This window comes from Natator depressus, chromosome 3 (genome assembly GCF_965152275.1).
Source record: "Natator depressus isolate rNatDep1 chromosome 3, rNatDep2.hap1, whole genome shotgun sequence".
In the NCBI taxonomy this organism is placed as follows: Eukaryota; Metazoa; Chordata; order Testudines; family Cheloniidae; genus Natator; species Natator depressus.
Window position 1 is genome coordinate 194041945 of NC_134236.1, and position 119280 is coordinate 194161224.

Here is a 119280-nt window from a genome sequence, read left to right on the forward strand (position 1 = left end):
TTTAGAGAAGCCAACAGAAGAAATTCAGTCTCCACTCCCAACCAAAAAAACCAAACTTGTGCTTGATTTCATGTCTTCTGGGAACAAGACTTCAGAGGTAAGGGAAGCATTCCAAATGGCCTACACATCTGTGGACTGCGATTTCCAAAGCTACCTCATTTGGACACTCAATTCCCATTAAAATCAATGGGCATATAAGTTGTTCATTAGGCACCTACGGAAATCTCACCGATAGCACTGAAGAGGACTGTCAGACACCTAGGCCCCCACCACTGCTTCAGAGGCTGTTGATTCTTTTACTTACCAGTTTCCCCCTAGCCAGGTACTTATCTAGCCTTCGTCGCCATAGCAGCAGATCACCCCTTCCTCCCTCATGAGAGCTGCTGCTCTCAGAACCCCCTGACACAACATAGCTTTAAAGTTTGGAGTGTTTTAAAAACATGTTAAAAACACAGCTCAGAGCTGTACATGGATTAAAACGGTTCTTCCTTTGCCTACTCCCCACTAGCGGGAAGGAGGTTCACTTATTCCTGAGGCACATCAAACTGTTGGGTAGGGACTTTGCCATTTGAGCATGGCTGTAAAGCAGACTGGTAATGAGAGTCTGCAGGGAAATCTTATTCTTTGAACAGGCTTGATCTTGCCATTGATGTTTGTGAAAGAATGCTCAAGTGTTTTGGTTTTTTTTTTTTACACTTTCCCTTTATAGGTTGTTTGGTTTTTTCCAAGATGAAATGAAGCCTTTATGCATAGGAGGTCCATATTTTTGTTCCAAGACGTTTAAACCTGACGACAGGTGTTGGTACTTAGTTTAAGACTACTCATTACTTACAGCAGGGGTTCTCACCCTTTTTCTTTGAGCCCCCTCCCCAAACATGTTATAAAAATTCCACGGTCCATTACTGCCACAACTGTTTTTCTGCATACGAAAGCCAGGGCCGGCACAAGGGGGTAGCAAGCAAGGCAAGTGCCAGGGCCCCACAAAGCTAAGTTGCTCAGGCTTTGGCTTCAGCTCCAGGTAGAAGGGCTCAGGGCCACAGGCTTCAGCCCACATGCTGGGGCTTTAGCTTTCTGCCCTGGGCCCCAGCAAGTCTAACACTAGCCTTGCTTGGCGGATCCCTTGTCACTGGCTTGCGGCCCTGGACCCTGGCTGCGAAACACTGTCTTATAGAACATGCACCCCCCACCCCCATTCAGCGGGTGTCTGTTGAAATGATCCTGTCACAACCAAGGACCATCTACACAACATCCAACCACTAGAGCTGGACTGGTGGAAAATTTGGGGGCGCAGCGGGAAAGCTAAGAGAAGTCCTTAGAATTTCACACAGAAGGACATAACAGTGTGTCTAATTTTGACTAAAAAAGGGGAGTAGAAAAAGAGCATAATCTTACAGAAAAGGTGTTAGATGGCTGAATGGAATAAGTGTATATTTTTACTTATATTGGCAATTGTAAATGCAGAGGGGTTTACGGACAGTAGCTGCTGGTGAAGAGACCAGTACTCACAGGTTAACTGTGTTGCAGATGGAATAACTGCTGGTGCTCCATAGCTTTACTGACATCTGCCAGAGATAGTCAGCCCCAGCTGATAAAGAAATTTGTTTTTGGCTTTGTTTGTTCTGTAAACTTAAATATCGAGAATATTTGGCAGGCTTGACAGAATTTCCAAGCAAACAGGCAAAACTCCCGTGGTGAAAGGTTTTAGATTGCTGATTATTAGTAACCAGGAAAGCTAAGACACCAATATTAATAAACACACTGGGAAAGATCTGCATTGAATTTATACCAGTGTAAGCCCCAAGTAACTCCATTCGCTTCAGCGAGGGACTGTAGTAGAACTGAGATCAGAATCGGACACTGACAAAATCTGTGATACTGGATTATCAAGCAGTTGAGAAGTATTTTCATATACAAGAACTGCAGTTCCTGAAAGGAAGAGGAAAAACAAGCTACAAAATATAACTTCAGACCTTTTTAAAAAAGTAGTCATCTTTGCATAAAGGAAATGCTCCCCCAGCAATTAGTGAAACCAAAGAAGCATCTCTGCTTCTCTAGGCGAGACACCCTCAGGGCTCCACACAATTATCACTGTGCAGTATGTATCTGGAAGTTGTGTGTGATTTACGTGAGGTGAACTGTTTTTGCAACTATCTTGTACCTTGACAGTATTCTGCAATGTAAATAAAAAAAGACAACCTCCAAAGACACAAAAGGGACAGAATCAGGCAAAAGGGGTTCTGTTTAAGACAAGTGAGCAACTAGACCAACATCTGACATGTGGCTTGGCTTGATCTGCTTTACACTCATCCGCCCACCCCCAATAATATCCTTTGCACCACTTGAAACCCCCTAAAATCCTAAACATGAGTTGCTGCATAATTAAATAAGGTGTCGACAGATTCACTTGAAGGTATTTGTGAAGTTTCCTTTTGTGAACTCGAAGCTAATCGAGGTAAGTTATAATTGATTTTTCGATGAAACCTTAGGTGTTGTGGGAAGTCTGGTGTCAGGAATGCAGCAGGTGGCACTGTTCCCTATGAATCAGTACTGAACTACAATGTGCTACAGGGCATGTTGTCCTCTTGTGTCTTACCCAAATGAAAGTTCAGCTCTTTTAGTATCAGTGAAGAACCTGTGGCACTTTTCAGAGCAGGTGTATTAGATTTGGGTTTATGGCCAAACTCCAATTCAGACAATGGGTTTCCAACAAACACATCCTTGCAGTTTCAGTTGGGTATGCACACAAGCACTTCAACTATTAAAACCAAGCAGGCTCTCGAGTGAACGTGGTCCACATTTACATGCCCTTGTAACATTACCTAACAATGTTTTTGAGAAGATACAAGTGGCCACCATCCAACTGAAATTACAGGCAAGATTTCAATTAGAGAGAATATGCTGTTCATCTCAGTAGACCCAAAATGGGTAAACAGCTGTTTGTGTGCAGGTCTTCTCGATGAAAGTAGCTATATAAAACATAACGCAATCTTCTGAGAAAAATCTATAGACTTGTACACAGTAAAAAGGACAGCTGTAGGGAACACTGTCCACTCTACTAGCCAGAGGCAAGATAATTGCAAAGAAAGAAAGAAAGGATTAATATGAAGGGGAAATGTGGTTTTGTTTTTGTGGCTTGTTTCTAAAGCAAGCAACAAACATCTCAGATACTGACCACTTAAATGGATAAATTTAGATAGGCATTTTATACATTTCAGCAATGTAAAATTTCGTGCAAAAACCAACTAGCAAGCAGGTTTTACATGAAGACCAGGATTAAAGCATCAGTTACAACAGACATTCCCTTCCCCCATTGTCTCCCTCCCCCTCTTTCTGCCAGGGCCACCAGTCCTGCACTTTGAGCTTGGAAGACAAAACGGGCAGCTGCCACTAGAGGCCATTGTGAGAAGACTGAAGATCAACTTGCAGCTGGCACTCCCACCCCCACCTCTCTCTAACAGCTTAGTCCACTAGCCCTCAGCCTAGGATCATGAGTCAGCTCCCAGACATATTCTCCTCAGACAATAGCTCTAGCTCTCTACTCCAACTATATCACACTAGTCTGGCTCTAATGGACACATTTGTAGTTATAAAAACAAATGCACTGATTTTCAATACAGCAGTCCACTGTTAGAACTGAATGTTATATTAAGTAAATGTTGCAAAAACAACAACTTAAACCTCAGAATGAATCAAAATCTAGTACTGAGATGAAGTGTATATATAAGACAATGCTGCAATGAAGATTATTTGGAAGAAACAATTTAAAGAGGTTTTTCAGGCAATAAAGCAGATGGCTTTCACATCAATCCTTTCAGCTACGCGGGGTTGTCGCTTTACATGATGACACTATGCACTGGAGCACTAGTCAGAGAGCAGAGGAGACAGTTTAGGCTTTGCAAACTTACTTTACTGCAGCTGTGTGGCTAATAATTAAGCCTTGAGTGGCCATCACAAACTAACTGGAACTTCCACATTACAAGAGGTAGAACTCAGGTGAATTTCTTTGGAACACTTTACAAAATAGGAACATTTAGATCAGCGATTCTCAAACTTTATTGCACCGTGACCCCCTTCTGACAATAAAAGTTACTACCGGAGCCCAGGAGGAGCCCAGGAGGGTCGCTGGGGGCCAAAGCCCAAGCCCCACCTCCCTGGGTGAGGAGGAGGGGGGCCAAGCCAAAGCCTGAGCCTCGCCACCCTTGGTGGTGGTGGTGGTGGGGCAAAGCCAAAGGGCTTCAGCCCTAGGCGGGGGAGCATGTAATCTGAGTCCTGCCACCCTCAGGCATCGGCTTAAGCCCCGGGCACCAGGAAGTCTAACGCCAGCCCTGGCGACCCAATTATAACATGATTGCGATCCACTTTGGGATCTTGACCCACAGTTTGAGAACCGCTGATTTAGATTTAACAGGCTGAATTTTGTGAAGATGTATTCCAGGATTTAGCTATTGGCCAACGACAGCAGAATGAATTTATACAGTTATGACCAAAATTTCAGACAGTTGGACAATGAGGCACAGGAAGAAGAGGCACATTTGTTGGAGATTTCTCAGAGCTGAATATTCACTGATGAATCAGTAGTTAATATTGGTACTATAAATAGCTAAGTGAAGACCTGAGATTACATGTTAGATGTGGACAGTTAACATCCCTGGTGGCTCTCTCAATTGAAGGATGTGCTAGCTCACTGAGCCCTATCCAATTCCATTGAAATCAATGGGGCTGGAACAGACAACCTCCCTTCTCTCACCTCTCCACCAAAGATATTATTCCTGTAAGAGCTACAACAGGACAATGACATTAAACGTTTATGTGTCAGAGAAATTAAGGAAATACGACACTAGCATTTTTAATTGTTGTTCGGAAGTTGGCTGGTATAGTTGGCTTCCCCTACCTGTTCAGCATTGCCAATATACTGCGAAGAGGTCATGTTGTAATCAGACTCACTAACTTGTTTCATGCCACAATGCCCTAACAGAGAGCAAGTTTCTGTCAAAAGAAAATAACTGACTCAATTCAGAGGCTGGACACAATTAAACCATGCCTCGCTTTTCCTTGTGTAGGTCCCAAGAAAGTGTGTTGTGGGCCTGGTACAGCCCAGAGGGAAGTTTTATTGTATGCTCTCCTAGTACAGCATATTTAATTGTCCCTTAGCATTATAAAAAACAAGTCAGTATATGTGACAACCTCTGCATAAAAAGATATCAGACTATACACATCTTTTAAATTATTTTATTTTGTGTAAGCTAAAAGGAAATTTACACACTTAAATTTCAAAAGACCTTGGGCATGCACATTAACCTTGTTAGAGGTTCTTCTACATAGCTTTATTTTTCCATAGGAATTTCCCCAACATTTACAACCCATAGTTTTTACTGTATATACAGCCTAAACCATAGCAATCTATGATTATGTCATTTTACACTGTGCAAAATCAAACATAGGAATAGTGGTACAACAAACAAAAACCGTAACAGGAAAATCTCATTGTAAGACATTCATAGTTTTGGTCCTTCTTTTCCAAATCAAACTGATTAAATGTAGACAGTGATCCATAATTTAACACAAAAAGGTACTGACATTATACCTTTCAAAAGGCTATATAGTGTTTTAGCCATATTGTTAAAGTTTGAAGAGAGGAAAAAAAACAAATAAAAAAATTCAGGTTGATCAAACAGAAGGAACTGCCTGTTTTAAAGAAACAGTTGAAAAACCCCCACAAAAAAACCCCAAACAAAAAACCATGTGACCTTTTAGACTTTTTCAGTTAAAATGAAATATTTTAATGTATGCAGAAAAGAAATAAGACACTTGATACAATCTGAAAACACTGAAAGGGGATTTCACAGAGAGTGAAGATTGGATTTTTTTTTTTTTTAAATTTTTAAAGTTTTGTAAGAAGGACACCAGTGTATTTCACAAAGACAGAAATGTATACATCCCAGCACAACGAAAAGAATAAATCTTCAAAAAGATTCACCCCCAATTATTTACACTTTTTTCTAATATAAATTTAGATTCCAGTATGTAAATAAATATACATTACTATGTATACCTTTCTAGTGCTGCTTACCAACAAATCATCTGAACTTGAAGTTTTTAATTAAAGCAAGATTGCTTTTTATGACCCAGAGGGGGAAAAAAAAAAATCAATAGAAAGTGTCCAATTCACATCACTTAGTCTACCTTTTCTTGGCAGCGTGTTGAAGGTGTTAATGTGGCTGGGAACATCAACACCTTGGCATGCATGAAAGTTAAGTCAGGAAGGCTAGAAATCACCTTGGCAGCCTCTTCACTAAGATGTTCTTCCTTTTTAGGCTTCCTGTTAAGAAGAGAAAGAGAAATGCATTAATCCATTACTTGACAATCCTGGAGAAAGAGCCACTGATTGAGGTGAGACCACTTCTGTAAAGGTATACAAATTATATCCTGCCTATTTGCAACACTCAGATGTTAAATTTTTTGCAAGTTCCGATGCACCATCATGGGATTGTTCACTTTATGTGAGAAATAATTGTAACTTTAGCCTTCGGGTAAGATAGCAGGAGTACTATCATTAACATACAGAGAAATCTTTCAATCCAAACCAGGAACATCTGAAAGGAGGCTTGGAGGCCTGCTAGATGCAATCCAGCTACATAATTAGTGGCTGCACCCAATAATAACCCAGAATATTTTACCAAGTCCTTTTTCTGTAGGACTCTCCATTTTAGCTTGTTTATCTTCAAGTTTAATATACCAATACGTAAGGAACTATTTTGTCAATTCCCCCCACCCCACTTTTGAGGAAGTAACTGTATAATCGCGAGCAACTGGGCTGTGGATGAAAATGGTGCTACTTCACACAAATGAGGGTGCCTTGAGGAAGTCACTTGACATTTCCACAACACGTTTCTAAACCTTCAGTTTACCCATCTCACTTGTTCCCCCACAGATCTTGGGTTCAAACAAATTTCAGAAGAAAAAGGATATTCAGAATGTTTCTTTTTCAGAGGGGATGGGATTAATTAAAAAAAAACTAGCAGCTGATCTCTGCTAATTATTAAAATCAGATTTAATAGTTGATATTTCAGTTGCAAAATTAAATTAAGACGGGAAACTTCAGGTCCCACCTGCTCCAAACCAGCCTTCATCCATGAACCCAGGATTAACCACAATCTAAGGTCCCTTTTTTTTCCTCCACAAGCTCCTGAAGCTTCCTCTCATAGCCACCAGTACCAGGAGCCAGGGAACAGGATAAAGGGAAGGCCTGCCAACCCACACCTTACTCTCCACCACATACACCAATCTGGGGCATCAAACTCCAGCAGCCCTAAGTTACTCGCAACGTATGTTGGTTGGATCAGCACATGCAGCTTCTGTGGCATGCCATAAAACCCCCCAAACACCAGACCAGAAGTTATAACCTCCTCATGTCACCATAATCAATATTTGGATTTGATCCTAACTTCCATTTAAACCACAACCCCTTACCTGTAGCTGGCCTACCTCATTCCCCCTCTGCCTATGCCTCTTCATATACCTCTACTTTTCCTCATCTTTATCCTCATCCTTTTCATATACATCCTCCCATGTCCTTGTCTTCACCTTCTTGCCTCCAAAATTACTTCCACCACCTTTGTTTCCTTGCTTTTCCCACATTATCAATCCCCCCCCTTCAACAACTTGAAACAATCTACAAAATAATGCTAAAGCAAAGTGGGTATTATTAAAGCTACTGCACGGCCATGCTATTCCATTTTTTTGCACTCTGATGTCCTTTTTTAGTCTCTATCTATGCTTAAACATCGGGAGGCTACTACTTGGGGTGACCTGTTTGCTTGCAAAGTTCCAACCATACTTTGGATGCTGAACCCAAAAACCCACAATCAAATATAACAATGTAGTATGCCGACAGACAATTCGTTTGAATAAAAGACTTTCTACCACTTTGTAAAAACTGAACTGACATTTTGAAAAGCCTGCCAGGCAAACAAATACAAATCTAGAGAGAGACTTACTAGAGTAAACAAAGACATTTCCGAGCACTACATGTACCTTGGAGTTTGCAAGCTTTTCTGTGAGTTTTCAGCTGCTTTTATTAAAATATCTGTAAAACCACTCTACAGTTATAATGAAGTGAGCATTGTTCTCTTACATGTGAAGACTAAAAATTTTACTTTTCTTCTGTTCAGTGCTTTCAGACCGTTTTGAGGTAAATTTTCAAAAAAAGTTACTGTATTTCCAAGAAGATGCTAGATTTTCAGTCCTGCTATATATAGTACTGTTAAACAGTGAAGCTGAAATCAGATAAACCAAGACAGCTCTGAGGTTTAGGGCTCCCCCTAATGGTTTGCCGTTGAAATTTCATCACTGTCAGTAAAAGAAAAGGAGGACTTGTGGCACCTTAGAGACTAACAAATTTATTTGAGCATAAGCTTTCGTGAGCTGTAGCTTATGCTCAAATAAATTTGTTAGTCTCTAAGGTGCCACAAGTCCTCCTTTTCTTTTTGCAGATACAGACTAACACGGCTGCTACTCTGATCACTGTCACTATAAGTCAGTGGTGGGCAACCTGTGGCCCGTCAGGGTAATCCACTGGTAGGCCACGAGACAGTTTGTTTACATTTGCACAGCTGCCTGCAGCTCCCAGTGACTGTGGTTCGCCATTCCCGGCCAATGGGAGCTGTGAGTAGTGGCGGCCAGCACATCCCTGCAGCTTCCCGCAGCTCCCATTGGCTAGGAACGGCGAACTGCGACTATTGGGAGCTGCAGGCAGCCGTGCAAATGTAAACAAACAGTCTGGCAGCCTGCCAGCGGATTATCCTGACGGGCCGCAGGTTGCCCACCACTGCTGTAAGTTCTTTTTGAACATCAGCTTCTGGTATTTTCACACTGTGGGGAAACAAAAACATATTCCACAGACTCAGAAAAAACACTCTGTAGTGAGTGCTTTCAACATCTAGCCCATTTGGTGTTTAAAAAACCCTAGTCTAAACATAATCATCATGAAGTATTAAACTGCAATACCATTCATATCATAGCATAATTCTACAATAAATGTCATATTAAGTGGAAGCACAGAATAAAAGTTCTTTTCTTTGCAAATAATATAAATTAGTAGAAAAAGTTATTCAGAATGTTGCTTACTTAGTATGTGTTACTGCCTTTTTAAACTTAATATGTTTAACACAGGGCTTCTCAAGCTTACTTGATCGGGTCCACCTTTGCGTCCGTGGTCATTTACGCTTCCCCCCAAGTACATAGACCACTACCACCCAGCTCTGAAGGCAGAGTGGAGCAGCAGCAGCTGGCTGGACGCCCAGCACTGAAGGCAGCACACACTAGAAGCAGCAAGAAGTAAGGTGGCAATGTGAAAAGTTATATGTCATCACTTTTCACAGCAGACTTAGCACCCCATTGCCACCCTTACTTCTGCACTGCTGCTGCCACCCTGGGGCTGCCAGCTGGAGCCCAGGCTGCCTCTTGGTGAGGGACTGGGGTGGGAGGGAGAGGAGAGACTGAGTTGTCTCCTGGTGAGGGCATGGGTAGAGGGAAAGTCCAAGCCTCCTCCCAGTGAGGGGATTGGGGGCAGTGAGGAGATCCTGAGCCGGGGTGATGGGGCTTTGGCTGTCCCCTTTATCCCAGCTCTTGAGTGTGCACGGCCCTTCTGCACAAGCCCCAGCCATCCAGGGCTGACAGACAGAGCTCTTAAAAAACCAAAACAAAAACAAAAAAAACACGTCCGCATACAGCTCACGCGTCCCTTGACCATTCCTGTGCCTCCCTTGGGAGGGCCCCTCATAGTTTGAGAACCGCTGGTTTAATTTGAATTTTAGATAGCAATGGGATATCTCTGGACAGCGCTAGGATACACAATCACTGAATAAGCCATGAAAATGTGAACTAGTTCTTATGAATAAGGACTGCTTGTTCTGCTCTAATGTGATACACAAGTCTTCAGGGATACATACGTAATTGAAAGGTTCTGATTTAGGTTGTGCATAAAGAAAAAGCAATGTCCATGAAGCACATGCATACCATGAAGTACATGCTTATTCCTAAATACACCACTTTTGGCAGTTGCTGTGGAGTGTTCCACAGATAAAGCTGGTTTTTAATGTGCAGTTTGTCCCCTTGCACCCACTTCTCTCGCTTGACAACTTCCCTAGCTAGAAAGCAAGTACAACTCTCCACATTGTGGATTAAGTAGAGTAAGCACAACAAAAATGAGCTTCTCCCACAATGACCTGTTAGAGCCGACTCCTCTAAATCAATGTGAAACCTAACTAGTAAGCGCTATAGTTAACTTTCTGTCAGGACTCACTTTATCCTCTCATTTTTAGCAGCCAATGATTTTCCTGAGAGATTCTCCTTTTCTGGTCCGGCCATGCTTGGTATCTTTACAAATAATTAAATTCTGATAGAGAAAATTAATATGCACACACTAACTCTTTTTAACGAGTCTCCTGATTTGATTACATCATCATCAAAATAGAGGGAAATCTGTGATGATGTGATGTGGACTAATCTTCATTAATGTATTTACTAACATAAAATGTGTTTCATTCAAGGACTTAGAATCTAAAGGCATGGCCATTCATTTCTCAGCCACTGACCAATCCTTAATTTTCAAAATTCTTAACTGGTCACCATGATTTACCTTGTAGATGTGCTTGCCTTCTCTACTGTGGACATGAGCCTTGCGAATGCATCGGTCACTTTGCTGCTTGCATTGGAGGTTTCCAGTTTTGAAGTTGTCAACTCATACAACTCTGGATCCACACCTTATAGTATAAAATAATAATCAGTGATGGTGGGATGCAAATACGTCATAATTAGACCAAGATGCTAAAGGCTTCATTTTCTGTAAACATCTGAGTAATTTAAAAATGTCAACAAAATACTGTAAGAGAACATGACAGAACTTGTCAATGTTTCCACACCTCTCCTTAACCCCTTTCAGTGGCTTACAACTGCACTAGAAAAAATGTATGCCAAATGTAAGTCCACTTGTATATACAAGGTCTCAGCCTGTGGGTAACCAACATTAAGATCTGGTTTGCCCATTAGAGTGCATCTCGCACAGCTAACATTTTTATAGGTGTAATATTTAACATTTATTCATTTTCACTCAGCTAGTTTTTATTAAAAAATAATTTAACAAGTGATTGATTAGAACATGTCATCTTAGCTACCATTTAGAAGTAGAAAAAATACAAAATCGAGTTTTAAAAATGAATGTTTCATAGTGACAATAAATCAGTGGGCTTCAAATAAGATATTATGTAGTGTATTGCACAAACATCATTAAAACACATGAAACCATATTAAGTAATAAGAGCTTGGCTGAAAATTGATGGAAGTGAGGAAGATCAATCATTCTTAACTCCACTTCACTGGATCTACAGTACAAATTGTAAAGTAGCATAGATTTATAATTATACCTAAATCCTTGACCCATTGTATTTTCTCCTCTCTCTCATGTTTACAGCGCACCAATTATTGAAGTAACTGGATTCTTCAGTCTTAATTTTTCATCTTTTATCATCTTAAGCCATACCTGTTTTGACATTGTCCCTTGAATGAATTTTAGATTCTAATAGCAAGCCATTAATCCCAAAGAATAAAAATACAAACAAGCCTTTATGAAATGCAGTAACAAAATACAAAAAAACCCAGCACAGATTTGGGCAAAAACAGTGCTCACTTTACATTTATTTTTTATTACAAATATTTGAACTGTAAAAAATTTTTTTTTTGCAATTCACCTCATACAAGTACTGTAGTGCAATCTCTTTATCATGAAAGTTGAACTTACAAATGTAGAATTATGTACAAAAAACCCTGCATTCAAAAACAAAACAGTGTTAAACTTTAGAGCCTACAATCCACTCAGTCCTACTTCTTGGTCAGCCGATCACTCAACAAACAAGGCTGGTTACAATTTGCAGGAAATAATGCTGCCTGCTTCTTGTTTACAATGTCACCTGAAAGCGAGAACAGGCTTTCGCATGGCACTGTTGTAGCCGGCACTGCAAGATATTTACGTGCCAGATGCACTAAAGATTCATATGTCCCTTCATGCTTCAGCCACCATTCCAGAGGACATGCTCCCATGCTGATGATGGGTTCTGCTTGATAACGGTCCAAAGCAGCGCGGACTGACGCATGTTCATTTTCATCTGAGTCAGATGCCACCAGCAGAAGGTTGATTTTCTGTTTGGGTTCTGTAGTTTCCGCATTGGAGTGTTGCTCTTTTAAAGACTTCTAAAAGCATGCTCCCACCTCGTCTCTCTCAGATTTTGAACGGCACTTCAGATTCTTAAACCTTGTGTTGAGTGCTGTAGCTATATTTAGAAATCTCACATCGATACCTTCTTTGCGTTTTGTCAAATCTGCTGTGAAAGTGTTCTTAAAACGAACATGTGCTGGGTCGTCATCCGCAACTGCTATAACATGAAATATATGCAGAATGCGGGTAAAACAGAGCAGGAGACATACAATTCTCCCCCAAGGAGTACAGTCACAAATTTAATTGATGCATTATTTTTTTTAACGAGCATCATCAGCATGGAAGCATGTCCTTTGCAATGGTGGCCAAAGCATGAAGGGGCATACGAATATTAGCATATCTGGCATGTAAATACCTTGCAACGCTGGTTACAAAAGTGCCCTGCGGATGCCTGTTCTCACTTTCAGGTGACATTGTAAATAAGAAGCAGGCAGCATTATCGCCGGTCAATGTAAACAAACTTGTTTGTCTTAGCGATTGGCAGAACAAGAAGTAGGACTGAGTGGATGTGCAGGCTCTAAAGTTTTACACTGTTTTGTTTTTGAGTGCAGTTATCTAACCAGAAAAAATCTGCATTTGTAAGTTTCTCTTTCACAATAAAGAGATTGCACTTCAGTACTTGTATGAGGTGAACTGAAAAAATACTATTTATTTTGTTTATCATTTTTACAGCGCATATATTTGTAATAAAAAAATAATATAAAGTGAGCACTGTGCACTTTGTATTCTGTGTTGCAACTGAAATCAATATTGAAAATGTAGAAAAATATCCAAAAATATCTAATAAGTTTCAATTGGTATTCTATTGTTATAAGTGCGATTAATTGCGATTAATGTTTTTAATCGCGATTAATTTTTTTGTTAATCGCGTGAGTTAACTGTGATTAATTGAAAACTCTATAAACAATCTAAAAATATTAACCATTATAAACTGATTGCAATGTTAGATATTAGCTAATGTCTGAGCATGGTTTAGAAATGCTCTACACTCACCAAACTTCAAAACCTCACCAGTTAAAACCCAGCTATGCCTGTTACTCCTCCAATTCCATTTTGTAACTAACAGCCATAACCTCGGTGCAAGTGGATGAGATTAACTGCCCTCAATTGCATCTTGCATAAGCTCCTCACTGCTGGGTCATTAATGCCCAGGAAGTGGCTAGCATATCAATCACTGGAATAAACTAAACAGTCTTGAGATGTGCTTAATAAATTAAACTGATGACAAAGTAATTGAAATTGATAATCCCTTGGTTAAACCAAAGAGGGGGGTGGAGGGAAGTGTTTGCCTTTGATACTTGTTCACTAGAAAGAAACTAGTCAACATGTACTTGTTTTTCCAAATTCTCATAAAGTGAGGTCTTAGCCAGATTTACATACAACATGGGAAAATGCGCCAAGTTTGAGACCAGTATACCATGCATTTTAAACAGTATCAGATGTTTACAGAACTCAGAAATGATCAGAAAACACCCAACTCCATTGAATGTCCACTTCTAGTAGGGGGAGTGACTTGCAAAAGCTTTTGAGATCCCATTAAGGTGTAAATAGTAAAGCTACAATTTTTTTTTAAAAATGTGATCAGAGCGAGCCCTTTGGTATGCAGCTCTGTGACATATATAGAAGGTTGCAACTAACAAGTTATATAATTTATCAACTAAAAAACTTAAGTATTATTGCATTCACTTGCATCAGAGTACAATTTTTGAAGTTACTGCTCAATTGATTGTGCTACTTGGTAGCTCCTACTGAATTATGTGTTTGCATAGCGCAATGAAGAAAAGTGCTGTATATACAGCATAACAGATGTATAAATTAGACATGGTAGTCCCCTTAATTTATTGTTAACATTCACTTTATCGATAAAGTTATTTTGGATACAGATAGGACAACACTGAGGGGAGTCTAGGCAATATCTAATCACCAAAAAGTGCTGAAGTAATCTTCGACTGCTGACATCAATTTTGTTTTTTTAACAAATAATTGGCTACTTGTCTCAAAAATAAGTCTAAATGGATTTTTTTAAATAAAAACTTGCATCTTCTATATTCCTTTTAAATGATCAGAGAATGGTTGTGGGCAGCACTACAAAACCTTAATGAGATTATTTGAGAAACGTTAGCCAACCAAATTCTACATACAGCTCCTAAACAAAGTTAAACACAAAACATACACAGAGCTGTAAGCTAGGAAACAAATGACTTTCCCAGAAACAAGTCAGGAAAATACTGCAGACAATGGCGATATAGCATACCAGGGAAGGTGGTAATACCTGCAGTTGCTTGATACATTTGTAAACAAAAAAAACCAACCAAAACCCAAAAAGCAATAAAATGCCACCAAAGCATCACTGTAGTAATCACTTCAAGTGTCCACAACAGCAGGATAATGAGAATGTATATTACCATTCATCTTCTAAAATATCTACTGGCAATATTTATGGATTTAATTGATGGATTTAAATTTAGCTATTATAAAAATCTCTCTGAAGGAATTATGCAAATGACAAAGCATGCCCTAAATTTCTCTATTTTGGCTCCCAGCACCTCTATGGCAAACCCATTATCACATTATTCCAACACCTCTGCACAACGCTTATATTATTTGGCTCCTGGAGAGGGGGTTGGAGTGAATTTGAGTGCAATTAAGAGTAAAGTTAAAAACCATATAATTCAGAACAGAGGGAAGTTGTTCCTTAATTTAAAGTGAAATACAGCAATGGTCATAAAATGAAGAAATAAATGCATTTTGCAGGAATTTAAGTATAAATTTCAAGCATAAAAAACTTAAAATCCTAGACATAGGTTTTCACAAGCTCACAAAAATATTTAAAGCATGTCAAAACCACATTAAACAAAATGTAACCATGATACAAATATGAATTCAATTGTTTTCCCATTTTATTCAAAGTAGAAAGTGACACGTACTTTTGTCCCTTATCAAGAGAATGAACCATAAAGCATGGCTGAAACTGCTTTTCTTTTATAGTCAATGATCTAATATTTGTTGAGCTTTCAGTGTCCTAGAAACATGGAACTGCTTGTTTTCAACTACGAATATTAAAAACACTTATTTTATCATGGCATTAGTACTAACTGTCAAAGAACAAAATTACAATTTTTAGATAGCCAGGTGTGTTAGCTATGCCCAATCTCTCAATACTTAAATATATAGTTCACACATTCAGCAAGTTACTATATATACACATACCTATATTAATTTCAATAATCAACTGTATTGCAATAGTCTTTTGTTTGAAAAGAGGGAAGGCGTCTCACCTTTTTATACTATATAGTATTTATATTTTGTTCTAACTGCTTTACATGAATTATTCTGACAAGCTAGCTTTCAAAATTTGTCATTTGAAACAGAGTGGGAAAGTTTTACATATCTGATGTTTAAGAATGTAAGAGCCATTCACTCCTTAAATGTGCATTAGTAGAGAGCTGACAGTACCTTTTTAATACTTAGCACGTAATACAAATGTCAGAAAATAGCATACAGATTTTAAAAAATGTACTAGAAAGACATTTTTGAGAAATACAGTATAGAAGATCCTTGTTTATAGGAAAGTCAAGTGATGTGCTCATGCTTTTAGTAAATTGTTTAAGACCGTATTTGTGGTTTTAACACTCTGCTGACCTGGCATTGTGGTCGTGCTGCTAGAGCTACTGTCATCCACGGGCCCAAAGAAATCAAGGTTCAGAAGAGTGGAACCTCCACTAGCTTGAAATTCAGTGACCATGTTGGTAGGCAGCCATATAGAAGGTAAGCCAAGGGAGGGGTTTATGTGTAAAAAGGGGTAAGACACACACTTGAACATGCAAGTTATAATTAGTACTCATTACACAATTTAAAAATTGACATAAAACAAGGCTTACAATATTAGTTTGTAATTTCTAAAGAGGTTAACAACTTAATTCAATGTACATTTTCTCATGTACAATGCAGCAAATAATTCAACACTAGTAACTTTATAAGTAGAAAGAAAGATAGATCTATTTCAGTCTAAAAATGGAGTAGAACCAGCAAGAGAGATCTGCCCAATTAAAGGGAAACAATTCTTAGGCCAATCTGTAGGAGGAGTAGAATGGTTTAAATGTCAAAGAAAACAAACCATTCTTCGAGCATGAAGATGTAACTGACCCTCCAATTAAAGCACAGGATTGAAAACTGGACAAGTTGTATTAGCTAGTTTTACGTTATGAACTGTCAATATCAGCTTAAAACAATGTAAATACATCATAATGAATGCCATGATTACATCCAGCTTCTGAGTGGTAAGTTATACTGTTCCCCTTTAACACTGAAGCAGAAATCAAACAGGATACATTTTGAAGAAATTGCTTGTTAAAAGAAAGCAGGATGATTTGACTGAAGTAATAAGACACCGGACAACAGCAAAAGGGCCCATCCAGGCTTTCCTTCATCACCATGGTACTGATATCCAAGCTGTTACTTTCCACAGATCCTGGGAACAACACTACTAGATAGCACTGGTGTAGTAACAGATGTAATTTATTTTAGCTCATTTTTTAGCAACTCGTGCATTAGGAAATAATTGTTGCTAGCAGAAACCTCATGTTCTTTACAGGTTTCTAACCTGCCACCCAACAAGTTTATTAAACTTGTTACTTTTCCTTTTCCTCCAGCTTACATTTAAGGCACACAGTTAGTGTGACAACTCACTTCCCCATTAAAAAATTATATAAAATTCTTTTACGTGAATTTTTAACTATGTAGACAACTATGTTCGTTAAAGTATGTAGCTACCTCTTTAATAATTGAACATCTTTAGATTCTGAGTTTAAGCAAAAGTGATTACACATTAAGTTATACATTTTCCATTTTAATATATAAAATACTTGTAATCTGAAAACTTCCAGGTCAAGAAATCTCTTTTGCAAACAGTTTTTGGTTAAACAATTGTGCTTTGAAGTAGCCACTATTCACTTAATTTTGCCATTCATAAGGAAGTCTAAACAGATAATTGTGTATTGGGAAAAATACATGTTTAAAAGTAAAACATGTCAATCCAAAATCCTAAACTATTCAGATCTTCATTATAATCTGAAAATATATAATGAGGTGTTAATATTGCCACTGTGTGTTCAGCAGAAATGCAGGAAAATAAAATATTACCTAGTTCTTAGTGTTTTAAGATTATAGATTGCTTTATTTGTGGCAGATCTAACCAGAAAGAAAGCCTGAATTTCCAAAGTTAAGAGTAAGAAATAATATATATTAGAAAAAAAAAAAATCAGCAGAGAGATGTTTGTCTGAACTTTGTAGCTTTCTTAACTCTAGCTCTGGTGCTAGAGGCTCTACGGAGAGACGTACCATCTAAAGGGTTAGTAAGGCCACTGCTACTCCAGTCAAACTGGACAGGTGGTAGAGATTCCTAGAGTTGAAAAGTCAGAAATCAGATTTTATAGTCAGTTCAGGTTATAACAATGTAAAATGTTTCACACAAATATTTTTTTGCACCTAAATATTAAGGGGACAATTGAACATAAGACAAATATTTTTACCTTCGGATGTTGTGAGCTGCAAATTTTCTTAATACACTCATAAAAAAAATCTGAAGTCTACCTCAAAGTCTGGTTCAATTATGAATCAAACAGATCAGATACTCTCCCTAGCCCCAACAGGTTTTTGTTAAATTAACTAAATTATGGCGACAAAAACAAAAACATTAATACAGCGTTAAAATTTAAGAAATTGCTACTCCAACTGGACACAGTGCAGTCTTTGTGCATGAAAGGTTGTGAACACACAGTTTAGCTTAGGTGGCTCTTTATTTTAAATATGAAGAGAATATTCTGCACTTCTGTATGCTTTGGCATGATTATATCCAAAAACGAAAGTTACTCACCGTGAAGGAACCCATGTTTCCTTTCTAGAAAGAGGCTCCCCCCAGCACACCCGGGGAGTATACTACACCCTGAAAAGGAAAGACTGCCTACAACGACCCTGTGACATATTATCCTGACCAATAAAGGTGAAGCTAAGTCCCAAACTTTCTGTCTGACGACAAAGAGATGGGGTGCCAGAACTTACACACACGCACAAAATCCAGGAGCAAGACTCAAAATAGAAAATGTGTCTCCTCCTGGGAGAGTATCCTTAGCTTTCCATTTCCTTTTGTTCAATCCTTCTGCACACCTAAGTAAGTTAAGCAAGATGCAGAGATCACATAGTATGAACAAGTAAGGGGGGGGAAAAGGAAGGATATAGTCAGCTTCCTGATAACTAGTGGCAACTTGTAGTGTAACTTGTAAATGGTTTGTATTCTTAGGACATCCACAGGAGCAGCATTACAAATACTTGGTATAGGTAGCCCTTGCTTGTTACATTTCTGCTCCCCAGTGAAATTAGCTTTTAGAAACAATGGGAAGGATCTGCCTTAACTATGTAAGTTTGGTACGTTGTATTTTGTTTGTTTCATTATACTTGAGTCAGGAGGAACAGTTGTAACTTTTGGTAATCAATATGGAATGTCTTACTGGAGTTAAACTTTACTTGCCGGTTCTTAGAGGTTAAGACACATTCTGACCATTTCAGTAAGAAGGGGGCTCTCTAAAAGTTGGAACAACTTAATGTTGAAAGGTTGTGCAATTTCACAAAGTTGAGGGTCAGTGCCAGCTCCATACAATAAAGGTAAATTTTAAGAAGCCTCTAGCTTCTTGAAAAATATTATTGGAAACAAAAAAATAGGAAGTGAATGCAAGTTCTGTATTTACTTATCATAAAAGCTTTACCTGGAGAAATCTTTTCTTCCTAATGCCTTTGCAATGTTTACAGTACTGATAAGTATGCTTTAAGCAGTCCCTCACAACCTGATGTCTAAGGATTTAATCACATCTCATTTTTATTCAATCTCAGTGAAAATACTAGCATTTGAAAATACTCCAATTAGTGGCAAAGAAAAATAATGGTGCTGATGCAGAACCTGCAGCTGGTACAGTTATGACAGTCATGCCCAGTATATTATGAGTAAGGCTATGATTTAATCATGAGTATTTTTAGTAAAAGTCATGGACAGGTAACAGGCAAAAAACAAAAAAAATCACGGCCCCATGACCTGTCCACGACTTTCACTAAAAATACTCATGACCGAAACTCATTCTTCCATTGAGAGAAATGAGCTCAAATCCAGGCTTTAATCACAAGTGAAAACATGGATTAATGGTTTCCTACCAGACCCCATTTAGTCACACAATCACCCTGGAAATAGTTTGGAAGTCTCTGTTAAAGTATTTAGATTCAGGACCAGTGTTCCCTCTAATTTTTCCCACCCTCACCACATGAATTTTGTTATGTGCACCCATATGGAGGTGATGTGTCACATATCACCTCCATATGGGTGCACATAACAAAATTCATGTGGTGAGGGTGGGGCCAAGGGGTTCAGAGTGTGGGAGGGAGTTCTGGGCTGGGTCAGAGAGCTAGGGTGCGGGGGGGAGAGGAGATGAGAGCTCCGGCTGGGGGGGTGGGCTTTGGGGTGCAGGCTGCCCTGGCGCTACGGTGGCGAGAGAGGACTCCCCCCAGCTCTCTCCCCCCGCAGCAGCACCTGGGCTGCGGGGGAGGGACACCTCTCCCTGCTGCGGCAGCTCCGGGGCTTGGGCCACGGGATAGGCGCCTCTCCCATAGCCATGACAGGTCTGTGCTGGGGCTGGGTTGGGGCTGCGAGAGAGGCACCTCTTCCACAGCTGCGGCAGGTCCGGGCCAAGCTGGGTTGGGTCTGGGGAAGGAGCACATTTCCCTCAGCCACGGCAGGTCCGTGGCTGGGCTGGGTCCGGGGCAGAGGAATCTCTCCCAGCCGCCGCCCTGAGCACCTGCGCGGCGCTTAGTAGGCTGCTGCACAGCCACGCAGTGTAGAGGGAACTTAGTTCAGGACTTAGGAGCACTGGCAGAGCTGTATGGGTAAGATTATACCAGTGCCTACCTGGACTGAGCATCTTTCACTTTCATGAAAACTGAATTTACTCTCAAATGTTAGCAAAAAAGTGAGAAAGTATTCGATGAACCCTAAGTACAAAAATTGGCTCCAACACAGACTGTCCTGCTTTTGGGGAAAAGAAAGTTATTCTGCTGGTTCAGATAGTTACTGAGCAGCGAGCTGCCAAAAATGTATATAACCTGTAGATAAATGTTGGCAACATCTGCAAAGTATCATGAAAGATGACTAGTCTCTGAGATAGTTGCTAAAAGTCAAAGGAAAGGGGCTGGAGACAAAAGATTTAGATGCAGTTAAATGCAAAAAAATTTCCTGGTGCTCTTGGCTTTGGCCCTCGGATGACTCTAGCAACACTGATCTTTCAAGGTTCCATACAGGTATCCCAGATGATGAAAACCAATACGAATGTGTAGCAGATGTGGGAGTTTAATCTCTGCCAGCCTTACAGGCAGAAAATCCTTTGGAAGCCCTCGTGTTTACACCATTTTCCCCAACAGTATGTTTCTACTCTAATGAGAAGTGCCCAACAAAAAGTATGAGAAATCTGATTATAGGGGTAGGCTTTTTTCAGCCTTAGATTAGGAGTGTAGGTTGGGGTTTAAAGATACAACTGAGTAGGTGCAATTGTCAGAGAATAATCCTTAGGTTTGCTAAGGAAGTGAGGAAGAGGAAATCGAAAAACCTAGTTTTATTGTGCAATATTTAGCTTTCTGGTTTAACAAATGAACAGTTTTTCAATTACATTCTAGAGCACTATAAATATAGTTTATTGCTGTTTCACTGTGTGGGAGCTTTTTTAATTCAAAAGATACTGTTTAAGATTTAAACATTTGTCCCCATACATATAACCCACTTAAGAGATTAAGTCTGAACAGAAAGAATTCTTGCTGTCTTAAAGTTGCAAAACAAGCTGGCAATGCAAACATAATGGCAACTTTTAAATGTTGCCACAAACAGCACTGTAAACAAGACTTTTGGAAAACTGGAAGAAAAGACTTACTATACAACTGTGTACAATTCATACATCAGATCATAAACAAAAGTATTCACTGGAAAAAATTTACTATATAAGAGTTCTTGCTTTGTTTTTTCAAATACTGCCTTCCTTTCTAGAACAGTACTTCAGAGCTACTTTATTACACTTTATGGAATTTAATTATCCAGTGCCCTACCATCGCTTACTTAAAGAAATTTCTTACCTGTAATTCTTGTTCTTAGATCTCATTCTTGGATCATTCACATGTACTGAAGGGGGTTCCATAGCTGTCTTTGGCCAGTGGCCAATAGCAGGGCAGCGTGCATCTGTCATCACTAGCAGTTCTAGTGGCCCTTCACGCAATTAACAGGACCTTTTAAGAGCTCATCTCATTGAATTTAATCAAAGCAGAATGCCAGCTAATAGCTAAAGGCATAAAATATATTCTGTCATTACATTTTACCTCCAACACAATGGGGAAGAGGTGTATGTGTGGATCTGCTGTGATAAATACCTTCAAAAAAGAATACCTGGTAATTTTCTCTCTAAAGATCTGGTTCACAGCAGGTCTCTACTCTTGAAGATCAAACTTCACCAGGTATTTCTTTAAGCAACTAAGAAAGCACAAAGTTATCCTGAATGCTGAGATGAGGATAACAACTTCAGACTCCACCAAAGAAGTCAACAGATGTCCATAATACAAAGTAGAAGATACTCGATCAAACTGGGGAGGAATGTAGATAGATCCCGAGACGACAACTTTTTTTTTTTAAAAAGGGGAGTCAAGGGAAGGAGAAGAGAGTGGGGAACGGAGGTGCTGAGTCTTGCCATAGGACTTGCAAACAAATGTAGATGGGGGATGAATTGATTGCTGAAACAAGAGTCAAATCTGGCCAGTATTGATACTGATGGTGCTGAATACAAAGACAGAGATAACTAGATATAAGCATAAACACAGATGCACTTGGAGCACCCATGGTACTGACTGTTCTGAATGGAGTCAACAGCGAAAAATACGTTCACCACCAGCAGGACATGATAGTTCTGTGTTATTCCTAAGTCAACAAGGTAGAACAAGCAGCTAATGGAGATCAATAAGACCTGAAGTGCTCGATCCATTGGCTTGACTAAGCCCCAGAACAACTGGAACTAGAATCACAGATGTTTTTTCAAATCAGAAGTCATGGGCCTGATGCATAATCAAAGGAGCTGAGGGGTTTAATTTACTTGATCTGAACTCTGAGGGATGTTTGGATTGAACCTCATTCTCTGAATCTGTGCTGAGCAAAACTGAGGTGACATGTTCATGATTTAGATGCCTCAGTATGTCTCACTGACTCAGATGCTCCAGAATGTTCCACTGACAGATGTTGGAGACATTCACACATGCCAGTAATGGACATTTTATGACTACACTCAGGGTATTTTTTTTAACTGGCCAAGCTGCTTCCTATGTATTCTGTAAGATAAAATAAAGGGAAAGAGAGAAAGGAAAAACAGTGCAACAAGCACATGTTTAAAACTATGCTTTAGAAAGTTTAAGAAATTTCTGTCAGACAGGTAAAAGTTGCTCCATAAAGAAAATATGAAAACAAAAAGAAAAGGGCACTAAGGATAGGGAAAGTACAAGAAACCCAGAGAGAACTTTGAATGAAAAACATTAGCCAGAAGAGGGCCAGCTGCTATGGCACACTTCACAATCACAACAGCAGCTCATTCACAGTCAGTTGTTAGAAAGCAGCTAACCATTAGAGGTCATCAGGGCTCTTAGCAAATGCAGGTCTCCCTGTTAGTGGCTGGCAGCCAGAGACAGCTTCGGGACTCCTTCCAGACACACACGGGGTGGATCCAAGGGTGGGATTTACTGTGATGCAGAGAAAACTCCTTTATATGTTCAGATTCCTTTGGCCCTGGAACCCAGAACTGTAGTATTATAAAGCTAGATCAGGCACCCTGCTTTCCAGTTTTTTACCTGGAACTGATCAGATGTACATGTGCTCATCTCTGGTGATACAGGGGTAGTCTGTCCTATGGAAGCTATTTTTTCTGCAGCAGATATTGGTTTCAGAGGTTCCTTGGTAGGCTCTAACATACCCTAAAAAAAATAAGAGTCATGTGTACATACATGCCAAGAACTACACAGACATTGAAAGACAGAAAATATGGTACTAAATAGTAATATTCTGAAATAGGTGGCTCCCAAACATTGTTTCTAGGATTATTTTCATATTCAATGTTTTAAGACCTCGTTCGGCTCTATTTATTGGATCATAGGGACCATTTTACAGTAAATGATGGAGACCCAAACCCTTTAACTGAGTCTTATTACTATCAGTAATATTACACAAGTTAGAAGATATTGTTCCATGATCAAATGACATTTTCCCTCCCTGCTGTAAGTGGACTATCACAAGGATCAAGTGGCACAGGAGAAAGGAATATAGTAGTATTTACTCCATTTAACCACCCAAAATAAATTGGTTACTTATAAGAATTGAGTCATTTTGTAGCATGATTTTGTCTCCAATACCTTATTTTCAGTGTGATTTGCTATTACTACTGCCAAGGATGTAAATCCGTTTTAAAATCTCAGAGGTCAATGAAACAGGGCTTTTCATTCTGAATCAAGTGCTCAAGGCCTAGGACAATGATCTGAGTGGGCTTTGAACTCTCAAGCTCTTTTGCACATAAGTGAGAAAAACTGGTGTAGTCACAGGCATAATTTGCATTCAGACATACCAAAGACTTCTGTTCACACAGAAGCATGTCTAAACCGTGGGTTTGTTCCACATATCATTGAAATTGTGTAAGTTAGCCACCAAAATGGTCAAGTGGTTCTAGGAAATTAATGTTCAGGACCCAAACTCACTGGATCAGCAAAGAAACTAGATTTAGTTTCGGAATGGAAGGAACATCTGAAGCTGTTGGGTAGGAGGAGGTACTAAGTCATTTTGCATTAAAAGTCCATCTGCATACTGCTTATTTATATTTAGCAACTAACTCATTTATGTGCACACGTGTGCATGTATATTATATATAAATAAAATTTAGGAGAGTGGCTTCTATGATGTTATTTTCAACAAGAATTTCATAAAGATTACTATGAGGCATGAGCTGCTGTGATGGGTGACTAATACTGTGCATATTATTGGCCAAGTACACACCTTACCGGTACAATAGATGGTCCTGCTCCTAAATATACACAAGATAAGCCACTGCTCATTAATAAGAGATTTAAAACTCCCTCTGTAGTATACAGTAGGCATATCCTGGTAGAAAGCAGTGCACAAATAGGCTTGACAAGTCCAAGTCTGAAGGAACTGTTGTGAATCTTTATATTAAAATGTTTCCTGGTAAGTAACAGTGCATAACATGTATCAGATAGTTGTAATTTCTTCTATAAGGAGACTACATATTAACATTTAAAAAAATAAAATTCCCATAAACAGAAAAAGCTTTTAAAACTCTGATCATAAAAATTATGATTCTTGGTCTGTCAATGTTTGTCTTATTACAGATATTGCCAGGTGTATGAGATGCCAGACAGGACAACATGGAGAAATTACTGCAATTCTTAAATGAAAATGGATAAGATCATCACACAACTTTACTTTAGATTTCAAAGGACACTGAAGGGAAAAACCTCCTTTACGTACTGTTGCTATTTTTTTAAAGCAACTTTCAGAGCAAAGGCAGTCTATGATGTCCGTGGAGCACATCCTATAAGGACACATGGCCTGATGCCCACTTTGCATGTGTTCCTTGAACGAGGCAGAAATTCATAGGAGCCCTTGACTCAATCACTGCAGATCTTGTACATACAGGACTTTCATTGACTGGCAGACATGGAATATAGTGCATAGCAATACAAGAAGATACACATGTATCTAAGAATGTTGAAAAAAATATTGTATTTGAGAAACAGCATGTGATCATATACTCAGACTTATGTACTAGGGATCAGAGTAATGGTTACATGAGCAAGAAGAATAATGTTTGATGGGGATAGGGGAAGAAACTTTGCTTAGTAATATGATAATTGTCTACAGTGGGTTTTCTTGAATTTACCTCAGCAGCATCTAGTACTAGTTACAGTCAGAAACAGTATACTGGACTTTATGGACCTATGCTCTGATCCACTTTGGCAATTCCTATGTTCACATTGCCATTTCCTAACTGAGGATTTAACCCTGCCAGTTTAAACTTCTTTACTGAGGTTTTTTCTTGAATATTTTAAAAGCTGTATTCTAATCTCATGGATTTTCACTAAATATTAAAATGGGATTAAGCTAAAAGTCATTATTCAGCCTATACACACCTTAACATATTGCATTATAATCTTTTCTTCTCACCAAAATGAGATTGGATCATTCAGCATAATTTACTAAACAAATAAAGCAAGTTATTTACATGTTTTGCAAGCTTCTCTCCCTAACAACTCTATTGATGCCCAACAAGTGTTTGAGCACACTACAAAAATCTTTCAGCTTGTTTGGTGCTTAATGGCACTTTATATATTTGATTATACTTTTATGGAATATACACAGTTTTTGTGGGAAGCATACTATGGTACTTACCAGTCCTGCTGCATACATGGGTACAATAACAGGCTGCTTCTTGTTGCCTGTAAAGAGCTGATAAAAAAAGATGGATGACTTAAGAAGTTCTCCCATTCTGTCTTAATCATAAATAAAATTAATATCTTTTAAAATATGGGTCAATGGATTAGGGTTATATTTATGAGATTCATATCAGAGCATAGACCATATGAATTTATAACTAAACAAGGTTTTCATTTTCTTTTAACAACTTTATACTGGAAATATAAATTTGCCTGTAGTAAATTTGAAGCTGTAGTACTAACGTATACTGACACGAAAACTCATTTTAATGTAGGTCTTCTATGAAGAGGTGATCATTCAGAAAGAAACATAGGCATGCAGAACTAAATTTACTACAGCTCACCTAAAGAAACAGTTAAAAGTTTTATAGATAAACTCACAATATTTCTTGTGTCGATTCCCAAGGAGCATAAAAGCTTTTTGTTGCTGTGGGAGCCACCCCACTGATATCTCAATCCATACGAATCATGGATATCCTGCAGCTCTGTCCACACTTCCATAAGTTCCCTAAACAGCCCATGATAAATCAAATCATCAACAGGAAGAATCATATGACTCAGCAGCTTTAGACACATTCTAATTATTAATGTGACTGACATTATAAATTCCAATTAAACTTGTGCCCAAACACTAGTACTCAGGGGAACTAAAATTGCTATAGTGTTCTCAGAACAATTATTATTCAGACTTATAATTGGAAAATGTTGCCCACAGCAGACAGAACAGGGCCTACTTAGACTTCATCAACGCATGAATTAATACAGCAATTTGTAGCAACTGTAAGTAATAAGCTACATCCTAATTAACTCTCTCATTTAGACATCACTTAAAAGTAGAGGAGAAACCACCAATTATATGAAATACTACCAGTACATGTGGTCACTGAAACAGACATACTGAACTACAATGATTAACTTTTACCCTATAATTTCTAAAAACACTTACAGAAACATTAGAATTTGACATACATCACTACATGTTTTTTTAAGTTATAATCTGTGTAAAGACCTGGGCTTACTAAAAGCAGCTTTATTCACTTGATTTTCTTTAAGTTTGCCATATTAGTGTTTCTTACCCACTGTTTGCCAAAGTCTCCCCTGTTCTCATCTGTTTGTTGCTTGCTTCCAGAAAAAGGCTCAAGGAAATTATCTCTTCTTCTGTTTCAAGAACAGGTATGGAAGGAAAGCAAACTTCAAACATTCGCTCCAAACGGCTTAGCAACGTTGTCTAACAAACAAACACCAAAGAAACGTATTGCAAGTTTTCTTTAACTGCTTGTTCCAGAAATAAAGAAAAAAATCTGATGAGTGTGACAAATGAGAAACTATACATAGGTTTCAGAGTAGCATTCAAATAAAATGATAATACACTTTTACATAATAACTTTTGTTAGAGGATCACAAAGCTCTTTACAACTCTAAGAATCACAACTGAGGGGTAGGTAAGTGACATACCCACCACTGGCAGCACTACGATAGGTTTGACACAAGAAGTTATTACAATAGCTAGCTGAAACTGCAAGGTGAATATCGGTAGGAAAAATGTGCAGCAAGTATTCCAAGTGATGTTTAGTTAGGGTGCGCGTTAATGCCCCTCATTCGTATGGTAAGTACCGTCAGATCTTTACTGAACACAAGTGGTCAAGATGTTGGTTTTGAATGTCCTCTAAAATACAGAGCTGGAAACAGCAACGTTCCCCCTGACAACAGAGGACTGGTTCAATACCAATTCACAGGGAATAGATCTATTTCCTACATCATCTAGGTATTTATCAGGTCTCCATCAAAGTACTGACCTGGGCCAAACATGCTTAGTTTATAGTCTAACAGGCTAATAGTATAAATATGAGCACCTGCTATGCAACACTTATTCTTTCCATAATACTTCCAAATACTGTGTGCTTTGCAAAGAGTATTCATTATTAGAGATTTGAGTGGCATCCAAATGTGCACTAGGCATGTTACAAATAAGAGATCCCTATTTAGCTGAAGAGCTTCAATCTAAATAGATAAATATCATGGAGGGGTGAAGGGGATGCAACGTGAGTTTTTACACACAATCATTTCAAAATATGAACTTTGCCTATATTATTCCCCCCCCCCCCGATTATTTAGTGTATTTTTATGTAATCATTAGCCCAATTTTCTATTTTTAGCTCTTCTATAAAAAGTTAACCCATATCACTGCTCTACATCTTGGCCTTTCTCATTAACAGTTGACCAAAAGGTTTTCTGATGATTTCTGTGGGCTCGTGAGGCAGTGGAGTGCCTCCTCTAACATATCTTTTTGCCTTCCTACAGAAGCTGGGACATTTTTAGGCCATCCTTTAAAAGGTGCTGGAGTGAGTGAGCCTGACAGCTTTACCTTCAGTGAAACGCCTATTGAGGGGCAAAACACAACAAAACCCCACATTTCTCTGAATATTGACCTACCACCATTATAAGGAACACCTAAGATTATGGCAACTGAAAAATCAGAGAATACACTTTCCAATTTACTCTATGCATTTGATGTATAGCCACTTTCAGTGTCAACTTTTTGTGTAGAAAAAATTGTTAAACCACGACAAATTTTTGTATTTTTAAAGGACAGGTGTGGTGCTTTTTAAAAAATATAACTATCCCTTCAGGTTTTGTAATCCTTATTATCATTTCATTTACATTTCCAACATGGCCCTTGCCATGTTGCAGCTGCTCTGCCGTTCCCTGTCTGTCCAACTGCTGCATTGCACAGCAGGGAAGAGACTAGCATTTGGCTGTTCCATTTCTGATAGTCTGTTTGGCTGTGGGAGCCCCAGGGAGAGCAGAAGAGGAGCTTGAGTTATGGTCCAAGCTTCAGGGAGTGCCTAGTAAGGATGGCTCCCCTCCACCACATAGTTACTCAGAGCAGTGGACATAAAAACGCAAGATGAGAACCAGTTATTACTCCCTGATACTCTCCCCCAAGGACAGGTTAGAGCAGCTTGGAGGCTGCTCTAATTTGCACCATCAGGTTAAAGTCCACAAGGGACTATATGCCAACTGAGGATAGCCAGAGCACAATGTACTCCAGCCACTCTCCTGCTTCTGACACACTCCTCTGCACCAAGGGCTGAGGCAAGGAGGTACAAGAGCTGGGTTTTCTTCAAACTGGGGATTTTCCCATGTTGAGTGAATCTGCAGCAGGGGACTTGCAAATGACTTCCACTCCCTTTGAAGCACCTCAGTGGCACAAATATTTAAACAAGGCAGACATGTCCATACATATTGTTTATCCTTAACCTTTTTTGATAGTCAGGATGGACAGGCTTAAAAATAATGTAATGCACTACTAATTATTTCCTTTTAGAATTTTTCTGTTAGTGCTTTTACAAGAAACAATCTATTTCAAATGTAAATATTATACTCTGTGCAACTACATCAGTTGCAATGATCTTTTACAGACTACTGACGTTTACTTAATATTCCTAAGATATATGCTACAATCCATCAGAAATGCACAGCAATGCTCACTATGAAGGCAGCAGAGGTGCCCAGCCATATTGGTAAAGTAGCACACCATCAAGTTTCCCTGGAAAAGGTCAAGATTTGGGAATATACTCAAATCCCATGGTGTAATGACTAAGAATAGGTTTGCTTAAGTAACAAGCCATCAACAAAAGGAAAGTGCCTGCCACTGTGAATACCTACTGCCACTCAGAAAACCAGATCAATGTCTAAGTTGGTGGTTTGATTTTAGGGCAGTGCAGATGACAGCAAGAGAAGGAATACAATACAAAGAGCCCTTAATAACAGAACTTCATCTCAGGCTATTGCCAGCACCCACATAAAAATTCAGATATAAAAGTTTGAGAGAGGAAGACATAATATTGTGCCAAGGCTGCAGTAACTACTTAATCAAAACATCCTTGGCACATGCTTTTATCTATTCAAGTCTTACAAAAACATTTAGAAGGATCTCCAATTATTTATAGATGATGTACTGTGGAAAGTAGGAAGGTTTCCATAGAAAATCAGGAGATCTGAACTGGGGAGAATTCCAGCTCCCTGGACTCATGCAACCCAAGTATATCAAGGGAACAATGGCAATAGCTCTAAAGGGAGCAACTACACATTCATTTAATTGGAAATATGACACTGTGTTGGCAACTCCTGGATGGAAAGGGAGTTACCAAAAAATAAACACTTTGCAAAATTCTGCTGCTATTTTAGAACTACTTCCTTTTTGCTCCATAAATCCCAACCAACTGCTTTACTGGAGAAAAAAAATAGTGGAATATATATATACACATTGTGTACAAGTACCAGGTCTTCCTGGATGATCTAGTTATACAATAACTTACTGTAAAGATGAAAAAAATCACAATCTGATTATTCAATATGAAACATTACCTATAATGCTTGGACACGGCAGCAAGTATGCTTCCTAAAATTTAATATGCAGTGTTGTAATTGTTTTGGTCCCAGGATATTAGAGAGACAAGGTGGATGAGGTAATATCTTTTATTGGACCAACTTCTGTTGGTGAGAGAGACAAGCTTGTCCTCACGAGCTCTGTGTAGCTCAAAAGCTTGACTCTCTCACCAACAGAAGTTATAAAAGATATCACCTCACCCACCTTGTCTCTCTAAAATTTAATAAGACATCTGTTGAATAGAACAAATTGTTTGCACTTTTTTTGTGGCACTAAATGTATTTATGGCTCCTGAAAGTTCTGCACACATGCACCATTACAATTTGAGGAGAAAAGAGGGGTTCTTAAATCAACAGGACCAGCTCTAGGCACCAGCAAAGCAAGCACGTGCTTGGGGCGGCACGATTCCAGGGGCGGTATTCTGCCACCCTTTCCCCCCCCAAGGGTAATTGCGCTCTCGGAGCTTGGGACGGCAAATTTTTTGCTTGGGGCAGCAAAAAGACCTAGAGCTGGCCCTGTAAATCAACAAGTAGAATTAAGAGAGTTAAGCCATAACTTGCCATCCTGAAAGTTAACTATGATATTCCAGGCAATGAAAAAGAATCAAAGATTAATTTGTTTAGTTTCCAGGATTAAGAAATTTTAATAAGTGCCCCCTCAAATGGGTCAAAGCAGTTATATATATTCTCAGGGTCATGGGCATTATAACTTAGGCCTTTTGTGCCTATTAACTGCATATGGTATATATGTGGCCAATTGTTTCAAGGTCCTCTTACTGAAGGCTATTTTGCTGCAGTAATGCAGGCACAACAGGGTAGATTTTTTATTCTATTAAACTATGAAGTATTTATATATTAGTTTAATGTACTTCTATAACATTTCTTGTTTGGAAAGGCTATTAAAGTGCTACCTACTATTTGATTAGCATTAGTATCAATGTTTCTTTAGAGGGATTTTGGTTCATATTGTACAAGTGCTTCTGAAGGTGGCCACTCATTATATTTGAGTGTTGCCATCTCTCCAATTCCCACAGAATTTATGGTTAGCATTTTTATTTTAAAATTAGAAGGCAAGAACTGGTAGTAGCCAAATTCCAAAAACAGGACACAATTGTATACCCTTATTCAAATGAGCAAGGAGCACAGGATTAGGCCCTTAACGATATCTTCTTAAAAAAATTAAGGGCCTGGTGTACACTATTTCTTCTCTTTTTACAATGCACCTCATCCATAGGCTATCAATAAAACATTTTATATAATAAATCTACACTGGCCCAAAGAAAACAGAATACTAGTTAATCCCAAAACCACAGTCTTGGAGTTTCAGTGATAATAAATTAAAAACCTTCCCACTCAATACCTCCGTTTCCCTTCACAGCCTGGGTAATGAATGGATAGACCTTGCAACTTGCCCTGAAAGGCAACAAATTTGGTCTCCATTGGCAGATGTTACTTTGAAAGTAAAGAGCGTGGGAGGGGGGCCTCCACTGAGCACCTTCACAAGCTCAATGCTGTACAAATATAGCAAGTGTAAGACTGCCTCCCAGTTGCCATGGTATAACAGAAGGAGAGGCGTGGAAGGGAGAGTCCCTCCTATGTAAAAGATCCAAACAATAGAGGGATTTTAAAGATAAATAACTGCAATTCAAGGTTTTAGCTTTAACTGCACAAAAATCTTTTGAAAGACTTACACATTCAGGTCTGACTATGGAGATTAAACCAACAAAATGATGCATAGGCAAAAGCGTACGAAGAGAATAAAGCAGCTAAATTTATAAATCTAGAAGAGAAAAGGGTTTGTGGGGACATGATCTTATAATAACTTCAAGTTCACAAGTTAAATGAAGAAAGAAAATTATTCGGTCTCAGAAGATGGAAGACCAAGGAGCAATGGCCTAAAGCCAAGGAAGAGAAAATTTGGATTAAAGTAAAGAACGTTAAAGTGTATCTCCAATGATAGACATCTGTCCAGAGCAGTGGACCTAATTCACAAATATTTCTGTCCAAAAAGCAGAAGTTTTCTTGTTAAATAAGATTGGAAGCTCCTGGTGCTGGGATTTATGCTAAACTGACCATGTATATTTGTGTCCAGAGGGGCGAGTAGCTTTCTGAGACAGTCTTTTGCAAGAACTGGCCTATACAGTTTTTGCACTGACTTAATAGGTTTAGAAATGGATTTAAAAACTGTTGCAACTCTCCTAATGTGGACACTCTTGCATCAATTTAACAGGGTCATAAAGCTGGTTTAATGCAATTGTTCACACACAGTGCTACACACATTTAACTAATTTTTTTTTAAACACCACCTTAGTTAAGCTGGTGCAACCTGTTATCTAAAAGCTCAAAGGATTCTTTACCCCAGAAACAAACTTCCTTTCAAACACCTTCTAACAATTTACCCCTTTCTCTTCGGTGTGGACTCCATCTGGAAGGAGCGGTGTCTTCACAGAAGCACTTCAGAGACAAATTTCCATTCGTTATGACAGAGCAACATAGCCATCCAGGTAGAAGCCAAACTTACAGGCAAGAAAACTAGTTTTCCCTTTCTGTTCCCATATTTAAACATTTTAAAAGACAAATCTAAATGTAAGGTGTTTTTGTGAATTCTTTAAAAGATTCAGCAAAGACAGTTGTTTGTTTTAAATATTCCAAGAGAGCATTTGCTGTTCACAACACTGCAACACTAAGCTGGTACATGCAAATCAGAAAGTGAAAACATTAGTCTGTTTTCACTGTGAAAGCACAAAGGTTGAAAGAGTAAATAGCTAGTATAAATAACAAACATAAGTTATACAATTTTTTCAATAATATAAGGTATTTTTAGAAAAAATATTCCATGCCTCTTTCTAGTAAGTGGTATTTTTAAAGTGACACTAAAAAGCTTTTACAGTGAACTACTGAGCAAACTGAAAATTAAGTAAAAAGTTACCCACAAAAGGGAATAGGATGGATGGATAACCTTTTTTCATGCTTTTTAAAAAAAACAAAAACAAATCATCAGGAATGTCAAGCCTTGTCTTCCTGGTTTGCATGTTTATTGTAAGCTTTTATTCCTTAATAGAAGAGGGTACTGAATCTTTAGCAAACAAAACTTCTCTTCCATCTGTTTAAGTTATATACGTTTTAACTTATTTGAACAAAAATAAACTTTAAACAATTTTTTTTTTTAAAATACACTGAGTAAAATTTACTTTCCCTCCCAATAAGTTACGTTACCATTTCAACTATCAGACAGGAAAAAACAGGATAATTAAGACTAAACTATTGTTACTTAGTTGTAAGGTTTACCAACTTTTTGAATACTCTTTTCCAAGTCTTCTTCTAGACAAGATACCATAAAGGTCACAAACCCAAATTCTGGGTGGACTCCTCCTGAAGGTCGAAACAACAGACTGGACTTCTACATAGCGTGCTTCCGCCGATGTGCACGGGCTGAAATTGTGGAAAAGCAGCATCACTTGCCCCATAACCTCAGCCGTGCAGAACACAATGCCATCCACAGCCTCAGAAACAACTCTGACATCATAATCAAAAAGGCTGACAAAGGAGGTGCTGTCATCATCATGAATAGGTCGGAATATGAACAAGACGCTGCTAGGCAGCTCTCCAACACCACTTTCTACAAGCCATTACCCTCTGATCCCACTGAGAGTTACCAAAAGAAACTACAGCATTTGCTCAAGAAACTCCCTGAAAAAGCACAAGAACAAATCCGCACAGACACACCCCTGGAACCCCGACCAGGGGTATTCTATCTGCTACCTAAGATCCATAAACCTGGAAATCCTGGACACCCCATCGTCTCAGGCATTGGCACCCTGATAGCAGGATTGTCTGGCTATGTAGACTTACTCAGGGCTTACGCTACCAGCACTCCCAGCTATCTTCGAGACACCATTGACTTCCCGAGGAAACTACAATCCATCGGTGATCTTCCTGAAAACACCATCCTAGCCCCTATGGATGTAGAAGCCCTCTACACCAACATTCCACACAAAGATGGACAACAAGTCGTCAGGAACAGTATCCCCGATAATGTCATGGCAAACCTGGTGGCTGAACTTTGTGACTTTGTCCTCACCCATAACTATTGCACATTTGGGGACAATATATACCTTCAAATCAGCGGCACTGCTATGGGTACCCACAATATGCCAACATTTTTATAGCTGACTTAGAACGCTTCCTCAGCTCTCGTCCCCTAATGCCCCTACTCTACCTGCGCTACACTGATGACATCTTCATCATCTGGACCCATGGAAAAGCCGCCCTTGAGGAATTCCACCATGATTTCAACAATTTTCATCCCACCATCAACCTCAGCCTGGACCAGTCCACACAAGAAATCCACTTCCTAGACACTACGGTGCTAATAAGTGATGGTCACAAACACCAACCTATTCCGGAAACCTACAGACCGCTATGCCTACCTACATGCCTCCAGCTTTCATCCAGACCACACCACACGATCCATTGTCTACAGCCAAGCTCTACAATACAACCGCATTTGCTCCAACCCCTCAGACAGCTACAAGTTCTCTATCAAGCATTCTTACATCTACAATATCCACCTGCTGAAGTGAAGAAACAGATTGACAGAGCCAGAAGAGTTCCCAGAAGTTACCTACTACAGGACAGGCCCAACAAAGAAAATAACAGAACACCACTAGCCATCCCCTTCAGCCCCCAAACTAAAACCTCTCCAACGCATCATCAAGGATCTACAACCTATCCTGAAGGGCGACCCACCACTCTCACAGATCTTGGGAGACAGGCCAGTCCTTGCTTACAGACAGCCCCCCAACCTGAAGCAAATACTCACCAGCAACCACACACCATACAGCAGAACCACTGACCCAGGAACCTATCCTTGCAACAAAGCCCATTGCCAACTGCGTCCACATATCTATTCAGGGACACCACCATAGGGCCTAATTACATCAGCCACACTATCAGAGGCTCGTTCACCTGCACATCTACCAATGTGATGTATGCCATCATGTGCCAGCAATGCCCCTCTGCCATGTACATTGGCCTAACTGGACAGTCTCTACATAAAAGAATCAATGGACACAAATCAGATGTCAAGAATTATAACATTCAAAAACCAGTTGGAAAACACTTCAATCTCTTTGGTCATTCGATTAGAGACCTAAAAGTGGCAATTCTTAAAAAAAAAACAAAAAAACCCCCCAAAACTTCAAAAAGAGACTCCAAGGAGAGACTGCTGAATTGGAATTAATTTGCAAACTGGATACAATTAACTTAGGCTTGAATGAAGACTGGGAGTGGATGGGTCATTACACAAAGTAAAACTATTTTCCCATGTTTATTCCCCCCCCTGCTGTTCCTCAGACGTTCTTGTCAACTGCTGGAAATGGCCCACCTTAATTATCACTACAAAAGGTCCCCCCCCACCCCGGCCCGCTCTCCTGCTGGTAATAGCTCACCTTACCTGATCGCTCTCGTTACAGTGTGTATGATAACACCCATTGTTTCATGTTCTCTGTGTATATAAATCTCCCCACTGTATTTTCCACTGAATGCATCTGATGAAGTGAGCTGTAGCTCACGAAAGCTTATGCTCAAATAAATTTGTCAGTCTCTAAGATACCACAAGTCCTCCTTTTCTTTTTGCGGATACAGACTAACACGGCTGCTACTCTGAAATCCAACTTTGTCTTCCGTTCCAGGTCCTTCCTAGTCAAACTGTGTGTGTTATAAAGTAAAACATTTTTAACTACTTACTTGACTTTCATTTTTAAAGTATAGTTTCCTTCATTCAGAGAAGCCATTTAATGGCTCATTTGCTGATATACTTACTACTAGCAAACTTTAGAACTTTGCTTCAATGAGGAACCCCTGCTGACAACAATAAGCAGTAGTAACAGGCACAGCTTATGTATGGTTACAACTTAACTTGTGAAACTTACAATGTATCTGAACTTAAATCTGTGGCAATGCAACCTTAATTCATCCCCATGTATGTTGTGATACAGCCTTCAATTACATGATTACATACTATTTCTCCATAAAACCCCCACTTCATTCAGTGCATAGAACTGATGGTGCTCACTGAATGGACAGCTATTCAATATTTCTTTCTATCCTCAGAGATTCATTGATTCTAAGGCCAGAAAGGACCACTGTAATCATCTAGTCTGACCTCCTGTGTAACACAGGCCATAGAACTCCTCCAAAATAATTTATTTGATATAGAGCATGTCTTTTAGAAAAAACATTTTAATTTTAAAATGGCCAGTGATGGAGAATCCACCTCACTATTAAAAATGTATACCTTATTTCCAGTCCCTTTTCTTTCATTGTATCCCCATGGTTTATTTACTGGACACCATTCAAATTCAGCACTCAGTTCAGATTTACTCATTTCCCCCAGACTATTTTTAGGAAACTTAAAGCACCTGAGAGCTTCACAAATATTAATGAATTTATCTTTATAAACCCTCTGTGAAATTAGGTGGTATTATCCTCATTTTACAGATGGAGAACTGAACCACAAGGTCATACCCAAAATTGTTACAAGTGTCCACTAATTTTGGGTGTCCAACTTAATATGCCTATGCCCTGATTTTTACTGAGTACTCAGGAAATTTTATAGCACTTTATGTTACACAGAACCACTCGAATCAACTTCAGTTGCAATTATGAGCGCTCAGTTACCCAAACTGGGACAATATCTGAGTTATTTCTCAGGAATATTTTGTATCACATGGTTTCCCTGTTCAGTTTAATACTGTTTCCTGATTGAATGCACAGGTTTAAACCAAAGAAAGCTGTAAAGCAGGGGTGGGCAAACTACGGCCCGTGGGCCGGATCTGGCCCATCAGGGCTTGGGATCCGGCCCACAGGATTGCCACACCCATGGCACCGCGGGCCTCATGCCGCTCCTGGAAGCGGCCGGCACCACGTCCCTGTGGCCCCTGGGGGAAGGGGGACAAGGGCTCCGCGCGCTGCCCTTGCCTGTGGGTACCTCCCACCGCAGCTCCCATTGGCTGGGAACAGGGAACCGTGTGGTGCCAGCCTTCCGGGAGCGGCATGGGGCCAGGGCAGGCAGGGAACCTGCCCTGGCCCACGCCTCTGCCACCCCGGAGCCGCTCCAGGTAAGCGGCGCCGGGACGGAGCCTGCACCCCAAACCCTTCCTGCACCCTACACCCCAACCCCCAGCCCTGAGCCCCCTCCCGCACTCCCCATCCCCTCCTGCACCCCAATCCCCTGCCCCGAGCCCCTTTCTGAACACTGAACCCACTCCCACACTCCAAACTCCTGCCACAGCCCTACATTCATGGCCTTGCATGCAATTCCCCACCCAGATGTGGCTATAGGGCCGAAAAGTTTGCCCACCCCTGCTGTAAAGGGAGATTGTTAAGGAACCCATGAAGGGCAAAACAATGACAGATAAGGCAGTCTTTCAGGTACCTGCTTTAAAAAAAACTAAAACAACGGCTGGGCCTCAGTTGAGGGAAGAAACTACCTTGCTGGAACCATACAGATAAAGATATTTTTCTCTTCCCAAAGCTACGGCTGAGATCAAAAGAGTTAAAGGGTTAAAGAAAGTGCCCTGGCAGAGAGGGAGAAAGGAAGTATCAGCTCAGTGGGAAGCTGAAAGAGAGAGAGAGAGAGACAGAGTCAGCATGCAGCAAGGCTGACACAGAGAGCCAGAGTCTGCAGCAAGCAAGCTGTAACGTGCAGTACTGGTTTACAATGGTGCCAGTGGCACCAGGCCCACACTTAAATGGGGCCCCCAGCCCGGCATGCTCCACTCGCACTGCATCCTGAGCCGCTGGTTCCTCTCCACCTCCCCACTCACTCCTCTTGGCCAGCAGGCCCAGGGCTTCTCTCTTCCCCCGGCCCCGCCCACTGACTGTACCCAATCCCTTGCCCCTCCACCCCCTCGCCCCCTGCTTGCTCCTCTCAGTGGCCAGCCAGCCAAGGGCTCCTCTCTGCCCCCCACATCACTGGCAGAGGAGAGGAGCCCTCAGCCACTACTGCTCCAGGCCAGTGATTGACTATCCCCTTCCACTTTCCCCAGGGTTGGAGCCCACCTCTCCCTGGTACTCTGCAGAAGCAGCGGGCTGGGGAAGTCGGTGGCTGCCCCCCCACAGCCCCTGGAAGGAAATGCCTCCTCTGCCACAAGCACCAGTGCCAGGCAGGCAGGGCTGGGTGGGGCCCCGGGGCTGCGCTATGCTCCCGAGCTTCAGCTGTCTTGCCCCATAGCACTGTACTGGGAGGGGAGATCCCTGCTCTGCGCTGGCTCAGCAGGGCTGGTGAGTGCGGCCAGGGGGCAGGGCTTGGGGAGTGGGTCTCTGGGGAGTCTGTTTTGGGGTGCTGGGCTGTGAGGGGTATGTTGGAGAGTGCTAGGCGAGGTCTGTGTGTGTTGGGGCACTAGGGTGTGGGGGTGCTGGACAATTGTGATGGGGCTGCAGGCAGGCAGGCACTGGGTAGAGGTGGTGGCGTGCAGGGCACTGTGCACTTGGGGGGGGCTTATGAGTGGAGCACTGGGCAGTGCGGCATGGGCCTGGCCCCACGGGGAAGGGGCATGCTGGTACCACAGGGCCAGGGGGGCCAGTGTGCATCTGGCGATGCTGGTTTGTAACCAGTGCCCTTGCACTGCACTGGGTGGAGCAGGGCCGCCCCTGCCATGCCATGCCCCATTGCCCCTGGCCAGACCCTCACTGCAGGGACCAGTCTCCCTATGCCATGCTCCATTGCTCCCATGAAGGTCCAAAAAAGGTTAATCCAGCCCTGGTAACTTGGTGCCCACAGAACAGGGGACAACAAGGCTAAGTCATGTCTACCTAGGACTTGGGGGGAGGGGAGGGGGACATGCCAAGTGTAGGTAAGACAATAGGCATTTATGTCTCTGATTTTTAAATCTACTTCTTTACATTCTGTGTACTGTTTGGGCAAATAATTCCTACTTTGTTTTGTACATGCTGCTTCTGTATCACTGCATAGACTCCTGAAAGGCAATTCTGGCAGGGTCCAAGCCCAGTTGGATCTGCTAGGCAACAAAGCTGGCACCCAGGGCGGGGCCCAAAGATCCAGTCAGAGAATGTTTAGATTGTGGCATCTCAGCCCAAAGAGATATGGAGGGATGGACCTGCCACTTGCAAGAGGTGCACTCAGGAGGACTGGAAGAGGATCTAAAAGGGCAGCCTACCTAGGGACAGTGACAAACAAAACTTCTTCAAATCAGGCACCAGGTGTGTCAGAGTGGGGATCCAGAAAATGAACACACAATTAGAAACACCTGTGAAAAGTTTAAGTTAAATTTAAGTTTGACATTAAAGGGACTTGCTCAGATCACATGGGAACTCAAAGAAGGGGATAGAATCTGGTTTTCCAAAGTGGCATCCAACGGTATTAACCACAAGACAGTCGCTCTCTTCCTGCAGTCCCTTGCCTTCCAATTCCTGCAAGAAATGAGGAAGGGGCCCTACAGACCCCTTTTTCACTACACAACTCTAATTCATTCCACAAGCACTGCCAATCCTGTACACTGCATGAGGCAGGGGTCCTGTGTGGCGGTAGGAGGTGGGAAAAGAGCATTATATGCACTAGGAGGCAGAATTAATGTTGCGCAGGCAACCTGCATTCTGGCATTGCCTAGGTTTAAGTGCTTAACTTTGTACCCTTAAGATCTTTTCTATGTCGTTTCCTAAATTTTTAAAAAGCAAACTGTAAAACAGAAATTCCATCCTGTGAAAACACAGTGACCCTCCCGTGGGATATCTGTGGGGTTGGCACCTTTAGATCCACAGCACAAGTAGGAGAGGTCTGAGCTAGAGGAGGAACAAGTGACAGTAGTAAGCTGTTAATCTCTATGTGGACCAGTCATGGGCAGGAAATAAAACATTTTGCGAGTGGGTTTCACAGATAATTGTTAGACAGCAGAGAGGTGTTGACTTTGGAATCCTGGATTCTATTGAAGTTTCTGGAGAGAAGTGTACTCTAGTGGATAGAGACCCTTCTGTCCCATTCCCTGCACCCACCCACCCCAGCCCCCCGCAATACACAACATCTAGCTTGTCCCTTTTTATACCTCTTCCATCTCCTCTTGTCCTCTCCCCAAATGTTTCAAGTTTGGCAAATTACAGGCAACTGATTACGTGGCCTTGTAACAAAGTGTTAGCCAACTTTAATTATAGGTGTTGCTGCCAGCTCTGCCTATAATAAATTGCATTCCATCCCTCCTCATTTGTTTTTCTGCTTTCTATATAGTGCCTGATTCTGTGAGCCATTACTCATCTGAATAACTTCACTGAAGTCAGAGGAATTATCTGTGTACAGGCTTGAAAGACCTGGCCCCTAGACTGAGGGTATTTTCAGGATAGGGAGCTTGTCTATGGAGGTGTCTATAGAGACCTACCAAACTATTAGCATTATTTTTCACAGGTGCTGGGAAGTGGGAGGATTGTTCTTAAATATCTTAAATGTTTGTGTGTCAAGGTTCCTTCCCCACTCTGAACTCTAGGATACAGATGTGGGGACCTGCATGAAAACCTCCTAAGCTTACTTTTAGCAGCTTAGGCTAAAACTTCCCCAAGGTACAAACTATTTTACCCTTTGCCCTTGGACTTCCACTGCCACCACCAAACGTTTATCTGGGTTTATTTTATTAGGAAAACGTTGTTTGAAAACGTCTTTCCCCCAAAAATCCTCCCAACCCTTGTACCCTACTTCCTGGGGAAGGTTTGGTAAAAATCCTCACCAACTTGCATAGGTGACCACAGACCCAAACCCTTGGATCTTAAGAACAGTGAAAAAAGCATTCAGGTCTTACAAGAAGAATTTTAATAGAAGAAACAGTAAACAAAGAAGTAACAATAAAAAGAATCACCTCTGTAAAATCAGGATGGTAAATACCTTACAGGATAAACAGATTCAAAACAGAGAATCCCTCTAGGCAAAACCTTAAGTTACAAAAAGATATACAGACAGAAATATCCATTCTATTCAGCACAGCCTAATTTCTCAGCCATTTAAAGAAACCATAATCTAACGCATACCTAGCTAGATTACTTACTAAGTTTTAAGACTCTATTCCTGTTCTGTCCCAGGCAAAAGCATCACACAGACAGACAGACAGACAGACAGATTCGTTTTCTCCCTCCCTCCAGCTTTGAAAGTATCTCGTCTCCTCATTGGTCATTTTGGTCAGGTGCCAGTGAGGTTATCCTAGCTTCTTAACCCTTTACAGGTGAGAGGATTTTTCCTCTGGCCAGGAGGGATTTTAAAGGGTTTACCCTTCCCTTTATATTTATGACATCGTGGTAATGGATTTTTCTGCATAATTTAAAAAGAAACAGGACATACCTGACTGTTGAGATGTATGGTGCAGGCTATGAACAAATGATTTATTGGTTTTGTTGCGTGGCAATCAGTGAATTAGATTAACTGTTAAGCACTGTCAACGTGCTCAGTGCATCCATGACATGGAAGATGGCAGCCTCTGCCCCAAGAAGCTTATGTGCAGTATCACGTCTAACCCTATATATTGATCAGAATAGGACCTTATACTTAAAAAAGGAGGCCTAGACTATATTGCAACAACTGTTATTGGATCTTCACAGTCAAAATGAGACATTACTGGATGCTCTGAAAGTTTTAAATATTAAACAGCTTATGTAATGTTTGTCCATCAGCCTTTGGTTTTGAGGGAAGAAACTATTTTTATGTCCCATTAAAAAGGATGTGTCAAAATATCAGTTTTCAGCAATGTACAGATGAAGTTGTGCAACTTCTTAGTCTACTTGCAACAAGAAGTGAGGAAGATCCCCTTCAGAAACTGCAATTTTAGACAATTTATTTTAAAGGGAGGCTGCCCTGATTACAAATTCCAGCAACAATTAATTATATGTTCAAGTACTTGACACTGATGATCTGTTTAATATTGCAAAAATTAAATTTGACAGAACCAAATAAGTTCAGAGCAGAGATTTTCATTTTGTCCTCAAACACCCTGGTTGTGCCTTTGTGATCTACTTATGTTTACAAAAACATTGCTCTAGGTTACCACTAACAACATTAAATTAAACTCTCCCCCGCCCTCAATTTATAATCTATATGTTACTGGCAAAACTGGGTTACTTATAATTCCTCTCCGTATACAATCCTCACTTGAGCCAGCTTTTGTAGTTAAGCCAACATCAAAATTGACCCCCATTAAAGCAGTTAGCATAGATCAGTGCTACATCCCTTGATTCATGCAGTTTATGGCTCTACATTCAAAAGACACAGCAACCTCGCTACCTGTTCCCTGATTCCAGAGAGAAACAGGAGTGAAGGACGATTGGTGAAGTCAACATTTGGAAGACTCCAGCTACTGATAAATAACTCATTTTTTCCCTCCATGAAAGGATCTCAACCATGCCACTACACAGTACTGGTATAGTTTCTGCATTTAAAACAGTAATCACATCGAGTGAGCACCCAAATACAGAATGCTATCAATTAGATAAGGAAATACTTAGCATCACAGTTAAATGCAAGGTGGAACAAATTCTTTAGCATAAGCAGTCTGCTCCACCTTGCAATTAGTTGTGATGCTCGGAGTACCTTTCCCAGACCTGAAGAAGAAGAACTCTGTCTCAAAAGCTTCTCTCTCTCTCGCCCACAGAAGTTGGTGCAATTAAAAAAAAGTTACCTCACCCACCTTGTCTCTTTAATGTCCTGAGACCGACACAGCTACAACTACACTGCACATGCTCAGCAAAGGGAGCTTTAAACTCAGTACAGTTGTTCTGAAGTCAAGAATGTACAACTACATTCAAACATCTACCCTGGTGCAAGAGAACCAGATGACTGAAGAAAAAGCCCAGTTAGTAAGTTAGAAATTAGTATTTAGTTACACAATTAGCAATAAGGCAAAAATGCAATGAATGTTACCAGCATCTTTTGAACAGTCATCTATCCCCATATTCTTGCTTAGGTATAGCAGTGATCAAAAGAAATCACTCTTGAATATTAATACCTTTGCCATAATGTTTAACCTCCCTCCCTCCACAAATTAGCGTTTTACATAGGAGTTTTCATAACAATTGACCCTTTAATTTTCTAATTAGCGTGACCTTAAGATTTAAAGCATTAGGGAAAGAATTTCATATTTTACTACTAGACCAGGAACAATTTTGTAACAGACTGACTGTGCATGACGAGGAAGTCAGAGTGGACAACACGAACAGGAATTAAGTGACAAGTAAAAGTCTTAGGAAAACACTTTATAAGATTTTTAAAAAAGATTAAGATTGGTGATCAGTTTATCAGTCACTTATTTTAACAGACTACATTTCAGGGACTAGGAGACCTATCAGCTTTCAATTACTCTCTTTAAAACAATTTTTTAAAAGGAGTATTGATTTAAAAAGAACACCATTGTATTATTTTGCATCTGTACATCAAATGATAATGAAAACCACTGAAGCTGTTTCTATACACCAAAACAGTAAGTAAATCAATGGAACAGCTGAAAGATGACACACTGAGTCTCTAAGTGCCTCTCCATAATGGAAACTTCAAAGGAGTTCTACATCTGTCAGAGGAATACATCTGTGGAAGGAATACATTTTCCAAAAACCAAATAAAAATTCTCGTAACAAGTATTCTTTGTGAAATACACAAAAGCTACTGCTTTACATATATTCAAAAATGTGCACTGGGAAAGAACTGTATGCACAATGGATTATTTTTAAAAAAGGGACACTTGGGTGATGTAAGCCTTATAAAGCAATTTCAAAAAAATCCAAAAAAGGGACAAAATATAGAAAGTTACCTGAATTGAAGGTGCTGATTCTTGTCGACTGACAGCTCCCTCTAAAGATGCCAAAGCAACACGGTCAGTCTGATGGGTCACTGGGCTGCCAATACTAAGAGATGGATCTGTCCTATGTGACTGCCATGTCTCTTTTCTATAATGAGATTCAGCAGCTTGTTCATCTCCAAAAGCAGCCCAACAACAGCTTTCTTTCTGTTCATCTTCAAAAGCATTCCATTCTGCAGCTTCGTTACAACCAGCTGAACTAAAGTCTGCAAAGTCGTCAGAGTCCTGAATAGCACTGCACTCATCTTGAGGTTTTGGCACTGAATCAAACTCTCCAAATTCACTATTCTCTCCATTTTCCAACTCAGCAAGAGGCGGGACTTCCAAGTCAGAAAGCATATTGGTAGCTCTATATTCTAATGTCTGATTTAGTTCAGAGTGACCTAACCTTTGTTTGTCAACAGTTAACACAATACTTATATCCCTAAAATCACCAAATTCACCACTTGGCTCACTGAAGTGTGCAGATTGTTCAGAAGATTCTTCTAAACTTAAATCATTCACTGACTCTTGAGTATCGCTAATAAAAGCGGGAGATGCACCACTGACTGTGCAAAAATCATTTTCATTTGTATCACTACAAGACAGAAATTCAATGCTACTTTCACCATTCTTTACATCTTCAGAATCACCCAAATCAGTTTCTTCTGCAGGATCACAGGTGGGGTTTTGAATTTTAGTAAAGTTGATACTTTCTGTTTCTGAAGAATCATTAGCCCTAGAAAAATCAAGTTTTTTGCTGTTCCCAATGTCACAATATTTTCGCCTTCCAGTGTTTTCTGCATTTTCAGTAGTGCCTATTGAAATTTCAGTTGTTTGAGGTGTGCTACAAACGATGAAGTCATTATGTTCCAGTGCTGTAGGGTCTTGCTCACAATTACTACCGACTTCATCATCTACTAAACTGGTTTCTGAAATGCAAGCCTGCTCATCTTCAGTGTAAGTCTCTCCTTCATATTCATAGCTTCTATCTGAAGACACTTCCTTCGTAATACTTTGTTGAGCCACTCTATTTATTATATGGTTTTCCTGTACATTCAGTGCTTCTCTTTCATTAAAAACTTTGCATATTTTATGTCCTGGTTCTTCTAAATGGATTGTTTCATTGTTTGAGAATGCAGCAAAATCTGCAAAATCCTCAGCTGGGCTAGGCAAAGAGTCTAAACTTAACTCAGTGCTATGAGTGCTAGTAGTTTTTCGTCCCTTTGAATCACTGACGCTGTCCAGATCTTCTATTCCCTGAGGATTTACAGAATCCAGTGCTGCAAAACCATTTGTTAGAATCTCTAGACATGGGAGTTTCTCACCATTACAAGTGTCTATTTGCTGGTCCTGTCCTGTAACTTTCATATCAGTTCTAATGCCTTCAGAGGAGAAACCCTCTGCTTTCCCAATGTTCTCTTTTTGTTCCCCTATTCTCTTTACATCTTCCAGATTTACATCAAAGGAAGTACCTGAAGTTCTAGATTTACATTTTTCTTTGCTGGTATTAGTTGATATATCAGAGAGTTCTTTAGCGGGTTTAGGAAGTTCTGCAATGCAGTCTTTAACTTTACCATTTTTAACAGAGTTAAAAGTTGCAAGGCTATCTCCATTGTCAGAGTAATCATGAATTGGCATAAAATGGTTTGTGGGTATAAATTCCTCCTTTGAATTACTGTAGTCTGGTGCATCAAAATCAGCAAAACCTACGCCAGAAGTGCCAACACCAGAGAATCCACCAAATTCCCCAAATTCATCATCATCATCATCAGCGCCATTGTCAAGTGGTGGAGGGGAAGAAGAGTACATCCGAATTATGTCTGGTTCCATTGTTTAATTCCTTTTAGAAGAAGGTTAATTTATATCTACAGAGGAAAAAAAGACATCATTACTTTTCTGACATATAAAAGACTGCAATTTACTGTGCAGTTTTACAGTTATACTGTAAAAAAGTGAGATTGTTAGTGTGTAATATTTTGTTTCACATTTCATTTAAAGAAAAAATGATATAAGCAGTGCATGGGCAACATTAGAAAAGGGAAACAGTTGTATTCTGTCATCAGATAAAGTATTCACAAAATGTGCTAGAGATTGCATCACATTTATCTCAGTGCTCTAGACAGGAAGTGTCTGATGTAGCTTTAACAAACCAATTATTGAGAGGAATGGCCAAAATGTAGACCTTTGATGACCGAGTAGGACTTTATAAAGGGGGCCAAAAAAAAAAATACCATGAGTGAAACTTTCTCGTTCTTTTGTTTTTTTAATATATCGTCACAAAAACTGCCACGCAGTTAAGACTTCCTGTTAACTGCTGGAGGATTACATCAAGATTCCACACCAAAAAGAATCCCGAAGACATGAAACACATTTGTTTTGACAAGCTAAGGAACTCTCCACAGAGGTGGTCAAAATGGGCTTCCGTGGTTCTTAACTTCTCTTGGCCTGTGACTCAAAAGATGTCCAAAAATACACTTGACGTATCACACCCCACAATCTTGTGTGTGTGTGTGTGTAGAGGACTATGGGAAAATATTAAGCCATTTTAAGGGTTGTGCATCAAAAAAATGTGGAATTCTCCCCTCCTGCATGGCACTCACCTCACAAAGATAGCTCCACAGGATCCTAGCTTTGGACTGGTAGGGGAAAGGGAGAGAGGAGCTGACCGGATAGTGAGTAGGAGCCTGGAGTTCCTTCTCCTCAAACCCAGACTTCTGTTGGATTCTACAGCCCATAGGATTTTATAGTTCTTAGCTAGAGTGCACCACTTACTAAGCAACTGGTCCAACTCATTTTCAGGTCACTATCCATTAGCTGAGAACTGCTGCTGTAAGTACCATCAAAGCCTAATGCAAAAGTAACCTTTTCATCAAAGTTTATCCACAAAAACAGAAGCTAGGATTATCTTTAAAATATTCAACTGAAAGCCACTAAACTGCAGAAAGGAGATGAGTCCAATTTTTTAGAAGTCTTATACTCCACATATTAGTGTTTTCAGTGCCTAGGAACTATGGTGATTGGGTGCTTTATAAATACCTTAGAAATAAAGAGATTTATCATTTAAACTTAAACTGTAAACTACTTTAGTACCAGTTATTTTGAAAGAAAATCTCATTCTTTCCCTTTAAATGGTTTTTTAAAATTTCAATATTGCATCAGCTGCAAGTTCCCACTGAGTTTATTTATATTTACACATGGTGAGCTGTACATGCCATTTAATTTGGTGGGAGACAGGGCTCTTCCTTTAGAATGCAAGTTTCAAAGCAGTCTTTACACTTTACAAAATAGGAGTACTCATGATGTGTAACATTTACTGTTCACAAATCATGACCATCGTTCAACGTAGGTATTGGAGCTGTACATACACCATAATATTTATTTCCTGTACAAAAATGGCTATATTGAAATGTGCCAGACCAAAAAGGACTTTTGGGCCAATAGGTGTTAAATGGATTTCCTGGGGGGATGGGTAATGCCATAACTTTGGTTATGCAAAAAACAAAAACAAAAACAGCTTTCTGAAGCTACAACATGAGGAGAGGGCGATCAACTGGTGATTACATGTTTCGGGAGACTGGAGACCTGGCTTGGTTCTGGTTCCCGATCTTAAGAATGATGTGAACTTGGTAACCACAGGAAAAACCCAGTTGTGGGGTCTGAAGGACTGAGGCCTATTAGAACCCTATGTTGGAGCTGGGGGTGACCTCTCATGAGCTGTTGAGCATGCATGTAGGTTATTTTATTTGTATATGCTTTCTTTATAATGTTTTACCTCAAGAATAAATGTGCGTGGCAACTTGTAACTGCCAGCAATATACTGGCCATAGCCCTCGGAGAGAAAGCAAAGCACAGGCATTGGCCTCTTGGAGACTGGTTTGCTGGAGATATCGGAGTATAGGTCAGGGAGCAGTGCAGCCTTAAAACCCTCAATTAAAAGGGAGTGAGATGCAGGCCTCCACGCAGTAGAGGTGATGGCTGGGAGTCAGAAATCTTTAAGTAGGTCCCCTCGAGGGGAAAATACAGGTGCAATTACCCTAAAAATGTGACAACATTGCAAACCTCAGTAGTAATTTTCTATCACACTATTGCAGGGTTTAACATTTGTTACAAAAGTTACTGGAGCAGCAGCAAACTAAACCCAATGCTTCCCATGTGTACTGTATGTTCTCCTTCCCGCTCTAGTCCAAGCCATCCACAGACAGATCTGTAATGCCATGCTTTCTTGAAAAACCTACCAAAATGACATAACTGCAAAGAACATTTACAACATCAGTTTCAAGGGTCCAAGGATTTACTGAAGTAAAAATACTCTTAAAATATTTACGTTAAGCTTTAAAAGGAATAACCCCAACAGTTCTGCAAAACATTTTTTTTAAATTAGGTATTGTAATGTAGATTGGCATAAACTGTGCTGACATTCTCGCTTTCAGTTATCTTGAAACTGAAGTTCTCTAGCCCCAGGAGATCCAAGTAATCTTTAGGCTTTCAGTACAGTAAACAACTGTTTTTAAAAAGCTAGTTTACTACTTATTTCTCCACTTCTTTGAAGCCATTCTGGGTAATCAGAGTGTAGTAAAATTATTTCTAAAAAGGCATAATCATCAGGTCAAGAAAGCGTATTATGAAAGTCATTGAAACAAGTTTTATGGAACAGTCCAATGGCATTCTAGCAGAGTTTTATCACTGCATGCTTTCTGCTCACTTAATTTTCAGTTAGCAGCTAAATCCCTTGACAGTACAATATAGTAAAGTCAGTCCATCAAGCTAGAACATCTGTAACTGGAAAGAGTTAGATATGTAAGTACCACTGTACCTTTCATACATTTTTATCCCAACTAGCAAAACAGGAATAAAACTGCTAGAGCATGGAAGATAGTCGAAGTGCTGATGTTTATGATATTTTGTAGGAAAATCCACAGTATGGATTTGATTTATCTGGTCCCAATAGGGGGTGGCTCTTTCTTAAAAGGAAGAAACTCACATCTTCTCACTCAGCAGGACATTTTTCAGTCTATTGGTGCAGGGGGGGAAAACACCGTTATTATACAGAAATTGGTGGCGGGTTTTTTTTTGTTTTTTAAGAAAGTCAGTATGCTGTGGAAAACAAAGTTAGATTTTTCAAACTTTCCTCTCTAAATAGGTAGAAACTGGAGGCCAGAGTCTGCAGAAACAGCATGCTCAGCATAGGGGATGGATAGGAGAGGGTTAGCGTCTCTCATCAATATGACCTCCTCTGATTAGTTAAAGAATCATTGAATGTACTGTCCGAAGGGAAGCCTATAGGATGCATTCCCCTAATACCCTCAGAGACAAAGGACTTGTCTCCACCACAAAATTAGGTTGACACTATTTAGGTCAACCTACAGCCACCGCAATAATTCAATCAGCTGTTGGTGTCCACACTACTCTCCTTCTGCCGGTGGTGTGCATCCTCACCAGGAGCACTTGTGGGGCACTGACAGTTGCGCAGCGCTCACAGCTTGAGCCCCTCACCCACCCCAGGGTGACAGCCTGAGCTGTGAGCCTGGAGCCAGCTCAATTTCACAGCATGGAGCTTATCAGCAGGCTTCTCAATTTCAGGACTGTCCCTGCTCCCAGCAACCTGCTGCTCACAGCTGGAGCCATGAAACTGACAGTTTCACTGCTGGTAGTTATGTTGCTGTAGCAGGCCACTTACTTCAGCTACTTACAAAGGTTTGGCCTACACTACAGTTAGGTCAACCTAAGTAACTTACACTGACCTAATTATGTCAGTGTCTACACTAGAATGCTGCTTCTGCCAAAGTAAGTGGTCTACTACATCAACATAAGCACTGTCTCTCTCATGGAGGTGGAGTTAATGTCGGTGGAGTTAGGGAGATGTATTGTCCCTGTAGACACTGTTACTTATATTGGCTGTCATTCTTATCAGTTTCACAGCTGTCACTGCCTCCCCTCTGCAGCCCCTCACTCAGCTGGAGCTGTGAAATTGACAAGAATGTTAACTTCCACTGCTGGAAGGCTTCCTGATGCGAAATTGAACCCCAGGTGGGGTTCACAGCTCAGGCTGTCACACCGGGGTGGATGGAGGGCTCCAGCTGTGAGCCCCAAACAGCTGTCAGTGTCCCACACCCAGCTGTCAGTATCCCACAATGTCCCACTTCAGTCAGTGCAAGTGCTCCTGGTGAGGACATGCACCACCGGCAGAAGGAGGGTAGCGTGGACATCAACAGCTGATTGAATTACTGCAGTGGCTGTAGGTCAACCTAAATCTGTAGTGTAGACAAGCCTTTTCTTTTAAGTAAAGTTTAAAATACATAGGAGAACAATTGCTGAAGGCATGTCTACACTACAAACTTAAATCCTATATAGGTTGACTTTTAGCCACCACAATAATTACTGGTTCGTGTCCACATTGCCCTCTTTCTGTCACCAGGAGCACTTCCACTGACTTAAGAGGGGCAGTGTGGGAGCCTGAGAGCCAGGGCTGGCAGTTCTACACGCAGCTCTGTGCCAGAAGCCTGGCAGCTGTCTGGATTCTCTGCTCCCCCACTCCACTGGGAGTTTGGAGTGCGCTCCTGGCTCAGAGCAGGGAGCCCACTGTGCACAACTTGGCTCACAGGGAGCCCCCCACCCACCTTGGGGAGACAGACCACTTTCTTTTCAATTTTGCGGCTCTGGCATGGATGAATGACAAAAATGACAGCCAACAGACCATGTAAGTAACATGCAGTGTCTACACAGATACTGCGTTGCCCTAACTACACAGACACAAGCCTACGCCTCTTGTGGAGGTGGACTTATTATGTTGATGTAGTAGGGCACTTACATCGGTGGGAGGAAGGCTGTAGTGTGTACACTGACATAAGCAGGTTGACATAAGCAGGTTGACATAAGCTGCCTTACGTTGACCTAACTCTGTAATGTAGATCAAGCCTGAGTGATCCGAGGGCTGCCATCCCTCTCTTGGCCCAATTAACCACTGGACTCAAACTGGAAGGAAAGGCGCAAAAAATATTTCTATTAAATATTCAGTTTTTAGTAAAGACAAGTTTCTAAAAAGCCATAAAAGAACATCTGATGTCATATGTTTCACACTTTTCTTTAAAAACAGAATAACTGATATTCATTAAGTTCTTGTCCCTTTTAAAGTCAATGTAATGTAAATAATACAATTACGAGTATTTTAAAATATGGCATTTTCTGCACACTGTTTTTAAGAATAGCTATCTGGCTTCATAACCCTTCTCCCCAATAAATTAAAGCCCTAAGTGTCATTTCAGACCTGAATTTTGTTCTACCTTAAGATTATTTGAACTCAAGGGAGACTTAAAAGATTAAGAATTCAAACAGTGAAGATAGTCTTCCAGTCATTTAGATGAAAACGGGTTGAAAAACACTGATTTAGATAATATCTACCACTAACAAACAGCCACTAGCTTTTTATACCATAAAAACAAACAGTTTTTCACCTCTGGTTGTGGATCTGTAGTAGCAGCCAAAAATGATCTTAAAAAGGTAGAGAAAGTTTAATCTGTTTTTAAAAAACAAATAACTCTGTAGCCTTAAGTTTACTTTTTGGCTTTCTGACCTCTAGCAAAAACAGGGAAAACAAGATTTGATATTCCTGATTTTTCTGCAAGTAAAAAAAAAAAAAATCCAAGCAGACAATTCTTTAAACATTTCTTTAAAAGGAAAAACAAAATACATGTTTCTCAATCAGAAAGAAGTAATAAAAGGACACACAAACCCCTAACTTATTTCTTTACATTTCACCTTTAACAGAACACAACCCCCAGAGCGATGCTACCTTCAGTAATGTTGTCGGTGACCAAATCACTATGTTTTTGAACAACAAAGCATTAGAAATGTTCAGCTCTGACTGAAAAGGGAAGTGGGGCAGAAGAAATTGGGGGGGGAGGGAGGAGAATGGAACAAAATTTGAAAACATTTTTAAAATTTAATAAAATACATTAGAATAGATATTGATAGCCCTAACAAACATGTGGTGTATTGTGAAGCGTAGGTAGCTATGTTAGTTCAGTAATAAAACAAAAGTCTGGTTTGCTCTTCTCATTCAAGAGGCCATCAAGTTTTTAAAGAGCTGTAAAAGGTAGTACTTTTTAGGTCCCAGGAAAACAGTACCTTATACAATTCAGTGGTCCATCTGATTGGCAGAGAAGCAGCAAAGGGCTGAGAAGTGGGTTCCATCTGCATCATCAGGGGTACATGGATATGAACAAAGGGAGGGAAAATAAATGACTGGGGGAGAAAGGTAATTAGAGAAATCTTCTAGTTTATGCAAGATATGGGCCAATGTCTTGCTAACATTTTTCCTGCAAACTTTTTTAAATGTCACCACATTGACTAAAAAGTTCAGATTCCACAAAACATTGACTGTACAGTTCCATTGTGTTGCTGTGTACTAATTACTAAACAGTTGATTATAATTATATATATTTATTATACACGATCTGAGTTCAAGACAGCTACATTTTCAGTAGCAAAAGAAGGTGAAAACACTTGTACTGCTATTTTAAATTTTCAATGTTAATTGAAAGATGCACCAAAATTAATCCTCAAAAAATTAGTCAGAAGCCTTGCTTAAACTTGAAAGCTTTTTGTTTAGAAAACATTCAGCCTGTATCTATTTTGCACTATCACCACATGTGGAGGATTTGCTTTTTTAAATTCAGGGATTTGCACGAAATCAGATTCACTGTTCCTGCTGCTGATACATCACATGAATTCAACCCTTTCAGAAACCACATTTTATTTCCACAGCTAATAAAACTGATGTCAAACACTAAGGATTAGGATTTCAGGTGAGAAATGAACAGCAAAAACCAATGAATTTAAAAGAAACGTAATTCTTATTTCTAGACAATGTCCCTACCAAAGATGATTTTGTGTGTATATACAGGCTTTTTCTCAAAGCTTTTTAAAAACGAGACAGGGATCACTTAATCCACCACTAGAATGGAATAAAATAGATCAACTGTTTAGTAATTAGTACACAGCAACACAATGGAACTGTTTAAAGCCTAGATCCTGCAACAGGACCTGCAAATGATTTTAAATGGTCAAGACTTGTGAAATGTCAAGTTACAGCGCCTCTCAGCAATCATAACTTTGCCAGTTGGCATCTCGCCTTAGCATTTGTATATTTAACTTTATAATCTAGCCCCATGTAAAATAATTATCTTTTTAAAAATAAACTGCATATTCAACTACATACATGTATATCATATGACTTATTTGGAAGCTCTGATGTGTTAAGATCACACATATGTGTTTCAATTGTAACAAATACAGAAGAGCTAGGATTACCATACGTCTGGTTTTTCCTGGATATTGTCTCTTTATTGAGCTTCTGTTCGGGTGGATTTTTCAAACAGGCAATCTCTGAGATTTTTTCAGAGCGGACTCTGGAGCTCAGAAAGAGCCCTGACTGGTCCACTTTCTGATTGGTCCATTCCCTGCAGCCACAGCTGCCGGATCCTGCCTACCCAGGCCCCAGCTCCCAGCCCTTGGGAGGGTCTTGCAGGGAGGCACTGAGGGATGGCTGTCACTGCATCTTGGGCTTATGCCAGCCACACTGCAACAGTGACAGGGAGTGAAACTACCCCCCACCTTCCAGTAAGTACCCTTGATGCAGGTACCTCCTCCAGTTCCCCCAACTGTTCTCTTCTCCCTCTCCATCCCCCCCGCAGTATCCTCTTTTGGGGAATGTGAAATATGGTAACCCTAAGAAGAGCTCCATACATACACATGTATAATGTGTGTGTATGTATGGAGCTCTTCTTAGGGTTACCATATTTCACATTCCCAAAAAGAGGATACTGCGGGGGGGTGGGAGGGGGAGAAGAGAACAGTTGGGGGAGCTGGAGGAGGTACCTGCATATATACATACATACACACAGAATATACTAATTCACAGGGACATAGGAAAGGTGCATCACAGTACATAAAAGGATAAATCAGTTTTTTCAAGAATTTGAAGACAAAGTATATTAAGTTAAAAATTCAGTGGAAAAAAACATGCCATTTTTTCCTAAGATTGGCTAACTCAAATGGCAAAAATTGAATTTGATTACACTTTTCAGTTTAAGAGATGGCAATACTATCAACTCTCACTATGAAATGGAAACAAGCATGAGAATTTTCAGCTCGCAGGCTAAATTTCTTTTTTAAAAATTCAGAATCTTAAAAAAAACAAAAAAAAAGGAGGATTTACTGTGAGAGCTTCCCCCTCCCAAGACAAACTACTGAAGTGAATCCACTGTCATGCACTCAGACATTAACATTCTGTAAAATCTGTGGCTTTTCAGCATGACAGCTTTCTTCATTAATTCCTTTAGTTGTTAATCCCTACTTTTGTCTGACATCTCAAATGGAGTCTAAGAGCTAGAATTGTGGGTTTATCTTTTGTGACAGAGAATTCTTTTCTCAGTTTAAACATCTTCTGAGTCACACTCTATGCCAGTGGCTCTCAACCTTTCCAGACTACTGAACCCCTTTCAGGGGTCTGATCTGTGTTGTGTACTCTCAAGTTTCACCTCACTTAAAAACTAATTGCTTACAAAAATCAGACATACAAATACAAAAGTACCACAGCACACTTTTTTAAAAAAGAAAGCAAGCATTTTTACCATATAATTATAAAATAAATCAACTGGAACAAATATTGTACTTACATTTCAAAGTTTAATATATAAAGCAGTATAAACAAATCATTGTCTGTATGCAATTTTAGCTTGTACTGACATCTCTAGTGCTTTTTATGTAGCCTGTTGTAAAACTAGGCAAATATCTAGATGAGTTGATGTCCTGCCTGGAAGACCTCTGTGTACCCCCAGGGGTACGCGTACCCCTGGTTGAGAACCACTGCCTATACAATCTGGCAAAACAGGTATTCCTTCTTTCTTTGGGGTTTGTGCCCACCCAATTAGAGCCATTTAGACACACACACGCCTTGGTTAACTCCTTCAGAGAAATATATAAAATTATCCCACCCCACCCTTAGAGAAGATGGCTCTGAAATAGAAGTTTAGAAGAGCTTATTCCAAGATCCAATCATTTGAAAATTCTGGAAACATGAATTTATGAACAGAGCTTTATCTGCAATTGGTTTAAAATAAGGATGGGGGGGTTTTTTTTGTAGAAAGTGCCACTGTGTGCGAGAGGATGTAAGGAAGGCATTTATTTCCATGGTTTGAAGTTTGTACTAACCTGGCAGTAGAGCTAATTTTTTTTTTATTTTTTTTTTAAATGTGAGGTAAAGGAATGTGTCCTTGACTGTTCACCTCTAAACGGTTTGTTTGGACACTTTCACAAACTCACTTTTAGAATGATACTTAGATATATCAGAGGGATCAATTTCTTCTCAATACAAAATGCAACTTCAACAATAGTTCTCCTTCTGAGCAGCTCCAATTCTCTTTTTGTATTCAAAGGCAGAAAAATTGGAAGATCATGCCTAATATTGCTACCGTAAGTGAACTGGATTGAAGAGTCACACTCCTATCCTCCCCTATAGAGTGTGAATTTTAACTTCCAATGCCTATTCAGACACATACTGAAGAAAAACATTAACTATCATTCGTGACCTTTCCATATCTGTATGATTATAAAAAGCAGTGGTTATATCATATTATATAGGGGGGAGGGATAGCTCAGTGGTTTGAGCATTGGCCTGCTAAACCCAGGGTTGTGAGTTCAATCCTTGAGGGGGCCATTTAGGGATCTGGGGCAAAAATTGGGGATTGGTCCTGCTTTAAGCAGGGGGTTGGACTAGATGACCTCCTGAAGTCCCTTCCAACCCTGATAATATTTTATGATCACAAGCGTCATGCATATGCTTTTGTTCTAAGTCTTATCTCAGTCTCCAACATAAAGAGGCAACTGACTTCCCTATGTACACACTATAGCTTGTGTTGGTATAAGTTATGTGTGAACAAGCAGCCCCATGAGTGACGTAGATTACACTGACCTAAGCGTCAGTGTAAACAGAGCTTCTCCCACTGACATAGCTACTGCTGCTAGCAGGGGCTGGAGGAACTAAGTCGACAGGAGAGCTCTCTCCCATCTGCTTACAGCATTTGCACTAAGAGCGCTACAGTGGCACAGCTGCATCGGTTCAGCCACGCCGCTGTATGCTCTGTAGTGTAGCCATAGCCTTAGAGGACCAGACTGTTTGTACTATGATGAGGAGTCCTAGTTCTCTCTTCTCAACAACTTGAGATCCCACAATGGCTTCTGTGTTAAAAGAAGAGGACTGTATTTCCATTTGAATTACATAAAGCTTATTTTGATCCACAGAAATCAGTGTTGAGTGATGAAAGTCACATAGCTTCTCCCAGAGCTGACCACACCTCTAAGTTTTACAAATAAAATTGGTTTGGGCCATATTCAGTGTAGTCTATAATATTTTGCTTCCTTTATCTTTCTCTATATATGTTATACAGATACATGTTCTCCACTATTGCTGCATAAAGTGCAAGAATATATGTTTGGAGAACCTGTACAAAGAGCTCATTTTCCATGAGAACCATTAAAACCTGCAAACGTATCTCTTAGGCAGGTCCATTACAGTCTTTCACCTACCATTCAAAAGAATTTTTATGCCAAGCTTACTTTCTTGTTACATGACTTGTTGCAAACTGGTTTCAAGTTTTCAACTTGTAACTTTATATTTCAATGTCTATCAATTATAAGGGCATTGGAACTACTGACAAACTTACTGCTATTGAAAGGATCCACTGACAACACCATGCAAATGAACATTTGTATTTTATTCTAAAGGCAAACTAGAGCAATAATTCTGAATATTTAATTTTGATCAAGGTGAGTTATGTTATACCAGCTCTTAGTTTCATCAGTTTCTAAATAAAAAATACGAAAATATATACATCTCAAGAAATTTAATCTGAAATAAAAATATTCAATGGAAGAGTGAAAACTGGAAAGCAATAATGATGAAAGAGGCCAGAGAGTGACAGATGACAGGTTTGAGTGGTCCAGTGGACTAAGGGCTTGTCTTCACTACTGGGGTAAAGTCAACCTAAATTATGCTACTCCAGCTACGTGAATAACGTAGCTGGAGTCGATGTAGCTCAGGTCGACTAACCCTGGTGTCTTCACTGCACTGAGTCGACAGCAGATGCTCTCCAGTCGACTTCCCTTACTCTTCTCAGAGAGCTGGAGTACAAGGGTCGACCGGAGAGCGCTCTGCCATCAATTTAGGGGGTCTTCACTAGACCCACTAAATCGATCCCTACTACATTGATTGCAGCAGCATCGATCTTCCAATCTTCCGTAGTGGGGACCAGCCCTAATCATGGATTTGGGAAGTCCCATTTCCAAATTCAGTTCTACCAGCGACTGTCTTTCGGGGAGTAGAATATTCACACCCGAGTGACACAAATTTTGTGGACAGAGTGTAGTGTAAACATAACCTCAGATAAATCACAAACTCTAAGAGCTGAATTCAGAGGTGATTTTTAAGATGGTATAAGTCAGACATCCTTAGATACCGCCAACCACTTTAGAAGCACTTAACACTGTGAGAGCATAAAGGGAGTGGGAGTTTATCTAATTTACATGTTCTACCAACTACTTGGAAACGAAGTGTAAATGAAAGTAGACCACCCCCTGCTTTAAATTTACACATTCATATACTGTTCCCTTAGTTACTTCTCATTCCTTGGTTTGAGAGTTACCCCAATTTAGACTCCTTTATATTTAAATCGTGGGCCAAATTCATAGGCAATGTGTAGGAGGCAAGTGGGTGCAGTATACACATTGGGCAGGCTGGAAAACAAAGTTACATCAGCTTCAATTTCCACAGACCTACTTCTAAGGGCATGTCTATACTAGAAACTAAGTTGACCTATGTTAGGTCAACTTTAAGTAATGTTAGTAATTACTGCGGTGGTTCAGGTCCACTCTACCTAAGGGCATGGCTACACTTGCAGATGTAGAGCGCTTTGAGTTAAACCAGCCTTCATAGAGCGCAGTAGGGAAAGCGCTGCAGTCTGTCCACACTGACAGCTTCAAGCGCGCTGGTGTGGCCAGATTTGCAGCACTCGCAGCGGCATTGGGAACGGTGCATTATAGGCAGCTATCCTAGCATGCAAGTGGCTGCACTGTGCTTTTCAAATTGGGGGGTGGGGTGGAGTGTGACAGGGAGTGCGTTGTGTGTATGTGGGGGGAGAGAAGGTGGGTTTTTGGGGGGCTGAGAGCATGTCAGCATGCTGTCTTGTAAGTTCAGACAGCAGCAGGCCCCCCTCCCCCACCCCGCCCCTCTTCTCTCTCTCTCTCACACACAAACACACACACACACACACACACAGAGCATTCCACAGTAATGGTTGCTTTGTCTCGGAGGAGATAAGCAGCCGGCTGTCAGAAACGGCGCTTTCAACAGGCATTTCTGCATTCCTACAGCCGATTCCAAACAATGACAAGAGTGGCCACTTGACTTAAGGCAGTGGTTCTCAAACTAGGGCCGTCGCTTGTTCAGGAAAAGCCCCTGGCGGGGCGGGCTGGTTTGTTTACCTGCCACGTCCGCAGGTTCGGCCGATTGCAGCTCCAACTGGCCACGGTTTGCTGCTCCAAGCCAACGGGGGCTGGGGAAAGCAGCGTGGGCCGAGGGATGTGCTGGCCGACCTTCCTGCAGCCCCCATTGGCCTGGAGCAGCGAACAGTGGCCAATGAGAACTGCGATTGGCCAAACCTGCAGATGCGGCAGGTAAACAAACCGGCCCGGCCCACCAGGGGCTTTTCCTGAACAAGCGACGGCCCTAGTTTGAGAACTACTGACTTAAGGGGATTATGGGACGTTTCCGGAGGCTGATCAGAGCGCAGTAAAGCAATCAGTAAAGCTGATCAGAGCGCAGTACAGTTCACACTAGCACTGCGGCGCTCCAGCGGGGGCGCAGCAAATGTTATTCCACTTGCTGAGGTGGAGTACCAGCAGCGCTGTAGCCGCAGAGTCAGAGCGCTCTATGTGCCTTGCCAGTGTGGACAGGTAGTGAGCTAGTGCACCCGGGGCTCCTTTACTGTGCTGTAATTCGCAAGTGTAGTCAAGCCCTCTGTTCCCTTTAAGCTGTGTGGCCGTGCAGTTGCCTATTAAGCCCCACGCAGGGGCTCAGGGCTGCAGTGGGGAGAGATGCCTCTCCCCTAGCACTGACCTGTCGTAGCGGGGAGAGGCATCGCTCCCCACTGCAGCCCTGAGCCCCAAGCCCCAGCACGGACTAGTCCTGTACTTGCTGCAGCTGTGGGAGAGGAGCCCCTTCCTCAGCCCGGCCCAGGTCTGCTGGAGCTGCCGAAGCCAGGGAAAGGAGCTTATCCCCCAGCCCCGAGCTGCTGCAGTGAGAGAGGGCTGGGGGGGGTCCTCTCTCCCCACTGCAGCCCCAGGGCAGCTTGCACCCCAAACCCCTCATCCCTGGCCCCACCCCAGAGCCCACACACCCCCTGCACTCCAACCCTCTTCCCCGGCCCTGAGCTCCCTCCCACACTCCGAACCTCTAGGCCTCACTCCCACCACATGAATTTTGTTATGTGCACCAATATGAAGGTGATGTGTCACACATCACCTCCGGAGTGGTGCACATAACAAAATTCATTCCGTACATGGACATAAAAAATTAGAGGGAACACTGTACTTTACCCTCCTTTTGTTGGTGGTGCGTGTCTCACCAGGAGCTCTTCCACCAATTTAAGAGGGGCAGTATGGGGGACTGAGAGTCTGGGCTCTCAGCGCCACATACTGCTTCCCACCGCTGGAAACCCAACTGCTTCCTGGGGCTCTTGGCTCCCTGCCACAGTTGGGCTCCCAGCTGCGAGCTCCGTGCCTGGAGTCCGGGTGGCTCCTGGGAGCCTATGTAAAGCCACTAGACTCCCTGTGGGGAACCATCAGCCTCCAGGTAGCCAGTGGGGAGCTCAGCGACTACCCTAAAGCTGCCAGCTCCCTAAAGGAAGCCCAGCTGCAGTGGGGAGCAGGAGCTTCCAGGCAGGACCAAGAGCAGTACCAAGGCACCAGGCAGCACCAAGAGCCTGTGGGGAGCGAGGCAGGTGCAGCCCAGCTCGGAGCGGGGAGCCCAGGCAGCAGCTGGACTGGGAGCCAAGGACCAGCTAGACTCTGGAGTGGGGCGGACGCAGCATGACTGGGAATGGGGAGCCCAGAGGGGCAATGGGCTCTGCCCTGTGACAGCCTGACTTTGTCAGCTACACAGCTACAGCTAATTTATAATGTGATATGGCAGGAAAAAACACCCATGTAATTTTGGGAAATGTACACAGAGGCAGCAAGCGTGTACCTCCTTTTTCTATGTAGCTCTTAAGACAATACTGTACTCAAAATAGTGTGCTCAGTTCTGAGCATCCAATTTCAGAGGTAGGCTGAGGAAGAGCTACAAAAATAGGATGCCAGGAATTGACTAATAAGGAAAGAAAAGAGCTAAAGGGGAGACATATTTAAAGGTGTAAACATTAAGGAGGGAGATTACTATTTAAGATGGTAAAAAAGTATAATTAAAAGTAGTTGGAAGAAGTTAAGGAAAAATTGAAGCTGATTAGCAAGACATTCCAACAATAAAATATGTAACATATTTGATTCTCCCCGGAGGAAGTGAAGGAAGCCTATCACTTGAGACACCTGAAAGTAGATTGGAAAATAAAAGATCAAAAAGTGTGCTGTTAGAGATTTCTTTAGCACCAATCACTAAAATATTTAAGTGCTTTAGGTGAAAAAACCGGCATCGGCAGTGAAATGGACTCAGTCACTAACTTCTGTTATCTCCCCTTCCTCAACAGCATTTTATTCCTGCCTTTGCAGGGTTTGTTTTTTTTTAAATGGGAACAAAAACTACCTCAATGACATTTGTGATCCTCAGGGCATCAAAGTGTTGTTTTCTACTGAAAGACATCTTCCTCTCTTATAACTCTACTCATTACTGGCCTATCAAGCTAAATCCCCATTTTTTCCCCCATGACCCTTAAAATAGCCTTGAACCAGCACTAATTTCAAGTCATGCAATGATCAACTGCACCTGGGTCAATAGTAGAGCAAACATTACCAAAGTGATGCATTTGAGAATAGGAATAGAGAGGAGAGCCATGGCCTTGAGTATTCACTTCTAATCCTCTAAATAATAACTTCAGAACATTAGACAATGCACTGGTGATGTGCTAATAATGAAAGAAAAAATGATGAAAAAAATCAGAGATGCAGTATATAAACCCACTCCTCGTCTAGAGTGATTGGAGTGGACAGTGAGAGAAAATCATCATCTTATTCCCAACACTCCTACTTACCAAAAACCCATCCTAGGAAGAGTGTTACTGATCAAACTGGAATAACTTAATTTTGTTTCTAAATTTAATTACTAAGCCTAATTTTCTTTTCTGTGTTGTGGATTTTACCGGTAAAATCCACAAGAAGATTTTACCTGACAGCCCTGAAAAATAAATCAATGTTTTCGATTCTATCCCTGTCACAACAGTAAGATTTTCTGCAGCAGGAGTTCCAGAACACCATAAGTGCTGGGACACACTGAACAGTTGAGGAGAATAGCTGTTTTCTAGATCTAGTATGTTCATTTTGTCTAAAAATATGACCTGTATTCATCTCTGCTTGTATTTACAAAACATAACGTACACAACATTTTTAAATAATCAATACCATTTTCTCTTGAATCCCTTTATAAACATTTTACATCAATTGTCTGTGGTCTCAGTAAGCTCTAAAATATTCTGCAAAGCCTTCCATTAGCAAGTGCTAGGTTGTAAAAAGAAAATAAAAATGAAACTCAAGAGACTCAGTTGTTTACACATTAGAAAAAAGTCATTTCCTGGGTTACTAATAATATCAGATTAGATTTTAAATTGTTTCATGGTTAATATATTTAATTTTTGCCATTTTACTTTTTGTATTTCACTCAAATTGGGCAATGAAATAGGACTAAAATTTTATTTTACAGTTTTCAGGAAGTAGCATTATGTTTGGGCTGAGGAATTTCTTAAAACAATAAAATAATTTCACTTAAATTAATGTTTCTAGTCCTAGCAGATTTTGGAAACTTTTAAATGTACAATGTAAATTTTTGGCCCAATGTGAATTGACAGTGTCCCCTTAACAAAATCAGATTCAATACTTTTCCTTAATAATCTATAACCAAGTTTCAGTTGCTGTATCTTCTAAAACTTCACTACCAGAGAATGAGTATTTCTATCATTCATATAGCCATCTACAGCCATTGACTGTGAATCAATTTAAGGTCTAGATTTGCAGTAATACACATTGTATTGTTGCATACAGAGTAAACTACTAATCCATAATATACATAAATATTACAAGATGACTCACAAATTTTAGCATTAACTGCTTCTGAAGTTTCACTTTAGAACAGTTTTCAACTAAGTCAGCAATATTTTTCGGCATGAAACTCAGTATTTAAGTATAAATTTTAGGTACCTGATTACACACCATTAGAACTATGTTACCATGGGTCAACTGTTACAGATATAAAAATTTTATTAAAGTTAATGTTTAAAATCAAATTTACACAAGTTAAGAAGGAAGGTATTGTGCATCTGGGGAGTTCTTAAGATATATACATAGTACATAACCAGCATAGACCCAGACTGGGGTGTGGGAGATTTTAAGACGTCAGTGGATAAGTGATCTCGGTTATGCCACCCATAGAATGTATTTAGTCAGTATTGGTGTAGTGAGTAAGTACACGGGTGGGGTGCGTCCCTTGGTTCGAAGGAAGGAAGTGGGTTATTTCCCTGACTGGCGTTTCTCGATTACTCGACTTGGTACTGACGATGTCCCCTGATGTGCTCTGTGTATGTGTCTCTGGACCACCTGATGGTGTCAGACACCATGAGCTGTCTCCTGAGTCAGGCGTAGCATTGACCGATTCCACATGCACAATTGTTCTTACAGATATATTTCAGAACAATATTCTCTGAACTACATATAACAAACCCTTCAAACTTAATATGCACTAAAGCAAGAAGCAGATGACAACAGCCCAGAGGTGAATTCTCATTTGTAAAAAGAAAAGGAGTACTTGTGGCACCTTAGAGACTAACAAATTTATTTGAGCATAAGCTTTCGTGAGCTACAGCTCACTTCATCGGATGCATCCGATGAAGTGAGCTGTAGCTCACGAAAGCTTATGCTCAAATAAATTTGTTAGTCTCTAAGGTGCCACAAGTACTCCTTTTCTTTCTGCGAATACAGACTAACACGGCTGCTACTCTGCAACCTCTCATTTGTAAGGTTCACTCAAAGTTTGGTAGGTGGAGTACTGCTCTAATAGGCAAAAGAGTCACTGCTGCCTCTGCTTTATTGTTGCTACAACTCACCAGCTTTAAAACAAATAAACATTTCCTTCAACAGACAAAAACATGTATTCAACGGATAAGAAGAAAAAAAACCCATCAGGCTGTATTGTGCTGTACTGGCTTAGCAACAGTAGACTTACATCAATCATCATTTATCAGATGATGTTATCTATATAGTTGGTATATTAAGAACAACGTAGTACTTGCATAAGTCCAGGACTTGAAACAACACACTCTGTTTTCCATTGTCTTCTAATGAAAACATGAACTTCAGGTTTCACATTTCCTTCCCCTGCTACCTGCTTCCTAAAACACTAATGTGAATGGAGTCAATTGCCTTCCTTCTGTTCATTCAGAAAAGGGTTCTTAGTTTTTAAACAAATTATTCAAATCATTTAATAAATATTAGAATCATAGAAATGAAAGACCTATTCGGTAACCTTGCAAATATCCTTGCCAATACATAATTGTTCCCTGTAGCACCAACCCAAACCTTTAATTTAGAGAAAAAAAATATTTCTAGAAGAAACTCTACTATAAACAAAAGTTCACTTCAAAACAAGACACTGTTCAAGCACCTCCTCATTTACAGAAGCAGCTGAGCAGTGTAGTTTGAGCGGGTTGAACATAAAGAGAAAAATGGATTTTTTTTTTTTTTAATGTCAGTCAAAGAAACACCAAATTTACATGTGTTGTTTTGGGCGTATCCTTGCTTAGTTACTTAAGCTCAATGTTTTTCTGCGGATGAAAGTTAACGTGGTTTAAATTTTATTTACTTTCAACCACACGAGGAAGACATCTGCTTAAAACAAAAAGCAACGTGACTTCCCCATTTCCCACCCCAAAATTGTTAATACTGTATTCTTTAAGTTATATCTCTGGTTCCCAGTACAGGAGTTGTTATACTGAGGAATTAAAACAAAAGACTTTTTAAAACAATTCATCCTAAATGCAAGTTTGTGTGCATCTACACACGCTCACATAGCATATAACCCAGCACTTTTTCCTATGCTGAAGTAGGCTGAGTTTTCCAAAAGTCTACTTCATAATAGTATGGCTATTGAACAAATGAAAAGGAAATAATTAAGTTTAACCTCTCAGAACAAGTTCAATAGCATTTTTTAATCAGAACTCAATAAGACCACTTTACAATGAGCTCAACTTCTAAAAAGTACCTCAAATGAAATATAGTTCTCTATTTAAACCATAGGAGAAACAAAATACAGTGGGACCCTCTTTTAAAGATTTTTTTTTTTTTTTTCTACAGAAAGACTTATGAGCAGAAGTTCACTGTAACAGGAACTGCATATTGCAGTACACTGAAATTAAACTGAAACTGCCTAGAGTGAAACATTCGGGCAGGGCCACCATTAACAAGCAGCCAATCACTTGTCCTCAGTGACCACTCTGAAGTAACTACAGCGTTACTGTGTTTACTCTTTAGACACCATCTCTAATAAGAAAACAACTTTTGTTTGTGCGTTGGATAGCCACGTATGATCCTGAAAACAGGTATATGCTGAAATGTAATAATAAGCAGAACCATTCTAGCATTTTGACAATTTTGTTTTGGCACACTTCAGATTTCCTCTGCTTGAAAAACAACAGCATAACATTACTTTTAGTACTACTTAATTTGTTTGTGGACTATTATAAAAACAATGTGTCAAGCACTCCTCGTCATACAAAGACAAAAAAAAAAAGTTTGGGCGGTGAACAACATGGCACAATTTAAATGTCCAATAGCATATCATATACAACACTACCCAACCCTCCAACCATAGTTCTTAATGGAATTAAATACAGCAGAACATGCACTAAAATCCCATTTCTAACAGGAAACCCCTATTTTAAGCAATCACTTTGGAATATCTTCCAAGATAGGTGGTAGAGAGTTTTGTTTGACCTTTCGTTAGAGACACACCTCCGACAAACAAGTGAGTTTTGTTGATGTATGGCTTTACTAGAGTACAGTGAGAACTAAACAGAAATCAGGTGTCCATGTGACAGTTGTCTCTAATAAAGGCGATCTACTGACCCAAAGGACAGCCGTCAAGGGAGGGACAGCCGTCAAGGGAGGGAATCTGTTTCACTTAAGAAAAGGAGTACTTGTGGCACCTTAGAGACTAACAAATTTATTCACTTAAGATTTTCTACAGCACTTACCACTACACTACCTCAGTGTTGCAGCAACCTTAACTCATCTGTGGGAGCAGAGTGAAATTCAGAAGGTTCCCCTCACCCTTTTGGTGGGAACAGAAATCTAAAATAAAAAACAGCCCTTCAAACCGCCTTCCCCATCTTCACCACTAACAGCCAGGCACAGAAGTGGGCAAAGAAACGATTGAGGAACCTACAGGCCCTGGTCAGACTCACTCACACACCAGCCGCTGGGTCAGAAGGTAAGAGTCTGGCACGGGTCCCAGGAGAAACCCGACCCACACACGACACAGGGCCACAGGAGCAGCCTCTGGGCCCTCCAAGGGCGGGGTGTGGGTGTGTGTGTGGGGGGCCTCCAGCGATGGGGGGTTTCTTGCCCCCCCCAGGCTGTCGCCTCACAGCAGTGCCTGGGGCCCCCCAGTCTGTGGGTGGGGTGGGGCGAGGGCACAGTGGGGGAGCGGGGCGGGTGTCTCCGGAGTCAACGCCTGCCCTCGGGACGCTCTCCTCAGGGGCGGGGGAGGGCAGGGTCTCACCTTCCAGCCCTGACCCGGCCGCCTCCCCGCTGTCACCCGAGCGCAGCGGCCCGGCCCCGTCTCTTACCTCCGGCCTCCTGCAGGGGCGGCTGGGCCTGGCATGGCCGGGCGGAGGGTAGCTCCGCACAGGGACCAGGCGGGTGTTATCTGGGGCCTCCCGGGGCGGCCGCCCTCAGGGGGACTCCATGTCAAAGCCCGCAGCAACAGAACCCACCTCGGTCCGACCCAGCCCCCACCACCCACTTAGTCCATTCCTCCCAGCATGCAACGCGACCAACAACCGCGGACACGCCACTTCCGGCCGCTTGCTGGAGCCGCCCGGAAGCCCCAGCCTGTAGCCTAGCGGCTTCCAGGGAGGTGCCTGACGCCCTGCGGCCATCTTGAACCCGGGCAAATCTCACGTCGCCTTATGGTAAGGATAGGGATTCACCAGCCATCTTGGACCCGGGCAAACTGGCCTTTTTCCGTATGGTAGCGGTAGGAGCCATCTTAGATTAGGGCCGAGCGGCCCCGTTTGCCTGTGACGGGGCTTTATGAAGCGATATGGAAGCCCGAGCGGCCATGCTGAAGTAGGGCACCTTGCCCTTTCCCTGAGCAGGCAACAGGGAACTCGCGGGTCAGGCTGGGCCCTAGAGAGGGAGAGCCCCACCCTAGGGGAGTCTGGCTGCGCCTGCAGCTGGGAGGAGTGAAGCTGGGGAGGGGGGGATGGCCCCTCAGTCAGCCCCCTCCCTGCACAGCCGGTGACTGACTCCACACTCCCTGCCCATCGCCCTGCCCTTAGCCCCGTCGCAGAACAGGAGGCTCACACCCCTGTTGGCAGTCCCGTGCATTCAAAAAATCACCAGTCAGGCCTCAAGGAATCAGGAGATCAGCTTAAAAATCACCAGGCTTTTACAAACACTAATTCTGCAGGTATTTTTATTTGCTTTGGGGTGGCTGAGCCTTTATGTTCCCCTTTTCAAGTTTTTCTCAACGCTAGCCCTGAGGACGGGAGATTGTATCTTTAAAAAAATAAAATCTGAGATTCCCAGGTAATCACGTGACTCTAAGAGCTGGTGCTGTAACACACACACTTAGGGCAGGAGTGAGGTACAGAGAGCAGGTGGCTCGCCCAAGCTCATGCAGAGACGGAGCAAATCTCAGCCCCTTGTTCTGCCTTTCTAGGCACTTAGCCTCCGCCACAGTAATAGGAAAGTGTGGTCTCCCAAGGAATTAAAAATGAAAGAAAATTAACACCTTGTGGTATGGGCTTGCTATTGTGAAATTTAAGGCCAGGTGTGTTATGGGGGAGAAGTTTGTACTGTGGTTCTCTTTCCCCAGATCCATGCTGCCGCCTGCGAAAAAATTATATGTAGTTGTAATGGAGAGGGTTCAGAGATGGGACCAACAAGATTGAGTAGGAACATGGAAAGACTCTTATAAAGAGTCTGAAAAGATGGAGATTGCTTACCTTAGAGAGGAGGTGAAAAAGAGGATACATGATAAAAGTATACAAAATAAAAAGTGCATGGAGAAGGTAGATTGGAATCTTCTGTTCTACTTGTCTCCTAACGCAAGGACAAGGGGAGACACTCAATGAAATTGGAAGGTGGCAAATCAAAACCGATAAAAGAAGATACAGTACGTGTTTACACAACTCATGATTAGCCTGTGGAACTCATTGCCCCAAAATACCATTGAGGTCAAAAGCTTATCATGAGTCACAAAAGGACTGGACGTGAATACAAGTAACAAGAACATCCAGAGTTATATAGGCCCTACACTCACAGAAGTAACCCCTGTCACACTGTCTGCAGTGGCTAACGACCATGAGTGCCTACCTCAGGACAGACTGTTGAAAGCAGGGCAGTCACCCCAAACTGGTGGTATGTTCTATAGTTAGATTTACTGAGTTAGACCAACTCAGAACCAAATGTGAACACCCAAAGTACTACAAAGTACTACAATAGTCTTATAATGGAATCACAGACAGTCCCTTTAGACATGCCAGTATATCTTGCCACCCAGGCAAGCTGGATGGACTATGTAATAAATGGTCACTTACACTGAAAATCACAAAATATTCACATTGCACCCAGTCCCAAGAGACCAGTCACTCACCAGGTTGATCTCCATCTTAGGTCTCACAGCAAAGACAATGCTGGTAGCCAATTTTATAGTAAACTAACTAAAGGTTCATTACCTAAGAAAAAGGAATGAGAGTTATTGAAAGGTCAAACCAGATAAAAATATATGTACAGGTGAGTTACAGATATATGTTCAAAAGGTACTAGAGATTAATCTGCCAGTTTCCCAAAAGTCTTTTAGGGCTACCCAGAATAACTTGGGGGAATCTCCGTCTTGTTTGGTTATTTTACCATGTATGACAAAGTTCCTGCTCTACCTTGGTGGGTCTTGCGCTTATTGGCGGATTTGCTTGCCTTGGAGCTTCACGTCAGCCGTCAGCTTGGCCGTTTTTCTGAATTCACAGTCCAGCTCGACTCCTCCTGTGTCTGACCAGGAGTTGGGAGGATTTGGGGGGAACCCGGGCCCGCCCTCTACTCTGGGTTCCAGCCCAGGGCCCTGTGGAATGCAGCTGTCTAGAGTGCCTCCTGGAACAGCTGTGCGACAGCTACAACTCCCTGGGCTACTTCCCCATGGCCTCCTCCCAACACCTTCTATATCCTCACCATAGGACCTTCCTAAAGCCCCACAAAATTGCGGGATCTCCTGGTTAACCTCCTCCTAGCCTTGGCTAAAACAGCCATTTATAAAACCAGAGAGAGGAGGTTGGCCCATGAAACGTCCTGCGATTGTAGGGCCTTTCTCCAATCCTCAGTACATTCACGTATCCGGGCGGAGTTCCTCTGGGCGGCATCCACCGACTCCCTTGACGCCTTCGAGGAGCGGTGGGCGCTGTCCGGGGTTCTCTGCTCGGTGACCCCGTCCGGTTCCCTCCATCTGACCCTTTGATTGAGGGGAAGAGTGAGAGACACCAGCCCCAGCCGTTGCCGCTGTGGATACCATCATTACTGTCATCTAGGAGGGGTCCTATAATACATGGGTGTCTACCCCCCCCACCCCCAAACTGCCCACCCCGCAGCCGTGCCCATCTTGCCGGGCACTCTCAGGAGAGGGATAATCGGTGACACTGGGCGCGGCACTAGGTAACTCGAGGGGGTGGAAGACCACGAGTGTCGAGGAAGCCCCCCCGCTCTAGGCCACCAGGTAACTCAGGAGGGTGGAAGACCACGAGTGTCGAGGAAGCCCCCCTGCTCTGGGCCCAGGCTAGCCTGAACACTTCTCCCTCCTGAAAGCTGCTGTGTTATACCTTCTGTTTGCGTTGTTTTGTTGCATAGTTTGTTTTATTTTCTTTGTTAACTCTTTGCAAGTGTTACACAATAAAATTCTTTTCTGTTTAAAAAAAAAACAAAAACCTTCCCTGTTACCTTACCCAGGGAAAAGGGACCTATTCAGCCAGGGGCTAATATATCTGCCTTCTATTTTAACTATTCCAAGCGGCTGCTGAAGAGTGGTTTTGACCCAAAGATTCGTGACAGTTGTGGCCGAACTGGGCTCCACCTTGCAGCAGCCAGAGGAAATGTAGACATCTGTCAGCTGTTGCACAAATTTGGTGCTGATCTACTGGCCAATGATTACCAAGGTAACACAGCCCTTCACCTGTGTGGGCATGTGGATACCATCCAGCTCCTAGTCTCTAATGGACTCCAAATTGATATCTGCAATCACCAAGGTGCAACACCACTTGTTCTGGCAAAACGAAGAGGAGTAAATAAGGATGTAATTCGATTGCTGGAGTCTTTGGAGGAGCAGGAGGTGAAAGGATTTAACAGAGGAGCTCACTCTAAGATGGAAACCATGCAGACTGCAGAAAGTGAAAGTGCAATGGAAAGCCATTCCCTCCTTAATCTGAACCTGCAGCAAGGTGCAGGGGTTCTTTCCAGCTTCCGCACAACATGGCAAGAGTTTGTGGAGGACCTGGGCTTCTGGAGGGTGCTACTCCTGATCATCGTCATTGCCCTTCTCTCTCTTGGAATCGCATACTATGTTAGTGGGGTGCTTCCTTTTGTGGAAACTCAGCCTGAATTGGTGCATTAAAGCAAATGAAAAGAGGCAAAAAAAAAAAAAATTACTCTCCTATAGCCATCTGGCCTGACCCTGTCACACATGTTAGAACCCAAACAGTCCACAGATAAAGAATTCTTCCTTGTGTCTGTACTTATAGCTTCTCTCAGAACCCAAGCGGATAGCAACAGGTCCCATGCAGGTCCCTTCTTCATGGAGTGGCTGGGGGAGAGGAGGAATGCACTTAAAGTCTTTGATCCTTGATCTCACAGGATGGCTCATTTGTGTTTAATGAACAGGATTTAACATCTTCTTGTAAGAGACCATCATTTGCATTACACAAGGCTTTTTTCTTGTTTGATGGGTCATAGTGACAGGAGTATATACAATGCAAATGTCTGCTGTGACATTATCATATGGTGTATAGCTGAGTGAGAAAAATATATGCAGCATCCTACAAGCATTTTATAAAACACTAAACACATTCTTATCGACTTAATATCTAATATTGATTTTGATAATGCTAACACACAGGTAAACAGGACTGGTTTCCAGTTATATATTTGTAAGTGTTCAATGAGGTCTGGGCCCTTGATATGAGCGGGCGCCTGGTCTGCCAGAGCCTCAACCCCTATCCAGCTTCCTTTGAGAGTGATATATGGCCATCTTGGCCAGTACCAAGAGGAGGTTGATGAGGAGATTCCATAAATTTGTGAGACCACAGATGGAGTGTGCAAGAATTAGGAGATGCAGGGGAAAGTATTCTGGCCAATGTCAGAGACAGGTTCCTGGATTAGATTGGCTACAGGTCTGGTCCAGTATGTCAATTCTTATATTCCTGTGTTTCTAAATCTATTCAAGGAAAGAATCCAGCAGTCTGGACTCCACTTTCCACCTTGACCCTTTGTGACTTTAGGGCACAATACTTAGAGCAAAGAGCTCAGTCCAGGTGGATCCCCATAGGTCTATGCACATAGCGCTCACACCAGGATTTAGGACCACACACTTCACAAGCAGCAGAATCTGCTGGAGCTGCCAGTGTCAAAGAATAAATGGGTGCAAATGTGCTATTTGGATGAAGAGGAGAGAAGACTGAAGTGTGAAATTACAAAATATGCACAAGGGTTTTCAGGATATGTCCAGAGGTTAAGGAGAAGAAGAGGAAGGGTACAAACACCCAGCTGGGAGTACAAGAGTGACTACAGTAATCATCACAGTTTTCCTGTGGTAGGTGCTGTACAATATAATAATAAAAAAAGATGAATTTGGACTATTATGGCCCTGATCTTGGAAAGACCTAAGCATGTGGTTAACTTCAAGTATTCAAGTAATCCCATTGAACTCACATGCTTAAAAATAAGCATATGCATACGTTTTTTGCAGGTTTGGGGCCCATATGTGGAATAAAAATGATCAAATGAATTTAAAAGTAATTCTAATTAATCTACTAAATGTAATAAATAATATAAAATCATTGTAAAAATATGATAAATTATATTCTCAGTTTCAGTTAGGTTAGGAATGTTGTTATTGCCGCTGGAGCCAATAATATGTGATTCATTTGCTGCTTTATTGCTATTATATTTTGCCCCCTGGTGGTTATTTTAGTTTTTTCAGATAGCTGTCTAAAATCATGTATAAAGCATCTGTTGATCTGAAAGGAAGTAAAAAATGAAATGGGGGAAGGAGGAGAACAGGAAGCAGGATAATTTAACACACTACAAAAGGTCAGAGTAAAACACCTTAGATTATTCTGTTTGGAAGCAAGGAAGAAAAAAATCTTTTTAAGAACAGGAAAATACAAATGGTTGTAAGTGAACAGACAAGCAGCCCATCTCTTCCCATATCTGGCAATGGCTATTAAAGTCTTAAAGGCCCGATAATGTACCTAACTGCACAGCAGTGTACCATGAAGGGTTCAGTTCTGACTCCAGCTGTGATCAGTTTATGGCCTCAGCCATAAGTGTTGATAGCTTTTATAATAATTTCATTCTAACTAGTAAAAAGAAAAGGAGAATTTGTGGCACCTTAGAGACTAAAAAATTTATTTGAGCATAAGCTTTCGTGAGCTACAGCTCACTTTGCGATGAAGTGAGCTGTAGCTCATGAAAGCTTATGCTCAAATAAATTTGTTAGTCTCTAAGGAGCCACAAGTACTCCTTTTCTTTTTGCAAATACAGACTAACACGGCTGCCACTCTGAAACTTATTCTAGCTAGTATAACTACAGGTGCTAATCTAAAAAAAAAATCCAATAATCTTTTAAATTTACTGTAGGAACTATGTGTATCAATAATATGCCATGGCTGTGACTTCCATAGGTATGTGCCTGAGCCTATGAGGTGCTGAGGGTCTCCAAGTCAATGGGAGTTTCACGGCTCACATGATCAGATCCATGAATCAGCATTGATTGGTTGTTTTGTATGGAAATTCACTTTACAACAATAAAAACTGAATGCAGTATCAGCTATGAGAAGTAAGCGTTCAACCTGGAAAGTGAAGATGAAGCTCAGTATTTATGTACAATACGTATGGGTAGTTGGGAATGTGTGGTGAGATGTGTATTTTTATATCTTCTGTGACTGAAAGAGGTCAAATTTTTTCCACTATGAAGAGATTCACTCTATGACAGTGATAACTACTATAGATTTGTTCTGTGAGAGCCCAGATTTCCAGAGTCTGAACCAATACGTTACAGCACTAATTTCAATAGAAAACCTTTTCACCATCTAAAGTTTCCTTTATAAAAAGTGTATTACTGGTGAGCACTGTAAGTCATAAGAGGGTCATGAAAACATTGTTCCATTAATCTTGATTTAAGGATCTTTTTCTTAAAAGTTGTTTTTTCACTTTATACTTTCAAGACATTTAATCTCTCAGCAGCTGGGTGTAGAAACTAGTTCTCTCAAGTTAGCTAGCTTGATGTAAATCCTAGTGGAGACAAAACACTGTAATTTTTACCTTGAGGTAACTAGTCCTGACAAACTCCAAGCAGGGGTATCCAAGTGGAGGGTATAAGGTTGACCTCAACTACCTACATCAATCTGTGCCTTGTTTTCACTAGGAGCTTACATCACAATAACTATCTTGATATAAAAACACACATTTTTTGTGGCAAAGACACAGTCTGAATTTCACTCTTTAAGTCTTCTCTGGACTAGAGAACTGAACTGTTGCAGCTTGAAGCTGGTGGATGACTGTGACATAGCGGGATACCATTCAAAGCAGTGTGGGGAGGAGCCTGTGTCACCCCTGCCCTGCTGCTGTAGGCTCCAATGTGGACTGCTAACAAACAGCCTTCCACCATAAAAACCACACTCTAAGTATCTGTGTGTAACTGCAGCCTGCCATTTAGACCCTGGCTATCACCAGCCTTGGTTATACTGCATTGTGACTCCAACCCACCTCGGTCCCAGATTTCCCCCCAGAAATGTATGTCCTGTATTGCCCTCTCCTAGACAGTACAAATATAGTACGTCCATTATTCCTTTAAGGAAATAATATACCAGCTAATTATCTTAAATAGAGTTATTCAGACACTTTAACTTAAACATTCCGGATTAGGTAAAACAGTGAAACAAGTTTATTGACTACAAAGAGAGATTTTAAGTGAGTACAAGTAATGAGGCATAAAAGTCAGAAATGGCTACCAGAAAAATTAAAAAAAAATGCTTTCTAGTGCTTAACTTAAACTATATTTGATTCAAGCAAAATTTCTCACCACATGCTTTCAGCAAGGTTACTGACCAAACTCTTCAGGTCAGGACCCCTCCCGCAAAGTCCAACAGCTGTTTTCCTTTGTCTTCTTGAGTGTGTTTACAACTTAAATGCAAATTAAGGCAAACATACATTCCTTTGTTCAAGACAGGCCCGTTTGGCCAGTTTGGTGCTATGTGAGTTTTGAACATGCACTCTTAACATCATATAGGGGAATCTTGTAACTTCACAAAAATGTGTTTCCACTGACCAGCAAATTATGAGTTTTCAAATGATACCTTACAAGACGTACCTTGTACAAAGATCATTACAATAGTGAGTAGGAATGTATTCCGTCACACTGACAAAGGTGTAAATTGTAATGAAGCAGTGTATTCACGCTAGCTATCTTATTTTGGGTGCACTACTGCCGTGAATCCACACACAGGACTCCCTGATCTGCAGTTCCCCAACACAGTTCCTATCCCACTATTTTAGTAGAACAGCCTGCAAAAAATACCATTCAGTGCATAAGTGGCAGCACTGTAACTAGTGCTTATGATATATTCCATATGAGATATTTAAAATGAATTTAAGGTATTATAACTTGTTAGTTATTGCAATATAACATGCAACTTACTATAATTATATTGTAACAATTACTACAAATAATGTTGCTTCTGATTCTTTGGTGTTTGGTGGCTAGTCCCAATGGTTTAGTCTGATGATTGTTTGCAGCCGGTTCTGTCCTGGTTGAGGAAATGTGCATGCATCCCAGGGTCTACCTGCTCACACCACTCTTCATGGAGATGGTGGATAGCTGCCCAGGCTGTTCCCCCTCCCACTGGTGCCCACGAAGGTATTCTGAAGAGCACGGCTGCATGTGGTGCTCAACCAAGCAAGGAAATAGTTCCTTACTTTTCCACACAGTTAGTGGTTGTGTGTGAAAGCGTTGTTGTTTTCATACTTTAATGGCTTCTTTCTCTCATGTGAGCTCCTTAGAATCTAGAGACAAGAGTCCCAAAGGGGAAAATGGAAGCTGGGCAAGTCCTTCTGGGAGACTCCTTTACCCAGAACTCAGCTGCCCCAATTCCCCTGCCACATCTATGGCAGTGCTCTCATTGGGGGGCTATTCTGTGCAGCAGGAGGAGGGGGACAGAGGAAATGCATGGTCAATAGAGAGCCACCTGCTGTTAAGTTAAAGATGTCTTGAGGGTGGGTTGGGAAGTTCAACTAGTGATTCTGTGCCTCTCTCTCTAAAATTAATTTTAAACCAGTTTAACTCCAGCAAGATCACAACCAGCAACCCCCATATATTTATTGTTGTTTTCCTAATTGTTCCTTTTGTATGGTCTGTCTCGGGTCTCCAGTATCCAGGAGATGCTTGTGCATCTGCTGCCCGATTAAGCCCATTGTAAGGGACAGACATTTATTTCACATGTGCTTCACTTTCAAATTCAGGCCTAGAGTGTTGTACTGTTTTCTAACCTTTTATTTTCCTTTCTTTTTTTGATACCAAGGTTAAAAGAAAAGGAGAATGGGTTATACTGTTAAAAATATTTTCTTGAAAAATGCAAAGTCTGTTGTATAAAGTAGTTATGAATATATTTGTTTCACATTCCTCTATGACTGCAATACCTGGACTACTTATCAGTGCCACATAAAACACTTGATCCAATTCCACCTACAGTGTCTATGGTGGATAATCAAAATTCAATGGCAAGATTTGGTTCCAAACATCGAGGTCCTTGAGTGCTGCAACATCACAAGTATTGAAGCTTTTATTGTGAGACCACAGCTGAGATGGTGTGGTCATGTGATCTGTATGTCTGACAGTAGAATACCTAAGACTGTTTTTTATGGAGAATTGCAGCCTGGAACTCATTTAGCCACAGACCAAGAAAGCATTACAAAGACACTCTCCATCTCAACCTCTAATCTTTCACTGTTGACCTCAACACCTGGGAGCTCTTATCCCATGACAAGATCTGATGGAGGCAGCTCTGCCACCTTGGACAGAGATTTTGAAAGCTCGCAGATTGCTGCAAATCAAAGATAGACAAGTAAGGCATAAAGCTAAAAGCAGTATACATTCACCTACAATAGTCTTCACCTGTGGCACTCACAGATAGGGCTGTAGGTATGAAATTGGTCTTTGGTCTCAGCTCAGGATGCACAAGAAGTGACTGTAGCTCATCCTTCAAACTCAATGGGAGATTCCATCAATAAAGATTTATTTTTTTGAAAAGAAAATAATGGGAACACTGTTTTTCCATTTTGAAAATAAAAATGTAATTGGCTGTTTAGATGTGCCCTGCAGGGGCGGAGAGGGCAGAATCAGGACCAGCCAAAGACCACCTCCGCTCTCCTTGGCGCTGCATGTAGCGGTGGGGGGGAATCTTCACGAGTAATGAAACTAGTGCTCTGTGCTCTCATAACTGTCACTGAAAGCTGGACAGGAGCACTGTGGGATTGCATTAGGAGGACTAATTGCACCATTGCAGCTGCTGCACTAGCACATGCTGTCTGCGCTCTCATTGTAACAGTTCAGAGTGACATGATGATGGATACAACATTGCTTAGCCTGACTCCGAGCACGTACAGTCACAACAGTTGGTTGATCTATTGTATGCTGTTGTAAGCACTGTTGTGAATGGACTCAAAGTATGTTAGAGACTTGCTAGGGGGTTGCCACAGCTCTGGCAATGTGAAAATATTATGGCACAGACAGAACCTCTGTGCCTCCCAGAATTATAAAGCATATATAAAGATATATTGCTCTGTCTTTCTTCTCTCTGACCAGCAGGGACTGGACTTTGTTTACTTTTGTTTGTTTGTTGTGTGGTCCTTGTGTTAGAAGGATACCTAGACAAAGTGTGCAGTTTGCTCTAAAGTTTCAGAACTTTGTGGTCATCCTGATATCTTCTGGAGTGGAATTCCAGATGTTGTGGGCTGATTGCTGAGAAAGCTCTGATTCCTGTATATGAGAGTTTTGTTCTTGAGGATAATAATTATAACTATCCAGGGATATTTATGGGAAATGATTGTGACAGACTTTCAACTCTAGCAGTTGGTTTACATTTTGGAGGTTATCTTTGCAATTAAAACTACTAGATTTACTTGCTTTCTAAGTGCCAACTGAAATTAGCTGTGACATTTTTAAAGGATCCCCAAAACAAGGAGAACAATGCTTGGTGGCTAATAATTCAGTTGTTCCAATAGAATATAGCTATTGTGGAAGCACATGAGCATGGAGGGTGAGATGGTTCCTCATGTAATTTAGCCTAATCCCATCAAAGCTTTGAAGATGAGGATTGGAAGCTTGATTTTTGACATGATATGTCATGGAGAGCCAGGAAAGACAGCGGAGGACTATGGTAACATGCAGCCAGTGACCTGGATTGCTAAGCGCATGTATTGCTGTGTTGTTAAAGGTTTATAGCTTTTTTAAGGTATGTGTTTTCATACCTAGGTGCAGAGAAACACAATAATGAAGCCTGGAGGTCTTGAATTCATGGATCATTGTATTTAAATCCTAATCTGACAGGAGAGATTTTAATCTCTTTACCAGCCATAATCAAAGGTATCTTTTGCAGCTGTTATTTGGATATCTGGAGCCTAGAAAGTTTGTCCCCAGTAACTCTGAAACTGTAAAATCTGCCTATCAGACACTGCCTGTGAAAGTGGAACTGGAAATGGCAAGGACAAACTGTCATAATTCACCTGCCTATCTGTCATAAAACCCAACCATTTGTCAGTCTTAATAAAATGGCAATTTTCTATAAAGATCCTGCAGTTTAATTGATGCCCACTTTGGAGCCTGTAGCACTCTGGTGTTAATTTAGTGTTCATGAAAGATGATGGCTCGACAGCCCTGGATACTGAAGTCCTCTCTTCCATTATTATAGAATAGGTGGGGAGGTGAGGGGATGCTGTGCCGTATCTATGTGTCCCAACCCTAACTTGAAGAAACCACTTCTAATTGAAGGATAGATCATTCTTTATCTCCCTTCATTGGCCTCTCCGTTAAGGCTGCCAATAGGGCTGGTCAAAAACCAGAATTTTTGTTCTGTGGGAAATTTTGTTCTGAATTGGAACAAAAAACTGAAACTTTCCTCAGAATGAAAGTTCAAAAAAAATTCAGTTCAGAACCATCTAATTGTTTTGCTTCAGTAATGTTGAATTGTTTCATTTCACTAATGTCAAAATGTTTTTTTCCTGCAACACCACAGCCTCCAATCAGACAACCTGAGCCTTTGGGCCTGCAGAGCCACCAAGCCTTGTTCTCCTTGTTTTGGGGATCCTTTAAAAATGTCACAGCTAATTTCAGCAGGCACTTAGAAAGCAAGTAAATCTAGTAGTTTTAATTACAAAGAACCTTCAAAATGTAAACCAGCTGCTCAAGTTGAAAGTCTGTCACAATCATTTCCCATAAATATCACTGGATATTTATGTTCTTGACATTTTATATGGATCCCAGAAATTATTTGGGGCTGCAAGGCCTGTGGCTTCCTTATTTTGGCTCAGATTGATTTTGCTAGGATGGGGTAAAGTTAACTGAAACTAGTTGCATTAATGTTTGTGAGCTTCTTTCTGAATACCAATCATCTGTCAAAAACAATGAGGAGTTTGATGGCACCTTAAAGACAAAGATTTATTTAGGCATAAGCTTTTGTGGGTAAAAAATCCACTGGACTCCATGCATCTGAAGAAGTGGAGTTTACACTCACGAAAGCTTATCCCTAAATAAATCTTAGTCTTTAAGGTGCCACTGGACTCCTTGTTTTTGTGGATACAGACTAACACGGCTACCTCTCTGATAGTAATGATCTGTCAGAGCCTCTACTGAACTGTCAGTTCAAGCTGGCCACAAGGGAGCAAAAAAGTAAGAAAGAGACCCATTCTCCCTTTCCACATACACAAAGTGGTCGTAGTTGTTGATTTCAGAGGAGTTAAACTAGGGATAAATTTTGCCCCAGGGCATACTTAATCTATTAAGCATCACATGCAAAATGCATATTACTAGATGTTCAGTTTATCAAGAAACGTAGTTAAACCTGTCGCAATATTGCTAACTCTTGCTATTTTCTCCTGAGTCTCACCATAATTTGCAGTTTTTCTTAATCCCATCTCTCTAGGAGTTGGGACTGTATGTGGAAATCTCAGCTTTCATTAAGAAAACAAAAGCACGTTTCTAGCCCTCAGGATTGGAGAGAAAAGCTTGAAGATTTAACTGAGTATACTCTAAAGGCTCAAAACCCTGATGATTTTTGAACACTTGGGGTTGGCAATACTGAAAATTTAGGAAGACAATTGTTCTGTTTTAATTTTCTTTTTTATTAAACAAAAATTTCAATGTCATTCTCCTTCTTTATGCCTTGGTTTCTTTATCTGTAAAATGGGGATAATACCTAAATACCTCACAGTTAAGGTTTGTATGGAACTCTAAACATGTAAAGTACTAAACATGTTTAAGTGATAAGTATTATAATGGTCTCCTTCAAATTGAGCTGTTTTGAATAGTAATATAAACCCTGTTAACCTTCATTAACATTTATTTTAATAGTCTAATTTCTAGGAGGTAAAGAAGCCTTTCTGCATAGGTGCAGCAACCATTTAATACTGAGTTTTTGAACTGGTTTATTTTTCTTTTAAACATAAAACAATTAGTCAGCAGCCATATTACATTGTGTTGTAATCCCATCAGGTCTCCCAATATAAACATGGTCAATAGGGTAGAGATACCTCCTTGCTGAACAGAGATCAGCAGACGATGAGGAAGCAACATGGCATGGTACAACACCCAAATGCAGAGAAGAAAGATCACTGCTAAAAGCCTATTGGAAGCAATCTATCCTGGCACTAGGGCTTTAGTTGCTCTGTCCTACGTATCTACTATAACGTGGAGGAATTATAGGAGCTGTGTCACCCCTTACATCCCTCGATGAATAGCCATCCAGTCTCAGACTGACAGGAGGGACACATTCCTTTTCTGACTGGGCACCACATGAACCTATCCAGACACCTGATTCATGGCACAGAGGCCAATGTGCAGCAATAACTTGTAATAAGTTTCTAACCATTACACGCACAGATACTAAGTTATAGCATATGTATAAACAGAGGGTTGGCCCCAGTTCTAATCAGGCATCCTCTTCTGCTGTCAGGAGAACTCCTAATGACAGCAAGACCTTAGAGAAAACTCCCTTGTCCAGTGGGATGCCTACCTATTGGTGGAGTCATTTACTTCAAATTGCTGTTCTCCACACTGAAAAATGGAGGGGAGTGTGTATACATCTGGGCTTTGTAGTGATCTTTTAGTTTATCTGTGTCAAGCAATCAGATAAAGGCATCAGGATGCACAGAAATAGGGGATCAACCATTACATTGTACATTTTCTAGACTTACTCATTTTCCTTAGTTCAGGAGTATTCTCCTGTCACAGAAGGAGACTTCTGTGGCTGCAACAATCAGTTCTGCTGGAGTTTTGTGGCAATGGAGAGAAGTGTCAGCAGTCTTCACATCCCTATATGGAATGTTGTCAAAATTGCATGTGCTGTGAGCATTCTGAAGACATGGAAGAGCTGAAATGGCTAAAAGTGAATGTCTAAGATGCAGATATTTCAACTATTTAGAAGCTTATTTGAATTTCAACAATACACAGTAACACTGGCACCATCCTCCATTCATTTTCTGAACTTTAGGGGTGTATACATTTTCAAAGCATAATCTGCCTTTGGAGCCTAAAATGCTCTGCTTTGATGTTGATTCACAAGAATATTAATATTGATGTAGGAGCTTCTGGACATTCCCCCCCACATATCAGTTAGCATTGTGTAACTTAGCCTTGTAAATATCAATACAAATCATCTGGGAATACGCCATCTACTCCAGCTGTTGTGGAGTCACATCCCTAGCAAAGACCACTGCCCTGACTTAGAAACCTGAATACATTTCCTGGACCTGAAGAAGAGCTCTGTGTAAGCTCCAAAGCTTCTCTCTCTCAACAGGAGTTGGTCCAAGATAAGATATTACCTCACTCCCCTTCTCTCTCTTGCTAATATCCTGGGACCAACACAGCTACAACACTGCATACTAACCTAGAAATGGTAGTAACGGGAACATATTGAGTTAGGTCAAGTAAATGGGAGCAAGATCAGAGCCTCAAGAAGCATGTTCCGAATTGGGCTTGAACGGCCCAAATGTTAGAGGAAGGACTTGGGAAGAAATGAGTTGAATGGAGCAGCAGTGGGAGGAGGAGAGGATTGAACAGAGGATGGAGCAAGGAACAACAGCAGGACAATCAAAGGGACACTGGAACAGAGGTTCTGGGGCGGAGACTGATGAAACAGTGAGGGGAAGTCTGGAGTTGAAAGCTTCCCCCACACTTAATGTACAGGATCAAACAAAGATTCCCATGGAGTGGCAGAATCAGTTGCTGCTGGGGCAACTAGAAAAGACTAGAAACAGCTGAAGCAAGCATTCCAAACATTTGCAAATTCTGTTTTAACTAATCAGTATGTGAACATAAAAAAACATTGCATTAAGTTGTAGGACTATCTGGGTACTAGAGGGAAGTGAAAGCACATGTTGCTGCGTGAGGCTTGGCTGCTCGTGCTTGGTGGGAGGAACAAAAAGTCAGCCAGTGACTATGGCAGCGTTCCAGACCTTAGAGAGAAATTTTAGGGTATGAGCACAACCCTCGCTCTCCTTGCACACTCACTCGCAGCTGCAGAGCAGCACTAAAGGCCAGCACAGGCTACATCTGTAGAACTGATGTAGCAACTACCACTGCTAAGCATGCTCACCTCAGCACCCCTGCAACATTACGCCTGCTCTCTTCTCTAGGCAGGCACAATGGGCCAGATCCTCAACCATTGTAATTGGGAGCCTGTGATGGGGCATTCAACTCACTACCATGGCACCTCCTGCTGACCATCCTGGGAATTAGCTTGGGGTTGCCAGTGTGCCCTCAGGTAGTGTTGCCCGTCATCACTCCCGCCTCCATATCCAGGACCTGCATCGCTCCCCAGACTGCATCATCCTCTTCTGGACACAGCCCTCCAGTTGTGCCCCACTTGTTTCTTTCCCCACTTCCAGGGGACTGACAGTCCTCAGTCCAGCCACTTGCCTCAGTGGCAATCTGCAGTCCAGGTTCTAGACACTCGTCTCAGTGGCAGACTGCAGTCTATGCACTGGTCACTTCCCTCAGTGGCCAGTGGAGGGAGAGGGGGAGCACACGCCTGTCCACTACTCCAGGCCCTGACCCAGGAACCCTATAGCCAGGAGCCACATACTGCCCCTCCTCCAACTCTCCCATCTCCTTCCCTGGAGCACTTCCCCACAGCCCCTGCACCTCCTCTGCCCTTGTATCAGGGCCTTAGTTTGGCAGTCATCAGCCTGGAGCTTCCTCATACTCTGCTGACCCAGCTCAGCACTGCTCTGTCCATGGTGCTCCAGCCCTCTAAGCAGCCAGTCCTCCTTCCTCAAACTCCAGGGAGTGACTGCCTCTGAGTTGCTCAGCATCCCCTTCTTATATGGGCCAGCATGGTCCTGACTGGCTCCTCCAATAAGCCTTCCCCTAATTGGCTGGCACTACAAGCCTTTTCCTTATTGGCTGCCTCCTATGCAGCCTTCCCAGGGTTGCTTTAACCCCTTATATACCAGTGAGGGGCAGTCGCCCTGTCACACACCCTCCCCGTTAAGACCACACCCCTGGGGGGGTGTAAGAAGGAGTTTCTGTCTTCCTAGCTTCCCTTGCAGCTGGGCCTGTAGGGTGTCTGTCTCCTGCCTCAGGCTCTCCACAAAGAAGAGCACCCTGTCTCCCCCTTCCAGGGTCTGGGTCACCAGCATAGCCTGTCCCGCTCCTTTGTGGGTTCTCCTGTCTGGGTCCCTACTGTAGCTTGTCCTACTCCCATGTGGCTTCTCCTGTTTCTCTGGGTCCTCTCTGCCTGACTCATATTACCCATCACCTTCCTACCTCCCCCTGCTGGGTGTGAGAGATGGCTATCTATCAGGGCCTTGAACCTCATTGCCCCATCACTCTGAGCATTTTCTGACTGAGCCTGGCACTCAGACATCCACCCCCTTCTCTTCTGAGGGCAATGCCTTTTTATATGGCCTTCTCATGGCACTGGAAGCACATCCCTTGTTTCCCCTTGACCATGGCCCTCTCATGGTCCTTCTTTTGCTCAGCCCCTTCCCCTGGGCTAGGCTTACCCCTACAATCCAGAGGGCACTGCCTCCACACATGTCCCTGCTGCCCACAAGTCCAACATACCCAGTGCCCCCCTGTTCTCCTCAGAAGGGGTTTCTCTTGGGCTCTTTTGTTTTCCTGTTCTCCATGTGGGGCCTCCATGCCCCATCCTGGTCAGAGCACTCCCTCTTAACGTGTGCTAGCCACCCACAGGTAAAACATTATCTTGGCCTCCTGGTCCTGGTGCTTGGCTTTTCCTCTCACTTCCTGTGACTATCACAGACTCTCCTTCTCAGAAACTTAAAACAGGCACAGCTGCTGTTTTGCTAAACCCGCCATACAGGCTTGCAGGTGCTGCTGTACCTCCCACTGTCTCTGCTCGGTGGTGAGCACCTGCTGTAGCAGAGTCTGAAGCTGCCCTTGCGACCTGTCGGCCTCTTCCCACAGGGGCACTGCCTTCGGAGTCCAGTTTGGGAAGGCCCAGAATCCTCTGCAAAGGCAGCCTTGGTATACCACAATATATTCTCCACCTTAGGTATCCATTAGTCTCTCAAATAGGCAATAGTCCCCACAGTCTATCTTCCCCTTTTATCAGGGGTGACCGTCTGCCCACATTCCCCACCAGGTGTAATAGGGGTGTTTGACTCACCACCACAGCACCGCCTGCTGACCATCCTGGGAATTAGTTCAGGGTTGTCAGTGCACCCTCCTCAGGTGGTGTCTTGCCCATCATCACTCCTGTCTCCACATCCAGGATCTGCATTGTTTCCTTGACTACATCATACTCTTATGGACACAGCCCTCCAGCTGTGTCCCACTTGGTTCTTTCCCCACTTCCAGGGGACTGACAGTCCTCAGTCCAGCCACTTGCCTCAGTGGCAATCTGCAGTCCAGGTTCTAGACACTCATCTCAGTAGCAGACTGCAGTCTATGCACTGGTCACTTCCCTCAGTGGCCAGTGGAGGAGCACACACTTGTCCACTACTCCAGGCCCCAACCCAGGAACCCTATAGCCAGGAGCCACATACTGCCCCTCCTCCAACTCCACTGTCTCCTTCCCTAGGCTACTTCCCCACAGCCCCTGCACCTCCTCTGCCCTTGTATCAGGGCCTTAGTTTGGCAGTTATCAGTCTGGAGCTTCCTCATATTCTGCTGATCCTGCCTAGCACTGCTTTGTCCATGGTGCTCCAGCCCTTTAAGCAACCAGTCCTCCTCCCTCAAACTCTAGGAAGTAACTGCCTCTGTTTTGCTCAGCAACCTCTCTTATATGGGCCATCCTGGACCTGATTGGCTCCTCCAATAAGCCTTCCCCTAATTGGCTGGCACTTCAAGCCTTTTCCTTATTGGCTGCCTCCTGCACAGCATCTCAAGGATTGCTTTAACTCCTTATATACCAGTGAGGGGGCAGCCGCCACATCACAGAGCCATTCTTTTGACATATATGAGGCTGTTCATTTGGCCCCCAGTCTACAGGGACCCCCACTCAGGCAGTGCTGAGCATTCCCAGCAAAGCTCTGGATCCATAACAGAGCCAAAATAGAGCCCGTACAACTTAAAAAGGGACTACTTTTTTTAGAAACGTATGCATCACAAAAACGATGAGCCAAATCCAGCTGTCACAGGGTGACTGACCCCTTTAATGGGAAATAGAGTCAGCTGCACTCATGCCATAATTAATTAGCTGCTTCCCATTCTGAGGAGGACAGGAGACTAAGGAGGGTCAGCTGATAGTTTAACAGACAGATGGGCCTTATGAAAGGGCTGAGAGAGATCAGTTTCCCCAGTGGAACCACAGGAAGTAGGCAGGCTCCTGTGGAAGGCCCTGAGCTTGTGGACTGTGTGCTCTGTGCTGGAGCAGGGAAGGATGCAAGGAACAGCCCAGCAGAGGCTGAGAACAATACTCCAGGAGAACTAGCCTGGAGGCTGAGTGCTCTATCCCCAAAATATAGACTCTTAAAGGTACCACAGAAAAGGCCTGGGAATAGGGCCCAGAGGTACAGCTGAAGAGAAGCCCTCAAAGGGAAGAACAACCTTTTTTGTTTGTTAGGACTTTTAGCTGGACTTTTCCTACCCTAGAGGAGGTTAAGTTTTGTTTTTGGCTTGGCCAGAGGGCTAAGCCACATCTCCAGCACAGACTGGCATATGTGGAGAACCAAGGAGATCCACCTCGGGGAATGAAACTCAGGCAGGGAACACCTGTAGTGTTTCATTTGACCAGTAGGGGTTGCTAGGGAGCAGCCCCGCCCCATGACACCATCCCTGGTGGAATTCTATTGAAGTCAATGGATTTACATGAGACCAGAATTTGTTTTATTTATATTAACCATTTAATTTTAAAAAATCAGTACTGTTTGATAATTACAATAACACACTATTGGTTCATCTGTCAATATGCACATTTCTTAGATGCGATGAAGGCACAGGCATGGTGACAAAAGCCCTGAAGAATATACACTTATGTATTGCATATTTTGTTACACATATATTTTTCAAGGAGTAGCTTTGTATTTATTTCTCCATATGTGTTTAAGGAATTATTTACAACTACTATATATTTTGGCAATATGGACTTTATTGTTTGCTTGGTCAATGTCCAAATCAGCAGTTCTGTGCCTTTAATGAAGTACTAATTGCTACTGATGAGCAATTTATATGTAAATTGTATTGGTGCTATTTGCATAATTGTGCAATTTGCAATTTTATATTCGGAGTGCTGGAATGACTGTATCCATAAAACCATTTAAATGTGAAGGGCCCTATTGTCTCTTCCCATAGAAAGTCCCATGGAGGAGGGAATGTACTCGTGAAAATTTGTGAAGTTTACGGTGCTTCATCCTTTCAAATGGAGTTTGTTCCCCTGCAGAAGAATCAAGATGCTTGGCCCTCCACCCACACAGTTATCCCCAAGATCCACAGGTAAAACCTATCCTGACAGCACAGCTCACTTAGGAACCATGTTGTTATTTGTGGGCTACATGCGTGGTAAGAATACTTGTCAGAATAGTACTGATAAGAAATCAGATGGAAATAGCATGGATTTCCCAGGGGATAATGACCCCTCCAACCAGACATGCCCCCTAAACTAGAAGGAACTCCTACTGAGAGCTGTTCATCAGGGTGGGTGGGCGGTTCTGGAGGCTTGAGGACTAGGGAGATAATGCCTCATTGGCTGCCCTTTTGGGGTACGTCTGGCAGAAATTACACTCATTTGATTCCATGTGCACTGCCCAGCAGAGGAGATGATGGGGCCTGAATTAGAACTGAAATAAAATTATATTTTTGTTATCAATCCTTTAGAGATCCCTGTATTGTACCACTTCAGGAAAAAGCACCACAGACCTGTTCTAACCCATTGTCCCTACACTCAGGCAACTTGGAATATACTTGTATCCTCTCCATGGCTGAAAGAGGGGTGAACTCTTTTTGTCTTTTTCCATATCAGCATCTTCAGATGCAGCACTCCAGAAAGGCATATTAAAGAGATTTTTTTTCCATTCTGTGGTTATTTCACCATTAAGATGTGGATAAAATTCCTTATATGATGAAACGTCAGAGACACCTGCATCATTTACACATCTCCTGGCTCGGCTGAATGTTCACACTGTAGTGCTTGCTTACAGCACGGCAATCCCCTTGGGAGCTCATCCTCTCAGATCAATACATATTAAGGCAGACAAAGCTGCACTTTTGCTGTAACTGGAAAGCAGAGTGTCACCTACCAACAATGTGTAGCCAATTAGTTCATTTTATCATTTAATTGTGCTATCTATTGTTGTGGTTAACTCATACATTATTTCATATGTAATTAATGTGTGATGCATAGAGTTAAGTTGTAGATATAAGCATGGGAGGAGGAGTATAAGGTTGACAAGTATTTAGAAGTGATGAGTGTGTATTAGGTATGTAAATAAAGTAAGGCTGTAATGCAAGGCCTACAGGCTAAGGCCTGTAAAATTTCGGCTTAGCCATACTAGGCCTCAGGCCTAAGGAGGCTTGACATATGTAGGTGACCCAGGAATAACCCTGTACCCGCAAAGTTACAAGATTACTGTAAAGAATGTGCCAATAGGTGATGTTCGGGAAAATATGCCGGAGTGTACCCGTAGAGACCGCAAGATACCTGATGGTAGCATCATGGACATTTCTGCTTTCACTGCAGGTTATCATGGGAACATGTTTACGTAAATACTAATACGATGCTAATGAGAATAAGGGGAATTAAGAGAACAACCTATAAGAAGCAGGGCCCATCTGAAAGTTTATGGAGTTCTGGAAATACAGATTGGAACCCTCATGCATATGATAGGGTCATGAGACAGGATAAAAAGGGTTCCCTGGTATGGATAGGGTGAGAAGACTCCAGCAGGAATCACCCCTCTATCGATGACCACCTGTTGAGAGTTCCAGCAGACTCTATGCCAGGGTATGTGAATATGACTACAGCATTGGCTATTGCATTGGCTCTCTTGGGGTTTGTGATTGTAGCCTTAATCATCTGCTTGTCTGTATTATAAGTTTCACTAAAGCTAAGATTCCTTACTTGTGACTATGTTTGTGGTCACTGTCTTACTTTGTTCTTCATGTGTTCCCAACAGCCTTCTAACCTAAGAGAATCACTAGGGGTATCTTTCACCGTGTTGATCTTAAAACTGTAGCAACACAGGAGCTGGAGTCACTCATTAGGCACACTCATTTAACACAAAACTACCAATTCAATTTAAAATAAAGGCTACAAATGGGTATGTCTACGCTGCAGCTGGGAGCATGCTTCCCTGATTCGGTAGGCAAATAGGTGCTAAGTCTGTTCAAGCTAGAAAGCTAAAAATAGCAGTGTAGCTTGGGGTACCACAGGCAGGGGGTTAGGCTAGCTGCCCAAGTCTGATCCCAGGGGGTGGGGGCAGGTTTCTAGTCAAGCAGGTAGCTTGAGCTGCCAGCTGTGCTACACCTGGCTACACAGCTATTTTTAGAGTGCCAGCTGGAGCAGAGCTAGCACATCTGTCTTCCCCAGCTGGGAAGCATGTTCCCAAACTGCAGTATAGACATACCCAGAGAGTCACTTTGTGTTTAGTTTTGGAGCTGTATTTTCTTTTCGGGCAGCTGCTATTGCACTTCTAATTCAGCTTTGATGGACCAGGAAAGTTTCTATTGTTTTTATTTAATTATTTTGCATAGCATCTGGTCATGGATTAGAACCCCCTGGTTCTGAGGTGTTTGTGGGGTGTCTTCTGTTTTGTACTGCTTGGAGGTAGCCATCACCAGGCTATAAACTAATCTGAAGAGATTCTCCAGGCTTATATTTATCTATGGGAAAGTTTCAACTGCAGGAAGGCTCACGCCCTTATTGCTGTATCATACCTAGGGCTGTCACATCCCTAACTGGGGAGAGGTGGTCAGCTCTGAGATGCTGCTCAAGACAGTCTGCCACCCTAGGCAAACTTCGGTGCTAAATTTGCTAACTGTTGCTAAGCTGTTGCAAGTGAGACCCAGCCTACTTTGCTTAGCCACCGTTAGCCAGCTCAAGTAGGAGTTTATTCTTTGGGTATTAGTGAGAGCGGCAGGCTGGTTGACAGTGGGTGATTGAATTTAAAGCTGTCATTTCGTCCCCGGCTCAGTTTCACAGGCCGAGCATTCAAAATAAAAAACCAAATGCTTTTCCCCAGAGGTGGCAGAAGCTCACCTCGAATGGGGGGGCTGAGGTTTGGGGCTAGGGGTGTGGCACTGAGGGAGTTCAGGCAGCACCCAGGGCGATGGCGGCGGGTGGCAGGGCAGGCACTCAAGTTGGTCTTGGAGACATGCAGCAGGCTCAGGAAGTGGCCTGGTCAGGGTGGCAGCGGCAGCATAGTGTCCCCACTTCTGCACCCACAGCAGCTGCCCACCCAGCTCCCTGCCCCCACTGCTGCTTTTGTGCAACTGGCAGCTTCTCCTGCACTGGAGGGGGGAAAAACCCTCTCTCCATGCCCAAAATGATGCCGTTCCACCCAACTGCCCCTTCCCTGCCCATCCCCTCCCTCCAGGCTCTCAGGCCGGAGGAGGAGCAGAACCTAGGCGCTCTCATCTCACACCCACCCTGGGCACAGAGAAAATATTGGAGGGTGGAAACATAGATCAACCCCCAGAATATTTCCATTGCAGGGCTGCTAGCCCCTATGGCCTCCCAGTTCTAGCAGCTGCCTAGTTTGCTCTGCCCTTTTCTTAGGACTGATATGAAGAGTTAGATGGAAGAAGGTTCCACCTGTGTTAGACCCAGAGCTCACTCCTAGCACAGATGGGGCTCTACAAAGTGCTGTGGAAATTTGTAGCAGGTTGCTGGGGAAGCTCACTTATAGTGATGCTGTTGGAGAGTGAGTATGTAATCTGGAAAGGAGCAGATAGTCTCTGTAGTCCTGACAGCCTAGCACTACCCACAGAAAATGCACTGCATTTGTGTGAGCTTTTGAATCCTGTTTTACTCCTGCACTTCTGTTTCTTTGGGCTGATAAATTATTCTTGAATGTGACCATTTCAGTTCCTATGAAGTGAACATCACCACCAGCACACACAGGTGCAGTTTGCATTTATCACTGCCTGTTATCATTTGACTACCAGAGAAGGTGACTCTTTTAACCAGGAGATGACTGCCAGAAGAGAGGCCTCCAATGAGACCATTACCAAAATATTGTTCCATGGTCAAAGAACTCAGCAACCCATCATGCTTATGCTACAACATCTAACTCACCTCACATACACTCTTGTCATATTATATTAATTAAAAGTCAAAACATTTCAAATGTCAGAGATGTGTGGGTGTGTACACACACACATAAAACATGAAGATATATGTGTATACATTTAGCCAAATATGGAGTGTGTAGCATACTTTGTGACTAATTTTGTTTGTCTGTATGAAAATACTATCTCCAAGCTGTTGTTCAGATTGTTGTGTGACAGGGTTTAAAATTAACTGGCTGTTTTTATATAAAATTTCTTTATAACTTTACTCCAAAGGGGACCATGTACCTCTCCAACTCGGAAGGGGCAACACCAAGCCCTTCCCTGATCCATCCTAAAAGTGGGGGCTTTCTCTTTAAAATGCACTCCTGGTATGAATAAAACTGTCTGTCAAAACAACCATCTGCACTTTTGTGCCTTTAGAAGGTGTAATCCAAACCTAATCTAACCAGGAATTTGCGGGCTTGATTTTTCCCGCACAGATACTAGTATAAATCAAAAATAGTTCTGTTGGCAATGATGGAGTTACAGTGGCATGAAATGGGTTGAAGTGGGAGGAGAATCAGGCACTGAATTTCTAAGCTCTGTCCTGCCCTCCATCATCACCGTGGCAGCATATGCCCAGGAAAGAATAGAACCAGGAAGTAGTGTCTATCTGAAGTTCCTTAATTTAACAAGTCCTGTTAGCTGATCATTACACCTGTATTCACTGGTGTTTGTGACTCTCACAGCCTTTATCCTGAAGTCTTTGCTCAGTGTTTACTTGAGCAAAGCTCTCACTGAAGTCAGTGGGAGATTTGCTTGAGTAAGAACACAACAGAACTTCCTGGATTTGGCTTAACGTGTCTATATAAAGAACACAGCTGTAAGAAAATGAAAAGCCTGCAGTCATAGAATATCAGGGTTGGAAGGTCATCTAGTCCAACCCCCTGCTCAAAGGAGGACCAATCCCCAATTTTTGGCCCAGATCCCTAAATAGCCCCCTCAAGGATTGAGCTCACAACCCTGGCTTTAGCCGGCCAATGCTCAAACCACTGAGCTGTCTTCCTCCCCCCCTTCAGTCCTGATCTGCTGAGTAATGCTTTTCCCTGGGTGGTGGCAAATGTACTCAATGTAATGCATTCAGACTAAAGGCTGAGTAAGCAGTTGGAGTAGCTGTTGCTCTTCACTGAAACCATGTTCCTTTTCCCTCTATTTTTCAGAGGCACTGTGGATTTTTTGCTTTTTGTTTTTAGTAGAGAGGCTGTTGTGTTTTGAGTAACTTGCCAATACTTAGCAGTATTATGTAAGAAGAGAATCATCTGCACACTTACTGGCAGAGCCAGTCTGGGTTGTTGCTGGTTGATTATTATGAGAATGTGACCTGCACGTTGTTTCTGTCACATACATTCACCCATGAGGTGTCCATCTAATAACAGTAACTGACATTTATACTTTTAGCCAAATATTCCCAAGAGTTAGACAAACAGATTTGTATACAGTGATCACTTCACCCATCACTGATGTTAAGCCACTTCTGAGTGAAAAGGTGGCAGGCTTTAAACAGCACCCACAAATGCTGCACCCGAAACAAAGGACAAAAAAGAAAGACTGTGGGCAAAATTCATCCCCAGAGTAAACCCACCAACATCAATGGAGTTATGCGAGGGATGTATTTGACTTTGTCTTATTACATTTAACCTGCCGGGGAATTTAGCACAGGGGATTGTAATTCAGTTACCCAATTGGAATTTAGCTGGGATATCCAGGAGATAACTCTACTGTTCTTGAAAGTGGTGCCATGGACCAACTCTCCCCACTTTCCAGAATATCTAGCATTCCGAGATCTGTTTTTCTCTTCCTCCTTTCAGAGACAGGAGAAAGATGGTGGTCAGTTAGAAATAGGTATGGTTATAAAATTCTCCAGTCTGAGCTCAGTCTGAAGTGAGATACCTGGTCTCTGTAGATACAATTCTGCTTTATCTTTCTTTACAAAGATGAGCCAGACATTTGGGGGTGAAAATTTCCCCTTTACCCTTTTGAGGTCTACCACTTTTTAATAATTTAGGGCCTGATTCAGCACCCATTGAAGTCAATGGAAAGATTCCCATTAACTTCAATGGGTGTTGGATCAGTTCCTTAGGGACCTCTGCTCCAAAAAGCAACAAAACAGAAGTTCTTAAATAAACCCTACATGCTTGAAATTCTTTCCACATCATATGGAGATTCTAGTTAATAGAGTTGGTTGTATTCCTTACGTGTAAAAGGTAGGGTAACCATACATCTGGGTTTTCCCCCAACATGGCCTCTCTGTCTGGGCAGATTTCTGAAATAAGAGGAAATGTCCAGGATTTTTTGTTGCAGAGCAGACATTGCAGCTCAGGAAGAGCAGTCTCCACACCCTGATTGGCCCCTCCCCTGCGTCCGCAGCTGCTGAATTCGGCCCGCCAGGTATGTGGAGCTGCCAAGTGCCTCTTGGCCAGGTCACCTGCCCTGCCGTAGGGCCTCAGAGCCCAGTCGGGAGGGGTGACAGGGCCAAGCCCTAGGTCCCTACCTTGGGAAGTGGGAGAGGACTGCAGAGAGGTGCTGACTGATGGGCTGGTGCTGCGTCCCTGGCCTGCAACAGCCTCCCTGCCACTGTGACACAGCCCCCCACTTTGAGTGTGACTGGAGGCCTCATGTACCCCCTTCAGCACCCCTCAAATGTCCCCTCCAGCACTGCCAAATACCCCTTCCCACAACACACGCACCACTCCAGCACCTCGAAATACCCACTCCCAGTAAACACACACCCCTCCAGCACCCCCAATGCCCCCTCCAATACACCCCTCCAGCACCCCCCAAATACTACCTCCCAGTACACACACACCCCTCCAGCATCCCCAATATGCCCTCCCAGTACCCCCCAGTACCCCCCAAATATCTCCTTCCAATACACCCCCGGCACCCCTCAAATACCCCCTCCCAGTACACACACACCCCTTCAGCACCCCCAATACTCCCTCCCAGTACCCACATATCCCTCAAGTGCCCCCCAAATACCCCCTCCAGCACCTTCCAACTTTACCCCACTCCCAATTACCCTTCCTGCTGCCACTGGCAGTGTCTTCTCTTTGGGAACTTGAAATATGGTAACTCTAGTAAAACGTCTTTGCATCTCTTTGTCAGATTGAAAAGGAGGTATTTTATGTATATATTGTCACAGGTAGGTTGTCCGTCTGTTAATTCCAGGGCTTTTTTCCATTCAGAGCCACCGTATTGTCAGAACAGGTGGTCCCCTGTGGAAGCAAAATAATTAGTGTCTGTTTATTATGTGAGTGATGTATTCTCATTTGCCTTTGGCAGCCAAAAGCTGATTCTATTGCTTACCTTAGTGTGGTGTATTTTCACTTTTCCTTTTTTACTCAGGTATTTAAGGAGATGCATCTCAGAGTCATACATTCACCACTAGTTATGGCATGCTTGGCTTTATTCTTTTGTGAATCTTGGACACACAGTTTTGGCTAGTAGGAGTCACTCAAAACAAGATTCTCAACTTTGCTCCCTAATTTAGGCATCCACTTGGTATAATCTGAAGCAGAGCATTTGTGGATTAAGCATCAGATTTTACTGCACTAAATAGTCAGAGTTGCTCTTTGAAGCCTTCGCCCTGGGAAGCTGTTGACACATGTTTGAGTCACTGTGCTATCTTTTTCCAATAAATGCACATATAATTTTGTTTATATGCATTAGTTATATGTTCCTGCTCACTGAAGGAAGTGTTGGCACATTGTTTATATCCGTTTGCCAAACATCACAGCCAGTGGCTCCATGACCATAAATGGAAACTCACCTGTGAAGGTATCCAGAGTTTCCCTTCGGACATGCTTGAGGAATAGGATGAATAGCTCAGGTAAAAATAAACACACCTGACGTGTGTTCAACATCTGTTGCAATCTCTAGGTGAGGAGCTGTCAGCTCTCACTTTGCTCTGCTTCACAGTCTCATGAAAGTCATGAATTATATGTCTTAGTTTCAAACACTCCCAGGAATGGAATGAACTTTTTGTGCTATACTGTGTCAGTCAAACACTTAAAAAATAGTAATAAAACCATTGGCCAAATCTTGCCACTCCACTCCAGCATCGTGGGCTAAAAATCTGGCCTCAGTAGAGAGGAAGTAACAATGGTTTACTGTACATGGGGGAGCAGGCTATGGAGAGTTCACACAGTAGGAGTGGAGGTAGGTCAAAGCTAGCTGAGGAGACGCAGGACAGTGAAATCCAGTACCATGACTACAAGGGTCCACTGTTTAAAATCCCTCATGTACACAGAAGGCAAGCACAGGAGTCACTAGTAAAATCCATTTTCTGCAGTAGTAACTGTGGCGATTTCATTCCCTGTTTTCCCACAAAGGCCCTGATTCAGAAAAGCTCTTAAGCTCATGCCTACCATTGTTTAAATTGTCCTAAATTGGGGCCAAACACTTCCTGGGCCCAGTTAGTTTCCTTGGGCTTTATACAAGTGATCAGGATTTGGCTCAATAGGTGGGTCTTCATCTTACATTTGCATATCTCAGATCGGTGTCAGACAATGTTTAATCTCTTGAAATGTACCTTTCTTGGTCTGAGAGACACTTTTTGTTCTTCTACCAGTTAACTCTCATTGTGTGGTTTGCATCGACACTATTTAACTTTTTAAAAAAAAAATTGCTGTGATGGATATGCGTCTCATGTCACACACATCCTTCCATAGATTCTCAAATAACTCCGGTGATAACACGATAGTCAATATCTGTGTATAGGTCATCAGGAATAGAACAAAATAGAAGAGGAGTCTATGTTAAGAGCTTCCATACTCAATGTGTCTCAGAGTACTTTACAAAGGATCTCAGGCTATTGCTAGCTCACAGTAAAGAATGGGAGACCCACTGCAAATGATTGAATTTTTCAAATTAGTAAGGGTACATAGGCATAAAAACACAATGTATTTTGTTCACTTATTTTACTGAATGTAGCTGAACTTATTTATGATAATATCCCCTGGTAAATTGGCTTTAAGATATTATGTACAAGTGATGAGTCCTAGTAATATGAATCTGCTGTTAAGTCTTTGCTGGGAAATGAGATCAAACTGATTTTTGCGGGGAGCGTTGTGGTATGTGGATTAGTGAAGTGTGGTTCCCTTGCAAGGAGTTGAAGTGTGATTGTGGCAGAAAGGCGACTGTATAAAAATGGCAATTTCTGACTCCGCATACATGCTTCCTGTGTGTGTTTGAGTCACAGCTGCTTGCTTATCTGACAAAACTGTTAGCATAACAGAGCCAGTACAGGTGTGGAAGACTGAGCTGGAATCTGTTCTGCCTCACTCAAATAGAATCGTCAGCCAAGTTCTGACTGCAGAACCTTAATGACTGAGGAAGATGTAAGAGGCAGAAAGAACCAGTAAAGCCACCACATTAAAGAAAAAAAGTGAAAACGGAACAGGAATGAGATTGCATTCAGGGCCTGATTGAAATTCACTGACGTTTTCGATTGGAAGCTCTTTTTTGGCAGGCCCATCTTTTTGTTCTGTGTTTGTACAATGCGTAGCACAGTGGGAGCCTTGTCCATGACTAGGGCTCCTTGGGACTATGGTAGTAATGCAAATAATAATACTAATAGAGTCAGTAAGAGTGTTTGAGGGGGACATCAACAGGATAGTGTCTCAGCTGTGAGCTGGAAGGACTGCTGACTAGGGTAGCAGGCAGTCATTCAGTACCATGTCCATCCTGTCCTTTGCTAAGTGTGGGAAAGGGTGCTGCTGGGGGGCATGGAAAATCTCAGATGAAGAGAGATCAAAAAGATTGGGATGGTTTACCTTAGAGAGGAGATGAATAAGAGAGCATGTGATAAAGGTATGCAAAATGTAGACTGGTATAAAGAAAGTAGATTGGGATCTTCTATTTACCCTGTCCTCTAATCTTCTACTTACCCTATCCTCTAATAAAGTATAAAGAAGCATTCAGCAAAACTGAAAGGGGTCAAATTCAAAACTGATAAAATAAAATACTTTTTCACACAGTGCAAATTAGTTTCATTGCCACAAGATATCATCGTGCCGAAAGTGAAGCAGGATTCCAAAGTGAATTAGACTTTTATATCAAACAAGAATATCCAGAGTTATAACAGTAAATATATAAAACTCAGGAGTTCTGAATAGGATACAAACGCGCATGCTTCAGGGCAGAAACTAACCTCTAATTAATGGGGATTAGGAGAAAACTTTCCCTGGGGGCAGGTTATCCCATAACTGTCTAAGCACTATCTACCCCATCCTCTGAAGCAGCTGGTAGTGGCCACTGCCTGAAATGATATTCGATTAGTTGGACCACTGATTGGATCCAACATAGCAAATCCTAGGTTCCTAAAATGGATGGAGATAATCATCTCCTTTACTTCAGAGAGTAATGGTTTTCTGCTGAGTCTACTGACCTGTGGCAAGACCATGCAGTGGCTGAAGGAGATGCCAGGATGTAAAAATGGAAGATATACAAGTGACAGTCTGACTCCTCACTCTATATACTGCTGGTTGCCTCAAGCGTGTATCTCTTGTTACTCCTGCAAGTGTACCCAAGTATCTATGTTTGCTCTTAATAACTATTACCTTCCAGAGTTTGATGGCCAGCTGTGTAAGGAGTCTAACACATGGCCACCAATATTCTCCACCAACATCATGATGTACTTTCTAATGTGTTACGGTGCAAACTGAGGAACGGTGAGAGCAGACTGGCAAGACTGCATATGGGTCATCTCTTCACTGTGGCAAGTAAGGCGCATTGGCTCCCACTTCTCTTCCATACTGGCCAGTGCAGGGTCGGTGCAGTTTCAAACTGGAGACTTAGAGGTAACAGCTCTGTCCTCACCAATTGTCAAGCTTCTGAGCTATCCTGTGCCCCTCCGAATAGGAGAACTGTTGGTGGTGTTGCCCAGGAATTCTTCCACTGATGTTTTGATATGCGAGTACATGATCATCCAGTTGCTACAATTACATTGTGGGAATCTGTTTCTAAAAATATTGCAGTCTCTGCTACCCTCTAACAATAGCCAAAGATAATGTGTCATGTTCCTTAGTTACCAGTGACATACAGGATGGAACTAATCAATACAGCTGTTAACATAAAAAGCAATAGTAATTGTAGCTGATTTTCCTTTTGCTTCAGCCTTAAAGAAACCCATCGTCATTTATCCTGCAGTATCACACCCTCACTCGCACAATGAATTAAAATTCTCACACCCTTCCCTTTACATATGCTGATTAGACTCCTGTTAGTCTTTTTTGCCTGAGAGCATTTGTGAACAGCATAAAGTAATTAGTTTTATTGTGAGTCCCTAAGCAAACTCATGTTAGACCAGATCATCAACTGGTATAAATCGGTGTCCCTCCATTGAAATCAATGGAGCTATGCCAGTTTGCACCAGCTGAGGATCTAGCCAATCATTTTGTCTACGGGAATGTGTGTCTGTGTTGGCCACAACATCTTCTGAAAGGCAGGTGCAGCAAACTACTGCTTGTTCTTGGGCCTGATTTCCTTTCATTCTGTATTATTTATATTACATTTTAAAACGTGCTTCAGTAGTGGTATGCAAACACTTTTTAACATAATGCCAAACCTTCTGTTTGCAAGGTTTGATCATTGTGTATTTCTTTTTTCTAAAACAGTCGGACTCTGGGGGGAGGGAGAAAAAGTGCCTTTGAAATTTTGTGGATTTTTTTTCATTGTGGGCCATTTTTGAATGAAAAATAAGGTTCTGGTTGGCTCAATTCAGGTATGAAATACAAAAATATTTCATAATTTTGAAGTGATATTTTCTTTTAATGTTCCACACATTTTTATTCTAATTGAATTTTGTTCAAATGCTTTTGATGTGAGAAAAGGCCATTTCATGAAATTTCATGACAAGAAACAAACTTTTGGGGGTCACCAAATGGTCCAGAATTAAAGGATAAAATGTTTGCACCAAATACCAGGATTTTTGCACAATTCTAATAATAAAATATGCATTTCAATACTACGGAACTTTAAGACTGAGACTGTAGAGACCACACCGTCCAAGGGCCAACTTCTGCCACTTCTGTTCTTCTTGTGAGCAGCGCTTTACTCCACAAATGGTCCCTTTCGTTTTAACTGAAGTACTTGCAGAGTATATTACTACTCAGTAGGAATAAGGGTGGAAGAACCTGGCCCTAAATAGTTATCATTATAATGAACAGTGTTGTCTGGTGATTGGAGCCTGCACTCAGAGGTTCACTCAGGTATCATAGTGATGGGTGTGCTAAAATGTAGCTAGATAGATCTATTCCCAGCTCTGTCACTGATGTCTGTGAAAGCCACATATAACCTAATTCCTAAGTTCTCCGGACTGTAAAATGACACAATAAAAATTAAATGATATTTTGTGAATCTTATTAAGGGTTTGTAAAGTGTTTTGAGATTCTTCTGTAAGAGGTGCTATGTAAGTGAACACTATTATATACATATTCAGGTCTGAATGAAGTAGTAAGTGCCTCAGATGATGTGCGTAGAAAAGAGATGGGTCTGTGTCTCCAAGTTAGGATCCAGATCCAGAACTGAACTTCTTTGGAGCCAGGATTTTTTATCCAGGTTTATCTCTGGTGCAGATTATCTGTCACCACTAAGAAAAGTATGTGAAATTGAGTGGTGATGAATGAAGAAAAGTCTCACATTTCTATTGATCCTTTCAGTACAATAATACATAGTCACTCCTGGGTTGGCTTTCTCTGACTCTGCATTTGTGTACACTACTAAAAACCAAACCAAACCAAACCCCCCCCCCCCCCAGCAGTGAGTCTCAGAGCCTAGGTCTACAGACTTAGGCTCGCAGGGCTTGCACTATGGTGCTAATAATAGCAGTATAGACATTCCCACTCTGGCTCTGAAATCTGGCGAGGAGGGTAGGTCTTAAGGCCCAAGCTCCAGTCCAAATGGGAATATCTGCATTGCTATTATTAGCACCGGAGCATGAGCCCCGCAAACCCAAATCCGTATAGCTGGGCTATTGTTTGCTCTGTGCAGCCCCTTGTGACTTTTACTCCGTGAGCTGGGAGGTAAAAGGAGGCCCGTCTGCATCATCCTCTATGCTCTCTTTGTGTTTCTTTAATTCAAAGATCTTGTTTTCATCTCTAGTAAGTACTGGACCTATTGGCTTTTTAAAAAACTCCTTTTTTACTATGGGCCAAATACCCTCCTGGGCTCCAATCTGTGGGCTTTGAATAGGGTTCATGATGCATAAAGGCTGAGTAAATTGGAAGTTTCTCAGGGGGAGTGGGAGAGAGAATCCACTATCCCAGGCTACGAGTCAGCCATGCAGTAGCTTTGCAGCTGCTACTAAACTCCTCATGGATTTTAATATTATGGGCACTGGTTGTGCCCCATACATAGTGGCTTTTGGCCAATGGATCTGCGCAGTCACAGAGCTGCTGGGCATGTCTTTGAAATCTCCTGTACAATAACTCTGATCAGGTCCCTGCAAAACATTCCTTCCCTGGTATGCAGGGGGTGTGGATCACCAGCAGGGGCTATCTTGGCCCACACACCCACTTTCAGTACAGCAGAATCACTTCTGTTGCACTGTCTTTTGGATACTGTGCACAAGAGGAAGGAACCAAGCAGGGTACGGACCTATGGACCTATGTCACTGAGACATTATAATCTAGTACTGAAGGCCTCTCTGCTCCACTTGAATTGCTGCAACCAAAAAGAGATACTATTCAGCCTCACGGAAAGTTTTCTCTAATTAACCCAACCTTCATTCTACCTGGGCAAGCCAATTCCTTCATTCCACACTGAAAATCCTGAGAAGTCCCAAACCTTTACTGCTGCTCCACTCTTGAATCTCTATTTCAAAATTACCATTGGTCAACCCAGGGAACAGGATGGGGATTCTTTTTGTCACATCAACACAGGTCTTTAACTGGCCAGAAGGATTGTTGCTGCAACGCACCTCCTCCTCAAGCTCTTTAGTTGGCTGCAGGGGCATTTATTGAGGTACGCCCTCCACCTCAGAGTCTGGGGTGGCAGCATTCCCTGCCTGTGCTAACAAGCCCTGTCTGGGAATTGAACTGCCTCCTACCTAAATCCCTGCATAAGAATTTACAACCCTTCAGAGGATGTGTACATGAAATTTCAGAGCCAGACTTAGATGAACAGTGAACAGATTTCATACTTTAAAAAATACCTGCCGCTGTATTTGCAGTAAGTAGCTGCATTAATGGTATTTCTGTGTGTAAATCCCTCCACATGAATGGGCTTCAGATATGCCATGTTTTGGTGGAGTGTAACATAATCAATTCTCTAGATCAGTGGTTCTCAACCAGGGGTACATGTACCCCTGGGACTATGCAGAGATCTTCCAGTGGATACATCACTCATCTACATATTTGCCTAGTTTTGTGACATGAAAAGCACTAGTGAAGTCAGTAAAAACTAAAATTTCATACAAAGACTTGTTTATACTGCTCTATATACTAGATCAGTAGTTCTCAAACTGTGGGTGAGTTTGTTTTAATAGGGTTCGCCAGGGCCAGCGTTAGGCTTGCTGGGGCCCAGGGCAGAAAGCCGAAGTCGGAGCCCTGCCACATGTGACTAAAGCCGAGCCCGAATTTTTAAGTGAGGTGAAACTTGGGGCACGCAACACAGATCAGACTCCTGAAAGGGGTACAGTAGTCTGGAAAGGTTGAGAGCCACTGCTCTAGTTCTTCCACGGCTGAAGTGGGAGTTAGACACCCAACTATCATTGATAATCATTGGAAGTTAGACGTTGAATTCCCATTCCTACTTTTTGAAAACCTCCCTCCCCGGCCACTTATATCAAACTCAGTGCTGTGGTATCGGTTGGGTGCTGACGGCAGCCTTTGTACAACGTTTTTGCTGTGCCAAGATATTGGCATTCTCCAAACAGTGTGCTAAGACAGATACACATTTCTAACACGTCTGTGCCTGAAGAGAACAAAAATGGGGTGTGGATTGATGGAAAGTGGGAGGTTTAACATCAAGACTCCACCCAGCTGTAGAATACAAACTGATCAGGAACAACTTTAAGTGTAATTTATTCTGTATTTTTGCTGGAATAATCAATGCACAGGAACTGGCTGGCTACATATAATTGTATATACCTTTCACTTAAATCAGAGAGCTAAATGCAAAATCCAGCTCTCAGGGACAGCATTTGTGACAGATGCTGAAGAGCACTGTGGTTTACACTCACACAAGATGGATATAATATGGCCAGATTTCATCTAGTGAAATTCTTGCTCCCCTCTCTTCAAGTGCTGAGGGCCCTTAATGCAGAGCTACTATAGTTCCACTGCACTGGTGTGAGGACGGTGGATATAGGGAGAGGGCTCATGAGATCTATGAACTAGTGATCTGCAGGGGCTCTCTGTGTCCTGACAGGTCTGGGGAAAGGAAAGATGAACCCATACCTATGCAGATCTACCAGCCAACCCTGCCACCCACTCCCAGTCTCACACATAAGGGTGCAGCAGCCTCAGGGGCTAATGAAACCCTGAGTCTACAGTCTGCTGTTGCTCCGCACTTTGAAAGGGCTACTTTCCCTCCACTGCCAGCGCACAGCTAATCTACTCAGGAAGTGCACTTGATCCACAACATACCCCTTAGCATTTAAGGCCAGATCCAAAGCCCACCAGTCAAGGGAGAGATTCCCATTGGCTTTGGGCCCCAGCTGTAGAATAATTCAGTGCAGTACAAATTTCAGGCCACCATATCTGAGAGAAACTTATTTCTTTTTAAACAAATGCTAATTTGTGCCCCAAGACTATTTGCCAGTTCCCCTTTCACATGGATTGCGGGGATTTCTTAATGTACAAATTCTGTTTAGAATAGTGGGGAAAATATAGAGCCAACTTCAAAGTGGGTGCAAGCTGGTAACCCCTTTGATGGCAATGACTTACACCAGGTGTGAAATTGGTCCACAGCTGCAAAAAGGTAAGGAGAGGGAAATAATCTCCCAGTTCCAAAACCTCTTTTCCATGCCAAAAATGTAACATTTTATTGGAAAAGGGTTAGAATGGCTAAGTTTGAATCCCAATTCCCCAGCTGTTCAATGCTGTTTGGATCTAGGGTTTTGACTTGGACCCATTTCTACTTTTTACAGCACAGAGTTTGCTATAGGGCCCATCCTTCTCCCCTTGAAATCAACTGGAGTTTTGACAATAACTTTAATAGTAACAGTATGAGACCTTCAGGCCTGATCTGGGCCCATTTAGGTCAATATGAAGACTCCCAATTGAGTTCAGGCGGCACTGAATCAAGCTTTTAATCAGCATCACTCATGTCAAAAGTTGAAATATTGTAGGGTTACTTCTCTGGCATAGACCCAGGGCTCGATCCTGCAGGCTTTACTCACAAAAGTAATCCTTATGCATGAAAGTATTCCCACTGAAGTCCACAGGACTACATGTGTGAGTAAGGACTGCTCATTTGGGTGATGCTTTAGAGACTCAGCCCCCTAAATCTTACAGCCAAACATCCATATAGAAGCCCTGCTGTCCTGGCATTAAGAGCTGAGTCATGCTCATCTTACATTACTTGATGTCAATGGGAATTTTGCATGAGTAAGGCAAGTAAGATTTGCCCTTAAGAATGTAACCTGACTGTCCAGGATGGTGCATTTGAACTGAAAAGTTGTTTCACTCAAGCAGCTATCAAAGCTGCAGTCCGGAGCCCCACACTGCCGTTTTAGTAGGGGAAGAATCTAGAAAATGTTCAGAGGATGACGTTTGAAAGAAATGAAGAGGCTGTGTAATTAGAATAAAGCATCCAGGTAAATGACACCACCAATTAATGGTTTCATATTTTATTCTTATTAAAAGTTCATTATCAAATTGGCACAACATAAAAATAGATTTGTGGTGAACAATACATATTATTATTGCCAGATCAAATCATGCATACCCTTTTTTAAAATCAGAATGTAACTTTTGTGAAGCTCTCCACTGTGCTCACCTCCAAACCAGCATTACTGCAGAACGGAAAGGCTGTGCTTTCTAATGGTTCTATTCAAATACATACGGCAGGCAAGAAATATTCCCCATCTCATACTTCAAAGTAAATTTAGAAGAATAAAATACACCTATAAACTGATGCTCAAACTTTGTATGTTTCAGGTCAGAATAATAGGACTGGGGTGTAGAAGATAGAAATATTCTCATTCCTATGGACCTACTCCCACTCAAGTCAAAGAGAATTTTGTCATTGACCTCAAAAGGAAGAGGATACAGCTCTATGCTAACAGACAGATCCAATAGGTCTAGCAATAGAAACTTGGGAAGATGTGTAGTTACGTGGGCATTGATTATTTTGATGTTGCACACAGTGCTGATCATCATACAGCAGGCAATCCCTAGTTACACTAATTGTATTTTTCATACAAATCACTGGTTGCTGGGAGGAGCCGAGAGGGTGTATCAAAGCAAGACAAAAAGTGCATACAGCTCATTTTTCCCCCATTTGGGTTGGCCCTAGTTATGAATGCAGATACAACTTTTCTAATTAATTGTGTAGCTGAGATCAGAATCTGGACCTTTTTCTTTAACACATGACACAAACGGCACGGCTCAAGTTTCAAACACATCGCTGAAAACAGTTTAACCAAACAGAAAAATATACACCTCTCACCAAGGAGTAATCTTTCGTTTTTCTGCAAAAAGCAGGGAATTCATTGCTAGAGTTCAGTTTATCTTAAGAAATTAGAGTTTGAAATATTTGTTTGCACTCTTTAGAAAGCGGCAGGGGAAGGGATACCTAGATTCTGCGTTGGGACGTGTGTATGCAAATTGACCTATAGGGCCAGATCCTCAGCTGGTGTAATTGGTGAAGCTCCACTGAAGTCATGCCTACATATACCAGCTGAGGATCTAGTTCATATATTTTCAGGAGCTGAGCATAGGTATCCAGGGTCAGAATTTGGCCTGTAATCACCATCAGCCGAATTCTGATGTCACTTACACTGGTGAAATACCATTGATTTCAGGAAAGTTCCTCTTGATTTCCACCTAAGTGAGAGCAGACTCAGGGCCCATGGTGCTGCAGTTCTCGATATAGAAAAGTCAGTGTCACTGACCTAAGTGATCAAGGTACCGTGCACTATGGGTCTGCTCCTGGAGCCATTTGGCACATGGCGCTCCCATGGATTTCAATGGGAGGCCCATGCAAGGAGCAGCTACAGGCCCATGTCACATGTACCATATGACTGTCAGCATTACAAACTACTGCACTAGAATGGCTACCATGCTTTTTTTCCCTAAGTTATCTTTTTATTTACCCTCAGTCCCTGTTTCAAACAAGGAAGCTAGAAATTTAAGTAAGGTCAGGTCTTCCAAACTTAACAAATTCCAAAACTAGCCTCAGGGACATTTGCGCATGTCCTTCAAACATACCTTCTCAGAAAACTCAGCTTAACTCACTCTCTTATGCTTTGGCAGGCTGTGGTACAGAACTTGAACTCTGCCTTTGAGCTTTCGCTCCATTAGCATTGCAATACAGCGTGCTACCACTGTGCCACTAGAAAGCCAGTGTGATGGCCCCATGGTTCTCATTTTCTCCTTGCGCACAATTTTAAATAATGGAAGATAAAATCTCAACCCCGCTCCTACAGATTAAGAGTAATCAACAAAAATCTCTGGGCCTGCCTCTCCATTCAGTTGCACCAGCTTCATTGATCTCAGTGGCATTACAACGGCATCAAACTGGCATAGCAGAATGGTGAATCAGGCTCTCGCTCATGCCACATGCAGTATGTTCAAAACAGCCCTCAAGCAAGACGTTTGCTTCAAGCAGACTTTACAGTGAATTGGTTTCGTGACACCGCATATTTTTACAAGCTGGTCATGGAAACGAGAGGAAGTTCAACATCTCACACATAATTTGGAGGTTCACTTACACAACGCGAGAATATTTAGTACAAAATGTTCTTCTAGTTTAGTGCAAATATCTTTACCTGTGACATAGAAACATTAGAAGACACACTAACATTTTAAGCAGCTTAGCCAAGAAAAAGCATTTCCGTGAAGTATTTTCAGAGAAACACTATCTCTACATAATGCTGAAGTAGTTCAAGGCTGTTTCTGAGTAGGCAACATTCTTGGATTTAAAAACCAGTAATGAAATCAGGTTGTGTTTTATCACTGCCAATTCCAAACGTAACAGTGTGGATTTTAAAGCTATACTAGTTAAGAGGATAGCATCTACTCCTATTGGTATTTTATCACTTGGGGCTTTATTCATTCAATATTAGGTTCCTCTCATTGTAACAACTGATGGCACTAGGAGGAAATTTACAAAATAAATTACAGCAAAATGTTTCTCTAGTAGATTATTAACCTGCTCACCCCAAGTGGGTCAGCTCAGCACCCCAGAGCTCCTATTGAGAACAATACAAGTGGAACTCTTTGGAAAACCTCCCCTTGGGAGGTGCTGAGTCTTTTTGAGAGTCAGACCCATAGAGGCTGCATGCTAGATCATCCAGCACATCAATGGACTAATACTAAAGGCAGGTTTAAAAAAAAAAACTCCCAGAGCTGAATAATCCCCAAATTCCAGGAAAACTTGCATCCAGACCCAAGCTTTGCAGCATAGTCCCATCTCTAATGAATACTCTGCATTTTCCTATTAAATCACATAAGGGCCTGGTGATGTATTTGGTTCTAAAGCTTACTGAACAGAAACATGTAGGGCCTGATTCTTGTCTGACTTATTCCACACATCAATTAGTTAAGAGTAGCTCCTCAATGGAGTTAGCTTGTATAAATCCAGTCTCCAGTAAATCAGAATCTGGTGCTTACTTACATGCCATCTCCAATCTTGTTTGATTCTTTATAGCCTGGAACTGCCCAATGCAAAAAATGAAAAGGCTTCCAAGTATCTACCAAAGAGACTAACGGGGATGGAAGCTGTAACTGGGACTTCCTGGCAGGTTTCCTCAGCATTAAAGGCTGCAGATCTTTATGCTAAGTTAAGTCCAAACATACTATAAATGTGTTTATGATCTTCTGTCTCTCTGGGCCTGCTTCTAATCTCATACCAGTGTAAATCAGGAGGCTAGCCATCGAAGTCAATGGAATTATATTAGGCAAGACTGGAATCAGGCCCTACAAGCCTTTTCCTGGGACAGAAAAGTATAATATGTTGTAAAGAGGGACTTGAATGCAGTTGAGAGCCATAAAACAGTAGCTTATAAGGGACTGGTATAGCACAAGAGCCATATAAGGGTGGGAGAGTTGGATGGGCCACATCATGGGGTCTTTTGATCCACACAGAGCACCTGTCACGGGCATGTGCTTTGCACTCTCTGGTCCTGCTGCTGGTCTGTACAGGGCTAGTGCTGGGTTACAGCAGACTGGGGGCTGCTCTAACTTATACCAGCTGCAAACAGTCCCAAAGGGGCAGAAAACGCAGTGAGAGATCAGCTTAGCATAGCGGCAGCCCAACCAAGCCTCTTGTCCCCAGCTATACAAACAGTGGGGACGGGAAGTGGCATAAGAGCACAGAACCAGTGGAGGTGTTATCAGAGGATTGTTCTTTCTTTGGTGATAGCCTCCTTGGGCCAGTCACACGAGCATTCTGACTGGATTCTGCTGGTGATATGGCACAAAGTAGCAGCACCACCCCAGAGAGCCTGCCCCTAAACGTTCAAGGTTGAGAAGATGCTGGACCAGTTGGCTACTAATGTATCTTCCTAAGCATAATTCATCTTCTACCTGCATCTGCCTTGCAACTATAAACAGTTTCAAAGCTGGAGAATAATCCAGAGGTTTCATGTAAAAGCTTCTTTTCCTAGGATTTTATTTTTAAGAATATATTTTTGTATTGAAACACGGCCAGCATTCTTAACATATTTGAAAATGACACAGTCATTTCATTACTTATGTATCGTGTAAAAAACTGATAAAAACAAAGCAAGACAGGAACATTTCATATCAAGAATCAACCTGCAATACAGAGTCCATTTTACATATAAAGTCACACACCAGAAAAAAAATCACCTGAAAATAACATTTAGGCTGGTTTAAATGGGGGGAGGGTGCGGGAGAGGAGAAATCACAAATTCAAAGATAAGGCTAAAACTCCATCTTTAATTTGCACTGTATGGCTAGGGGCGCAATCCTGATCTCACTTGTACCAGCAAAACTCCAGACTTTAATAGAGTTACTTTTCATTTACATTAGTGTAAGTGAGATACGAATCAGGCCTCTATGTTTTTAGCTCATATGGAGTCTCATCCGAAGGCCACTGAAGTCAACAGAAAGACTCCCATTGACTTTAATAAGCTTTGGATCAGGGCCATAATTGGAATTTTGGCTCACTGTCTAAGGCTTCCTGATTCAGGGCCAGATTAGCTCAAAGGGAGGGCAAAATGAACTGATTGACAATTGGTGTTCTATCCTCACTCTGGATGTTTCAGTTTTGGTTGGCTTAAACCAGATCTTTATCATAAGTTTAACATAGTTCAGAGATTATTCTTCCTTTTTTTTTTTTTTTTTTTTTAATGTTGTGCTACAAAAAAGGCTCCAAAATACATGCCTTAAAAAAGTCCCTATAATACATGTTTTATAAATTGTCTAAATAAATGTTTATTTCACAGACTAGAACATCTCAAAAAGACTTGTTGTAGTCCATTGTGTACATCCAAGGAAAAGTGTATGAAGTCCTAAAGAAACTATGAAAAGTTACTGTGTTCATCCGTAGTGTAGAGCAGTTACAGTGTTTAGAGAGCTACACCTATTACTTAAAAAGCTATTTGGAAAACTTATTCAAGTGCAGTAGCTGATTTTCAAGTGCTAATAACTTGGCTGTCCACACACGATTTTAAATTTTAATACCAAAGATCAAATTCTGCCCTTTGATGCGAGCAGAGAATTTCCCACTTACCCCCAAAAGGCTAGTGCCCATTATGAACTGATGGGAACAGAATTAAATTCTGCAAGCTAAGTTCCAAAAAGCACAACTAAACCTACAAACCTTCTATATAAAGATTTTTTTTTAAACTGCTTTAGCTCAGACTTAACATTTACAGCAAAGTTATAAAGTCCTGAAAAACAGTCTATAGTGAATACATGAGCAGACCCCTTACCTTTCAGGGTTTACAGGGCACAATTAGAATGTAACCGACCGTTCAGCAAGACACCTGTACTGCTTCAATAATGATATGTCAAGTTTACCCAAAGAATCTAAGACATTTGTACATTCAAAATACTTATACTTTGCTGTTCTTAATTATCAGTAAAATCGTTCATTTTTACTAAGAATACATACAGAGATGAGTATAAATAAATAAACTACGGGTAAGCATCAAAAACTGTATTAACGTTCATTTGTGCAAAAACTTGTAACTATCTACATTCTATGCAAATACCCTGACTAAAATATACAAGCCAAATCCTGAAGCCCTTACTCAGTTTTTGCACAGTCCGTGGGCCAACTCTTCCTCTGGCATAAATCAGCCTAATTCCACTGAAGTTAATAGAACTACGCTGATTTACATCAGCTGAGGATCTGCCCTTTTCTTTGGCAAAACTCACAGAAATCAATGAGAATTGTGCTCGACTAAAGGACTGAAAGTTTGATCATGAGTCATGACTCATTGAAGTCAATGGGAGTTTTGCCATTGATTTAAATAGAGACAGGATCAGGCCCTGGATAAGGACGTCAGCATTTGGCCCTGTTTTGTGCTACACTAATCCACTTCAGTGCAGAAACTATTTGCAAAAAAAATTTTTTTTTTTAAATCGCTGATCAATAGCTGGCTTTAGCGCTTGTTTCAGAAACTGCCTCTCTCTGAGAAGGTTAATAGCTGCTACAACTTATGACAAGACTGTAAATCTTTCTGAATCCATTCTAATTTGATTATCCTGCATGGAGGGGCTAGTCTGTTTGAAGAAAAATGGCTCAGTGTCTATAAATCAACAGCTTTCTTCAGTAGGATAAATATCAGTTCAATTCATCAACATATTCTTTACTGGACACAGGAAAGAAACAGTGAAGCTTGCCTATAATAGTTGTGTCCAAACTCAGCTGTCACTGATCTTCCAGATAGAAGATTCACCTGAGCCAGTTTGGAATCTACAGTTTTCACTAGGTCAGCCAAGTTTAGTAAGTCGAAGATCTCCATTTATCTTTATTGTGTCAATTGCTGACAGCGTTTCAATACGATGGTAAAAATCAAAAAGCTGATGTCCATCCACAAATACTCTAAAACGTGGGTGCTCACAAAGTATTTCAACCTGTAAAAAATAAAAATGATGAACCAGGTTCACAGTGTAACCGGAGTGCTTCATTTCCCAGGGCACAAATGTCACTCAGTTATTCTTTACATGATAACTGTTGGCCATTTTATTACTGAAACACCATGTACCAGTGCGGGTATCGTGGCCGAAGTCTGCTTTCCATTACTCTCATAGATCTGGAGTTACTTCACAGAGATCACTGAGGTTACTCTAGATATACAGTAGTACAGTCAGACGCATACTGGATCCCAGTCCTATTGTTCTGCACACAAAAGTTCCACCGACTTCAATGGGAATTCCCAGTTTGGAATAATGGCAAAAACAGGCCCCATATGCTAAGTAACATGTAATTACAGAGGGGCAGATCATGCCTCCAGGGTCACGTGTGGATTTCTACTCCCTCCTGTGCAGAATAAGAAGTAGGATGACCAGACAGCAAATGTAAAAAATCGGGGCGGGGGGGGGTAATAGGAGCCTATATAAGAAAAAGACCCCCAAAATTGGGACATCTGGTCACCCTAATAAGAAGGGTAGTTGCTTCCACAGCACTACCCCTCCCTTCAAAGGATTCTCTGGGTGTTGAAATTCATGAGAGGGGAAGAGATTAGGGACTGGTTAAGCTGGAGCAGGTAAAGGATAGTACCACACTGGGTGTGCCTGGGGTCAGGGAAGGATGCACATCATCTCCCCCTACTGCCCTATGGAGACACCTTGAAAAAAAGTGATGTAGCCTAGTGCTGTATCATCTGTTCTGCACAGCATTTCCATGGTGATTACTCACATTTAAGGGAATCCCTAATCTAGCTGCAGTCAGAGGGAGTCACAGAGCCATATTGCCAATAAGCAGGGATGTGAGATTGCTGGGGGCACAGAGTGGGTCCATATGATCCTGGCCATCCATATCTGGAGGATCTCCAGGGATCTGTGTCTAATCAGGATTTTTAAAGCTTAATAGGAGCAAATAAAGCACCCTCAGGGTTTCTGGGGCCTTGTGCAAAATCAGACAGACAGTGCCTGAAGCATGCTTCCATAACCTACCCCGTGTGGAAGACTGTTAGCTTTTTGGGTTGGAGGAGGATTATCTTGGGGCAGGATGGTTTGGCAGTTGGTCAGAGTTGGCATTTGTTTTGGGGGTCAGACAGGCTTTATTACTAGGGAGAGGAGCGAGGCCTTTTCTGGATTAGCTGCATGGAGAAGGCAGCCTGCCTGCCTTTCTTCTCTGTGCACTTTGAGGTTGCTGAGAGCAAGGCCCTGTACAGAGGCACCGTTTGTTGGCCACGATTAGCAAAGATGTCTTCATATAATCATAAAAATTAGAGATGGGAAAGTATATTAGGTCAATCCAGTCCATCTCCCTGCCAGTGCAGGATTGTTCAAACTGCTACATCTTTACATTGTATAAGATTTTTTTTAACTCCAGGGTACAGAATTACTAATGATTAATATATATATATATATATATATATAATTATATATATATATATATATATATATATATATTAATATATATATAATTAATATAATATATATATATTAATAATATATATATAATCTGTTAACACAATGGGCCAAAATCAACCCTGGAGTAACTCCACTGGGGACAAACAGTTACACCAAGGCTGAATAAAGCTCACTTTAAGTATAAAAATTACAAACACTATGTCCACTATGATTTTACGGCCTATTTGGGAAAATATTCTACAGCTGCAAGTATGAGCATATGCATGAAAACACACAACAGCTGATCAATACTTTAATGCCTTTAGGTCTGTTAGTTGTTACCGTAACAGAAGAAATTCTTGTACCTTAATGTGATTTCTGAACATGCACACAAAAATGTTTTGCACTATCACATCAAGTAACACCTTGTCAAATATGATGTATACTCTTCGGCTGGTGGTACTCACCCTAAATGGCTGGTCTGGAATAAATGGAAAGTAAGGAATCGATGATTGTTCTTCGCCCCATTCGCCAGATACACAAGAGTTTCTGAGGAACTGTTTGTCTGTAAATACAGCTTTCAGTTCAATGGCTACATCCGCAGGAGGATCTTCTGATTCCCCACATGTCAGACTGATGTCAAAGCTGAAATAGGAATAAAACGGCTCTCAGCAAGAAAGAAGCAAACAAATCCAAAATGCAGCAGCACGCCTGATTTCTAAGCTTATTCAACAAGCCAATCTGAATTTGTAACGGGAAATGGCTAGTCCCCAAAGTTGAGAAAGGGACCATGACACAATATACACTGTGCTCTTATATTATTCTCTAAATTGTGTCCTCCTTTAAAATGTTGGGAAACAAAAAGATCCTTTTAAGAAATGCCCCCTCTATGGGTCAAAGGAGAAATCAGCACTCTATAATCTCTGATAAAAATAGCTGTCTTCAGAAATGATGGATGTTTTTTGGGCAAATTCTCATCATGGGAATGTAGTACTTTCTTGGAGCTCTTCATTGGGAAAATGCAGACAGGACTGGAGCAGCCCTGCCAACCAGAAGCAAGCTCTGCCTCTGTGTTATTACCTCTCGGGGTTGAGATCCACCATGCCCATAACTAAGACCTTCTTTCCTGGCCTCATTCCTCCTTTGATGTGTCCACAAAATGGGACGATCTGGAAAAGAACAGCCGGGAATCAGAGGGAGGAACCCTCAAGCTGGAAATAGACTGGGCCAAATCCAGACCACAAGCACAAATTATAGGAAAGGGAGGGGTAGCAAGTCAAAACAATTTACCAGCCGTGGAAAATACACATCTGCTTGCACTGGAGATCCCAAGGAGTTGTTTAAATGTCCGTCCTCTATTTGCTAAAGAGGAAACAAACACACACTGAGACAGAGAAACCACTGCTCCTTCTGTGCGTTTATTACGAGCCTGCCTGTGACTGGGACGGTCTGCAGCAAACAACAGCTTGGGAAAGTCTCTCTGCAGCTTGCCAATTTAATTTCAAGTCACCTCCTCAATATGGTCCATATTCCGAACTCCTTTGCAAAACAAAGGGTGTTTCCTGCTCTCCGAGGGTGCTTCTCTTAAATTCCCAGCAAGTGTTCAGGCTCAAATTCAAAAGCCAGATGTCGAGCCCGGGCAATATTTAGCTATGCACATAGTCTGTCCCCCGACCCCTCTCCTCGCCCCTACCAATGCCCAGCTGCATGCAGGAGCATTCCCACGCACCCCAGGATCGTCCCTCTGGAGAGATGGGGGAGAGGGGAAAGAGATCCACGCAAGGGGATGGGTTACCTCCCCCCATTCAGCCCTCCAGCCCAGCCACCGCATCCGCCCTGACCACAAGACACCCCTAAGCCGCAGCCAGCCTGGCCGACTCACGGGCGGGGGGGCTGCTGCTGCCGCCGCGGGCGCTGCTCACAGGTATGCCGGAGACTCGGCGGCCGGCGTCCCGAGCGGCGCTAGGCGCCCAGCGGCTCCGTCCCAGGGGTGGGGGCTCCGCATGCCCCCCGGAGCAGGGCAGGGCAGGGCCCCCGCCCCGGCAGCAGGCAGGAAACGGGCCACTTACCAGCGCGTCCCTCTTCGCCACCGATCCCGCCATCTTGTTGAATCGGTGCAGTTGTGAAGGCGCAGGCGGCCGGTGCGGGGCTGGAGCGGGAAAGGGGGAGGGCGCGGGACGCAGCTCGGCGCAGGGCTGACCCGGCCGAGGGAGGGGGCGGGGGCTCGGCGCTGGACCCGGAGCAAAGCCCGCCGGCCCGCGTGCACCCAGGCGGGCTGGTGCCGCGGCAGGGGAAGTGGCAGCAGCGGCGGCAGGCGGCATATAAAGCCCTGCCCCGGCCGTGGGGCAGCCCGGGGGCAGGGGCCGGGTGGGGACTCGCGGGGTTGTTGCAGCTTGTTCCACTCGCCGCGCTCTTGACGCAGAGAGTCGGGAGGGGGCCGGGGGCCGGGGGCCGTGCGGCGAGCTGGGAAGGGCAGGCGAGCAGCTGAGAGCCAGCGCCGGGCTCCCGGGGACCTCCTGCCTAGGGTGAGGGCCCCATGGGGAAGGGGCGCTTGGTTCAGCTCCTGAGGGAGAGCGGGGGCTGGATTTCACACGCCCCAGTGGTCAGGGATGGGGGCCTCATGTTGGGCCCCGCCCCCAACCGTCTCCTTTGTCTCCTGGGCTTCTCCCAAGCCAAGACCCCGAATCTGAACACCCTCCAACCTGTTAGGGCCCGCCTCTGCGCCTGGGGTTGGGCCAGAAGTTTGCAAATAGCCCCCGTGTTTATGCTGGGCCACATCAAAAGCCCAGATCCAAACATGCCTCGAGCTTTGGGGTCTTGGAAGCTGGGATTCCCACGTTGTGGCTTCTGCGTCTGTCTACACTACGAAATTAGGTCGAATTTATAGAAGTCGAATTTTTAGAAAGCGATTTTACACAGTCGGTTGTGTGTCCCCCCCACTTAAGACCATTAAGTCAGCGGCGTGTGTCCACAGTACCGAGGCTAGCGTCGACTTCCGGAGCGGTGCACTGTGGGTAGCTATCCCACAGTTCCCGCAGTCTCTGCTGCCCATTTGAATTCTGGGTAGAAATCCCAGTGCCTGATGGGGCAAAAACATTGTCGCAGGTGGTTCTGGGTACATGTCGTCAGGCCCCTCCTCCCTCCCTTCGTAAAAGCAACGGCAGACAATCGTTTCGCGCCTTTTTTCCTGGGTTACCCGTGCAGATGCCATACCATGGCAAGCATACGTACGTCTCCTGGGTGCTGGCAGACGTGGCACTGCATTGCTACACAGCAGCAGCTCATTGCCTTGTGGCAGCAGACAGTGCAGTACGACCAGCAGCTGTCCTCATTGTCTCCTGGGTGCTCTTGGCTGGCCTCGGTCAGGTTGGTCAGGGCACCTGGGTGGACATGGGTGCTCCTGGCAGACCTCTGTAAAGTCTGTCAGGGGTGCCTGCATATAAATGGGAGTGACTCAGGTCATTCTCTTCTTTAAGTTTTGTCTAATGGAGATTCAGTCCTGCCTGGAATATTGGCAGAGGGATAGCTCAGTGGTTTGAGACTTGGCCTACTTAAACCCAGCGTTGTGAGCTCAATCCTTGAGGGGGCCATTCTGCCTCAGGCTGCTCTCCCAGCCAGCCTAGCCCTTCCTCCGTGAAAGCAACGGCCGACAATTGTTTCGCACCTTTTTCCATGCGGGCGCCATATTGCTGTCAGCACCGTCCTCCAGCATTGCTGCTTCCACTGCCACTCTGCTCTCTCGCTCACGCCATACCACGGCAAGCATGGAGCCCGCTCAGATCACCGCGGCAGTTGTGACCACTCTAAACACCTCGCGCATTATCCTGCAGTATATGCAGAACCAGAACCTGCAAAAGCAGGCGAGTAGGCGACGGCAGCGTGGTGAGGAGAGTGATGAGGACATGGACACAGACTTCTCTCAAAGTACGGGACCCGGCAATTTGGACATCTGGTGGCAATGGGGCAGGCTCATGCCGTGGAATGCCGATTCTGGGCCCGGGAAACAAGCACAGACTGGTGGGACCGCATAGTGTTGCAGGTCTGGGATGATTCCCAATGGCTGTGAAACTTTGGTATGTGTAAGGGCACTTTCATGGAACTTTGTGACTTGCTTTCCCCTGCCCTGAAGTGCCAGAATACCAAGATGAGAGCAGCCCTCACAGTTGAGAAGCGAGTGGTGATAGCCCTCTGGAAGCTTGCAACGCCAGACAGCTACCGGTCAGTCGGGAATCAATTTGGAGTGGGCAGATCTACTGTGGGGGCTGCTGTGATGCAAGTAGCCAACGTGATCACTGAGCTACTGCTATTAAGGGTAAAAAGAAAAGGAGTACTTGTGGCACCTTAGAGACTAACCAATTTATTTGAGCATAAGCTTTCGTGAGCTACAGCTCACTTCATCGGAGCTGTAGCTCACGAAAGCTTATGCTCAAATAAATTGGTTAGTCTCTAAGGTGCCACAAGTACTCCTTTTCTTTTTGCGAATACAGACTAACACGGCTGTTACTCTGAAACCTGCTATTAAGGGTAGTGACTCTGGGAAATGTGCAGGTCATAGTGGATGGCTTTGTTGCAATGGGATTCCCTAGCTGTGGTGGGGCGATAGACGGAACGCATATCCCTATCTTGGGACCGGACCACCAAGGCAGCCAGTACATAAACCGAAAGGGGTACTTTTCAATAGTGCTGCAAGCACTGGTGGATCACAAGGGACATTTCACCAACATCAACGTGGGATGGCTGGGAAAGGTACATGACGCTTGCATCTTTAGGAACTCTGGTCTGTGAGAATGGCTGCAGCAAGGGACTTACTTTCCAGACCAGAAAATAACCATTGGGGATGTTGAAATGCCTATAGTTATCCTTGAGGACCCAGCCTACCCCTTAATGCCATGGCTCATGAAGCCATACACAGGCACCCTGGACAGTTGTCAGGAGCTGTTCAACTATAGGCTGAGCAAGTGCAGAATGGTGGTAGAATGTGCATTCGGACATTTAAAAGTGCGCTGGCGCAGTTTACTGACTCAGTTAGACCTCAGCAAAACCAATATTCCCATCGTTATTACTGCTTGCTGTGTGCTCCACAATATCTGTGAGAGTAAGGGGGAAACGTTTATGGCAGGGTGGGAGGTTGAGGCAACTCGCCTGGCCGCTGATTACATGCAGCCAGACACCAGGGCGGTTAGAAGAGCACAGTAGGGCATGCTGCGCATCAGAGAAGCTTTGAAAACCGGTTTCATGGCTGACCAGGCTATGGTGTGAAAGTTCTGTTTGTTTCTTGATGAAAACCCTCCCCCTTGGTTCACTCTACTTCCCTGTAAGCCAACCGCTCTCCCCTCCCCCCTTTGATCACCGCTTGCAGAGGCAATAAAGTCATTTCATGCATTCTTTATTAATTCGTCACACAAATGGGGGGATAACTGCCAAGGTAGCCCAGGAGGGGTGGGGGAGGAGGGGAGGATGGAAGGACAAGGCCACACTGCACTTCAAAACTCCTTGAATGCTTGGGCAGTCCTCTGGGGTGGAGTGGTTGGGTGCCCGGAGGCCCCCACACCGCGTTCTTGGGCGTCTGGGTGAGGAGGCTATGGAACTTGGGGAGGAGGGCGGTTGGTTACACAGGGGCTGTAGCGGCGGTCTTGCTCCTGCTGCCTTTCCTGCACCTCAACCATACGCCGGAGCATATCAGTTTGATCCTCCAGTAGCCTCAGCTTTGCATCCTGCCTCCTCTCATCACACTGATGCCACCTCTCCTCTCGCTCATCCCTCTTCTCCTCTCATTTGTCCCTCCTGTCCTCGCGTTCATTTTGTGCTTTCCTGGACTCTGACATTGTCTCCCTCAATGCATTGTGCTGGGCTCTTTCAGTGTGGGAGGCCTGCATGAGCTCAGAGAACATTTCATCACGAGTGCAGTTTTTTGGGCTTCTATGATAGCCTCTGGGACGGAGATGATACGTGGAGTGATGAAACATTTGGCGCTGTGGGAGGGAAAAAAGGGAGATTAGTCTTTAAAAAGAGACATTTTAGAGAACAATGGGTAGACTCTTTCATGGTGAACCAAGCTGTTAACATTACATAGCACATGTGCTTTCTTTACAAGGTCGCATTTTGCCTCTTATATCGAGGGCCTGCCGGTATGGTGTGAGAGATCACACGCAGGGCCGGCGGGCAACAGAATTTGGCTTGCAGGCGGACATGGTAAGCCACCGTCTTTTGGCTTCTTTAACCTTCCTAACATGTAAGAATGGTTTCAAACAGCAGCGCCCTCCTTTCACATACCAAGCACGCGTTGGGTTGGCCCTTTAAAAGGGGTTGGCCATTGAAAAGGAGGGGTTGCGGTTTTCAGATTAACATGCAGCACAAACCCAACTAACACCCCCCCACACACACACACACAACCAATTCTCTGGGAAGATCGCTTACCCCTCCTCCCACCGCGTGGCTAGCAGCGGGGATGATTTCTGTTCAGCCACAGGCAAACAGCAGGAACGGCCACCTCTGAATGTCCCCTTAATAAAATTCCCCTGTTTCAACCGGGTGACCATGAATGATATCACTCTCCTGAGAATAACACAGAGAGATAAAGAACGGATGTTGCTTGAATGCCAGCAAACACCAGGACCATACGCTGCCAGGCTTTGTTATGCAATGATTCCGGACTACATGCTGCTGGCCTGCCATGGTAAAGTGTCCTACCATGGAGGACGCAATAAGGCTGCCCTCCCCAGAAACCTTTTGCAAAGGCTTCGGGAGTACATCCGGGAGAGCTTCATTGAGATGTCCCTGGAGGATTTCCGCTCCATCCCCATACATGTTAACAGACTTTTCCTGTAGCTGTACTGGCCGCGAATGCATCCCAAGTCTTCAGGGAAAATTAATCATTAAACACGCTTGCTTTTAAACTGTGTATTACATTTACAAAGGTACACTCACCAGAGGTTGCTTCTCCGCCTTCTAGGTCCGGGAGCCCGCCTTCGGTGGGTTGGGAGGGTACTAGATCCAGGGCGAGAAACAGTTCCTGGCTCTTGGGGAAAACGGTTTCTCCGCTTGCTGTGCTTCAACCTCCTCCTCATCATCGTCTTCCTCGTCCCCAAAATCCGTGAGAGTCCATTGACGGAGTCCACATACCGGGCTGGGGTAGTTGTAGGGGCACCCCCTAGAATGGCATGCAGCTCATCATAGGAGCGGCATGTTTGGGGCTCTGACCCGGAACAGCCATTTGCCTCTCTGGTTCTTTGGTAGGCTTTCCTGAGCTCCTTCAGTTTCACACGGCACTGCTGTGGGTCCCTGTTATAGCCTCTGTCCTTCATGCCCTTGGAGATTTTTTCAAATATTTTGGCATTTCATCTTTTCGAACAGAGTTCTGATAGCACGGATTCGTCTCCCCATACAGCGATCAGATCCAGTACCTCCCATTCGGTCCATGCTGGAGCTTTTTTGCAATTCTGGGACTGCATGGTCACCTGTGCTGAAGAGCTCTGCATGGTCACCTGTGCTGATCAGCTTGCCACGCTGGCCAAACAGGAAATGAAATTCAAAAGTTCGCGGGGCTTTTCTTGTCTACCTGGCCAGTGCATCTGAGTTGATAGTGCTGTCCAGAGCGGTCACAATGGAGCACTCTGGGATAGTTTCCGGAGGCCAATACCGTCGAATTGCGTCCACACTACCCCAAATTGGACCCAGCAAGGTCGATTTCAGTGCTAATCCACTCGTTGGGGAGGAGTACAGAAACCGGTTTTAAGAGCCCTTAGAGTCAGAAAAAATGGCTTCGTAGTGTGGACAGGTGCAGGGCTAAACCAATCTAACGCTGCTAAATCCGACCTAAACTCGTAGTGTAGATCAGGGCTAAGATCGCTGCTCCTTCCTGCTGGAGACACAGCTCTGCTTCCATCAATGTTTCCTGCTGCCAAGAGTTCTCTGCTCCAGAGAAAATCCCTGAGCCAGCTTTACATTTGCCAGACCCCAAGCTTCCGGAGAAGGGTGAACTGAGTCATGAGTTGGCCCCTTTGCGGTTCCCCTAGCACAGGGGTGGGCAAACTTTTTGGCCCGAGGGCCACATCTGGGTATAGAAATTGTATGGTGGGCCATGAATGCACATGAAATTGGAGTTAGGGTGCAGGGGGGGTGCGGGCTTCAGGATGGGGCCAGAAATGAGGAGTTCAGGGTGCAGGAGGGGGCTCCGGGCTGGAGTGGGGGGTGAGGACTCTGGCTTGGGGTGCAGGTTCTGGGGTGGGGATGAGGGGTTCGGGGTGAAGGAGGGGGCTCGGGATGAGGGGTTCAGAGTATGGAAGGGGGCTCTGGGCTGGGGCAGGGAGTTGGGATGCGGAAGGGGGTGAGGGTTCTGGCTGGGGTGCAGGCTCTGGGGTGGGGCTGTGGATGAGGGGTTTGGAGTGCAGGAGGGTGCTCCGGGCTGGGATCAAGGGGTTCAGAGGGCAGGAGGGGCTCAGGGGTGCAGGCTCTGGGCGGCGCTTACCTCAAGTGGCTCCCAGAAGCAGCAGCATGTCCCCACTCCGGCTCCTACGTGGAGGCATAGCCAGGAGGCTCTGCTGCACGCTACCCTGTCCGCAGGCACTGCCCCTGCAGCTCCCATTGGCTGTGGTTCCCAGCCAATGAGAGCTGTGGGGGCAGCGTGCGGAGTGGAGCCTCCCGGCTGCCCCTATGCATAGGAGCCAGAAGGGGGACATGCCGCTGCTTCCGGAGCCATGCGGAGCAGCCCCCGACCCTGCTCCCTGGCTGGAGCACCGGAGCAGGGCAAGCCCCAGACCCTTCTCTCCAGTGGGCGCTTGAGGGCCGGATTAAAATGGCCAGCAGCCCACCCCTGCCCTAGCAGAAGAGGTCCTGGTGCGT

The 119280-nt window shown here is 42.6% G+C and overlaps 2 protein-coding genes and 1 pseudogene across 6 annotated transcripts; 1 reads left to right on the forward strand and 2 right to left on the reverse strand.

Moving 5' to 3' along the window:
- Nucleotides 1–5259: 5259 nt before the first annotated feature.
- Nucleotides 5260–66355, reverse strand: AFTPH (aftiphilin). 5 transcript variants are annotated; one of them, XM_074949570.1, is made up of 11 exons: nt 66141–66355; nt 52168–52233; nt 44014–45908; nt 26905–27056; nt 26210–26336; nt 25785–25841; nt 23180–23302; nt 17612–17672; nt 15914–15997; nt 10640–10763; nt 5260–6319 (listed from the first exon to the last, which is right to left on the reverse strand). In XM_074949570.1, exons 3-11 carry the CDS (start codon nt 45871–45873, stop codon nt 6175–6177), a joined length of 2733 nt encoding a protein of 910 aa, XP_074805671.1. In that variant the 5' UTR covers nt 45874–45908; nt 52168–52233; nt 66141–66355; the 3' UTR covers nt 5260–6174. The 5 variants fall into 5 exon arrangements, 4 of the variants coding, with proteins under 4 accessions (XP_074805671.1, XP_074805669.1, XP_074805670.1 ...); XM_074949568.1 differs by lacking the exon at nt 52168–52233; XM_074949569.1 differs by lacking the exons at nt 52168–52233; nt 66141–66355 and adding an exon at nt 50852–50969.
- Nucleotides 66356–68305: 1950 nt separating this feature from the next.
- On the forward strand, nt 68306–70205 carry LOC141984572 (ankyrin repeat domain-containing protein 46 pseudogene; annotated as a pseudogene).
- A 37034-nt stretch (nt 70206–107239) lies between these two features.
- On the reverse strand, nt 107240–112636 carry LGALSL (galectin like). The gene is made up of 5 exons (XM_074949574.1): nt 112509–112636; nt 111730–111801; nt 111520–111608; nt 110907–111084; nt 107240–108996 (listed from the first exon to the last, which is right to left on the reverse strand). The coding sequence occupies exons 1-5, from the start codon at nt 112539–112541 to the stop codon at nt 108853–108855; spliced, it is 516 nt and encodes a 171-aa protein (XP_074805675.1). The 5' UTR covers nt 112542–112636; the 3' UTR covers nt 107240–108852.
- Nucleotides 112637–119280: the final 6644 nt, after the last annotated feature.

Coding starts and splice junctions, on each gene's coding strand:
- LGALSL (XM_074949574.1), bottom strand. CDS start 112,541: ATGGCGGGATCGGTGGCGAAGAGGGACGCGCTG. Junction 111,609..111,729: donor ATGTGTATTTTCCACGGCTG/GTAAATTGTTTT, acceptor GTTCTTTTCCAG/ATCGTCCCATTTTGTGGACA. Junction 111,085..111,519: donor GTGGATCTCAACCCCGAGAG/GTAATAACACAG, acceptor TTCCTATTTCAG/CTTTGACATCAGTCTGACAT.
- AFTPH (XM_074949568.1), bottom strand. CDS start 45,873: ATGGAACCAGACATAATTCGGATGTACTCTTCTTCCCCTCCACCACTT. Junction 27,057..44,013: donor AATCAGCACCTTCAATTCAG/GTAACTTTCTAT, acceptor TTTGTTTGTTAG/ACAACGTTGCTAAGCCGTTT. Junction 23,303..25,784: donor CCATGTATGCAGCAGGACTG/GTAAGTACCATA, acceptor TATTTTTTTTAG/GGTATGTTAGAGCCTACCAA.